The following is a 144,179-nucleotide window of genomic DNA, read 5'->3' as shown; positions in this document are numbered from 1 at the left end:
CCCTGGATCTGAATCTCCATCAACTGCAAGATGCTATCCTATAAATATGAGCCAACATTTCTAAAGAATGCTTTCAGCACCTTGTTGAATCAATGCCACGTAGAATTAAGGCAGTTCTGAAGGCGAAAGGGGGTCAAACACAGTAAGTATGGTGTTCCTAATAATCCTTTAGGTGAGTGTATAGATTCAGTTTACATCCACAAATGAATATGAATTACATCCACAATGAATTACATCCACATCCGTCGATCCAGGGAGCAGTGCAAAGTGCCCGTGCAAAATCAGTTTTTGTGTGCATTTTTAGTAATTGTTGGTTTCTTGGTAAAGAAACAAAATCAGTTTTTGTGTGTGTTTTTAGTAATTGTTGGTTTCTTTGGTAAAGAAAACTATAATATTCAGAAGGAACCAAACTATAATATTCAGAAGTAAACAGTGTAGCTGACTGAGTGTTTATGTCAGAATGTTTATTTTTAAACCACAACCTTCTTGGGGCTTCTTTGACCGATACAACCCTCTAATGTCAGAATGTTTATTTTTAAACCACAACCTTTTAAAAATTATATATTTAACGATATCTTTAGCATTTCTCATCCAAACAACGTCAAACTTGGCACTGCACTTACTCGTGCCCGTAGCGAGACACATGTCGAGTTTGAAATTCATCGGACTAACGGTGGAGAGATATGTGGTAAACAGACAGACACACACACAGACAGACACACACACAGACATACAGACAGACAGACGTTTCTGTAATTTATAGATAGATGTGTACTCATTTTTGCAACCATTCATTTAGGCAAAATTCGCTAATTTACTGATTTTACAGATATTGATGACGTTTTTCTCTGTTTTTATCAAGTATATGCTATGCATGAATTGTTTTATTAAGTGTAAGTGAAGAAATAGAAAAATATCTTTATGTTCAGAGGGGGTGTAGCCTACTATTGATGCTGAGTAGGCTAATATATTAATGATATTTCACAAGAATTAAAACTAATTTTTCAAGACTCCACAACCTTTTGTTTTGGACTTTCTTTAGGGGATTTCCATCCATAAATAGGTGTGTCACTTGCCTACCTACATCCTGTTATTTATTTATCCAAGTCTTTGTGGTCCTATGGCAGTGTCTGAGGTGATTAGAAGGAATTTATTACGTGTCTTGCGTATACTACAACTTAAAGTTGTCAGCTGGAACTATTTCCCGTACTCTCAGTAAATCAAAGTAGCAGGACAACAATGACGCCGTCGTTTGTTGGCAAAACCGAACCGTTATGCGGCGTTCTGTTCTTTCTGCGTTCGCTTCTTTGACGAGCGCGTGCACATGAGAATAGAGAATCAAACGAAGAAGGCGATGACGTCAATGTGGCGGCCGAGCGCTCTGATTGGTCAGTGTGGATGAACCTGAGCAGCCTTCATGCGCTCGCAGAGCAGCATCTCATTCAGACAGCCGAAGAGTTTGAGTCAGTACCTCATCAACACACAAAAGACTTTAAGCCTCAGAGAGCTGCACATATACAACAGGAAAAGCGAACGAGAGAGAAAAGGGAATAAAAGACCCATTTTTTTATTTATCTGTTTACAAGCAGCAAAAGAGGGAATGCCATCGATAAACATGAAATTGGAGATGTTGACGCTCATCGCCTGCGATGTAGACACGGAGGTGTTTACATCCGACAAAATGCAGGTACTGCAAGTTTATCTATAAAGAAATTAAAAAAGAAGAAAATAAATGCACGCTGTGTTTATGATCAGTCTGTGTCTGTGCGCGAGGAGCGCTTTCACTGCATGCGCGCGGTCTGTGTGACGTTGCACGCCGCCAGTTCATTGTTTTTCTCATCGCTGGAATTTTTCTCAATGAATCCGCAGTTCACATTAACATTCTGCTGCATGCGCACCGATGGCGTCAATGCTCTGAACGACCTCGATGCAGAGCAGCTCCAGACGGGCTGCGCCACCCGTTTGTAGCCTATGGGATGAAGCAGCCGGTGTGCACACTTAAGTTATGGTTAAAGGAATAGTTCACCCATAAATGACAATTATGTAATCATTTACTCCCCTTAATGTTGTTTCAAATCCTGTATGACTATTTGTTTCTTCTGTGGATCAGAATAAGTGCCTCAGTCACCATTAACTTTCATTGCATGCCCAAAAAGACATTTTCATTTTGTGTGTGTGTGTGTGTGTGTGTGTGTGAACAATGCCTTTAAGAAAACTGAATTGATTCATATAGTTAATGTACTCAGTGCACACGAGTTATGCTGTAGATGCATACACAGCCTATTCATTCACCCTATGCCTTTTAGAATGCTGCAGGTATGTCAGGTATGGACTGCACAGTGCACACATCTACCCATCAGACTGCGATAATCGATAAAGCTTAGTTTACCTTGTAATTGATAATGACACTTTATTTGAAATGAAATACGGATGGCATTGAGTACTTGTTAGAATTCCTCATTTGGAATTTATCCAGAAGTAGGGCACCCAGACACACTTTCGTGCATTCCAGCATGAGCCAGTGCAGTTTTCTGCAGTGTGCAATGGAATCCTAGATTTCACATTTAGGATTTTCTTGTAAATGCCAAATAGGAAGAGAAAAAAGGGGGACAATATGTTTTTATGTTACACCTTAAAACAGTTGCTTCTCAAGCAAACAAATACATGTTTTTGCATGGAATTGCATGTATTGCATTTGTGACAATCGTTCAGATGGCTGGCAAAGAAAACATGTCTGACACTAAAAAAGTCCCAGTAAGAATGTGGTGTCAGAGTGTCAATGTAGTTTATGTGTTCTCCATGTTTGGTCAGTGTTTCAGTGCCATAAACTGCAGATAGAGGGTCAGGCAGTCAGACAGACAGGTGTTTCTGTGCTACTGCAAACTGCAGTTGCTTTGCTTTGCCTGCAGTGTCCTGCCCTGAGCGAGGAACGACAGGAGAGAAAGAAAGAAAGACAACTTAAGATTTATGACAGTGTGTCTGAAAATGTGTGAGTGTCAGTATGTGTGCATATTGGTTCTAATCTGGGTTATTGGCCAGGGTTCACGACAAAGATTATAAAATACTGCACGTTCTATACAGTCACTGATTACACTGATCTCTGCACAACAGCTTGTTTTTTGTTTTTTTACCTTTTTGTTTTTATCCTCCGCTTAAGGTTTATTTCATTTACTCTCTGCTCTGATTTTCTCATTGGATGGCAGGATTTAAAAAAAAGCCATTACTCCAGAGACACAAATAGGTACACAAAATAGTAAATACACACACACACACACGTTTACTTGGCTATCTAAATGGGGACATTCCATAGATGTAATGGTTTTTATACAGTGAAAACTGTATATTCTTTCCCCTTACACTAACCCTACCCTTAAACCTATACCCATCACACAAAACTTGTAGCATTTTTACACTTAAAAAAAAAACTTGAATTACTTTATTTGTATACCAGATTTACAAATGAGGACGTCCCTAAAGGGAGGTTTTTGGAGATTTTGTCAAGTTTTGGTCACTTCTCGGTACAAATTTGTCCCTGTAGGGCTGAGGAAATATGGCCAGAACTAATTACTGCCCTAGTACTTCAGAAATCCTTTTAAAAGTATAAACATGGCACAATGGCCTTCATCATCACAGTATGCTAATGCCTATCTAGTGCAAGGGATTTCATCACTATGCTGATTGAGGACTGTTGGGACACTCCAGGCACAGGATGGTTCTGTCGGGAGAGACAGAGTCGTTTGCACCTAAATGACACATCTCTACCATTTGCTTCACTGGACATATGCTTTCAACTACATACTGTTTTTTACTAGTGTGTTCTAACATGTAACTATGCCATGTTTGGTCTCATCTGCCAGCCTATAAACTGAAATGAATGGTGGTGAACTTCAGAGATATTAAAGTATCCTAATGTACAATCTATGCATTGAGGAGAATATATGTTAATATTTGTCTCCCCCTCTTGATCCCCCTCCACCCATTTGCCTCATCTTTTGGTTTCCTGTCGGTCAGTTTCGGTGTTGGTATTCCACTCATGTTTAGCAATGCTTTGCTCAGGGTATAAGAAGGAGAGTTAACTGTTGATCTGGGAGAAAGGCTTTAACCCCGCCACTCCCGCACACCAGTGCATAACCTCATACTATGAGAAAGGCTTTTACGGCCTCTTCTGCACAACAGTGCATTATTTGTTACAACTAAGTTTTCTATACAGTATGTTGTTCCATTCTACTGTCTGTATATTTAAACATGTAACTTAATAAATAACTTTGCCTGCTTTAAAGGCTTTGAGAATCTTTCCTTTTATCACTGATGATGTTTAAAGCTAAAGTGATTATAACTTTCGTTATCTAAACGTTCAGGTTAAATCCTATGTTTTCCTATCAGTTCTAAGACCTTTACCTTTAAAGAATAAGAGTTTAAAGAATAACAACAACTTTAATGGAGTCAGATTAATTATATTGGAGTCAGATAAATATTTGAATTATACACGCCATCCAATTATTAGTTCAAAATAGCCTTACATCCTTCCAGCCTTACATCCCCCAAAATATAGTTAGGTACACACACACACACATACACACACACACACACACACACACACACAAGGCAGCTCATAAACAGTCAAGTTTTAGCTGATTTCATTAGCATAAATTAATGAAAAAATTGGACACATGTAGTGTTTGATTCTGAATTTGGATAAATTAGATTTATAATGATATGCTTCACACATAAACAATGAGTCTGTTAACTATCCTTTCATCAACATTTGTCAGACTAGTCAGTGGAGCAACTGGGATCTGAGCTTGCTCACTGGAACAGGTGTGGCGTACAGTGTTCGTGCGTGTTCAGTGGAAAATTATGTGCTATGGAAAATATGCAGACATCAGCACATTCATTCTGAAGGTTATGGGCAGGACTCTCGACATTCACACATAAGCACACACATACATACCCCTAAATAGTTAACACATTGATGGCATGTTTGCTGAGATGATAAACGCATGTGTGTTTGTATTTTCACTTCCATAAACAGTAGTGAATGTCCATCAGGGTCAGTGTGCAAGGCAGCTGTCAGAACTATCCACCATTCAATGCCCTCTATTATTCTTTTTACTACATTTTAGCTGATCTGTATGTGATTGGATGGTTTTGTATGATGGTCAGTGATTTGGGTATGGTCCCTAGCAGAAGTGAAGTGACAATGGAAATGAAGAGTTCTGATATGACAGTTCTACTCTGTACCCTTGAGCAAAGTGTTTAACCCCGGTGGCTCCCATGAGAGAATTTTCTTGCAATTAGTAAAATTCTTGCAAATATTGAGTAAATATCTAGAGAGATATCTGTCTGATATCTAGAGAGCAGGCCGAGGTCTAATAAATGTGTTTCATACGTGAAGCTCATTTTATTTTGCCCCATCTATTAATTTATTTAAAAAAACATATTAAACTACATATTCATACAGTGCCGTTTTGACCGTTAGTATTTATGAATCACAGTGCATACACTCAAATGTATTTATTCAAGGGGTAGGAAAAAAGGAAACCCATTTATTCACAATATTTACTCAAAATTCACTTTAAAACAAGTATAAACTAAAATCATATGCTAGCATTCTCAAATTATAAAATGCTGATTAATTGACCCGTCAAGTATCTCAGTCTAGAGTAGATGTTACAACAAACAGCACGATAGCTAAGTGAGTGACAGGTAAAACTGAAGGTAGCATAGGACTGAAGCATTCCTGGATCAGGTTGTACTCAGGTGGGTAATAGGATCTGAGCTTTTGGCAGGTGGGGAGGCTGAAGCCTGCAGCCTGAGATAGCCCTGCAACAGCCAGGCTAAGTGTGTGTGTGTCTCTCTCTCACTCTTTCTCTCTCTCTCTTCACTCATCTTAGATGGACTGATAGATGGATGAAACAGCAGGATGGATGGAGGAGGGAGGTTAGATACATCTGTAACCCGAGAGCATAGGTAGAGCTCAGATGTCACTCTGAAAGGTTAAAGGCATTCGTAGGTATGATGACGTTAGACAAAAGGCTGCTGGCCACCCACTTGTGTCCTTTTTCCTGTGGGTCGGGTTACCAGCCGACACAGCCTGCACATTCTAGTCCTAGCACTTCAAACAACCATCCTAGATTCTCGGTCCCTTTGTGGGAATAAACATCCACTGACGTGACAACTGCGGTGAATTATATAGCTTTGTTGTCAGAGAATTAAAGCTTCGTTCAGTAGGGTGGCACATAGTGTAGCTGAACCTTGGGTCATAAATATAGCTTTGCATCACCAGAATAAATTACATTTTTAAATATATTCTAATAGAAAACACCATATTCTAATAAGTTACTTTAAATTGTAATAATCTGGTGGATAACCAGGTGGATGCTGCACATTGGTGGTGATTGAGGAGATTCCCCCATGTAAAGCACTTTGAGTACCCAGAAAAAGCGCTATATAAATGTAACAAATTATTATAATATTTTATATATGATATATTAAATACATATTTCATATTTATACATTACTATATAATCCTAATACCGATTATTTTCTTTGATTAGGAGATTGTCATAACCATAATTTTGTTGAAAAATAATGTAAGTTGGTTTTGTAGCACAAAAATTAATAAATGTTTTTTTTTTGTTTTTTTTTGTTTTTTCAGTAGGCCTATTAAAAACAAGCAGGTTTATCTCTCTGTTCGGTCTTTTCCAGATCTCAGAAATTCCCATAACTTCATGGAATTCTGGGATGAATATCACCGCCCATCTCTGAGCTCTGGAAAATCCCCTGGGGCTTTTTCACCAGGCCTGTCAATTGGATTTGTTCCCTACCATTGATTCTAGTGTAAAAACCACAACAGACCTGAGTGATGCACCAATTCCACCAGAGCCAATCAGGGTGACAGCATTTGTTGTTGTTTAACTCTGTTCTGATAAGAGTGAAGGAAAACACAGTGCCCTCTGCATCTACGGCACATGTGATGAATCGCTTCTGCCTCTTACAGAGATTTCCTTTCTCAGAAGGTCAGGGATCAGCTTCTTTTGTGCAAAAGTGTTTTGTGCCTCGCAAATTGGCACCTTGCGGATAGAACTCCTGTGTGACATTATGATAACATTTAGATTTTGTTTTCGGGGTTGGTCCTCCTGTTTCCAGGCTCTGTTTTGAACAAAGTCTTGATTTAAGGCAGCGAAAGTTCACTCATGACAGGCAAACAATGTGAAAATGACTTATGGGAAATCAGATGTGATATGGTCTTAATGGGGGCATGTAATAAAATGTGTCTGTTTGTCAAGTTTAGTTATTGTGTTTTTGTCTATATTTAAATATAGTTGTAATACAGTGTTTCTTTGAATCCTGCTCTAGCATGTATCACCCAAGGGCTCTTTGATTGGCAGCTTGTCAGGGTTGTGTAACATCAGCAGGGTAATTAAAAACATCTCCCACTCGTTTAACGGATTAATCTTCTTAATTATTTATGCTTCTATTCTCAACCCAAAATCATGCCAGTGTCCCAGTGCACCATATGCCCCAGATTCTGGGACATATTCATTTTCTAATGGCTTTTCGGGTAACAAGCCCATGTGTGGAGCTTGTCCTTAAGTCACTTTCTGAAGAGAATGTAGTGTGAGGACAAGATGAGTACATTGAGCACGCAAACTGCAGTGTAGGGCTAGTGATCGAATATTCATGATCTGTTCACAATAATTCTGCATTGCGGATGTATAGTCTCTTAACTTGTGTGCTAGTTTCCATATAAATGTATTGAAATGTTTCTTTAAAAATACATATTAAATATTGCTGTTTATCATTATGTACTGTTATATTGGTGCATAGGCAAACGTATTTAAAAAAAATATTAAATTTCATTCCTGTTCATTTGAGGAAAAACAGCGTGGAAAACCTTTTTTTTTTACTGTATTTTACTTCCATTACATTTGGAATCCACCACCTTGCTTCAGTGGTTGTTTGGTTGAAATAATGCTTCTGATATGATAATCACAGAGCAAACAAATGAGGTATGAGATATATATTAATGTTGTCGAATGGATAATATCTAATATTATATTTATGGATATATACACATAACATTTACCTTAATATTTACTTATATTCAGTGCTAAAACATTACTGATGTTTAAGAGAAGAACAGATGTGTTACTGTCTTAAGAGAATACTGAACTCATTCGAGCATCAAACAACAAACTAATGGCATTACTTTGCACTACACTTTGCATTCGACATTAGTCACATTGTGTGACTTCTAAAATCAGATTTCATGTGTTTTTCTATTCATTCTATGAACAACTAAATGGATTTGAGTCGGATACAACAAACAAATTGAACATTTGCCATGATTCTGTCTCCGCAATCTGTCTCTAAGGCTGCGTTCACACTGCAGGGCTTAATGCTCAATTCCGATTTTTTGAAAAAATTTGATTTTTTTGCAAGGCCGTTCACATTTCCAATTAAATGCGACCTTTTGTGATCTCCTGTGTGAACGTGAAATGACCCAGAAGTGACCCGCATGCGCAGAAGAGTACTCAACGGTCAACGACGTCACTTGTTGTTTGCGGAAGTAGCTAAACTTCAACTAACTGTGATTCTCACACACACACACACACACGAGCGCGCGCAGCGACCGTTACACAAGAGCCAGACAGCAGCCGCTGACCTATCTAATATCAGCACAAATAAGTTAACATAACGTTAGTCATATATAATGATGGTGGCCGTGGGCTTTTATTTTTTTTTTTAATTAACGGGTTCGTCGAGGTCGACCCGTTCGGCAGATTTACCTCAGCTCGACGAATATGCAGTCCGTTTTCAAACCGACGACTACTTCAACGCAGAATTATGACGTTTTTCGCGTATCAATGACGTGCGGGTCGGATACATGCGACCTGGCCGTTCAGACTGAAGTCGCATTTCAAAAGATCGGATATGTATCGGATTTGGGACCACATACCCAAGTGGCCTGGGTCGCATTTGAAAAGATCGGATCTGTGTCGTTCAGACTGTCATGAAAAGATCAGATACAGGTCGCATAGGGGCAAAAAAATCGGAATTGGGTCGTTTCAGCCTGCAGTGTGAACGTAGCCTTACTGACTCTTTCAAATGATTCTCTTAGTCTAATTCTCTGTGAGGTTGTCTGGCACTTCTAAGAGGCTTTTAGAGGATTTTTTGTATTTATTTAGAGTGTCACCTCTCTAAATCTCTCTCTGTGAATCTTTACCTTTCTATGACTCTTTGTCTGATTTTTATTTTTGTATTTTTTGGGGGGGGGGGGAATTTCTTTCTGTTTAAATCTCAATGACAAACATTCCATCTCTATGCAATGCTTTTTACAGACTTCATACATGGGCTATTCAGGACTGAAGGATTTTAATGCTTGGCCTCACTAGCAGACATGTTTTCCACACAGGAACAGAAATCTCTAAAACATTCCACAGAATCCATAAAAAAAATGACTACAGGTTACTGTGAATTAATAGAATTTTTTTGTTATGTTTTCTCTGGCTGTATAAAAAAAGCCATACAAATAAATGTATCTTTTGAGATGGATCTTTAAATTAATCGGTAAAAAACAATCATGAGTTCAAATTTCTAATGATTTACCTTTTTAGTATGCAACTCTCACTTTTTCTGATCACACTGTCTGGGTGTGAGTTTCTGCTAGATTTTTTTCTGACTACAGTTTTCATCAGTATAGTGATAAATGACTGACCACAGTCACACACACTGTGACTGACCGCAGTTATCTCATGTGTCGCCATCTGTTTATGCTTTCCAGGCAGGTAAAAGGTGTGCAAATACATGTGATTGGCACAGGTGTGAAGTGAGCCAACACACATACACACACTGTTGCATAACAGTGTTACATGGTCTTTACATCACACCAGTGTCCTGAACACTTATCTGTGATGCACCTTTTCCTGCCCGTGAAATGTTGGTATCAGAGTAAATTACAAGCTTTTGTTTACTGGAAATAAATGAACTAATTTAAAGAAATTACATCAGTGATGAACAACATATCAGTGCCATACCAAAGAAATAACGGTTTTTTTTTTAAAACAATTAATTACTTAAAATTTAATTAACACTGATTTTATCTTTTAGTGTTTTATTTTTAATTTATTTAGTCAAAGTAGTATATAATTTTAATATCATCCATAGCATTGAAATAACTATCTTCTTATCTGTATTAGCCAGAAGTTTAATATTGTCCACCCCTAGCATCAGTACTTCAAATCCTTTTATCAGTATAAATATTTTATTTCATTATTTATGCATTCACATTTTACAGTTCATTTAAGGTTGTCATTGCATGTGTCCCCACCTCCACGAATCTGATTTCAACGGCACTAAACTAAAACTTTACTTTGCACAGGTCAGTACGTTAATCTTCTTTATGTCTCATTCTTCATTAAAGGAAAGATATTAAAATTCTGTCATCTTTTATTCACACTCATGTCGTTCCAAACCTGAATGCTGATATCTTTCAGTTGCAGTGATAAGGGATTGTCAAAAATGTATAAAACATCACCATAAAATTTGATGTGTGCACTATATTCTGGCTTCTCAGCTTAACAGTAAAACATCCATAATCATGGCAATACCAGCACTAATCAACTTATAAATTCATGGTGTTTTCAGCAGGGTAAACATGCAGTTTATTTTACATGCCACACACGCTCTCCCTTACACACACAAAGAGCTGCCGTGTCATGAAGGCGGATGTCCACTCCTTTCCCCCAGGTAGTGTGTAAGTCTACACCGCTTGCAGGAAATGCTCGACGCTGCGCATGAATTAGTGATTGACACATCTCTTCTTGCTACACAGTGTCTGAGTTCAAAACAAACTCTTGCTATGTGTGGGAACAGAAACACTGATATGCAATGCAAACACAAACATTTTGCATGCAGGAAATGAAAAATTTCGGATTAGTTTGAACAAGTTTAATACGTTTTATTCATAGAAAGTAAACGGAAGAGAGTAAACTGTTTTGCTGCTGTTTATTTAGTTGTTTATTATGAATGTTTTGTTTTGTGGAATCAATTTTAATGTTGGTTTTTGCACTTTGGTGCAGGGGCTCCAGACATCAAATTCATATCATATAACATTTATGTGTTCAACAATATGTAATTACCTTAAACATGGGTCTTTGGTATAGTGCACATAGATGTTGTATGGGTCAATCTAGAACTTGTTCTTGTATCCTATTTAAGATTTTTTTTTTCATCTTGTCACCATTCTCTCTTTACTTGCTCCATCAGCACACCCCCTTCTATTCGAAACTGTTCCAATCAGCAGAGCTGGGTCCTGTTCCATGCTTTTAGGCCACCAGGAGAGCATGACATTAGTTTTATTGACACAATTGCTTGAAATATTAGTAGAATTAGGATATTACACACTGCAATACGTTTACAATAGACAGTTATTTCATGCAAAACTCAAGCAATTATGAATTTTGTTTTTTCTTAATTCTCCTCAGGAGCGGTTTGAGGCTCTGTTCAGGATCTATGATGATCAGACGTCCTTCCAGATGTTCAAAAGTTTCAGAAGAGTTCGGATCAGCTTCAGCACTCCAGAGGCTGCTGCGCGCGCACGCATCGAGCTCCACGAATCAGATTTCAACGGCATTAAACTAAAACTGTACTTCGCACAGGTCAGCGCGTTAAGCTTTATTATGTTTCATTCTGCAGTAAAGGGATTGTTCATCCAGAAATGAAAATTCTTTTACCATTATTCACCACCATGTCGTTCCAAACCTGTATGGTACATTTTCAAACTGTCCAAAATATTAAAAAGTTTGGGGTCAGTAAGATTTTTTAAATGTTTTTAAAGGCTACATTTATTTGATCCAAAATACTGCAAAACAGTAATATTGTGAAGTATTATTACAATTTAAATGAACTGTTTTCATTTATTATTATCAATGTTGAAAACAGTTGTGCTGCTTAATATTTTTTGTATTTTTTCAGGATTCTTTGATGAATAGAAAGTTAAATAAAACAATTATTTGAAATATACATTTTTGTAACAGTATAAATGTCTTTACTGCCATTTAATGCATCCTTGCAGAGTAAAAATATTTTCTTTAAAAATAAAACACACTTACTGACCCAGAACTTTTGAACGGTTGTGCATTCATTCACATTCATTTTTCATAATCTTGCCCTCCATCTGCGTCTACCCTGTGTTCATGTCCAGACTTTGAAAAAGGCCCATTGGGTTTCTAGACAGATGAGAACCAATGCCAAAGAGATCTGTGGACTATCAGTGTAATATTAGCCAGAGGAGAGAACAGGAGTTTAGATTTTCTTTTCTCCTCTCTTAGAGGTCTGTCAGCAGGGGATAGTTAAAGAACGCACAGTTCTCAGCACAGTAACACACACACACACACACATTGTGGCGACATCCGTGTGATAATAATCATTATTGCCATTAATTATCTGAAATCAGACAGACACAATTATATTCCTAGAATCATTATATAGTAAATGTTCTCCACGTGTTTTAATGGACACACTCCTCACAATGGTGCTGTGAATTTGTGTGCTGCTGTGTGGGAGTGCGGAGATGATCCAGGACATTGTGTGTCTTTGAACAGTAATAGAATAGCCTGTTTCCATTAGAGAGATGTAACTATGGTGAGAGTATTCCTTCAAATCAATACAATCTGGGCCTGAACTCTGCTATATTAGGACGAGTAGTTTATTCTTATTGTTTAGTTTTGTTTTGTGCTTTCCCAGCTCACAACATTTTTTGAGAACGTTCCTATTAAGTTATGAAAAAGTTATTTCTGATCCTATTAAGTTATGAAAAAGTTATTTCTGAATGTTCTCTGACCGTTCAAAGCGTCCAGTTTTTTTTTAAAATGTTTTAAAAATGTTATATGATGTTATATATGTTGGTTATATGAACGTTAGGGGAACATTCCATTTTATCAATCTGCAAACATTATGGGAATGTTACTTTTGAATGTTCTGAAACAAGTATAATATTTAAAAAAAAACATTAGACAATGTATACATAAAGTTTTTGTGCTAAAGTTGTAAAGACAAGATAACTTTGAACGAACATTCTATTAACGTTACTGGAACGATACATTTTACACATCAAAAGTTACATTCTATAAACATTTCTTCATAACTTGTAAGAACCTTGTCAGAACGTTAGCCAAAGTTCTGGGAAAGTTCCCTGTTAGCTGGGTTAACTTAACACCCCCTCTTTTTTTCTGTCTGGCCACAGGTGCAGAATTCGGGGGATGATGTGGACAAGGCATACCTTGCCCCGCCTCAACCTGTCAAGCAGTTCCTCATCTCTCCACCTGCATCTCCACCTGTGGGATGGAGCCAGAGTGATGATGCCACACCTGTGATCAACTACGACCTGCTGTGTGCTGTGGCCAAACTGGGACCAGGTACGAAAATACACACACATACGATCATCATACAAGCATGTGCCACACACTCCTACACATGCAAACAAGCTGTGTCTAGTTTAAGTGCGTACAACCATCTGGACCAAATGTCTGTGTCCTCATTGATTTAAGCACTCATTTTCACTCCAACAGTGGATAAACACACTTACAAACTTCTGCAGATAGTTAAATTGACTACAAAATACAATTGAGCTAAACATATTTGTTATAAATCAAATGTATGAACATTATATCTGTAATTTAATGTGCTTTTTGTGCCCAAATAATGCTCTTGTGCTTGTTTTGTGAAGTTTGGGGTCGATAAGAATTTGTAAATGTTTTTGAAAGAAGTCTCTTATGCTTAAACAGTAATATAGTGACATATTACTACAATTATTACTACAATTTACAGCTATTTTCTATCTTAATATATTTAAATGTAATATATAGTAAATTTATGTATTTTAAATAAAAAATTGTAACAGTGTAAAAGCCTTTTCTGTGACTTTTGATCAATTTAATGCGCCCTTGTTGAATAAAAGTATTAAACACCTTTGAGCGATATTGTAGGTAAGCACTATGTAATGTTTATAAAATTTGTTCATGAAAGTTAGGTAACACTTTAGTACTTATAAAACGCATATTAATGCCTTATTCTGCATCCCTTAACTCAACACCTAAACTTAACAACTACCTTACTAACTATTTATAAGCACTAAGCAGTAATAAGGAGTTTATTGATGCAAAAGTCATAGTTAATAGTTAGTTAATAGTGAGAATTGGACCCTAATATAAAGTGTGGCAGAAAGTTACTTAGAAAATAAAGTTTTCTTGAGTTGGAAAAGCTTGACAACGACCCCTGATAAAATGCAATAGCAGCTAGATAACGTTTGTAAAGACAAACTCTTATGTTGGCTTGAAAAAGCCTGACCAAAAATGTTAAAGTAGTTGAAGAAAAAAATTAAACGTCTAAACGGCTAATAATACATTAAAAGCATGCTGTATTGTGAGAGATTATTTTGGTTATCACTAATGTGTTAATGGTTGGTGAACAGCTAATGTGGTTAAAGAAAAACGGAACTGTAAGAGGTCAAATGTGGCAGCAGTGAATAGAATTGGACGATGTTCCCCTTGTCATGATCAGCATCATGTGTGCGCCCCCTGCTGGTGAATATCACAACAACACTGGCTCCCTGCTATGGCAAACCTCTTATCACCTCTTATCAGTCTGGCTCGTTACTATAGCAACCCTTATTCTGTTTCTCAGTGTTTGTGTCTGTAGTGTGTCCTCAATGGTGGTGCTTCTATTCTTTAATCTTGGGGATGTAAAATATATCAGTTTACTAAGGGTTCTAATCTTTTAATGGCTTTCAAATCTAACATCTCTTGTTATTGAGAGAACATTTCTCTGGCTTGTGCTTCTCAAAACATCTGCCTGATGCAGAAAAGAAGGCAAACCCATCTAACATAACACGCCTGGATTACTGAGTTATCTGGATTTATTTGTAGATGATATGACAATATCTTGGACTGTTCCACTCTTCAAAACTCATATTAGAGTTGTCGTTATAGTAACAAGTCTGTAAGATCAAACATGCTCTTAGCATATGTTTATTTAGCGTAAACAGGATCCAATCATGAAGGAGGTAAAAGTCTGTGCCAGTGGCCCTTCTTAGAAGAGCTCTATGAATAATAATAGTTAATAATAATAATATAGAATTTTAGAAAAGCAACATGTTGAATTAGAGGCAAAAATGTAGTATTATTCCTATGAATAATACTAATAATATAATCTTAGAAAAGCACCATGTTGAACTAGAGGTAAAAAGATTATTTTGGTATAAATTAATTAATTACTTATTAATTATAAATAAATGTAATATAGTTTAGTATATTATTATTATTATTGATAGATGTTAAATGCTAAAACATGCTAGCAATACGCTACAACATTCTAGCAAGTAGCAAAATGTTAAATCATGCTAGCAACATGCTAATTCTTGCTAACAACATGTTAGTGACATTAAATCATGCTAGCAACATGTTAATTCATGCTAAAACATGCTAGCAACATGCAAAATCATGCAAGCAGCACGGTAATTCATGCTTACATGTTAACAACGTGTTAATTCAAACTAGCAACGTTCTAAAACATGCTAGCAACAGAATAATTTGTGTTAGTAAACATGCTAATTCATATTAATGTGTTAAAACATGCTAGCAAGTGTTAAATCATGCTAGCAACATGTTAATTCATGCTAACAAGGTGTTAAAACATGGTACTATAAGAAATTGTTGCGCTCTAAATTGACAAAAAATCCTTTTTCTTCAGGTGCGTGGAGCCAAAGAGATATGGAAAACGAGCAAGAAGGTGGCTGACCTTACACTGAATTCAGTAGCCTACAGACTACAGAAGTCTATCAAAACATTTTTTTTTTTTTTTCTGGATTGCATAGTGCAAAAAGTGCAAAGTAAATGAACAGGAGCAAACATTTCAGCACATTTCTAAAACATGGTAACAACATGCTAATGTGTGCTAGCAACATATTAAAACATTATAGCAACATGCTAAATCATCCATCTATCTATCGGTTTTTCTGATAGACTTTATTGCCTTCAAAACATTTTAAACTTTAAACTTCAAACTACTTCAAACGTAAAACCTTCAAACCTTCAAAGTTTGTCTTCAAATCATACTCAAACTTTTACTCATATTATTATTATTGATAATAACAACAACACTGATAATAGATATAATATAGTCTTGGAAGAGTTGAACTAGATGATACATAATTTTGTATAATAATTATATATAATAATATATAAGGTATTATTATTATATTTAGTAATATAATTATACAGTCTTAGAAGAGTTGAACTAAAGGGAAAATCATTTATTGTAATGATAGTAATAATAATAGATGTAATAATATTATCTTAGAAGAGCAACATGTTGAACTAGAGGTGAAAATTAATATATTATTGTTATTGTTATTATTATTAATCAGAGGCCATTTTATTGATTAAGAAGTTCCTATGTGTTTAGGGTATATTTAGCTCATTTGCATTAGCTGTACAGTCTGTTCAAGCCATTCTAAGAAGTATTTCGACATGGTTAAGTTTTTCTTGTTTAACAACACCTGAGGTCAACATTAGGATCAAAAGACAATGCAAACATGACGGATGTAGTATGTCCGGAAATCTATCTTATTGTCTTTTATCTATCTCTCTAGGTGAGAAGTACGAGCTGCATGCGGGTACAGAGTCCACTCCTAGCGTGGTGGTCCACGTGTGTGAGAGTGACGCTGAGGAAGAGGAAGAAGCCCGGCCAAAAGCCAAGATAGTCCAGACCAGACGTCCCGACGGTCCCCCAAAAGTCTACAACTAAAACCTTCAGCACATAGCACACGTTTTTTTCTCTCTCTCTCTGTGTCTCTTTCTCTCATCCAGGGAAAGGCACGCTTTATTTCAATAACAAAAAAAGCTAAACTAAGACATGGATGGATTGGGAGGGGTGCTCAGTGCACAGGTGACTTGTGGTGTTCTGAACTGGACTCGTGGACTGAACACACTGTCTCACTGCTGCCTCACGGGACAGACAGGGGGCGATGAGCTTGCGAACCCCCTCTCACAATCATAACACTTTCATTCCCTCATTTAGAGTCTTTGTCCCGTTCTATTCAAGCTCAGTAATTGTAATTAACAGTCGTAGAAGTAGGTTACATGTAAGCTTTGTTATTGTTTGTCACTATGATTGACCATCAAAGAAAAAAAAATGCTTTAAAAAAAGGAAGCGGACCCATTCTGCTTTCTCCGTTTCTCTCTTGACGGCTGTCGCGTTTATCTCCATATCGGTCAGGTTGGCACACCTACAGCGGTGCCGCGGCTCGCTGGGATTGTGACCTGTGTGCAGAATTATGCCTGTTCATACCATGCTAGAATGGGATGACAAGTTGTTCGATGGAAACGATATGAGCGAAGTAGTCGAATGTTTCAGTCATGTCGGTGACGACGAGAGGGCGTTAAACATGTTCTTTCACTAAGTTAGATGTTTATTATTCTTACTGTGTATTTGATACCGCACATTTTTGCATGCTAACTGGTGTATTTTATACTCTGTTAAAACAACTTGGAACATATCTGACTGCTGTCTTTCAGAGGGATGGCCTTGGAAAGTGAAGAAACAGTTGTCAGGTGTAAAGTTCGACATTTTGTACTTGTATAGCGCAATGTTCACTCACAGGCCAGAAAAAGCACATGTTATTATGGGTCTTAGTTTCACCCCATCTTTGTTTGAAGCATTTATCTTTTTTAGTACCATTTGCATTGTTTAGCACTGACAATGTTTAGTGTCTCTGCATATGCATATGCTTTTATGATATGAATCTACACTGACATATGCTCAAGTTTCAAGTCAAATCAATTCAAATCAATGTGATGACTGACTTGGCCCAGAACCACTGTATGAATGCTTTACTTCTGTCATATCAATGTTAACTGTTGTGTATTTTGCATTGACAGATTAAATCTTAAAGGGATAGTTCACCCAAAAATAAAAAAATTGTCATCATTCATGCTGTGAAATTTTAATTTTGAAGAATGTTGATAACCAAACATTTCTGGTGCCCATTGACTTCCACTGTTTGAACACAAACACATTTCTCAAAATATATTCTATTATGTTGAAGACAGCTTTGGAACATCATGAGCTCATTTCTATTTTTGGGTGAACTATATCTAAGGTCTTTTATGTCTCGCAAATCCTAATTTTTTCCAGTTTATAAATCTGCACTGTGTTAATTCATACCAAAACTGTTACAAAGTAATGAATGATGTAATTTTAAGTGTTTATGTGTTTAGTAATAATGTACAGTCAGTGAAGCAGAATCCAGCGATTGACCAATCAGATTGAGGATTGCAGAGAGGCATGTAATGATGGTGTCAAATTAGCCTTATTAAAAGTCATATTTCAGTCAAAAAAGGAAGAAAATCCAGTTATTTATTTACATTTGTTGAATGAAATTCAATCATTTTAAAAAAATTGATCATGGTGATGTAAATCACATAAAAGAAGAAATCATGCAAACAAATAACTGTGATATTCATGTGACTTTCTAAATTGCCTTTGCTCCCTTGCTTACATGTAAGACAAAAGTGTTCTCTTTAATAACCAATCCTCCTTTAGCAAATAACAAAGAAATACGAAATAATAAAGATAAACATCTAATGGAATTTTTTTTTTTTTTTTTTAACTCTGCATGCTGTGACTTTTCCATAGATGCAGTCTTTCCCGTTTGTATTTCACTCTGAATGCAGCCCTTTTCTCCTGCCTGTTTCTACCTGTTTTTTTTTTTTCAGGTGTTCAGTCACTACAGGGGCGAGAAACATGGGTGAGCAAAGCTCTTTGAGTTATCGATAACCAGCATATATAAATGTTTTGGACTCTTTGAGTTTTGTGTGGGTTCACCTTTAAAAGGAAGAAGTTAAGCAAAGTATGTGAACACATGAAGCAAATGTGTACTTAGTTGTTACAGATAAACCTGTCATTGGCAGCATAATGTATTGATTTTTTTTTTACTGTCTTTAAGGCTGTTGTTGCTTCGTATCAGTAAAATTATCTTGTTCTTTCTTCTTTTTTTTAAGGAAGGCTACAGATGGTCAGTTCTATCACTGTTGCTGTTTGGATTTAGATATTGTCTAGTACTGTAACTGTAGTTCATAACCTGTGAACAAAGCAATAATTTACGGTTATACGTCCATGTACTGTATGGTATGTTTTTTTTTTTTTTTTTTTTTGCAGAGGTGTTCTCTGATTCTTGGCTTGCTAATGCTTGTGTAAATATGATTATTTGTTTCTCATTGGCATATAAATATATAAATAAAGATATATATATATATATAGGCTATATATATATATATATATATATATATATATATATATATATAAAGAACTGATTCTTAAAAAAGTGCTGTATTGTGTTTATTTCACACAAGTAGCAGGTACCTCCAAAGGTGGCTGAAAAGTGTGCATCTTAAGTCTAATATTCAATACTGTTTAAGTGTGTGAATAACGTTTATATAGCCTGGCAAGCCAGACCTACATCAAGATGTTGGGTCTGGCAACTCACCATAGACGGCTCAATCCGAGGGGCGGGATAAACGGCTGTCTTTCAAATTCACTCTGCACGCAATAGGACAGCGCTTCAACCAACCAGAGCGTTTTCCCAACAGCGGAGCTAGTTGATAGATTCAACTTGCCATATGGCCGGCAAAACTACGAACACATCTTCCTTTTTTTAAGAATGACTTAAGTGCCGTTCTATGCTCTTTTCTCAAAGAAAAACCTAACTCCAAGTCCTCCAGAGTCGCGGACAAAGCCGATTCGAAAGATGTTCGCCAGCAGCAGCCGTCATTCTTTGTTTTCAAGTGGCAGGTAACCGTCGCAACCATAGACTGTAAAAAAAGTTGCAAAAAAAGGTCGCAACTCTGTCGTCATTATGTTAAGCCCGCCCCGCCTACTCTATACACAACGTGATTGGCCTGACCCAATTTAGGTTTTTGCAGCTCGAAAGTCAATGGAGAGTTGCTAGACTGCCCTGGCTGCAAAATACATTTTGCTGCCGCTAGGGTGCGTCTAGATTTCTAGGCTAACGTTTATAGACATCATATATTAATAGTGAATAGGAAGTCCCCACCAAGACATATTTACAACGTTTTTTACAACGTCTTTCTCATTCCATCTGTGTTTAAAGGAGCGGTCAAGTATGGGCAAAAGCTTTGAGTTTAATTCTAAATAGATGTTGTCCGTGTGAAATCTTACTCTATTTTTACTTGATGTAAACATTTCTACTTCAGATTGTTTTTTAAAAATCTCAGTTTTCCTTATTGTCTTTTTCAACCAAAGCTAAGATTAACCGTTACAGAATTAGCCTACTTTCCAGTATTATTAACTGGAGGTTAAAAGGAGGTTCCTCTCTATCTCACAGAATGGGACACACCTGACAATGATTAGATCCAGCAGTCTCCTGGGATACAAATACTGATACAAAGATTATACATGTTCTCACTCGTCCTTTTGGGAGTTATTCATTGAGGGAAATAAGGTGCTTGTGTATCACAGCCAGTAGCTTTGAACAAGATGTACTGCTATAACTAGACCTGCCAGAATTTATGTTTTTTGTCATGTGTATACTGAAAATCTGCTCATAACCACTGATGTCAAGTCAAGTCACCTTTATTTATATAGCGCTTTTTACAATACAGATTGTATCAAAGCAGCTTCACAGTGATAACATGAAAATAATACAACAAAGTTTGTTTCTAGAAGAAAATTGCATCATCGTCCACCTTAAGTAAGGCAGATTAATAATATTGTTGAATATTAAATGTCCCCAATTAAATAAGTACAGCAATACAGAGGATCTGATCATGTATACTGAAGATTGGAACATTTATATTAAAGACTTATTCATGTATAAATCTTATCACATAAAGTAGACCAAAAAGTATTTGGACACTATGCCTATATTAATCTAGATAGGCTACATTTGAAAACACTCTCCGTCCACAATAGCGTTTTCCAAAAGTTTCTCGTCCACACTAAAACGTCAAATATCCTATCGTCTTACTGACAAATAAATAAATGCAGCACACGCACATTGTTTTTAAGCAAAATATTTATCCATAAAGCTGATCATCCTTGCAGTGCCAAACCACATGTAACTGTGTCCCCACAGACGTGTTAGAGTACTTGCAAGTACCTTGGTGGGCCAAAGACGATTATTTTAGTTTTATCGCTATTTAACTGTAAAAAAAATTATTGTCCATCCAAAATGGGAACACCTTAAGAGATTTTAGCACAAGATGAGAAACATTTCCTTACATTAAAGGGGTGGTTGAATATGATTTCACTTTTCTAACTTTAGTTAGTGTGTAATGTTGCTGTTTGCGCATAAACAACATCTGCAAAGTTACGACGCTCAAAGTTCAAAGCAAAGGGAGATATTTGCTTTTAAAGAAATTGCTTTTTAAGGACTGCAACAAACAGCTGGTAGGGACTACACGACATTCCTCCCAGGTTAGTGACATCATGAACCCTAAAATTTACATAAACCCGCCCCCGGGACAACAATGTATAGATTATCAAGACAGAATATACTAATCAATGACTAGAATAACTACACATAAGCTACATAAAATCATCAACTAACCATTCAGAAATGTTGTCTACATGTTGTCACTTCTTGAGTCTCTCCATCTTTCTGACTTCAGTTTTAACATAAAAGGCTAAAAGTTTTTGAAAAGGACACAAGCTGTTGTAGCTCCACCCCCTGTGTTGGGAGCAGTAGCTCATTTGCATTTAAAGGGACAGACACAAAAACGGTGCGTTTTTGCTCACCCTCAAAAAGTGACAACTTTAACATGCTATATAAAAATATCTGTGGGGTATTTTGAGCTAAAACTTCACATACACACTCTGGGGACATCAAAGACCTATTTTACATCTTGTGAAAAGGGCATTATACCACTCAGAAAAAGGGGAAAAAAAAAATTCTCTCAAATCCCATTTTTGAGATTTGCTGAGGTTTTAGCCTATTGAACGATTGGTCGTGTTGAGGTGATGCGACCCCTTCATTTTTGGTTGCTCTCCCTCTAGTATTATCGGAATTGTTGGCAATGAACTGCTGAGACGGTAACCTATTGATGGAGAGGTTACGGTGAGGTGGTGAGATGATGCAACCCCTTCTTTTTGGTTGCCCACTCTCCAGTGTAACTGAGTGGTCGCGGTGAGATGATGCGACTCCTTTACCATTAAGCCATGCTTCTTCCAGCTCAGCTGGTGAAACTGTTGAGAAACAATCGTTTCTTATAGGGTTAGTTGTGGTAGAGCCTTATGACACCCTCACTTTCGGTTGCTCTCCCTCTATTTGGAGGTGAGGCGGCAGCTTACTGAAGGAGTGGTTGCGGTGAGATGATGCAACCCCTTTAATTTTGGCTGCCTTGCTATGGGATGATCATTTAACAGAAGGTCCGGTTGTTTTGTGACCCCTTTTTTTGGCGATTTCCATATACCTATGTCAGGAGGTGTGTTCAGTTAGCCTCGCAGTTACCATAGCAACAATTGCCTGGATGGCAATGATGGCTATGTGAGCAAGATTGTCACTGGAAACAAATGCCCGTCCTCTCTCTATTGCCTGTATATCACATGCTTAGTCTGAATTGCGTTTTCTGTGTCAACCACGCTCCTTCACATGTGCTGTGCTGAGAGCTGTATTTGCTCTCCTCCAGTTAATGGAATTTGAGGCCCACAGGCGTGTTATATACCCAGTAGTAAATTATACTCTTACTTCGGTATGTATCGTTATTCATTCTCAGTTATCTAGAACTGACAAAATGGTTTATACCATCCCAAGTTGTTTTAATCTTTTTATATTCATACAAATATTTACACGTTAAGAAATCTGCTGCAAAAAAAGCAATTGTAAGAAAGTGAGAGGACGTTTCTTTTTTTGCTGAGTTAATATGGGTGAAAACTACGGAGCCCCGCACATGACATGCACGATTTACTAATTCGTTCCCTCGATTTACTAAATCGTGTGGACGATTTACTATTTTGTTCCCTCGATTTATAAATCGTGCTCACGATATCATGGGTATGAAATAGTAAATGACCAATAGATGTGCAAATGTATTATTATGATTTTTTTTTCAAGTGAGCATCAGATGGTAAATGTATTTGGGCAAATCCAATTTCGTCAGATACTGATAAATTAAATAAAAAGCCTATATTTTATTATCTACAGTGTAAATAATTTAATTGTGGCTGAAGTCTCCAAACATTTATGTGGGAAGGTTTTGCATGAGAGTCAGTCTATTAGAGAAGAAAAAGGTAGCCACAATGTCAAATGAAGGCAGCTTAAACAATGTAAACAGTCTAATCTTCAGGCCGGATGTGTAATGACTGATTGCAGTGCAGTGTGTACCTGATGATCGTCGTGTGTTTGCTGATGACCAATGGAAACAGCCTGACTTTAGCTCCTATCTCATGTAAAGACTTATGCTAAGAAAGTATATTTCCTAATATATACACAATATATTAAATGATATAACAGTATATTAGAAAATATATATAATACCATATTGTGAACATATATATTTACTTATATCATAATGTATGTTATTTCATATTCAGTAATACACTTTATAACATATAGTTGTACATGTGATAGATATGGCACGTGTATAAATATATTGAACATATATTTACTTATTATTACTGCAGTATACACAATCACATAGAAATATATTATGTAGCTAATAGGCTATACATTTATCATATTTTGTAACTAATTACATTATATATGTTTGATACTTTCATACATAGCTAGTTAACAATAGTAGAAGCGCACCTGCTATTACTATTTATAAGCTATAAGCCTGCTTGCTATTTATTTAACAAGGAGACCAACACTGGGCTAAAGAGTGCGCAGTCATTTCCTTTTAAGTAAAGTAACATAAAGACTTAATAAAGTTTGGCCAATCGTCGACCTAACCACAGGCTCTACTCTTCAACACAATGGTAACCCCAAAAACTCAGACATACCTAAAACCATTTTATAATAGAACATTAAATACTAGATCTCCCCTTATATTAATATTGAGCAAAAAAAATTAAAAATTAAATTCATTAATTTTAACATTTACTCATGCTGTGAACTAGAAATCTGCTGCAACTCATTCCATTAAGCTGTGTGTGTGTATACATATACATACATATATATATATATGTGTGTGTGTGTGTGTGTGTGTGTGTGTGTGTGTACATACATTCACTTTTATATAGGAAAATGTATGTGCAATATATGTGCACAATAAATGATAAAACTTTATGAATATTACATGTAGCCTAATGCTATTTTTGTCTTCATTTCTAAATATTTTTATATATTTATCAATATATAGCCGTACATGCTCAATGTATATATTGCAATATATTAACAAATATTAGCACTAGTTGTTTCCCATATCGTCACCTTCCTAAAATAATTGCCTAAGTCATTTTTTGACAAAAAAGATTTTTTTGCATAAGTCATCTTCTCATGATGCTGGCCACCTGTGGTAAAATCGCCCACATCCTCAGTTGAACAGATCATGCATTTCTACCCCTGTAGTATAATGGCCTATGTCAAGAGTGTGACTTAGGCTGTTTTATTTTGCCTAAGTCAAAAGACAATGAGACTTAGGCAGTTTTACAAGCTTTTCAAGATGGCAGTTGCATCAAGAAGAACGAAAATCTACTCAACCTCTGAAGTTAGGTTCAGTTTTTTGTGTTTTCTGAGAAACCTGAAAAAATGACTTGGGAAATTATTTTAGGAAGGTGACGATATGGAAATGTATTATGTAATAGGCTATATCACATTATATTTTGCAGTATGTTCCCATATATTTTTGTTACGTAGCCTAAGGGGAAGATGGTGTATGCACGTAACTTTAAAGAACAAGTGAAGTTAATAGACTCAATTTTTAATGATTCTTTATAAGCATGCAGTATTTTGAAGGAACCAAAGGGTAAGAATGATGGTGATGGGATTATAAAAAAAAACAACAAAAAAAACATGGCATCAAAGAAAAAGGTTCTTGGGATATTCTTCATATCATACACAAGAATATAGCTACAGGAGTTTCAAATGTTATAATTATAATAAAGGTAATATTATAGCATGTATGTGTCGCCAAAAGTCTCGGAAAACTATACCGCCAGAGGAGGTAGGCCTAACATCCTGCTCATGCAATTTTCATTGCGCACATTTTCACGCGGTAGGCCATATCGATAAAGCTCTAGTAGGCTAATATAGCAACTTAGGCTATCACTTTATTATAGATGTAACTAGCACAAATATGTCATAAAAACGTTAATGTTTTGTTCAAAAATCTTTTAGGCATCTGACGTTAAGATAACTAGCATCAAATTACAGTTTGTTTCGCGAGACGAACTCGACAGGTTGTACCCTGGAAATTAGCTGTAGCTACATGTACTTTTTTAATTAGCTTTTTAAATTTTCCTTTAAAAGCCGACATATATATATAATAGTCAGTCCCATCGGAGTCATTGCTTATTTTGCACGAGGAACAGCCCATCCCATGACTAAACCTTTGTTGTAAAATAGCAATTAATCAATCAAATCAGATTATGTAAGAACCTGCAGCAGAGGCCATCAGTTTTGTTTGAACTAGATTGAGGCCAAAGACAATGGACTCCCTTCTGTGTCTCCACTCTCCTCCAGTTGTTTGTGAAAGTTTAGCATGACCTTTAAAAGTGTTCTTTTTATATAATGATGCCATCTGACAAAAGTTTCCCACAGAGAAAAGAAAAAGAGTGCAAACTGGCAAACACAAGAACCACATTTTCCCACTGGGACAAACTGAATCGGGGACCATGAAGCTTAGTTACACTTCACAAAAAAGAGTTGAGGAAGAGGGACGGAGACAAAAGAGTAAGAACTTTATAGAATGGGTGAATGTATGTTAATATCTGTTTTCATATCAAACACTGTATCTAAAAGAGGAAAGAGGACAGAAAGTGAAAGTCTCACTAAATAAAGAAAGAAAGAAAGAAAGAAAAAGAAAATACTTTTTCTCTTTACAGGTAACTTGATTCCCGCTGTGGCATATGGCCCGGGCTGGCTGGCTGGAAAACCCAAACTCTGTCATGGGATCCCTGCTTAGAGGAAGGAATCCCTCAAAAAGAACAAATGTCCCCTTTCTTTTATTGACGCTTTTCTGTTGCAAAACAGGTGTGTGTGTGTGTTTCGTGACAGAATGATGAAATATACCCTATTCTGGGAGTTGCTTTCAAAAAGAAAGAGTAACAGAACACACCAAAGTATGACTCATCTTAAAGAGACCTAATTATGCTGTTTTAGTTATGTTAATATTAGTAAATTACGCTTAAATGTAAATTATCAGGAATTAATTAATTACGCAGTTCATAAACACAGAACTTTAACTTTTAACTTCAAAATAAAAAAAGCAGATTTATCATTTCTGATCCTTAGAATTGTTAATTATCTCAAGTGAAGCAGAAAAACAGGATGTTAAATTTAAAATGAAAACCATGAGAATCAAAACAACTCTGATGTTCTAGCAGCTCAAATCATCTGATTGCAATTGAGTGTTTGTTAAGGATGTACTAGAAGGGAATCTGATTGAATATTTCAATGAGGCTGATAAGACATCATCTGTAAACCACATCAGCTCTCTCTGTGGCCCTTGATTTGCATGGGTACTGCAGGAGTGCTAATACAATCCTGTAATGATTTTCTCAGTCACAGAGAAAGTTAATCAAAAATCCTGTCTCTCTCTCTCTGTGTGTGTGTGTGTGTGTGTTTAATTAAAGGTGAGTAATGACTGAGAACGGAGCATGTGTTGTGAATGTGGCACGCCTTGGGGGCCAGGCCAGACCTGAAAAACCAGCTTTCAGTCCAGAGAGCTCTGATATAGCACGTCGTCTCTACCTCTCTGCCAAGTGCTGAAACCATCCAATGCTTTCAACTTCTTCACTTTTCAATCACTCATTCTACCTGTTCAAACTCCTTTCAGACGGGGTTTTCATTTTGTTTTTGTGTCCCAGCTCTGTTAGCAGCAGTGTGTGCGAGGGAAAGTACGTGTGGACTATGCTCACTTCAGTCGATTAAAGGAGGGGGAGTGGAGGGATTGATTCTGTGGAAAGAGAAGCCCCACGACAGGGAACTGATCATACAGGTAAGCCAAATTGCAACTGGGTTTTACCTATTTTCACTTTGTACATTCAATTTTGTGTGTGATTTGTCATCTTGGGACTTCAGAGAGTCTCTGGCTGTATGCCTCATGTGTGTGTAGGAAAGTTATTGAGATGGACAGATTGTGTATATTCAAAGCGAGTTGAAAAAGTGGCTATTATTCAACTCACTTTGTATCTGTTGTATACAGCTAAAATAGTAGTAAACACGTTAACTTAAGTAAACAAACTCTCAGATCTCAGTAGGTCAGATCATGTTTCATGGCAGATACACTAAAACGTAAACTCTTGCTCTTACCTTAAAGTGAAATTTCTACCTGATCTGACCCTTAAAAATTATTTTTGTTGGTATTATGTAATATATTCAGGTCAATTTAGTCATAAACTGTTTTTACAAGTTGTAAATACAAAGATTATTGGAGTATGTTTTACAAGAAAATACTTTTTCAGTCTTTCTACTTCAAAATTTCACACTCAGTTAATGCTTGCCAATTCTTTGTAATAATTTGTGAAACTTACTAGCAATTTCTGCAATGTTATTACAAATAATTACAAGTTACCACATGAAGAATCTGAGGTATTACACTGTCTACTCAAATGATTTGAGGAAAGTGGTTGCGTAGGTTTTTTTGAGTAATGGGAAAATTCAAACTTAATTAATTGAGTTGACCTAATGTGGCCTTCTCATTGAATTAACTTAAATGTTTAAGTCAAGATAACTTAAAAGGCAAATGGACTAAACTCAAACTTGCCAGTTTATATTTTGTTTAGTTATTAGTAAATAAATTAATTTTAAATAAATTATAAATCATTAAACCAAGTTTTTCACATCAACAGCTTTATTAGGATTACATTACATAGCCTATCTTAACTTCTATAATGCATACTGACTGAACATCGTATATTAACATTTAATCAGTAAAAAATACAATTACAATACTTGCAGTAAATTAAATCAATTGATTAAAAATGTATTTAGAAATCGGTAATTTAAAAGTGAAATCGACCAGATCAGAACAATAACTGTAATGAACAACAACAGACATGTTTGTCATCTACTTTAACTTATCTATCACCCTTTGTAATAGTTGTGTGCGAGTTCCTCAGTTGTCCTCGGTGTGAATAGATAGATCTCAACATCATACAGTCACTTTTAGAATGGGTTCAAATATTCGAAATATGCTGGAAAACCAAAAAATGTACAGGACCTGGATTTTTCTTAAGAACAATCGTCACTTTAACTGCTCAGGACAAACAAGTGACACATGAACATTCATCACAAAACAAACAAACAAAAAACAGTCGTCGATCATCCAGGTAATGACAGAAAATTAAGAGTGAAAATTATTATTAAAAAAATGATGTAAACCGTTCCCAGCCCCAACCATTCATCTGAAGGACCATTCATCAATGAGAACCTTTTGAACCCACAGTGGCAGTTTCCACAGGATGAGATCTCACTGATGTTAGCCTGAAGTACTGACTCTATCACACACATACAGTTGTGGTCAAAAGAGGATCCTGTGACATTGTACAGTTCTCGTTGTTTAAGCACAGGTTAGAGTGATATAATAATAAAAATGTAACAATACAAAGCAATTTTGTTAGTTGGACAGCAACAAGAATGGAAATAATCAAAGCAAGTCAAAGTGCTTTCTTGCCGTTTCAGTAACTAAATAAAATACAAGATAACTTGGGAAACTGAATGGTATTCAAACAAAAACTCGTTCTGTGTGCGTTACCTTATTGATGACTCTGTTCTTTGAAGATCAGCAGTATTCGAGAAGAATGGCAGCATTTACCACCTGGCCTGAAAACAATCATATATATATACACAGTAAATTACATCATAATAAAACTAAGTACATGGTAGATTTCTACACTTACAACATTGAAACAAACAAAAGGAGTGAAATTTACACTGCACTTCAAAAAATATGATATATTTTTAAGTACGTTGCTAAAACACCTTTTCTGCCTTGTCTGCCTCACATGAATCAAAAGTTCTTCCTTCAGTGCTGTTTCTGAAGCCTCTGAGGACAGAGAAGAAAGTGTCTGCTGATTTGTCAAAGGAGAATACGTTAACAACTCAAGCACACTAGCTAGGCTAACATTAATTAATAAACGTGAATATTTAAGTAATGACTAACTTCTTAGAAATGTAGCCTATGTAGTTAGCAGTTGCTATGTAACGTACCAGTTAGCAGTTACCAAGCTAGCTAAGATAGCTAGACTAATTATTTTACAACATAAACGCACTCAATTTAAATCAACAACACCCAATCTTATGTTTTGGTAAATACTCTATTTAAAAAGGTTTTATGAGTTTGCACTACCTTCGTCTGATATAAATGTCTGAAAACACAGGACGATGTCAGCGCACGCAGTAACGTTAACTGAAGGCAGTAACGTCAGGCTAGAAAATACGGCTCAGAAAAAATATGACATTGAAAAACTTTGCCGTTGTTTTATGGTAAACATGTTATTTACAATGATTGTATGAATTCACACTTACCTTCATCTGATGTAACAGTTAGGCAAAATCTCACAGAAAATACCGGACGGGAATAAACGGCTCGAAAACAAAACTGTTAAAAAACTGTTACAACATTGAACAAATTTTAAATGTTATGTTCTGGCAAACATGTTATTTAAAATAGTTTTATGAATTCACACTTACCATACGTTTTCTCAGCCTCAGAAAATACCGGACGCTCTCTGCGGGCGTATAAGTAATGCTAAGTTATGATAACTTGATTTCTTTATTAATGACAACATTGGGGTTTACAGTGTAGTCCTAATAATATGAGAAACTAATAACAGTAGCCTATACATTGTTATGATGTATAATATTTGAAGGCCTGATGTTAGTTTTCTTCCTCTCCCTTTGTGTTTATTACTAACGTCTGATCATATAATGATGATATTGAACTAACGAGGTTCCTAGTAGGAACTACCATATTGTTGTTTTTTCCTTTTCCGAGAGGACCAAGAGGATGTGCTTTTCTGCACATCCTCTGAGAATCTGATAAACACACAATCACTTTTTTAACTTTCTTTTTTTACTTTGATTGCATTATTAGACTGACATTGCAGACGAAGCTCTGGCAGGCCAGTCACTGCTTATTGTGTCCTGGTGTTCTGGAACAATACTGAGGGTTCCTGCAACAGTCTGGCTGGGTTCATTTTCATGCTGTGTATTTTGAAGCAGTAGTTTTTTTAGTGAGTGAGGAGGAGCTGGGGACGTGTTTAAGAATCCGGCTTCAGACGGACACATACCTGTAACAGAAGTGATGAATGGACCATTGTTCAAGTCATGAGGACTGATCTTGTGTGTATAGAAAGGCTGTAGACAGGGCCGTGACGTGCACTGAAGGCCAGACATGCGTGAGCACACCTGTGATCTAATCGTTTTTTTACTGGTTAAATATTGACCCTGATCTTAACTCAAATTGATCAAGTTACATCAAATCGACTGATAGTGACACACATATACGTTTATGAATTTGACCTACGGTTTAACTCATTAGTTAATAGATTGGTGGATTACACTACACCAATGATAAGTGGTTACATTTTAGTCAGAAGCAATCATAACAGCTTATTTTAAATGAGTGAATAATTATAAGCCAATTGTTAGAAATCGATCAAACAGAGACTTAATAAATCTTTTAGAATGAGTTATGACCACACCTTTTGCTGGCAACAATAAAAAAAAAAAAAAAAAAAAAAACTTCAAGGGAAGATAGACAGATTGAGATACTTTTTTGAAACTGGAAGTATTGATAAATATGATTAATACAATTATGTGTATGAATAATATGGTGATTTGTATTTCTGTGGAGCAATGTTGGTGTAATTAATTACTAAATAATCTAATTACTGTAATTTAATTACCTTCTTTCTTTACACACTTATTTATGATACTGTCCTTTATTTATTTTTTTCTGATTTTATAATAAGCTTGTTTAATTTTTATTTTAATTATCAGCTTTTGATCCAGAAGCAAAGTGTTCTGGGGTTTTTGTTTTGTTTTTTTGTTTTTCAGCCAAGATTTAAATTGTCGAGTTGAATTTAGCAGAAATGTGGCTCTGGCAGGATTCAAGGTTTGTCTTGTTCTGTTCCAACAGCTCTGTTCGTCTGTGAGATTGTAAAGTGGCTATAAATTAAATCAAGTGGCACAGCCTGACACTTCAAACCTGAGAGTGTATTATGGTCTGTTTTATGGTGGTGTGAAACCGAGCTCCATACTGATGTCCTGTGATTCACCTTGTAGCTCAGGCAACAGAATTTACAACTATTTGCTGTTCTTTGGTGGTACAGGCACTGTATTTTTCTTTCCATCAGCGCTGATTGCTTCTGTCAGAAATACTCATAAGAGCCAGCCTCGGACGTTATGGCCTGTCTGGAACAGAAGAGGCTGTTTTACGAAGCGAGGCACTGAAAATAGGAGGATGAGCTTGGCAACTGTGTAAATAAATGCAGGTTATTAGGTGCCTCTAAAAATGTCTATTCTCATCTCAGATCTACTTCCTTGAGATGATAAATAATAGATGGACATCAGTTGATAAATAACATCATATAGTAAATATGCACATGAATCTGCATATAAATTGTACGGCACAAAAATGTCCGATTACCAATATTAAAAGTAATTTATTGATGATTATGTCCATATAATATTAACTCCATACTGTTTTGTCTAAATATTTTTTGTGTGCAAGTGAATTCAAGCATCACAGCATTATAATGTACCATATTAAAATAGATACTCATTTTGAGATTTCCAAAAATGACATTTACAAAGATTTTCTTTGCCAGCATAGTTCTCTTTAAAAGTGTTCATCTAAATGTAAAAGTAGAGGAAATGAGCATGAACAATGACATTTTCTGATACTGATTTTAAAAAAGTCGAATACTATATCCTACTAAAAATCTTTATCAGACCAGCCGAATGAACTCAAAATAAAGTGGGGGTAACTTCAGTTCTAATTCGCTCCAAAGTCCATCACAGGTAAAGGTGTCCCAAAATTAGACAATTGGTAAACGTATTTTTCACTGATTTGCTCATTTAGACTGAGAAGACCCTGAAGGCTGATGTGAAGCCCACGCTGTCAAAATGTGTAATAGCTCTTATGAAACTCAAGGTTTTGCATGTTTTGTAGTTTCCAGTTTATTTGAATATAATCAGCAGGGGAAGAATAGACTTTACATGTGCTGGAAAGTGTGTGATCATGTAGGAGGGAGAGAGTCTGCAAGGATTTACACTGTATGAATGCACTTGGTTGAGTGATATGGGGGAAATGGACGGCGATCATGTGTGTTCTGGGTTATTCAGCTTTTTATAGCCAAAGCCATTTTCACTTGAAGCAGCTCTGATTGTATCGCCGAGGATACTCCAGAGTCAGTTAAATCTAAAACCAACAGCAGCTGTATAATTTTGAGGTTGCGGCGAGCCACTGCAGTTCAGTACATCAGCGATGCACCAGAACTGAGAGTTCACCGAGTACAAACAAATTTGTTCCAATATGGACCATGACTCTGCTGGACAGACTAATGGAGCTGGGTGCTGCATTAAGCGATTAAAAAAAAACGGAAGTTGATGGGTGTAAGATGTTTATTGCTGACAGATATATGGGAGAATGATATACACCTCTCAGGCATTTTTCAACAGATTGACCTAAACTATTTAAACATATAATCACTCTGTCAAGTGCCTAAAGCACATAAACAGGGAGCTGACATGAAATCTAATTGAATGAAATCTTTGTGGCAGATAGGCCTTGTAGATGTAGAATTAGCAGTAAAAGCAGTATAAAATAAAATTACCGTTTTGAGACTATAATTCACAAATAGGATTTCTAAACTAATTAGTAGTTTACTGAACATAATGAATCATGTATTCAGTGTGGTTAAAGTCCCCAAAACAGCAATTTGGAATAATGAACACTTTGTTTTATACAATGCAAACAGCTTTTTCAAAATCCGTAGAGCCAAAGGCACAGCAGTTGTTGTTGTTGAAGTAAAATGATAACGTTAAATCATTCCTTGCTTGTTTATGAATTGTAAATTAAAATCTGTAATTGTATGTTTAAACATTTTTTCCCTTCTTGTTTTTTTGTATCTTTTTTTCCAGGACAAATCTAAAGATGCAAAGGGCGGCCACAGCATCCGTGACCCAATCCATAACAACGCAGAACACCACAGCCGCCACCAAGTCTAGAGACCAAATCCTCACGCAGAGTAAGTTTCAGATCTGTAGGACACTCTATGGCCCTGTTTAAACTGGTATTAAGATGCTTTTTGGTGGATCGGATCACAAGTAAACGAGGGAAACACATACCCGTTTACACCTGGTGTTTTAATCTGTCTCTTTTGTCCACTTTCAACCACTTCTGTCCTGATTTCTTCGAGGGTCTATGGGCGGGTACATGTATGGGTTTTTTTTCAGATCTTTCGATCTAATGGACAGCTTTCGTTTCTGCTCTAATAAAGTTTAAATCTCGTCTGGCTAGCATGCTTCCCATAATGTTCACGCATTATGTCAGTAGGTGGAGAGCAGGGGGTCTTTTGTGGCTGTTCGAACACGTTCGACCACGTGAGCATCTACACTATGAAAGCAAACCGGTCGAATGCGTTTTCGACTACCTCTGAAAGTGGTCTAAAGTGGACAAGCTCAAAACGTCTTAGACCCCGTTTACACCTGTATTTAGCGTCGTCAACTTGTGATCCGATCGACCAAAACGCATCTTAATACCAGGTGTAAACATGACTAATGATGAAGTCTGACTGGATGCCCTATTCAATTTCTGACATATACACACTCTTGTGCTACTTCTGACGTGAAGGAAAAATTGATTTGGAACATTCACTTTGTTACGTCCAGTGTTGACAGCCTGAAGGTGTTGCACAACGCTACACTCTGTGTGAGAGTGAGGAATCTAGAGCATGAGCATTCTTCTGGAACTTGTTCTACTGCATGTTTTAAAAGATTCACATTAAATTTTGTATTGCGTATTCTACTATTGCTTTGCTCATTTTGTGATCAAATCAACGCACTTCTCTAAATGTCTTTATTGATGTCTTTTATTGTTCTTTTTTTAACTACAGAATTTGGCTTTATTCGTATTGAGGTTTTCATTGAATGATTGGAACGGAACATGTGATCTTCCCAACTTCACAATATGTCTAATAAAACATTCCCTGTTTGTTGTGTTCACAGGCTCAGGAGCCATGATAGCTATAATCGTCATTGGTATAATCATCATTCTCACGTTTTTGCTTATAGTCCTCAAGACGTACAACAGGTATGGCAACATTTTGATGTAAACCATAATGAATGAGTTACATACCATGATGTGAACAGAACACCTTTTCTATCTCCTCAGAATAGCAGGACAATTTTAGACAGACCTTTAAATGAGGCCTAAAAATAGACATGACATTCTCAAAATCCATTTGAGGACAAAGCCACACTTAAAATGTTCTCAGGGCTGAATGGAACAGGTTATGGAAGATTCAGATCTGTTTAATTAAGAGAACTAAATTGATTTATATGGTTTATTATTTTAGTGATCATCAAGTCATCAATATAATTTAGTTAAAAAAGTTAATTTAAGCATCACATTATAACATACAGTATGAAAAGCTTCATGCATTTTTTTAATCAACTCTTGAATGTGGGTGTTTCATAAAAAAAGCAACATTTTAAACAAAAAGCTGAAAAAATGGAGGTTCCCCCCCCTCAAAAAGATTACCATGTGCATAAGAAATGTTTTTATGGCTTGTTTCTGCTCTCATGCCTGTGTTTAGTTACGGAGATTCTGTATTCTTTCAGAAGTAACGTAATTGCGCCCCCTAACATATAATAGTGGAAACACGGAAAGCCTGCTAATTCCGTCAATGGCAGGAAAGCTATGGCGGCATCCAAAATCGCGTACTTCCCTACTATATAGTATGTGTCAAAAAAAAGTATGTCCGAATTCACAGTACTCATAAAAGATTCTGGAAGATTCTGAAGTGTGCATACTATTTTTGCACACTTCACTATCTCACGAGGCTACGGGAGAGGGTTTATGAATGGCAGTGAAGCAACGTAACTGATGCTGGTATACCACATGAGAATGACAACATGGCGAATGCAGTACATACTACACACACCCATAGAACATACTATTTTTAGCGGTCCTGAAGTAATTACTCATTCAAAATAAGTACCTACTCAACTTAGAGAGGATGCGATTTCGGACGCAGCCATTGCCTCATAAATGACGGAAAATTCTGTCACTGGGAGGGAAAGAGTTCAATTATTAGCATTTTGTAATATCGATTTTAAAGGGGTGGTATGCCCTTTTCAAAAGATGTAGAATAAGTGTGTATGTGAAGTTTTAGCTCAAAATACCCATATAAATAATATAATACAGATATTTTTATATAGCATGCTTGTCACTTTTTGAGGGTGAGCAAAAACGCACTGTTTTTGTGTCTGTTCCTTTAAATGCAAATGATCTGCTGCTCCCAGCACAGAGGGCGGAGCTTCAACAGCTTTTACCTCACACAGAAATGCACTGAACATTTCAAAAACTTTTAGCCTTTTATGTTCAAACCGGAGTCAGACAATGATGGAGAGACTCAAGAAGAAGTGACAACATGTAGAATGCAACAGGGCATTTTTGAATGGTTAGTTGATGATTTTATGTAGCTTATGAGTAGTTATCTTCTAGTCATTGATTAGCATATTCTGTCTTGATAATCTATAAATCGTGTTCCGGGGCGGGGTTTATGTACATTTTAGGGTTAGTGATGTCACTAACCCGGGAGGAATGTCTTGTAGTCCCTACCTTTGTTGAAGTCCTTAAAAAGCAATTTCTTTAAAAGAAAATATCTCCCTTTGCTTTGAACTTTGAGCATTGTAACTTTGCAGATGTTGTTTATGCTCAAACAGCAACATTACACACTAACTAAAGTTAGAAAAGTGAAATCATAATCAACCACCCCTTTATATATAATTACTTCAATATCGGCCGATAACCAACATGGTACCCATCCTTACATTTTACTCTTTAATTTGATTATTTTTGAACAACATTTATCTATTTATCAATTCATTTTTTCAATCATTTATGACAGGAGGACGCATGCGAAAAGGATGATGGCAGGAGGCTCCAACAAACCACGGAAGAAAGTGTCCACAACCACTACAAATACAAACATGGCCATGAGCAACGTGGGTGCAAACTCAGTCTCTGGAAGCTTTGCGCAGTCTAACGCGTCCTTAGACAACGGGTTCCGCATTCCACGGGTCGAACTGGGAAACATGGAGCGGAGTAATGGGGAGCATCTCAGCACCAACAGTGGCTCAACTATTGTGACAATACACGACATGCCATCAGTTGATAACACATAGCAGACATTCTCTGGACTTACATGTGCTACCAAACATACAGATACCAAACATACCAACATGAACAAACGACCAACGGAAGAGGCCCGGTCATATCTGAGCACACACCATTAACTGTACATTCCCTGCCCGTTTAGGATATTATTGAACTTTGAGGATTTTAAAGATTGAAAAGTCTAATTTAAGAGTCTGGATATGATAATGAAGAACTTGAAGAACAGTACTGACAAGTGTCTTAGCATTTGATGGGATCAGTTTTATTTTTAGGACTCGATTTGGTGATGAAATGTAGGTTAAAACAATGTAGGTTTCTGCCTTGAGCTGAAAACGTTTTTTGTTAAAAATTAAATTGGTGGAAACCAGAATTAGTTAGAGATGTTAAGGATGCTACATCAATGTAATTTTTGTATTACCAGGACATTTGCACTCTTAATAGAAAAGGCTTTAATATAAGATTGTTCAAATATTATACTGTTTAAAATATGCTGAACATTCAAACTTTACATTTATGCACCTTGCAGACACTGATCCAAAGCAGCTTAGATTGCATTCAAGGTATATATTTTGTGTTCATGCAATTCCTGAAACTCAAACCCATGACTTTGACAGTGCTAGTGGCATTTTAGGGCTCAAGACTAGAACGCCATTGGTGAGATGGGAAAACACTGATCTTCAGATTTTGTCTTGTATGTTGGTGGTAATCAGGCTACATCTTAAGACATGCCAGTGTTTCCTGCATTAAACAGCTGCGATGCTTGATTTGTCAACAATTTGTTGGCTTATCCTTGTTCTTTTCAAGGAGTCAGTTGAAAAGATTCAAACATGTTTGTGAGTTAGCTGTTCGAATCAGACTCAGTGACTCATTTATTCATTACTGAGTTTGCAGCTGATTACATCACTGAATAATGAATCATTTATTATAACAGATTTGAAATGAATCGGCAACTACTGTTTGTCTTTAAAGCTACACATACAGTATATATACAGTTTTGTCCTAATAAAAAAATTCTAAAAGATATTCAAAAATGTCTCAAAATATTACAGGTCAAAGTTAACAGAGTCAGAATGTAAGGCCAGAATGTAATAAATTGTAAGTGAAAAAGATTTGACGTTGCCATTTTATTTGGCACATATAGAATCAGAATCACTACAATGACAGCATCAAAAGGGAAATAAACCATTTTTATCAACTAAAAAGTAATCTGATTTCCAAATACGGTTTAATTGTAGGAGTCACAATGTCTATGATTGCATTTTTCTTTAGTCTGGACCCCTGTATTATGAATGCAGAAAACTTCAGATCCAGACATTTCCAGAAGTAACCTCAAGAAAATTTATTCACAATCTGCAACAAAACTAAAGTATTGCATAAGAATAAAAGAAAAACAAAGAAGAAAAATACAGCAGTGCTTGATTATATAAACATGTAGAAACTTTTTTTTTTTTCTCTGTGAGCACGGTTATACCAAGCTCTCTGGCTAATGTTCTAGTGCAACATCTTAACAAAAACACTCAGGCACAAGATAAACTTTTTCTCGAGGAGATCGACTCACATTTTGCATGAGAAGAGACATTTACAGCTATAAAGAAAAGATGCAAGAACACATATTTTGAGTACTGCTCCAAGGCAACCATGTCAAGAAGATCAGTCCTTTCAACACAAGTGTCTTCATTACATCTATGATAGTGTCTTGAGTTATTGTTTAATATCAAGTGCAAAAAGTAAATTCAAAGTAATGGATACTGGAAGTAAATGATTGTTAAAAGCCTTTCTGACATACATTATATGTGTCAATTTCATCATACTGATTGTGGATCTGTCTGGATCTACAGTGTCCATCTATTGCTGAAGAATATGGTTAACTGAAAGAGTTGCTTTTTATTTGTATTTTTCTGGAAAGGAATTACTTCAAGACCAAAGAGAGTACATATAAGGCATTGACCTGTTACACACACTCAGTTTGTTTGAAAAAAGAAAGACATAACACTATAAATTAAGTACAAATATAAGCAGATTTTACCTGAGAAGGAAAAGGTGCCACAGGGTAAGTATGGCACATATCAAACATACACAACATGATGGCCTTTTAAGTTAGCTAAATACTGAGAAATAAATTAAAGTCTTTCCTAAATTTTGGACACTGGTTAGACTGTTGTGGTCAGTATTTTTAAACGGTTAAGTGCTCAGTTAAGTGCAGTAATTCTATGGGACTTAAGACAGTTGGGCCGTACTGGCTTTGTTTCACGCTGGTAACACCCTCACAAGTGCTCATAACTTATCTATGAATTGTGCCAGTTATTTCACCTGATTTGAAGTTTCATTCATTATTAAGAAGATATTTTTCTTCTTCATCAGCCAATCGTTTGGTCTTTGAAACCTCTCTGCGTTGGTTTTTAACGAACACACCAAAAAATAGTTTCAGCAACAGCAGAAAATTACAGAATAGAAAAATAAATATCAATCCACCTGTTCACCTTTCATTGAAAAGCAAATGAAGAGGACAAAAATAAAAATTTTGGACACATTTTATGATGCAAGTACTCCACGCTGGATCACGTCCGAACCGTAACGTCTAGTCATCGGGCTTCGAAGTCTTTGGGCGTGACACCTCTTGCCCTGCTCTGATTGGCCAAGATCAGACTCTTCCACGTGGCTTCGGTTCTCACTTCCTGTCCGCAGCCGGGTCCTAATTTGAGGGGAGGCGGCGGCGGGACTTGTATTAAAAGTTTTTAAGGAAGTTTGGTCCACCACGTCGTTTCTGTCCTGCACATCTTTCCCTGCTGATGTTCTCTCACTCCGTTTGGGGATTCTGAAACTGCCCCAGTTTTTCAGATGCCGCCTAGTTGTTCCATTTGGCACTAATTTTCCCTGATGTTGGCTCGCGTTTGTCTTCCTCGGCGATCCGTTATACATGGTCGGAGAACTAGAAGAGGTTCTGCTGTTCAACAATCTTTCATCCATGTTGTCGAGTTCTGTCTTATCCTCAATAGACTTCGAGTGTCTGAGTTTGTCTTTGATGGACACCTGTTCCCACAGCTTGCTCCTCCTCCTGTCCTCCAGGGGGCACTCGCTCTCCTCATCTCTTCTATGAGATTCACCACCCCTAAGCCTGCCCTCCGAACGTTTCGCTGTAGCTGACGCCGATGTCTCGTTTTTCTGAATTTTACAAGCTCCAGAGCCTGAATCAATGACCCCAGGACTGGGAACGTTGTCCATGACCATGCTGTCCAGTCTGGGAATCTTTGCAGGCTTGTCTGCTTCGATATGCCTTGAGACTCTATAAGGGTTGCTCCCCTTCTCAGTGGAGTTCAGGGCGCTGTTCTGCCCGCAGTGACCCTTTAGAGGTTGGGGGGACGCAGGCACAGGTGGCGCTGTTCGAAAGTAAAACATGGCCTCCTCCAAACGTCTAGTAGAGGATATACCTGATCAGGAGAGAAAAAGGAAGAGGTAACAGTTAAAGGGACACTCCACCCATTTGCACTAAGCTTTGCATTGTTAGAAACCCAGTCATACTATTGAATGGTCGTGCAACACTCTCTCATTTTCCCCTGAGACGGGAGAAATCCGTTATTTACCTCTTACACTTCCTCTCACAATGACGCAAAAATCGTCATTTTGCGTCATTGTCGGAGGAAGTGTAAGAGGGGGGGATTTCTGTTGAGACTACAGACACTCGTTCCTCATCTTTCCCAGGGGGCGGGACCCACTCACGCTACAGTCCTATTACAGATCAGTGGGTGGGACTTTACTCTCTGAAACTGAAAGCAATATCCTCCATCTTGTTTGAAGCTAAGCTAACAGGCGCTGTGGAGACAGATGTAAAGTTATGACAATAGCGGAGGAGAGTACTCAATATGATATAGAAGAAGAGGATTTCGGAAGTCTGATGCTTGAATCAGGTGTTTGTGGCTACCTTTACAAGCCGCATTATAGCGAAGAGCAGCCGAGGCAGAAGACCTGCCTGCCGCGGACGAGGAGCCCGGACTGGCTCGAGTTAGGGCGGACTGGTGGCGCCGGTGATCTCACTATGCAACTACGAACACAGAGATAGAGTCCGTCTGCGGCAAAGAATTTCAACGATGACAATTTCTCCTGGACGAAATCTCTGAATCAGACGAGGACACGGACGTTTGTGTTGTGAACTATCCTAGTTTCGCACCGCATATGTTCTGACTGAACATTCCGGTACCATGCAATAATTCACCTTTTCGAAAGAAATACAAACGAGGAGTAATGCACTAATGAGTTCGCCAACTAACTAGACATTTTGTGTGAAATGAATTTCAAGCTCTGGTGGTAGCTAGCCTTGTAGACGGAAGAGTGATTTCTCTTATAGGCAGATATGCGCTGTTCTGGATTAGTGGGAGTGGCTTGCGGAGCTGTGCAATGTGGTGCATTGTGGGAGTTGTTCTCTTTCATACAAATGCGTCCTGAAGTTATTTTTTGTCTTTCCTCGGTCACGAAGGCACCAAATTCAAAATTTATTTTACATTTCGACTACATATATGACCCACTTTCAATAAAAAACAATGTTCCTGTGGGTGGAATGCCCCTTTAAAAAGGAGGGGAAAAGCCTATTTCAGTGAGTGTAGTAAGCATCATACTAACCGGCAACGCGTCCCTGCTCGAGCAGCCTGACGTGGTGATGAAAGATCTGTTCCTGCACTCGGCACACGGTCCGTTTAATCCTCTCCCGGCGGCTGACCATGTACGTCAAATTACGCACCTGAACACATACATGTATGCAAGAAATATGAAATATAGTAAAAAGAAACTACATTTTTTTAAAAAGTTTTTCATTCATCTTAAAAACACAAATAAAGACATTTCTGATTTTCTCTCATCCTTCTTGACATGCGACAACCTATAAGGTTTGTTCTCTCGTGTCAAACAGGCACAGTTGAGCTTCCATATTTGATGTGCTCTATGTATGTGCTTTGATCAATGTTTATATACAGTATTAACAAAACCCTAAATGAAATCGGTTCTTCATGTAAAGCTATTATCTCTTGGGTTAAACAACTTGATTTATTTGGATTACTTTTATTGTGTATATTTGAACTTTTTAATGCATGAAAGGTTTGTTTGGATGGACTTTCAGAATTTAAAAAATAGTGTGTTATATAACAAAAATGTGTTAAGAACATGAATGGGTTTGCAAAGACATAAGGGAGTCAGTTTTCTTACATGGAAGACATGCTCTCATCATGAGAAACCAGAGGCTTATGGGTAAATGACACATTAAAAGAATGTTCTGGGTTGAAGACAAGATCTATCGAAAACATTTATAATTGAGAAAAAAAAAACAGGCCAACGTTTCAGAGGGTTTCAAAGCAAAAATGAGAAAGCTTGTGCTCAAAGCACTTACATCAACTGCTCTGTAAAAATCGTTTATTATTTGTCTAAATATTCCTTTTTGAAGTGGGAATAGTTTTTAGGTTACCAACATAATACTTGTGGCTGGAGTTCACAGTTATATCACATTCCTTAATGTTTTCTTCCTATCAGACTAATAATTTAAATTCCTTCACAACTTATGTTTAAGCCCACCAATTTAAAAAACGAAGAAGAAGGGGATATTGTGTACATTTTCTATTTGGGTTTGGCCTAACAACATATTTTATGGTCTAAAGGTAAAGATACAGGTGTGATAATGATGTGGTGTGACAATGAAACTAGGACAGAAATTATGTAAAATGTTAATGATAAAACTAGTTTAAAACCTTGATAAAATATGAACTACATTGAACTGTCTGCAACTCACTAACTGTTCATTTGAAATCAGGGAAGGCAGAGATTGGATCCTGCTATCTAACTGTCCTGAGCTGTGATTGGCTGCTGCTATCTTTCCTCATACTGATCTAAGCCCATTCTGAAGGTGGTAATGTGGCTCTGCAAAAACCTACCCTCTCTAGATCCTGTCGTAAATGCGTGAAGAGGCGGAGTCGCCGCAAAAGCACTTCCTGTTCTCGCCGGGCAAGGCTATCTTCTTCCTCCTTCTTCGGCATGATGAGCGGCTGGTTAAAGTTCACTTTCCTTTTCAACTTCCAGTATTGTAACAAGAAGTCCACCATCTCTAGGGGCAACTGCAGGTGCTCGGCAACTTCATCAGCGGCGACAAAGCGATAGAATTCATCCTCGAGCTGCTGGACTCGAAGCTTACGCTCACTGAGTCTGGTCTCTTCTGTGTTTTGTGCAAGTCTGGGCTGTGAAGAGGATGAGATGTCTGCTCCCCTATTTCTCCTTCTGTCTTCACTGGTCGGGACCTTCACTGGCCTGTCATCATCCCCCTCTTCCTCATTCCAGTCCATGCCTGAGTGCTTAGGACAAAACGATTTGAACTTGACTTCATCTGCGTCTGTGAGGATCGTGTTCATCTTCAACCCACAATGCAGACCGCAGGTCACATGGAACGCCACACGGCAACTTTTGGCAGAACACTAGGGGGATTTGGAAAGAGAGGATGTCTGGATTAAACCGCAGAAGATGGGGAAAATGTGAAGCAGAATTTTCTTTGTTTGATTTTTTATAAATTAACTAAATTCTACATTTAAACATTAAACATATAATACAGATATATAAATTATATAAAGATATATATAAAGATATTAATCTGGTCATTTGGGCTCATGTGAATATACAGAATTTCAAAAATGTTTACTATACAGTATTATTTAATTCATATGTTTAAACTTTTTATTAAGAGAAAAATTACTAAGTGCTTTAACTTTAAGTGCCCTCTGGAAGGTTCTGAATATCTGCATGAACAGCATAAAAATAGATAAACATCAGCACTCTGTACCTGAATACAAGCTCCTGTTTTCTCTTTACACAGACAGCATATTAGAGCCCATCTGTTGCTGGGTATTTGAGACACATTAGTGATAGGCTCCATCTTCTCAGGGTTACCAATGCTTACCTACAGATAAAGAGCACACAACAGTCCAGTCTGAGCTCACATTGTACTCTTCCGAGTCATTAATGCAATCTCTTTAAAAGTCTTAATTTGTGCGTGCATCCTTACCTCTGGTATCCAGAGGGCACAGCTGACGTGGACCCACTTGGTGCCACTGCGGGTGGGTTTCATTGCTCCCCCTTTTTTAGGACAGAGATGGCATTTGGGAAAGATGCCCAGTGCGCAGGTACGGCAAAGCCAGCTGCCCTCAGGAACTTTCAGTATACCGTAACATGCCTGTGGGGAGGTACATTGTTATGTAATTCATAAAGATCTTTCTGGTCGACTAGTAGTCGTTCATTTAAGCCATTAGTCGACTAATCACATGTTTATATTAATGTAATTACTTAAATATATACGGGGGGGGGGGGGGGGGGGGGGACTATGTGACTAAACCATAATGAGCCTTTAATATATATATATATATATATAGGTGTAATATATAGCCTATTCTGCACTCAAGTGCATGCATAAAGCTTGTTGCAAAGCACCAGCAAAAGTAACGACTATGAATGTATCAGAAAAAATAGCAAGGAGACATTTTAATGACTTATTAATGAACTAGTTTTTTCTGAGTCAGTGTCAGCTTCAATGAAGTTGCGATGCCGACTCACCAACTCCGCAGTCGACGCACCTTTGAGAGAAATGCACCTTTCATGCGGATTACAGAGGGTAGTTTTTTTTTATTAACTGGTTCATTCAAAAGTAGGCATTTTTTAAGCTTTTTAAAGATAAAAGATAGATAACCTATTTCACATGTCTGTGAGGCAAGTAACCTATATGCTGAGTTTCGTTTCATTTTTGTGACGAGACGGCAGAAAGCACATCCTGTTATTTTACAAAAGCACAACGTATTTTAAGTTGCTTCAGCTGTTATCAGGAAAAAATGCAAGTGATCGCACCGCCGCCTCCATGTAATGCAGTAAGGGCGCTATACTTTAGCTTTAACACTTCGTACAAACACTTGGATATGCGCCTAAAAATAGCGCACATTTATCTAGGTTAACAGAGTGAGTGGCCAAGTAAAGTTGCTACTACTTCCATGTTTCAAATGATAAGCCATATTTGAGGTTGATGGATGATTGGAGAACGTTTGGATTTCCTGCCCGACATACTGTAATTACCACAAAGAACTGCCGTTAACGATCCCTCACGGACTGCGTGACTACGCCACAGTAGGAGTTTTTTTTTCTGCGGCTAACCAACGAAAAAAACAAAATAAAATTTTGGTCGACTAAGCCTCTTATAGTCGAATATTAAGAGGGGCAGCCTCAGAGCTCTCACATACTTTCAAACACTCAGGTGCCCAAACATACATACCTGATGCACACAGATGTTGCACTTGTCACAGAACACCATTTCGTTGCCATCCTCGCCGTCAGGGGACTGACAGACGTCACACACCACATCCTCATCGTACTCTATGCCAAGCCCCTCCTCCGTTTCCATGGCATGGCTCATGTTGTCATAGCAACGGCGCTCAAACTCCTCCATGACCCGCTCCATTGTCAGCTCATCCAGGAGTTGCATGCCTACAGGCAAACCAGTTAGCCTGACGTGACATTTGTTTCCACAGAGTGCAAGAAATTTGAGTGCATAATGGGTAAAACGAAAACTCCAGACTGGATATGCTCACCCATCTTACTGAACTCCTCATTAGTGATCTGCAGCCAAGCTACATCCTCCTCATTCAAGTCATAACGACACATGCCATCAGCTAGTGTCTGAATACCCACGTACCCCAGCATCGATGACTCAGATGAGCGAATGAGTTTCTTCGGCCTGATGAATAGAGGAGCAGGGCTTTTCGCAGCTACAGTGCTGTAGTGAAAAAAAAAGAAAGAAAAACACATAAGTAGATTTAATTTTTAATTAGTAGATTTAGATTTAATGGCAACCACCACTAAATAAGATTAGTTTGACAGGTAAAAGAAAAAAAAAACTCATACCGCACTGTACACTGTGGTATGGAGTCGGGACTGACAGGGACTTGTACCCCTTTCTCCCACTCCTGTCGCCAGGGATCGGCCAGCTCATAATAATCCTCTGGATTCAGCTGGTAAGAATCATGCAGCTTCATAGCGGTGATCAGGTCTGTCCTGAACACCTGGAAGAGAGAGAGAGAGAAGAGGGGTTGCATGAAAAGATTTGTGTTTGTGACAGAGCAACAAATATCTACGACATTATCATCTTTATCTGTTAGGGTCGTATTGGGGCAGTAGTCTGAGTGCAAGACAGTCCCACGTACCTCTGAGGGTCTCTTTCCATTCTGTTTCCTGTGCTTGGAGTGCTGAGACCAGGACGTGGAGATACCTGAAAGAGACAGAAAAACATGCTACTCTATGAACTGAGGACATAAATTGTATGACTGCGAGAGAGACTACTCATGTTATTAGCAGCAATAATGATCATTTTCATTTCAGCAAATGGCAGTATTAGTTTATATAAGGAGAGGGATTGTGGGGCTATAGCTAAAGGGCTGAATGCTAAAACATCTTTGTTTCTCTTCTATTGTAACATATTTCCAAGTGAAACGGCTTCTTAAACGAGGAAAAAAAAAAAGTAGTGCTGGACTTGGAATATCGTTGTTTCCTAATTGCGGCAATCTCATGTGAGTGACAGTTTGCTATTGTCCAGATCTCTTGCCCAGTGCACACTTCATCAGAGAAAAGATGTTGAGAGGTTAACTTGAAACTTGAGAGGACAAGTTTTGGAAAGATTTCAAGGGCACATACATTTTTTATAATAAACACTGCAATATTCTGTAAAAGAAAAAAGGAAACCAATCAAAGCCATCGTGAAGAAAAATATTGGAATTTTCAATAGCATCTCAATTTTCGAATTGCACCGTGAGGAAGAAAGGAACGAGGACTGAGGAAGCGCCTAGAGGAGCTATGGGCGAGGATGCACAGGTGTATCCTATACAGAAGTGTCTCTTAATGAAAAAACTGAAACCTGTTTAAATTCTCCTCTCCCTTCACATCTTTAACAATAATTTTAGTTTATGTTTTCCCTTGCAATCTCACATATTTCAACAGGGGCACAATTCATATTTATTAGCAATTTCTTAAATAGCCATAGTTCAAAAACATAAGATACAGATGATGATGCTTTGAAAAGACACTCGAGCGATCAAGAATATTCCAATACACAAAAATTATTTCCTTCGATTCTTCCATCCTTATTTTCTTTCCTTGCATCCTTCCCTCGCATCCTAAGGGGGGAGGGTCTGAGACACAAGGAAAGGAAATAAGGATGAACAAATAAGACATGAGAACCACCCTAGGTTTCTCTAGGCAAGTTGGTACTAGAAAATAGTGTCTGTTTACTTACTTCCATTGTCCGAGTCCTCACTGGTGCTTGGGACACGGCTTCGCTTCATCCTCAGCTGCCGTGGCCTTTCAGTGATGCAGAAATCTGCAGAGGTTGATCAAACATTAGCAGAACATTCCTGAAAACTGATCCTGCAGAGATCACAACCGTGTGCTTGTGTTTCCCTCAGCCAGCCACAACTTGACATACTGAATCCAGTAGAGACAGGCAGATTTAGAGTTAAATGAGACTTGACTTAAACCGAATTCAAATTAAATGCTGTTAAAATTCTTAATATTAGACTTCATATAATTGCATCTCAGCCTAATATGCAAATTCAACTTCTAAGTAATACAGAGTCGTAGCTGACTCCTTCAAAAAGTGTAAACAATGTGGCGCTATACAACTGTTGCTGTTTGGTTGAGCATCTGTACATAACAACGTCGGTTCAACCAATACCGTGGGTCTGAGGGCGGGACTACCTGTTGAACCGAACAATGGCAAACAGGGGCGTGTGCATTAAATTTTACACACTTCACCTTAAAGTTGAGGTTATTCTGCTCTGATAAAGATATCAGTTTAAAACAAACAAATATATTTTTTCAAATGTCATATCGAGCAGTCAAATCACATAATAAAAAAAACTGACCTACTGCTATACCATAACTGGATACCTGGATTCTATACCATCAGCTTCTGTATCTAAAAAACAATCAATTATATATTTTTAAACTATGTGTTGCAAAATAACAAATTGTCACACTTCTGTGCAATGCACACATGCCTGGGACATCAAAAGCAGTAACAGTAGACTGACAGCCCAGTTTCACTGAGAAATAAAATTAATCCTTGTATTTTTCATGCACTTTCTAGCTTTAGACACAGACTGAATTTTTAGCCACTTAACACAGTTAAAGCAGAACTACTTTTCATTAAAGAGCATAAAACAACATTAACAAAGGAACTAGCGTTTTTTAAATAATATATTCATGCGACTAAGCAAAGCAAACTCGTTTATAAAAACACTGAAAATAGTTTAGTCTGCCCAACTTGCGTTTATATGAATTTAACCAAAATCATAAGGTTTAAAATACTTCAACATCTCGCAACTATCAGCTAATTTCAAATGCATTTTCAAAAGAAAAACTGAAAAAATATAAACCCTTTAATTCTGCCTGCATATAGCAGACCGTCTCACTCCGTATAAACAACAGCAGTTCACGCAGTGCAAACGCTTCATGTGACGCTGCTGACAGACCACGCCTCTTGACGTCACATAGCTGTTCATTTTAATGCCAGTTAGAAATTAAAAACATTATTTATTTTAATAATAGTAATTAAAAAAAAATATATAACAGTAATTCTACAGTGTTTAATACACAACCTATGCTCCACGTTGGTATCTTTAAACACCAACCTATAGCATCAACAACAAACAAATATGTCGCTACATTCGCTCGATCAGAAAACTAACAGTTAAGTTCTATTGCACAAATACATATATTTGGCAGATTTAACTTCTAACGCAAATCCTAAAGAAAATTTTCTACCGTTATTATCCCAACATCACGGCAGAGATGAAATCGGACCAACCCAGACCGTTGCATGCGGAAAAATATCAAACATCCCTCTGAAACCTAATCACAATTCATTTATAAACTAAAATTGCAAGACATCGACATGCGTTTGGTATCATTTGCTGATTCAATTCCAAAACTTTTAGGCTAAATAACATAAGCCGCAGTCAGGCCAGGACGCGCGCGCCTAACTTACGACATGACGCTTGGACACACATACACGCACACACACACATGCGCGCGCACGGCCAGCAGCTATGCGATTCAAAGTAACTACCAAATATCAAGGCAAACAGCACCGTTAACTTATAGGAATTAATAAGGAGGCCAAATGCATGTAAACATTCATTGAGGGAATCGTCTGCTGCATCTCAACTTAATCTTTTGGCGCCATTTTAATGACGTGCTACATTTGCACCGGACCATCTGCATGAAGAGCTCGCGGAAATTATGGAAAACATTTGCACGTCCCTGCCTGTAAAACATATATACTACATCACAGCAAATATTTTTAATGTACCTACAAAAAAGGTCTTCTTGTTCCTGCGGTGGCGTTTCTATATGGCGCTTGCTCAGAGTTTGAGTAGTCGCCTCTCCTCCACCCCACAAACACATGCAGGTTACGTATGCGCGCCTCTACTGCTGTTTTCCTCATGCACCCGCAGGGGGAGCTGGTACGCGCGCGCGCGCGCACACACATAAGATTATTATCATGACTTCCATTTCAGCTGTTTCATAATACCCAAATCTGGTTTGTTTTGAGATGATGGCAGGGATTTTTGTAAAGCTCAGGATAAAACGTACTATTTATAATTTATTATAAATCCAAAGGAAACCTGTGTAAATAAAGAAAGATTTAATATTATGTCATACAAAAATAAAATTTGATACTACCAATCAAAAGTTGGTTTAATAATGTAATACATTTTAATTATCAATCAAATCTAATTAATCACTCATACAAAAGTATGAACGCATTGGGGTTGTTGACTTGCTTTTTAAGTAGGTGACTTGCATCATCATGAACATCTTAGGCATGGAAAGTACAAAATAAAAAAAGCTGGAAATCACACAGAATCACTTCACAACAAAAAGCTTTTTTCATCAATTTCCTTTATTAGATTTTAGATCCTGTTGAAGGATGTATAAATGAATTGTGTTAGGAATACATGACACAAAACCCACCATATTGATGAAATGGGGTGAGGCCAGAAATAAAAATCAACTAATGCTATTTTTTATGGATTTTTTTTTTTGGTTGTGTGTACATTTTTAGTATGTTTTCTATAGAGTTAGTGCAACAAATAACCACTAGGGGGTCACACTTAACCATGTGTCAAGATGGCAGTGCATAGATACACTAGACGGGATGGAGGGAGGAGCTTATTTTTGACACATCAGTGGCCAATCGAAAACAGCTCCTCATCCCACCCCCTCTCAAACCACTTCTGTAGGCCTCAAGAGAAAGGTTCACAAATAGCTAAATCAAATCACTACTAAAACAGTCTTTTGGAGGAAATGTAAGGATCAGGACTGGGCTAACTCTGTGTTAGATAAAGTACTGCTTCATAATTAGCCAGGAGACCCAAAACGAGGCCAAGGTGGAACAACAGAAGTCTGACATTTGCATGCATGAACATGATTTCTGACGTGTCTGATCACAACAGGTCTGCAGATGAGGCAGAAGGGGTCTTGATTACGAACTCCGCTCTGGTACATGTTCATTTGAGAGCCAGAATAGCGTCGTATGATTTTCCAGTGCGACAGACCTGCACGTCCCTGAATCCTGCATCAGTGAGCAGACGTGTATAATGAGAGGGTGGATGCTCCTTCCCTTCTGTCTGGACCAGCATGTTCAGAGAAAACATCTGAACCGTGGTTGGACCCCGGCGGTTCTCAAACAACAGTGCCTCTGCGATCAGAACGCCTCCACCTAGATAAAAAAGCAAGTCAGATGCTTTGAAATGTATCATTTTAGGGCCATTAATTATCGACCTATTAATGACATGTTTTCTCACCTGGATGACATGCCGTATGAATCTTCCTCAGAAGTTTGAGATTTTTTTCCTCTTTCCAGTCATGAATGATTCGGGCCAGAATGTACAAATCTGCAGGAGGGATTTCTCCTTCAAAAAAGTCCCCTACAAACACACAGAAACAAATACCTATTTTTTTCATGGATTAGAAATGCCATACTAGAGTTATAATACTTTAAAATTTTCATTAGTTTAGTTTTCACACCATCATGAACATCATTGCTGGTTTTACACGACCATTTAAAAGTTTGTGGTCAGTTCGATTTTTAATGTTTTTTAAAAGTCTCTTATGCTCATCAAGGCTGAATTCATTTGATCAAAAATACAGTAAAACTGTAATAATGTGAAATATTATTATAATTTAAAATAATTGTTTTAAAATACATTTTAAAATGTAATTTATTCTTGTGATGTCAAAGCTGAATTTTCATCTTTAATGTCACATGATCCTTCAAAATCCAATGTAGATTAGGCCGATAAAAAACATTTCTTATAATGTTGAAACAGTTGTGCTGCATAATAATATCTGTGGAAAATGTGATAAAATTTTCAGGGTTATTTAATGAATAGAAAGTTAAATAAAATATTTTGTAATTATGTAGTCTTTACTGTCACTTTTGATCAATTGAATGCATCCTTGCTAAATATAAGTATTCATTTCTTACTGATCCCAAAAATATGAATGAATGCAGTGTAGAGTTTTCTATTTTCAGTTGGAGTTTTCTTAGTTAATGTGATAATAACTGGTATCATTTAAAAATGCCTACATTTATCAGCACAGTGTTACTGCTATAAAGCTATAATATTTAATTCAGACAGTTTTATAATACACTAAGTTATTAAAAAACTAAAACATTTTTGTTTGAGTTAGTTTTGGAGTCATGCAAATGTATTTTATTTTTAGTTTAGCTAAAATTATTAGCTAAGGATAGCCACTAGACTGCTTTTTTTTTTTTTGCAACAAAATTTGCATTTATTGTTAATGCAACCATTACCAATGTTTCAATGCATCAATACACACCCTCTTGAAAACCGATGGTGTCATCTTGCTGAGCAAAATGCTGCTGAGCAGTCTGAACCACAGCTGGGAGATCCAGAACCGTGACAGTGGAGGAAGGATACTCTTTCGCCAGCTCCCGCGCTAATGCACCAGAGCAGCCTGCAAAGCATCTCAGAAAATACCAACTTGCAATGCTACTGCCTCTTGCATACTAGATTAAAAACTGCAATTGTAAAACTACATTCACACTCACCTCCCAGATCTATGACGGACTTGAATCTAGATAGATCGAACGCTGTCACTATGTCATGGCCGTCAATGACCCAAGTAGAGTTCATCAGTCCCATGAACTTCAGCATCTCCTCTTCTGACCTGAAACAAAACAGCACACACCGGTGTCAACAGATGGATCTTTTCCAGATGGATTCACATGAAAAGTAGGACAAACAAACCTTAAAATTGATACTTATACCATCTGTTAGAGAACATGTGCACTGACTTCAAACAGATGCACAATCATAAAAAAGGGTATGCATTTAATCCAATTATAGGAAAATTAATGAAAAGAAAAAATAACATCTTGTAATAATTTTTAAACAAAACTTTGCGTAACACTTTACAATAAGGTCTCATTTGTCAACATTAGAGCTGCAAAGCCGAAGCACAAACAAAACATGCAAAATACATTCGGTTTTGTTTTTTAACCGCTAGTGTAATTTTAATAAAAATATGTATTAGTAAATGTATTATAAATTAACAACAATTCTACAACATTTATTAAGTTTAGTTAATGTTAACTAATGTAGTTAATATTGTTAATAAATTGATCCTTATTGTAAAGTGTTGCCAATGTATCAGTTATTGAATTTACATCTCCATACACAGTTCCATGCACCCAAACTAATAGACTGTGAGATGCCTTCATGCACACTCACAGCATCACAAAAACCCCAACGATTACAAAACACGCAGTTCACACAATAACACAAGTCATTCTTTCACAATCACATACACACTATAGCACACACCACCCCTCCAGATGTGGGAACAGCCTTTCATAAAGCCTCAAAATTGAATGGGTTTAAAGTCCATGACCTAGAATTACACAGCACCAGGGGCTAATCGCTTAAGACTGCCTCACTACAGTCAAAGAAATTACTTTTAATCTAGTGACGTCTAAGTACAATAAAAAACATTCCCCCATATGGTACTGCTAATATTTGAAAAACAATTTTTTTTTTACAAATTCACACAAACCTGTATATGGCAGAGAAGATCTCTTCAGACGGGAGGCCAAAGGTTTTCTCATTCTGGTTCTTTCCATCCCTGAGAGGTTTTCAGACATTCAGATTATTCAACTGTTGTTTTAGAAATGCAGATGGCTTCCAAATAACTGTTTAGTTTTAAGAAGGCAGGCTTTTCTTTTTGTGTGTCCAAACATCACATTTATCATGAAAGAAGGATTTTAAAGTGGCCTGGGAACAAGTGTTTTTCAAAACAGTGATGGGGGATGAAAACGCAGATGCCTACCTAACAGCATCTACCAGATTGTTCCAGAGTGGGTAGATGGTCTGAGAGTAATAAATAATCAAATCATGTAGAGATTTGGGGCTGGTCTTGGCCAGGTATAGATTAGCAACATCTGTACTGCTGTAATGAGCTGTAAGACAAGAGAAGACAAGAGTAAAGATTTAGAGACTGGGCAAATGATAAACTAGACACAACGAATGGAGGATTTTATGAACAAACAAATCCTGTTCTGACATTTATCACCTTTACATTATAGAGGAATCGGGTTATTTCCAGCTACTTGTGGAGGAATATAAAATACTTCAGCAGCTCACCAGTTCCGTGTACCACTTCCACATCCACAATCTCAATGGCGACCAGCACATCCAGTAACCGCTCTATACCATCTTCACTGGTGCCAAGCTTCTGTGCGACTTCAGCTGCATTTAGGGGCTTTTGGGACTGAAGGAGAAGGTCGAACAATCCTAACTCACAAGCTGAGAATATTGCCTGAAGGAGAATGATTAAATAAAAAAGTCAGTGAGAACTACTCATGTTATTTCTGTGTTTGCCATGTCTTTAAAAAGATATAGGAAACACAAGCATACATGCAAAATGCATTTTAACACACACACACTCACAAAAATTGTTTCCAGTTTAAGGAATTTTCTACTCAAAAACAAGCCAATATTTTGATTATTGATTTACTATGATGGAATATGGCTTTTGCAATGTGAGTTTTTTGGATTAAACTTAGAGTAATATTGTGAAAATATATTATTACTATTTAAAATGTCTTATTGACTTATGATTTCTATATTTTATATATTGTTATATCTGTGATGGCAAAGCTGAATTTTCAGCAGCCATTACAGAAATCATTGTAATATTCTGATTAAGAAACATGCTTATAATTATCAATTTTGACAATAGTAGTACTGCTTAATAATTTTGTGGAAGTCATGATACATTTTCTTTCAGGATCCGTTGATGAATAGAAAGGTTCAAAAGAACATTATTTAATTTAATTAAAAATCTTTTGTAACATTTCAAATGCCTTTTCTGTCACTTTGATCAATTAAATACATCTTTTTGCTGATTTTTTTTTTTTTTAAACTAAAACTACATACCCAAAGTTAAGGGTAGTATAAATAAAATATTATCAGCCCATGAACATCAGATTTTAGGTTCAAATCTACAAATATGTATTATGTCACATTATGGGTCTGAATATGAAGGATGACGAAGAAGATCAAAATAATAGTTTAGTTTATTAAATAAAGAAACTCAGGTAATCCACAGAGGTACAAAATCAATGAAACAGTGTGCTAACACAAACAGCAGCAGAAGACGAACTGAAGAGCTTAAATACACAAGATAATGAACAAAATACAAACAGGTGTGATGTAATTAATGAATAACCATGGTGACAAACTAGTGGCGGAAAACAGGGAAAAAAGGAAAACAAACTACACTCTAAAAAAATGGTTCTTTAAAGGTTCTTTACACGTAGTAACAGTTCTATTTAGTACTGTGTCATCCTGAAGAACCCTTTATATGCTGAAATGGTTCTTTGTGTTAGAGTTTAGGGTTCTTTATTCCCGTCTTTTTGTTTTTCAAATCTGTAACTGTCAAAGCCTCCTCATTACTGGTTTTCTGGAGCTCAGCTATACAACTAGTTACTACACAGACTGTCAACATACTTTCAACAGGTAAATTATTTATGTCTATAAATTATAACTTTAAAAATTGTAACAATCATTTCCTAACTATCATGTCTTTTTCTCTTTTTAGTTTAACAGAACATGTAAGTGTGAGCAGCTCTGTTCAGTTAAGGATACTCATCTTCTCTTCTCCACAAAGTAAGTAACAGAAATATGGAATTTATGATCCATATTGTTACATTTTTTTAATTATGACTTTATGCCTAAACATACCGTCACAAAAAAAAACAAAAAAAACATTAAAGCTATACCATGTCTTTATATCACTTTTTCCTTTTAACATGGTAAAGGGCTCATACTGTCCATTTTCTTTATTTATAATTTTGGCCTTCATTAACATAATTGTTTTTACATAATCAAATGGAAAAGACACATAACTCTAAACTCAATTGTGTATTTCGGATGTCACGTATCAAAACCTCATCATCTGCAGAGAGAAACTCCCACTCAGAATACACACATAATGAAGGATGTAAAGACATCATAAGAGGATTGTGAAGATATTTCACTGGAACTTGGTTTGCATTACATCTATATTGTGTTCAATGTCAATTGTTATTTATTAATGTATTCAGCTAACCTCTGTTGTAAGAGCACTGTCATTTTTGCAACAATCTGCAATGTCAATAAAAAAATTAAAGTACCTAATTGACACAACATGCTGTTTTTTTTTTTTTTTTAAACGCAAATAGAGGATTTCTAGGATTTAACAATCTTACAGAATCTCATGGTACAACAAAGGCCTGAGTCATCTCTGGGTCCCACTCAGTGGCTTTTAAAATGTCATAGGCTGCTGGAGGCAAAATAAGCCCTGATGGCCACAGAGGAAAATGAGACACGACAGGGGACTGCTACAAATAATAGATGCTCTCACATTAAACATTTACTCATAATCCAACATGGTCATAATGATTGAGGTGATACCTGTACTTGCAGAAAGGAGCAGAGAAGCACTCATAAAAAAAAGTGTATTAGAGAGATACAGCATGAACCATAGACCTTTGAGATCCGGAATCCATTCAAATATTCCAAGAGCTTGAAAGGGTAGTCCAGTTCACTCTGGGATAAATGCTCAGCCATGATGAGAAACGTCCCTCCTGCAAAAAGTGAAACACCATCATCATCAGACACAATCATGAACAGGCTCCAACTTACAATGCAACTCAACTGTCAGATCCTCACAATTCTTTTTGGAGGATAAATTCCTGAATTAACACTTTAACCACATACCCTGTGCATTACCGAAAACTAAAATATGATTACATCATGTACCAATCTTGCAGGCCCATCATTTCTTTAGTTTGTATTGGATGATGTACATCATCTTACAGATACATGCTATACAGCTTATTTATTTTCTGTACTCCATTCTTTGTAAAAAGTATTTTAATGCTTTAAAACAAAATATGCACGACTGATAAGACACAAAAGCAGAAAGCATCATTGGCTACTATGACAAAGGCTGTTTTCAAACGGTCCATGGAAAAGTTTAGAATGTGTAAAAATAAATAAAAATAAATGAATAATTAAGGTTGATTAAAATAAGACAATTTATTAAAATAAAAATCTACATTTGATTTAAATAAACAAACAAATAAACATATAACAGTACAGTACAGTGAGTAGGAAAACATGTAATAATGTAACGATAGAATTTATTTTACACTTTCTTTTTTCCACAGTATAAATTGTGACTCTTTATAGATGAAAATGTATAGCTACTTTAGATTGGTCCGTGGCATATATATATATCAGTCTATACTAACTAGACTAATTTCAGTCTGTAATATGCATTTTTCCTCTCAAATGAGATTTGAGAACATATTTTCATACAGCCGGTGAAACAATGTATTGTGTAACCACAAAATCATCATGCGAGCTCCCCACGAGGGAGGGTACATGATGCACTGACCAGTTTTGTGAGAATAATATGAGTCGATATTGTGTATAAAGCTGCAAGATATCGACATTTGCAGAGTTTAAGACCATATCATCACTCGACACTAGTGTTTGACACTAGTAAAGCACTAGTGTTTACAGTTCAAGAAAACGAGACTTACCAAACCGGATATGCTGTTCTGTTGTAAATAATTCTAATCCAAATTTGACTCTTCTCTGACAGTCATCCCGTGAAAAAGAAAGTACCGTTCGAGAAATCAAATACGCAAGAACCGCACTATTGTACACTATTTTGTTCTGCTGACGTCCAATTTGTTGACCTAGCGTTCATTTGAGTCGGATCCTTTCAGTGAATCTGTTGAGCCAGTTCATAAAACCGGAGTTTGATCGATCCATTCACGAACTGGACTGAATTAAGTCCGAGCGGCTTCTACTGACTCATTAAACTGAGAACCATAATAAACAATCGTGCTACTTATCGCTTTACTGTAACGTTTAGAGCATTTAATATGGCACGCCAATCACGGAGGACGTCATAACGCAAAAGAATCGCTGAAATTCTGAACCGGTTCGAACGAACTGTTGAAAACACCCGAAAGAACCTATTGGCGGGAGTCGAACATCTCATAACTGGTCTGCCTGTCAAGTGAACCATTAGGGTTTTAGTGACATCTGGCGGTTAATATCTCACAATTTCAATTACTATGCTGTTAGTGTTTTGTCATTTTTGTTTAATGAAAATATTAATAATGATATCCCCCAGGAAGTGGCATTATTTATGGTGGGAAAACACCACCACTGACATCAGTATTGACAGGTATTCCTGTTCATTTTCTTGCCAGTGTTAAAATCAAGCCATCAAAAGTCTTAGCTTGCTCACTGCAAAGTCTAGTGTGCTTTTAATAAAATAAATTAAATGACAACACACAAACTCATTTAAGAAACAGAGTTCAAAAAGTTTTTCAGAAAAGGATTGAGCATCATTTAATGAAGTAAACTGGGCTTAATTAGAGGCCCAAACTGTCCTGTGAAATAAGCTTGCAGTTTAGACATTCAGTGATTTAGTTTTGTTGCACCGCTAATTGTGTAAATGGGGTGTGAGATCCACAGTACTGATGTCTCTGTGTTGTTCAGTTCTAACAAGATTGTGACATTTCACACTGTTTGAAAATATATCAAAGTTTGCAAGTAACAAGAAAATAAAATTATTTTCTAGACAAACTACTATGACTGCTACATTTTTTGCATATGCAATATCAGAAATTATATCTGGAGCCTGGCATACCTCAACCAACCACACATTTCCTCCCTTTCGCTTCATGCAAGCAAAATGCCTTACTATGCAAATGCAAAATCTTCAAACTGGTTCACACTCCCAAAAAAATATAACGATGGCACAACATTTGATCCATTAAGGCACATTTAGTAAACTAATAAATCTAGTGGTTTCTTAACATTTGACTTTTTAGTCTTCGCTGCCACTTGTATAGCTCCGAAATTTGAAATATTGCTCTTTGTGAGAGACAAAATGATTTTTCGCACTCAAGACCAACATATCAAAGGGGCAGATAACAGTATAACAGTAATATAACAGTAGAGGATAACAGTAGTTATTAACCAAATGTATTTATTTCTGCAACAACATGTTTTTGTCCTCCCCATGAGCACACGCACACACACACACACACCCTTGCAAACTCCATTTAAATACATGACGTGAGAGCCAGCATTACCTCACTGTTTGCTGCACATGCTTTAATAAAATGATACACATATTTACATAATCCACAATTTTAGAATTTCGCCTCATCCCCTCCCCAGCAAAGACCAAATATTCTTCCAAACTCGTAGTTTCCCTCTCCAGAAGAAAAACAAAATATAGCTAACACTTGAGGGTGGATTTGAAAATGACCCACAATTAAAAATAAATTCAGCAGAGAAAAAAAAAAAGAAAAAAAAAAAAAAAAAGAGGGGGAAAAAAGAGATGGAAACCGAGAAAGAGCAATGATCTTTTGGCCAGTACAACACAGCAGTGCGTGGAGTTTAATAACAGCGCAGATATGGCAGTAACACTGAAATAGCTCATAAAGTCTATGTACAAAGTCACGATAACGGCGATTGAGCCTCCCGTGTCTGATTCGCTCACAGACGTGAGCACGCCTCGTCGTACGAACTGAGGAAATGGAGGGGAAAGATGCCTCGGCTTCTGAAAACCCCCCTAAAAGCAGATAATGTGGAAAGGGCAGAGCAGAACATGTTTTATCTTTGCGGTTTCTCCCTCTGGTTTTCATACCTGTATCGTTCTACATCTCTTGACTATTCTGTAGTAGAATTAAACGGAAATAAGGCACAATAACTACGCTGACTGTTTCATTTACGGGGAGAGTTCTGTTGACCGATGGACAGACGAGCTGATCCAATTGAACTACCCTACTGATCTTCCCTTTTCATCCCAACCAGCCGTTCAGATTTATACAATTCAAATAAAACAACAGTTTTATGGCAAAAATGCTAACGATACCCAACCCCCCACAAACATTTCCCATCCCTCATGTTTTACAATCACATTGTGACAAGAATTGCTACACACTAGTGGTGCACACAAAACAAACATTGCTGAGCACCCGCCCACCCCAGACCCACCCAACCTTTGGATTGATTGGCTGATGGCATACAATCTGGCTTTTGGATTGGTTACCATTTCCATTCGACATTTACTTTGATTTAAAACGACAACGTTTTCACAGTCTGCGAATAAGCATGAGATTTAAATGCTCCAGAAGTGTTTGTGACGCGTGTTGTCGTACAATAATTACACGCAAAACAACAACAACAACAAAAATACTTAAACGGAAACAAAAATAATTAAAAGAGACCCCAGTTGTGGTTTTTAACCTGTTGTGCACTGAACTCCAGGCATCTGCCCTGCTCTTTGTACGTGACTTTTGAGGTCATGAATGGTGAAGTCCCCAAAGAAAATTAAGTGAATAAAAATGTATGCGTTTTCTCCTTCCTTCTCTTCACATTGTCAGTCCAAACCTGAACACGCGAATGTGCAGGATGCTATTAAAGCCTCAGGCCGTTTCATTCTCCATTGGACTGTAGGGAAGATGGAGGGTTTGACTGATGATTTAGGGTGTAGAACTGGTGATTTATGGTATAAAGTAGTGTTTGATGGTATTTATGCTTTAAATTGAGAGTTTAGGTGTGACCGGAAGACGGAAGGGCAAGGACAAAAGAGCTGGATTAAGGAGAAGTATCAAGAGCAGACAAGAAGAGTACAGGAAACTCTGACAGGCTATTGGTCTGTTTTGGTAAAAGAACAGTCAGAACAGCAGGGGCTTTTAGACAGACGCGTTTATCTCAGCTGTGATGGAGCAGTAGTGGGGACACTGTACGATTGAGGTAAAGGGCAGATGCTGAGGGGGTTTTCTTGCTGGGGTTTAACAATTCTGGATTGTGGCCTTCTCAGTCCTGGGCTTCAGCTGCTGTAATGATTCAGCAGATCATTCGTGTTTTTGATGATCCTTCATGTCCTCCTCATCTGTGTACTCAGATGGTTCGTCTCCCGGCTTCAACAAACGGCCAACGTAGTCATATTTCTCTGAGAGAGACAGAGGGAAGGGAGAGAGAGAATGAGAGGGACAATAATTAATGATGCTATTGTTAATGAAAAATGGCATTTATTTCTTGTTCATGTATTGTGCATATTTAATCTTGTGCATACATTTTATCCCATTTGGAAGGACCTGTTAGCCCCTGTTGGCTGTAAAAACATCCTCTGGCTGCAGACCATCTTTCTCCATCCATGGTGTTATTATTAATAAACCAAAACTAAAACTGAGATTCTATGTTGTTATTTGTTATTACACATTTTATTCTACATGTCCCACAATGAGGGCTTTTAACCATTAATTAATCTCTGGTATCAACAAGGCAAACAAGCAGTGTGAAAAAGTTGTGCTTTATTTGTCAAACAGCATTAATCTGTCATATTACAGCCCTGATTTTCCCCACATGCAGTGACAGGAGAGTTGAGCAGCTTATCACACATTCCCTCATCTCATATAGCGACACAAACCGATATGAGACTGTGCTACACCAAATCAATCTAGCTCAGCTGAGTGTAAACTAGGGCTGGCTGGGCATTGACACAAATTTCACAATTCAATTCACAAACTTGCGATTTGTTTCGTTCGCACTATTGAAATGTAATCCCTTTTTCACTTTTAATCCCCATTACCAGTGTTTACTGGAACATTTCTAAATCAGGTAATTAATATATTTATTGTCTGTCAAAATGACAGAAATCACTAAATTATCATTTTTGATTAAGGCAACATGTTTATATTATTACATTGATCATTTACATGTCCGCAAAAAAATTGTTATTCATGGTCTGTTGTAGTAATTTTCTTATTATTATTATTATTATTATTATTATAGTGCTATTATTAGATACATAGAGCGAACCTTTCACTGATTGTTTACAGTTTAACAGAAGTTACTCCCATAATTTGCGCAAAGCATCATGGGGCGTAGGAAAGAGGTGGATAAGCAATATTTTCGTTGGACAAATGTAGCAAAAACGGACAATATTGCGCTTAAAATATATTAACTTTTATATTAACACAATATTAACTTTTTATTTATTAAACTGTTGTATATAATCAATATCACATTTGCTATTTGGGCAGCACCCATGTGATTTGCGCTTGTTACTCGTGTGATATTGCATACACACACATACACATACACATATATATATATATATATATATGAGACAAAAACTAATTCAGGGGCATTTTTGTGCCAATACCTTGAATTTTTCACTCTTTTAAGGCACTTCACTTTTATATTCATTTCTTTTTCTTTTATCCATGAGGGACTGTTCTTTGATGAATATGGATGGTCACCGGTGCAATTCCTGCATTTTGGAAATATTTTCCCTCATGTCCTTCCTCTCCATAGTTATGGCAAATAGATTTGTGTTTGCATCCAGCAGGACTATGACCAAACCTCTGACAGTTGAAGCCAAAGCATTGTGTTGCAAAAGCAAAAGCCAATCCTAATCGCATCTCTCAAATGCCAGGACTTCTTCCTCCACAGACACAGTGCGAACAAGTTGCCCCATTTGTCGCCTTTTATGAACAGCAAGGGGGTACTAGGGACCTATTTAATCGACAGCCATAATATGCAATATTGCCATAATATTGTAAAATATTAATTGATTGCAAACTGCTTGGAAACTGCGAGCCTGTAGAATGCATATTAATAGCACCGTTTTTTTACTTTGAAATGTGCAGCACATTTTTTGGAATTTAACCATCACATTAGGACGTATCATGATCCTCATGCCCAAATTCAAGTCCGCTTAAAATGATAATTAAGATATTTGTTATACTATCTTAAAATATTTAAGACTTATGACCTTAAATGTGATAAAAACATAATTTAAGATATTTTAAAACTTCATGAACCCAGGGCGATTCTGTATTGTATTACACAACGGTACATTAAGGCCTGGTTTCACAAATAGGGCTTAGATTAAGCCAGAACTAGGCCTTAGTTCAATTAGGACATTAAGTAGCTTTTATAAATGAGCCTTAAAAAACATTACTGGTGTGCATCTTGAGACAAAAAAAAAAATGGTACTGATATATTTTAAGATATGTCAGTGCAAGTTCCTTTCAGTTAAGACAGCTAAAACATGCATTTTAGTCTGGGACTTAAGCCATGTCTGTGAAACCGGGCACATGCGAACCAAGACTAATTTGTGTGAATCATGAGTTAACCAGACTACACCAGCATTGCATTTGTTTTTGAGTGCAGCTAGTGAGGAAAATGCAAATAAAAATACAGTCTTCTTTTTGGCTTTATTTTGTGGCACTCACTTTGTATCTCATCATCATACAATTCAGACTGTCTGATATGCCACTGCTAAATAATGGCTAAATTATTTCTCATCTACTAGAGTGAACAGGACAATTAAAGGTTACTGTCATCTTTCAGAGAATTTATACTGTAAACCATCAGCTTTATACTGTAAAGGCATCAGCTACCTGATTACATTACATGTACAGATCAGCCCTAACCAGCACAACAGGTACAACATGCAAAGCTTGTGGACGAGGAGGTGTGACTGATGATAACCACCTACATAACTGTAGTTATGCAGTTCTTATACCTATCATACCTCCAATTATCCTAGAGGCAGATCAAATCTTAGACATTTTTAGATTTTTTGAGTAACTATATGAATCCTTTCTGAACTCACAGAGAAATTTGTCTGCTTACCCATGAACTGCATTTCCCATTCTCGAACACTTTCCATCTGTACAGCGTTCAGGTCTGAAAGGTCATCGTACTCATCCCGTAATGCATCCTTCTCTAGGCAAAATGTTGCCAAACCCCGAGAAGCATCACGTCCCGCAAAGATCCCGTAGGGGCCCTCTGGAATGACAGACATACTGTGAGTATATGGTCAGCAAGACAAATTTAAGATCTTCTACACATTATAGGTGTAGGGACCAAAACTGAAAGTGCAATACAGCCAGGGCTCCACCAATTATTGTATGATTTCAAATTCATTTGTGAAAAAATAATCTGAAAAAAGTGCAGTTAAAGCTAAGCTAAATGTCCCATCCACAATAAAATAGATTTATAAAAAGTATAAAGTAAAATTAACTTTTAATAATTATTTGCCTTTGCAATGTAGCATCATAAAGGACGTAAAGTGGTTAAAACAACAATACTTGATTATTATTCATAATAAATAATAAGCAATAACAACAATTAGTAATAATTATTATTACTACTAATAAGTAGTAGTAGTTGCACTAGTAGTATTCATAATACAAATTATTATTATACAATAGGTCTGATAAAAAGTTAAAGAAACCAGCTGAATTGCAATCAAAACAAAACTCTGCTATGAATCAACTAAAAGAAAACAGTTTTAGAGTCAGTGGGTCAAAAACAACCACACAGCTGGGATGAATGGAGCCGCTCGCACAAACCAGAGGAATGCAGGTAAACACACAGGTACTTCAGAACAGCTGTTGTAAATAACACACTGCGCTGAATAAGGAAATTAATGTGAGATGTCATAACAAAACACAAACACCACACCAACAAGAATCAACTTCAGCTGTGCACAGACTATTCAGGCCACAGCCTGAACCTTTCTTCCCAAACCAGAGACATGACAAAGCGGAGCACAACAGACTGATGAACTTTAGTCACCTAATCGAGACAAACAAATGAGATGATGCAATAAAAGACGACAACAACAGGACATGAGCGTCTCAGACACTTGAGTTTTACTTCATAAGCTCCTGAACAGGAACTAGAATCCATGATTTATAAATAATACAGCTGCCAAAGCCAGATCATGCCTGACGATGACTAGGCTGCTCTGGCATGTGCAATTTATTATGTTCGCTTTCTTGTCGATGAGACGAAGCTTTAGCCTTTGTTTTATTCAGAACAGAAGGCAAAAGAAGAGGAGAAAGGCCTCTTTCGATACTTCTTTTTTTTGGTTCATCATCTGATCTTCATGTGCTCACACACACCACACCACACACTCGCTCTCTCTCTCTTTTCAACAGTTGAGCAATAATAGTCTCAAAAGGTACAAGAGGTCCAGCCAAACATTGACCAAAAAGATCCAAGTTGCCCTATGGTCCAGTGACAACACACCACATCTGCCTACAAAGTTCAAACCTTTGCCATAGTCTCATCAGGTTATAAATGAATGCAGCAACAGGTAAATAAAACTGATGTCATATTCTCTCCGTGTGAAATGCTGCAAGATGACAGACACACTAGATTACAGGTGTCTAAGAAATGACGCACTGGTGGTCAGAGTCTGGACTACTGCTGACACCACACCTTGAACGCTCCTCCATAAACACCACAGATGGTCAGATAACATCTCTCATATACAAATATAGCCGAGGGAGATGTGAGGCCAAATCACAGACCCTAGCTAGCACTGTGAATCAAACTTGGTAAATGCAAACAAAGGCCATGATAATCCAGATTTTATGTGCACTCTCGGTTTCACTTCTGAGCTGAGTCTCCAAATATAGACTCCAGGCAGACAAAAGACTGCTGTTCTGGCTTTGAGGGCAAAATATTTCAATTATTATCTGCAGCAAACAGCTGTTTTGCACAGGAGCTGCAAGTCTGTAAACCCTGCTTAAAGTACAGGGAAAAGAAACAAGAATTTTCTCCTGCAAAGGAGAAAGGAATGAGGCTCAGGGCTTGATTTCTTAACCAAGGCGACTGCTAAATTTAGCTGATCTTACATCCGTCATAACAAATCGAGCTGTTAAAGTTACAAATTTAAATTAAGCAAATTGATTTCTGCACAAATGAATGATCTACTGGTACAGTAAATACCTGCTGGGTGTGCCAGCACATGGCTCTCACCCTATTTGTCCACATCACATACGGCTCTCGCTCAAAAACGCACTGACATGACAGGTTGATGCCTGGGAAAGAGTTCACCAATGCAAAACAGAACAGGAGAATGTTGACTGCAGTTATGAATAAAACAGAAAGGGCCCGTCAAGAGGTTGGCAAACTCCGACAAGACATCAGACCAAACTGTGCATCATACAACAGAGGTCACTGGGAGAAAGGCTTTGTGTGACTTTACCCTGAGCAGTATTTACCAGAATGAGCTGGTCATTAGCTTTCCTCTGACCAGAGTATTGGCAAGTATAAGCTGGTTAACACACAAGCTCTTCTCCTATGGCAAGCTATTATTTCTTAAAACTAACTAGTATTTACTTTTATATTATTACTAGTACTATTTTCTAGTAAATTAGTATTTCCAGTAATCTAATTGTATATTTTACTATTTCACACTAGTAACCATTCATTAGTACTTCCTCCAATAATGATAAGTATCTATTCAATATATTCCTCACAATGAACCAGTATCTATTTTTGTTACTATTTTTCGATTAAGTAATCCAGTTACACTATTTTAAGATGACATTGTTAGTGTATTTACACACAGAAGTATTTAGTAATATTAATTAACACATAGGCCTACTTACTATAGGTTTAGTTGTTTGTAATCATGCATATTTTACGTTATGTTATGTGTAAAAAGGACACTAAAATAAAGTTTCTGTAATGCAATTGTATCTTTCACTATTTTACTAGTAACTACTGCTCATTATGTTAGTATTTATTCCAATAGTGACTAATATCTACTAAATAGGTATTAGTGACTAACTGAATAGATACTAATCAATACTGAAGTACGTACTAGTATCCAAGCATTCTATAGTACTTATTAATTAGATACTACCATCTTACCCAGATGTGACGTATAGCCTAACTATTATTATTAGCAACAAATCTAAATCTGTGGTACTCATATGAAATATCAACTTCGGACTGGTATGTGTTCCAACTGTTGCTGGAAGTGGAACCTAATCCAGTTTTAGTAATAAGAAAAAGTTACACTTTAGAAGGTGCCCATGTTATAGTGTAGTGTCGAGTACAAATAAGTGCAGAGTAATATTAATAACCACATCTACTTTCTATAGAATTAGAGCTTGTGGTTAGTTGCTTGTAATTATGCAATAACGTGTAACAGGGACATTTTAAAATAAAATGTTATCTTATACATTAATAGACCTGTACGAATACGTGTTTAGTATTAACCATCCCAATAGTACTAAGTTAGTATGAATTCCAGGTTTACTAGACTTTTGTTCACTGGATACTAGTATCTTCTCTACTGCTTAAGTTGAAAACCCCCGCTGAATGTGGGTGTGTGCGTGAGCGTGAGCTCCTTACCGCGTCCGTAAAACTTTTTGCCACTGGTCACATCGAAGACCTTGGTATTGACTGCCATGAGGATGCGCGGGTTCTGCACCCCGTCGTACTCGCGCAGCTGCTGCAGGGTGAAGTCGCGTCTCCTCATCTTGGGTAGCGGCGAGGCCTCGCTGCCCCGGCCCGCGTCCTCGCCCGCCCTCCTCCACCACCGCGCGTAAAGCACGTAACACGCGGCCAGCACGAGCACCAGAACGCTGAGATTGAGCATCATAACGCTTATACCGAGACCGGCCCCCGCATCCAAGTCCTCCGTCGTCCCCTGCTCGCCGCTAGTGTCCGCCGCTGCACTCCTACCGTCCCCATCGTCCGCCATACTGCAACGATAGCGCCTTCCCACCGCACGCGACCGCCCGCCCAGCTGGCATACAGAAGCGCGTCTGATTGGCTGCCTGTCGCCGGAAACACCGCGTTGGCTCCTGGAATTTGTAGTTTTCTGTCAGCGTGGCGCCTACAAGACCACCGAGCGCATGAGACCAGACAAAGGTTTCAGGTTTCAGATAATGCAAACGCGCGCTAACTGTCATGATTATATTTATCATTAGCTAACCGCGATGAAATACAACAGTATTCAGAAATATGCTTATTAATTAACCTGAAACTCAAGTATGTTTCATATTGAAAAATCAGTCACACATTAAAAAAAATGGATGTGCATTGAATACCAAAATGATTTAACAGCTTGAAAAATTACATGGCAGGCTATATCACTTTATACGTATATATACAAAATTTAACAAGGATAACAGTATCCCCGCCCTATCAGACCTTTATCTTCACAAACTAGAATCTCCAAGCTTACACAATTTATATCCAAGTCCCTTGACTCCCCCAGTTTCTGGAGACTTATTGTTATTGTTTAAAAGTGCCTGATCTTTAAGTCTAAAGTAATTGTTTACAGTGTATACTAAATGAACCATATTGCTTACAAAATAGGAGCTGCATTGCTTTAAGTGTGTTGTGTTTATCGTTTCTTTTTAAGAGGGTTCCCACAGTCACGGAAAACCTGGACATGCTATGGAATTTTAAGAGGGCTTGCAGGCCTGAAAAATCTTTAAACAAATTTCTATATAAAAACACATGCTTCAGGTTATGCTCAGCTCTAAAATATTGGGTAAATATCAGTCTTTGTGAGTGCAAAATATTATTGTTGTTAGTAATCGTACAGATGAAAAAAGTCATGAAAAATCATTGTTTTAAAGGTGTGGGAACCGTGTAAGACCCAGTATAACGACATTACACTGCACACTTGACAAGAAATACAATATATATTATTTTGGGGTTTTATAAACAGATTTTAATATATTTTGTTTTTTTTACATTTTACAATTATGAGGAAAGAAAAAAAACCAACATGCATACCAACACACAAGCGCACAAACAAAAACTTCACAATAAAATGAATCAATAAAAATGAATTGATTGAAATTAGAGAGCTGCTTCTAATATTTTTTATGTACAGTTTTCATAAGCAAATATGATACAATCGGGACATCAATTCAGTGTCTGATTAATGATCATAAGTGAGGAAAAAAAAAAAACACTGATTTAATTTATCAGCAAAGATCCAACCTGCAAAATAAAAATGCAGATAAAAGTATTCTCTGGGCCACCATGTTTGCAGTCATTTACACTCTCTGTAATATCAATAAAAAAGATTCTAATCAATTAAGTTTTCAAAAGAGAGTAAAACAATAAATTATCTCAAACTCAACTCCAATAGGATTAAAAATTTAAAAGGAAGGTTAATTCCTCTCAAAAAAGATAACATTTCTTAGAAACTTCAAGTACACAGACGTTTTCCAATTTAAGTCGAAATTAATAAAAAGTTCAAAGATGTTTTCTCTTCCTCTACTCTGCACCTAAAGATGTGGCGTCTTTTGAGAACGGCACAATATTCGTTTAAGAGCAGGAACATCATGTAGTTCCTGAAGATGTTAACACTTTTTACAATCCCTCGCCACTTTGGCCTGATATCAATGTACTTCTCCGATATTCAGCTCAGACACTCAGTTAATCATAAAAGCATAAAGAACATAGTATTCCATCAATGTCATATTTCCTACACAAGCTAAAAGAGCAAAAAAATGCAAAAAGCTATATAGTGTGTTATCTTGTGTCAACCTCAGTTCAAGTTAGAGATTTTTTGTTTGTTTGATGAGCTTTTTTGTTTTTTTTTGTTTTTTGTCTTTAAAATAAATGAGATAAAATGTGTGTGTTGTGCAGGAAATGCACAGACACAAATTAAAAATACTTTTAAACACCAAAAGATAATTATTTATGCTGACAGAGCTGTAAAATAATAATATTTTTTGTTGCTTTTGAAATGTAAGGCATTTGCAAAGGTAAAATGAAATAAAAAAAAAGATAAAACTGCATTCGATGTAGGAATGCATCTTCTGTAAACTTTACAGCAAAACAAGTTCACCATGCGTACTTGATTCTGAAACTACTAACTGTGGGGGAAAAAACAAAGAAAAGAAAAAGAAAGCAAAAAGATCTTCTGAAAGTTAACCTGTCCAGAAAAAGTGTCTTGTACAACACAAAGACGTCTCTGGTTTACTCTTCTTCAGTTTGTGAATGCAGCGTTCTGACAGTTGGTCTTTGCTCTAACGGTTTGACTGGCTCACTTCTGAGGTTACGGTGTAAAACGTAAGCCTGCATCAGCACTGAAAATCTTTTCACAGCTCTAGAGTTAGAATCATCACACTCAAATACTGTATATAGTGTAGTAAGGGCCTCATTTCTTTGGCTGTTGGGCTTCTTTGTTTTTGCTGGTCGCCGCCTCTCCTTTGCGAGCATCCGATGAGGTATTCTTCTTCACATTCTCTTTGGGTGGGGCTTTTGTAGACGGGTCATTAGCCATGCCGCTCTTCTGATTGGCTGAGGCTGCCTTGGCTGACGGCTGATTGGTGGTTTTCGTTGTCGTTGTGGCAGCGGCCTGATCAGTCGTGGCTGTTTTTGTCATTCCTCCAGTGGTCAGCTGATTGTCTGAAGATGTCTTGGAGACGGGGGTTTGTTTCGATGATGATGTCGAGTTGTGTCGTCTACGTTTCACCTCGTCTCCTGTGGATGACGAGTGTGCTTTCCTCCTTACTCCTTCCTCTGCCATTGGTGGCTAAGGGCAGGAGATTTACATTTGATTTAGATTGCAAATAGACTAATATTATACACAGTTAGAAAGCAATTAAATGCATTTAGACTAATATTAAAGGGTTAGTTCACCCAAAAATGAAAATTCTGTCAGTAATTACTCACCCTCATGTTGTTCCAACCCCGTAAGACCTTCGTTCATCTTCGGAACACAAATTAAGATATTTTTGATTAAATCTGAGAGCTGTCTCACTCCTCCATAGGCTTCTAAAACATTATAACTTGCTGGCCCAGAAAATGTATTAAAGACATCATTAATATAGTCCAAGTGACTACAGTGGCTCAATCTTCAGTTTATAAAGCGACGAGAATACTTTTTGTGCGCAAAAACCCCCAAAAATAACGACTTTATTCCACTATTCATTTCCTTCTCTCTGGGCCTCGAGTTTTTTCACGTAGTGTTTTAGCGCAGCCCGTCTGTGTTGCACGTCACACGCATCACACACATGACCAGCGTCGGCCAATAGTGAGCCTACGTGGTGACGTGCAACACAGTCTGCACTAAAACACTACGTGAAATAACTCGAGGCCCAGAGAGAAGGAAATGAATAGTGGAATAAAGTCGTTATTTTGGGGGTTTTTTGCGCACAAAAAGTATTCTCGTCGCTTTATAAACTTAAGATTGAGCCACTGTAGTCACTTGGACTATATTAACGAGGTTTTTAATACATTTTCTGGGCCAGCAAGTTATAGCGTCTTTAGAAGCCTATGTAGGAGTGAGACAGCTCTCAGATTTAATCAAAAATATCTTAATTTGTGTTCCGAAGATGAACGAAGGTCTTACGGGGTTGGAACAACATGAGGGTGAGTAATTACTGACATAATGTTCATTTTTGGGTGAACTAACCCTTTAATATATTATTCTGGACTCCAAAACTTATTTCCCTTTGCATAGTTTGCAAGGGATCACATTCACATCGAAACTGATGCCTATACTCACATCTACTCTGAAATCATCAATGCTCTTGAATTTGCTGAGGTATTCCTGGAGTTTGGGGTCAATGGGCTGATTCTTCACCTTTGCGTATTTCAGGAAAGCCCAGAATTTCTCCAGTCCATATAGCTGACCTACATAAACCCCAAAAAAACACCAGCATGTAGAGTGAAAAAAACAAAAAACATCACGACTAAATGATCAAGAAATACATACAGATTTAGTTTTAGTGATTGACATTTGATGTAAACATTTAAAAACAGAAATGCAGACATGACAGTCATGCAGAGGTGGTGGTTGACTAATAGGTTTACACCAAAGTCCTGAGTAAGTGAATTTCACCCACAAAAAAAAAAAAACACCAAACACTGATGGTGAGTGATATGCTCACCATCTACCATCAGCTCACCGAAGTTAAAACTTCGCATGTTTTTTTTATATTTGTTTAGTCAAAAATTATGAGTGACTGACCTTTCTCATAGTCTTGCATGGTCTCCTCTTGGAAGTCCTTGAAGATGTCCTGTCTGAATCTCCGCTCTAGTCCATAGCTGTAGAACCGGAACAGACACTCCAGTCCGTACCTGTGACAAACATTCGAACACACATTAAGAAACCTTTTTTATTTTGGTTGTTATTTATGCACCCTCTTGCAAAACTGCGAGGCTCTAGAGAAGGGGTCAAATTAACCTGGTTGACCTACTGCCTGGTTAAGCATCTGAATTCTCAAAGGTGAATAAATTCTCCAGATAAGATCTACAGATAAAACAGAATTCAGGACCATGACTCTCACCTGTAGTTCTCCTTGGCATCCTCCAAGGCAAACTGCTTGAACTCTTCGTACATCTTTCTGTTGAAGTTGTCTCTGAGGAAGAAGGACCAGAATCTGAAGAGTGTGTTCATTTCCTGAGACAGACCCACACCCAATCGTTTCCTCTCTGAGGAAAAAAAAAAAAAATACACAAACATGAGAAATTCATGTAAAGCAGTAATATAATCTGCGGAGTAAAAACAAAATAATCAGTGTACCATTGAGGCATCGACGGCGGTATTTGTGGTAAACTTGCTGGGTGAAGCCATTTTCTTTTAAAAGCTCATGGGATGGATGCCAGAACTTGGGCAGGGACTGTGGGGTGCAGCCGTAACTGCCCGACAGAGCGGGGGCTCCTTCTGACGGAGAAGCATTAGAGCTGCTGTACAGAGGACGAGGAGGAAAAAGGAGAAAGATACACAGTTGAGCCAACTTTCACCTCAGTGCTTTTTATCAGGACAAGGACAAGAAATAAAAAAAAGTTACAAACCTGATAGAGGAAGTGCGGGGTCTGTGTTCTCGTGAGTCCATTACCCAGCCTACATGGCACTCCAGTGGAGGGTTAGAACTGTGACGGGTTTTCCTCTTTCTGGGAGTCTAAAAGGGTGAGAGAAAAAATTTATTTGTACCTGGTTAGGATATATGCAAGAACTCCGGCATCGACCTAAATATATATATATTAAGTCATCCTTAAAATCACAAAATCTGTTTGCCTGGTACAAACTTACTTTTTCATCAAGGTTGCCACTATCTTCTTTGATGACAGGGTAGAAGCGTGGGGTTTTGGTGGGGTCCTGTCTTCCAGGGGTACGTGGTGTGCGCGGGGTACGGGGCACACTGGGGGATTCTGGGACATCCGTGGGGAGAGAATGAGCCATGCTAGAATCATCTACAGAAAGATAACCAAATTAATAATATATTTTTTTTTAAATACATGGAAATATAAAACTTTGGAATTTAAAATAAACCAAGTAATTTCTTATATATAAAATCTTGCTTTCATCTGTACAAATCTGCGACATTTCACATAGAAAAATTTTTTTATGAGTAAAATTAAATAAATTACATTGAATGAGTAAAATTGAAATAAACAATTAAATAATTAATTAATTAAATAAATAAATATTTAATTAATTGTTTATTGAAATATTTGTTTCATTAATAAAACAAAGATCGACAGAGAGATTCCATAGTTATCTCATAGACATATGAAGTGTGCAATCACCTGTTTGACATGGTGGAGGGGGTGGGATCTCCTGGTTGGCGTCAATGGGAAGTTTAGGGGCCAGAGTTTCAAATTCATCTTGGCTTATCACGTTGAGTTTTTTAAAGTTCTCCATATCCTATAAATGTGAACCATATTGACATTATACACAGAGCAAGAACATTACTTCAAGAAGGCTGCAAGCATTAAAATTACAAGCGGAGCATCAAACTGAAAAACATAGACAACATAGACAAACTGCCCTGATGGGCTTCCTGTTTCTGCCAGTATGAACAATATATCATAACTGCTCTGTATCTGACTGCAGGCAGTGGACTTGATCAGGTTTGTCAGCGGTTATTACTTGCAGCTGTTTAGAAATTACAACTTTATTGTCCATCATAAAGATTTCAGTCTATTCGGCCGTTGAAAGTGAAGCTTTTAGGCCCATCAGCAGCATTAAATCCGACAGTGTAGTCAATCAGAAGTTTTCCAAGAACATAATTTGCATTAACAGAGAGATGAATGTCTGGACTTTTTTTTTTTTTTGGTACAGATGACTGATATTATGTTCTTAAACATTAATGTTTAAAATTCCACACTAACATCACAGCTCTCAACAATGAGAAATCATTTCATTTAATTTTATCTCAGAGTGACATCACAAACTCTTAACTCATTTGAAGAAAACCACATGTGCTTATTCTGTCATTTTGTGCAGCTGTTTATCAGGTGTTTGTCCTATGAACTCCAGCCCACAGAGACCTTGGTCTAGTTAACACAGGTGTTACGACTCCCATGAGCAGGAACAGGTGGATAACCCCGATACCACTGTGCAGTTTAAACACACTCAGTGTCTGACTCATTCGATTCAAATTAAACAGCCAAATTATTTTAGAGTTTGCAAACGGCTCAGATTCAGTTAATGTTTCAGTGAATGGCCTCATACATCTAAATACGTCATACTTTTTTCAGCCAATCGAGATCAGAACTCTACACATGTTCTATCACAGAGCTCTTGTCTGATTGGCTGACTGTAAAGGGTACATACAGGTATTTGTCACTGTACTGTTAAAAACAAATGATAACGCTTATTGTGATAAAATTGCAATGTACTAAAAAACGTAATCATAATATGATAAAATTGATAATACAGATATTAGCACATATCAAACCCTAAAGAGGTCTGTGATCACAAGTTGAATCCTAGAGTGCACAGACTGTTTGAGAAATAAGCAAAGACACAATGTGTGCTCTTAAGCAAATATTTCAGTATATTTTTGGTAACCACAAAGCAATTCAAACATTTGCAGTGGGAAAATTCCCATGTTACTGCTGAGTATGGACATTTATCTGAAGCCAACAGCTGCTGAACTAACCACACTCAGCACAAACTATGATTAATGAGTGAAAATTACTCATTTTCTCTTTGAAGCAAACTTTTTTGTTTACACTACTGTTCAATCAGGATTTTTTTTTAGAAATAACTTTTAGTCAGCCAAGACGTACTAAATTGGTCAAAAGTCACATTAAAGACTTTTACATCATTACAAAAAAATTCTAATTCAAATAAATGCGGTTCTTTTGAACTTTCTATCCATCAACAAATCCTTTGCCATGTTTCTTGAGCATCAAATCCGCATATTAGATTTTTTCCTGAAGGATCATGTGACGCTGAACACTGGAGTAATGATGTTGAAAATTCAGCGTTGCCATCACAGAAATAAATGACATTTTAAAAGATATTAAAATACAGTTATTTGAATTGTAATAATATTTCACAAGAGTAAAGTTTTTACTGTATTTTTAGTGAAATAAAAGCAGTCTTGGTCTAAATAAAAATAATAATAATAATAATAATAATATTAATAATAATAATAATAATAATAAATATAAATATAAATATATATACATTTTGAATGAAAGTGTATTTTATGGTATTAAGGGGGGAAATATGATGACAAGATGTCAAACTCACGTCGCTCATATGATGGCAACTCCACAGAGCCATTGTAAGAAATATAACCTTTCAACATAAGTTATATTCAACATTCAAAATAAGGGGGAATGTTGATCAATTATGTAGTTAAAGGGATACTTCAGCCCAAAATGAACATTCTGTCAAGCTGCTCTATTCCATACAATGAAAGTCGGTGCTGACCAGTGACAGCCGTGGTCACCTTTCACTATACTGAAAAGAGCATCTTGGACAGTTTATTAAATAACTCTTTACTTGGACAAACTTTAAATTACATATTACATTAAAATAATAATTCACAAAGCACAATCACTCTCACCTTGGCAGTGGGACAATCTGGCAGTCCGTCTTCCGTTGTCCAAAGATCCTGTTCATAGTAGAACAGTCCATCGTTAATGGCTTTGGCGAGGTCAGTTGTAATTTTGGCACGTGACACATGATTCCCTGTCCGATCGCCCCCAGGGTGTTTCCGCAGGTGAGGGGGGGTCTGAGTAACGATCAGGATCTTGTTAACGTCTCGGTCATCAAGTTCATCATCAGAATCGTCATCTGACCAATCAGTGAAGGTGTTCTTGCGAGGCGCTGCGAGCCGTTCCATTTCTTCATCAAACAGGAAGTCCAGTTCCTCCTGGACTGCTTCAGGTGGCTGCTTAGGGCTGGACTGAACCAATTCTGTGTTCTCCTGAAGCAAACACAAAACATGTCTTATTTCCTTATAATAAATATGGAAAAAGAAATGATGCAAGAGAAAACAGTAAGCAAGACAAATACTCAACTGCAGATGGGAAGGACTCAAGAATAGGAGGAGGAGGAGGAGGAGGAGGAGGTGAAGAAGAACGAGGAGGTGAAGAAGAACGAGGAGGAGGAGGTGAAGAAGAACGAGGAGGTGAAGAAGAACGAGGAGGAGGAGGAGAAGGAAGAGGAGGAGGAGAAGGAGAGCTAGGAGGAAGAGGAGTTACTGAGGTCTGCACACCCACAGGATAGGAGATGGAACAATGGATGGAAAGAGGACATGATGGATGAAGAAATATGGAGGAGGAAAAGGAAAGAGGTGTGTGATCAAACCATGCTAGAAATCCTCTAGCAGAAGCATAAATTATAAAGAAACAAAGTTTTATAAAACGAGAAATACCCAAAAAGCAAGAAAAGCTTTTTTTGTTGTTTTACAATATTCTACAGTTGTGATATAGTTTAAAATGACTTTGCAATGAATGAAGCAAACTAATAGGGATGCACAACACTTTTGGTTATTGGACAATATTGAGAATCAACACACTCCTGGGCACAAAAAAATGGGCCAAGCCCAAAATGGCTAAACACTAAGTTTTTAATTGTCTTAACCACAAATTATTGGGGGGAAATTATGTGTTATTGTCAGGAAATTAACAAAATGTAAGCAAATGCACTACTTAAAAAGCCATTGCTGTCTCGGAAAAACTTCAAACACCGAATGAAGTTTTTGGCAGAATATGGGAAGTTTGATTCAGAGTGGTTCAGCAGAGTTGTGTGGACATGGTGTGACTGTTGCAATGTCTTTGAAATTCATCTCTACCACGGTGAAGCATAGAGGAAGAGGTGTCATTGTGTGGGGAGCCTTTTTAGCTGCTGGTCCTAGGGCTGTGCCCGTAAACTTGACAATCGCACCACCGTGGTTGTAAGGCGCCACCGCGGTGGCTGAGTAGCACCGGCGGTGGTCCACCAAAACAATTTTTTTTTGTATGTGAATACTGTTTTACATGAATATTATGCCATGAGTAAAGCACAAAGCTTTGTTTACAAAAGAAATAATAGGTTAGCAACATCACAGCCACGGAAAAGTTTGGATTCATGACGAATGAGAGTTGTGTGTGAGCCCATAAATTTAAGCTTTGTCGGCTTTGAATTCTGGTTTGCGATCTGGTCACCCGATTATCAGTGAATTTAACAATATTCCATTAGTTATTCCATATAGAAAGCGTGAATTGTCTACTTTTAAACAAAACAATTCAAAACGAAAATAAACCGATTAGCATATGCTTATGAATTCCGTATGAAGTGTGCATTTCTCTCTATAGGTGCGTTCACTGCGAAGATGACGAGTCAGCATCGTCAACTTCATCTTTGCAGCCCGACACTGACACAGAAAACACTAGTTTATTAATAAACAATTCAAATGTCTCCTTGCTATATTTGACACATTCATAACCATTACTTTTGCCGGTTCTTTGTGACAGCTGTTATATGCGTTATTGGCAGCGTCGCCCTCTGGTTACATGAACGCGTCATCACCGCATCAGCACCAGAACATGGAGATTTTATTTTAGAGAATAATCGCACAACCCTTTTAGATATTTTATAATTAAATCAACTAATCGAATATTCAAAAATTGTGACTCATCCCTCCATGGAATCTCGTTTCTCTTCCCATTGGTAAGGCGCGTTTCACACGCACAGGTGATTTTTGTTTCGCTTTCTCTGGCAGCGCAATATAGGCCTACATAGCCTAAATGCCTGCCCTTGTGGAAGATAAAATTAGCTTTTCATACCTTTTACAATAAGTAGAAAACAAGATATCATAAAAGAGATTGATGGTCTTCCCAGCAAACACAGAACGTTGGCACAACGTACCCAACCTTCTAACAACGTTTTATCAACATGGTCAAAAGGTTGGTATAAACACGTTGTGTGGTGAAGGTTGTTACAGCGTTGTCACAATGTTGACATTAAACCACCGTGTTCAGGGCCATTGCTTAAGGTTGTGCCAATGGTGTCTTGACAACCACTGGACTACATATGTGCTCGTCACTGCCCTGAAGCGCGAAAATCAGCCTTTTAAATTTCAACCGCCCGTTGGGCTCATTGTGTTGTCTCGTTCTTCATCGAGCAAGGATACGCGAGTATTGCGTTTTATTTACCTCAGCTAAATAAGATACGTAATTATTCAAACACAACCCACAACTTCATTTTCTAATGTGACTAATGTAGTCTAATGTGACTTTAGTCTCATTCGTTTCTTTGCTCCTCTGGATTTGTGGATGTTTACTGTCCGCCATGTACAGAACCGGTTTTGTTCATTAAATGTTCTGATCTTTGCTTTTTATGTTTTATTTATTATACTTAAAAGAAATTTGTATATTCATTTATTTAATTTTTTTCTTTTTTCACAAATGTATGACTTTTGGAAGTGCAATCTGATTGCCATATATGCAGTTAGTTTTAATAAAGTTGAATTAACGTAACCTTATGTAATTTTTACTCTTCAAAGTGTACACTTACAGGTGTTGATTATAATTAGGCTAATTTACTGATGGCCCCATTAAATAATAAACAATATTTTTTTAAAACTATATAATTATCTAACATCTGACTAATTAAAAATGAACCTCAAAACATAAAATGCTAAATGGGGGGTATCTATAGGCCTATCTAGCATAAAAACAAAAAATTGTCAGAACGTCATCTCTCAGTTGCTGAATGTCGCGCAACAACGTTGCTACAACGTTGCTGTCGCGTCTTACAATTCTACGTTGTTACAATGTTGCGAGCACGTAGACAGCGACGTTGCCATAGCAGAAATGCAATGTGCCACAGAACACGTAAATGTGTTTGCTGGGAAATGACTTCTCACAAGTTCACTCGTGTCCCACATCCCTGTCAAAGCGCAGAGCGGTAGGCTATATCTTTGTGTGGAAATATTAAACGAACGTTTTTTGTTTTGTTTTTTAAATAGATTCAACTTTATTATATTATTTAAGTTACCAGTATTTACCATGGTATTTACTGATATTTATTTCAATGCTTTACAGGCTTTAGTGTGTTGTTTCTTTGTTTTGTTTTTATTTCAAAACAACCCCCCAACCACCGCCGGTAGTTGGTCCATTACCATTGCGGTGGTAAAAAACTGCCACCGTCACAGCCCTACTGCTGGTATTGGTGAACTGCTTCACTGTGAGAAGTCATTTCCCAGCAAACACATTTACGTTGTGGCAACGTCTGTGGCACATTGCATTTCTGCTATGGCAACGTCGCTGTCTACGTGCTCGCAACATTGTAACAACGTACAATTGTAAGACGCGACAGGGCTGTAGCAACGTTGTTGCGCGACATTCAGCAACTGAGACGACGTTCTGACAATGTTTTGTTTTTATGCTAGATAGGCCTATAGATATCCCCTATTTAGCATTTTATTTTTGAGGTTAATTAGTCAGATGTTAGATAATTATATCGTTTTTTAAAATCTTGTTTATCCTTATTATTATTTAATGGGGCCATCAGTAAATTAGCTTAATTATAATCAACACCTGTAAGTGTACACTTTGAAGAGTAAAAATTACAGAAGGTTACGTTAATTCAACTTTATTAAAACTAACTGCATATATGGTAATCAAATTGCACTTCCAAAAGTCATACATTTGTGACAAAAATGAAATAAATGAATATACAAATTTCTTTTAAGTATAATAAATAAAACATAAAAAGCAAAGATCAGAACATTTAATGAACAAAACCGGTTCTGTACATGGCGGACAGTAGTCGAAAGCCGGACGATAAAGTTCGGTAAATGGAATCAGTGCAGGAAACATCCACAAATCCAGAGGAACAAAGAAACGAATGAGACTAAAGTCACATTAGACTACATTAGTCACATTAGAAAATGAAGTTGTAGGTTGTGTTTGAATAATTACGCATCTTATTTAGCTGAGGTAAATAAAACGCAATACTCGCGTATCCTCGCTCGATGAAGAACGAGACAACACAATGAGCCCAACCGGCAGTTGAAATTTAAAAGGCTGATTTTCGCGCTTCAGGGCAGTGACGAGCACATATGTAGTCCAGTGGTTGTCAAGACACCGTTGGCACAACCTTAAGCAATGGCCCTGAACGGTGGTTTAATGTCAACATTGTGACAACGCTGTTACAACCTTCACCACACAACGTAGTTATAGCAACCTTTTGACCATGTTGATAAAACGTTGTTAGAAGGTTAGGTACGTTGTGCCAACGTTCTGTGTTTGTTGGGTTAATGCTTCGGAGTACAGGAGAATATTGCAGGATGGCTTGCTTCCCACAAATGAAAAGTTGTTATCGAAACAACTTTTTCAACAAGACAATGCTCCTGCCCAACTTACAAAGACAACCAAGAAGTGGCTTGAGAACAAGTACATCAGGCTCATGTTTAGGACTGGTCAGAGTTGAACCTTATAGTGAATATTTGGTCTCACATTAGACTCAAACGAAATGGGAGACTTTTTCCAACTACCTATGAACTGTTTGAAGCCATTAACATTGAGTGCAATTCTTGCTAATTTCTTGACCAGTTATTTGTGATTAAAATGGAGAAGACCATTAAAAGACCACTAAATATTTTGCTATTTTTGGCCCATTTTTTACCCAGGAGTGGCAATATGAGCAAGGATGCATTAAATTAATCAAATGTGCCAGTAAAAGTCATTTACAATGTTACAAAAGATTTGTATTTCAACTAAACACTGTTTTCTATTAATCAAAGAACCATGTTTTTAACATTGATAATAAAAAGAAATGTTTCTTGAGCACCAAAACAGCACATTAGAATGATTTCTGAAGGATCATGTGACACTGAAGACTGGAGTAATGATGCTGAAAATTCAGCTTGACATCACAGGAATAAATTACATTTTAAAATGTTTTAAAATAGAAACCAATTATTTTAAATTGCAATAATGTTTCAAAATGACTGTTGATCAAAATGAATGCAGCCTTGGTGAGAATTAGAGACTTTCAAAAACTGTTAAAAAAAAAATCTTACCAACCCTAAACTTTTGATCAGTAATGTATATTTAATTGGGAATGCTCATTTTCCATTGTTTTTTCATTTTTTCATTTAGATTACCTCTCTGTTGTCATCTAACACTTTTTTTTTAACACTGTTATAATGTTGTGATGCCTAAATTAACTTGTAGGATTTAAAACAACTGATTCTAGTTTCTTTGTTTCATTTTTACTTTATTTAGACAAAATAGTATTGCATTTTAATTTAAAATCAGCCTTTACATAAAAACTAACGTTGGCTTAATGGTATTGGTCAGATTTCAGTGCATCCCTACAAAACACTGACATTTATCACTAGAGTCTGAACGGATTCGGAAGTACCTTATTTTTTCCAGAGGAGCTTCTGTGTCGTTTTTCCACCTGTATCCACGGCTGGACATCTGGATCAGAGAGACTGCTGGACCGCTCTTTTGGGGTATTCCCATCTTCACTAGAGCTGCTTTTTGAGTCGGAAGGAAAGGATTCTTTGGACTGAGGTTTGGCTGTGTCGGTGTCATCACTAGTTTGGCCATTCACCAGAGCGGGTTCATCCATGTGCTGACTGACTGGGGAGGACGATACTGTGACACATGTAGAGAGAGAAAGTGTGAGTGAGTGAGTGTGAATGCTAAAGTCAGGGAAACAGTAACAGAATAATTCATAATTGCAAAACAATAACAAGTACAAGAAAAAGGCTAGAACACATCAGAACCTGTGCTGAGGGAGGTGAATGTCTGTCCTGGGACGAACTCAGGGCAGTGAATGAGCTGGGAGAAATCTGTGCGCGGGGAGTCTAGAGGGGGACCAGGGATGGGCCAATGCTCCGGCTCTTCTTTCCTACGGATCTGCTCATCAACCAGCTCCACGACATCACTGTTCTTCACCGCCTGCTCATACACATAAAAACAGATATAACGCAGACTAACGATAATAATCTCTAATGTACGTGTCCTGAAAAAGAGGTAGGTCAATGTCACCTCTTTTATGAGGTTGATATCGGTGGTGAGGGCCTGGACTCTGTGGAAACTGGCGATCAGAGAGATGGGCAGAAAGCCTTTTGTATCCATCTTTCTCCGCAGGAAGAAGTCACGCTCCAGGTTTGGGAGACTGAAGTAGTATTCACTAAAAATAAACAAAAACAGCCATATGTAAACTCCGAAATAATAATTAAACAGTACAGTTTTACATTTGCTGCCTCTAATTACGGTATAATTAAATATGAACTACAAAAATAGCTAGTGCATAGATAGCTACAACTTAGATATCATTACACATCACATATTTAAAGCTGTTTATTTAATACAAATAAATGAAAATAAGATCACAAATTAAAATACTCAAAATATTGTGTTTTATATCACATTAGGGTTGCGCGATATGCTCCATTTTCATATCGTCCTATCGTCAGCCTGTGAGATCGGCGATACACGATATTATCGTGAGGGGGCGGGGCTTACTTATTTGATTATTAACTTGCTTATTTACTCATCAATTTGCTTGTTTTATTACTTCGTTTTAAATGAGAATCTTTTTTCTATTTTGCTAGCAAAGGTGGAGTGTTTATTAATAGGCTAAATCAGGTTATTTCCTGGTATAGTGAGGTAAAAAAAAGATCCTAATCATTCTTGTATCTGACTCGGAGTATTTCAACATGTCAGCGGGAAATTTACGGACACACATTATCCTCTCATGCCGTTACAGATCTGCAGCATTTTGACTGTTTGACGAGATGTGAACACGTTTTAATTTCTTGATTCAAGAAAGAGTCGGAGTCTGCGATATATGTCCTCCTACCAGTGCTCTCTCTGTCTGGATGCACTTCACATGCGCACCGCACTTCAATAACGCAGGTGTTTTAAATGCCAGGAGAAATCAGAGGCAAAAATCTAAAAGTCGATCGGTTATACGCCGACTTAAACTTATGACTTGACTCTGATAAAGGAAAACGGGTTAATCCGTTTACATGACCACATGCATTGTCTGTTTATTCAGCATAATCGAGTTAATAACGTGCATGTAAACGCGCTCAATCCCTGAAAACGAAAGCAGAAACGGACTGAGCTTTCGCTGCATTAACAGCACGTTCTCTCAGAGTCGACGGTGGATAACGGTAGGCTACAGCAACTATCTTAATTACTGGCTGAATATTTCTCTTGTGGACTTACATTATTGACAGCGAAAAAATTAGAAGAATATTTCTTGTTAAACAAGTTTGAAGTTGCTTGTGATTTTCACAGATGGCAGAGTTTCACAGATGCTTCGTGAACTAAAGACTTTTATTAGGCCTAGGCGGCCTATATCATTTTATTGATATTATTATTATAATTAATATTTTGTAATTGTATTGTTTTTAGTGTTATTCGTGTCATTAAATATTTTGTTAATGTGCTATGGAAACAAAATACTGACGAACAACGATGCCGCGTCTTCATCTAGGCTCTGTATAAAAATTATGCGTCTGTTAAAGCACTCTTGACAATTTGTGAATGGATCACCTTGCAATGAAATTTCGTTTTGGGATGTAGTTTTTGTTTTGTCTGTTTTAAAAACATTTTCTTTGAGGAGTCCTCATACGCGCGTGATATGGCGCAAGTGTGGTTATGTGGTGATGTCGTTATGAATTTAGGCAAGGCAAATATAATTGTAGTTCCTAATTAATTTAATAACTATACTAGCTTCATAATAATAATAATGATTTAATACATTAATGGAAAAACGAGCCAATTATCGTATTGATATCGTCAAAGGCATCTGCCATCGGCGATATCTCTGTCTATCGTCGATACACGATACTATCGTCTATCGGCACAACCCTATATCACATACAATTTTATTTATTTATTGTTTTGTTATTATCTTTCAACAATATAAAAAAATATAAGCTCTTTCGGTCTGATTCAATGTAGAGCAAAATACATCTTGGATATGTAGTGCACATATCCAAGAACAGCTTTGTTCAAATTTTCTGTTGGGTATTACAGTCTTGTTCTGTAACTGCTGCAGGCAGTTGCACTTACACTAATGGTTAAATGTGCAAAGTCGCAAACTCAAAGAGAGAACTGAAATGGACATCATGGGAATAAGACAGAAGTCTCACATCCGTTTAGCTATCATCCATCTCAATTCCAGCAACAAATGCATTCACAGATCAACACTCTTTCTCTGTCAATCTCTGTCCTCTGGGTTTTGTGTATTGTTTCAGGTGAGGAACGGTGCAGTCCCACTGCAGATGGCAGAGCCTCTGGCTGGATTCCAGTGAGACCAGGTGCAGCAAGATCTCCACTATCACTGCTGAATTTCGCATTTAAATATTGTACACTAATAATAAAGAGACTCTGTGGACAAGCGGTTTGGAGAAAAGTTGATCAAATTTCTACTAACAGATGCAAGTTCCTAAAAAGTACCCTGATGATTCTTAGCATACATGAGGATTTGTTAAAAACCTCCCCTTTAAGCAGCAGAAGTGTTCTAGGAGGAACAGTGTGGCCTCCACCCAGAACACACCTTACATTCCAGCAGCTTTAGTCAGCTGAGGTTGCCCCATAAGCCACATTGCAAATTAATCTGGGGAGTTTCAGCCGAGGTGTTATGCAAGTTTCACTCGCTAGTGTATTTGGGTGTGAGGAAAAACTGTCCTGGGGCAACATCCAGTACAAGTACTTAGAAACTAACTTAGAAACGTGACAAATTACACAAATAACAAAAAGATATTAAAAATGGACTGTTTTTTAACACATACAAAAATAAATGGACACAAAATTGGGTGGATAAATACGACACTTTAAGGCTGCATTTACACTGCAGGTATTGATGCCCAATTCCGATGTGTTAACTATATCCAATTTTTTTTGATGACCAGCTTACATCTCCTTTTAAAAGTGACCCATATCCGATGTCTGCATTTACACTATAAACTTGGCAAAACAACCCAAGGTAGACGTACTGACCCGGAAAAGCTTAGGCTGAAAAGGAAGTGATTTGCAATGGACGCATACAAAATGATAATACAAGCTTTTGCCTTCCGCACAATCTTTAAAGGTCATAAAAACATTGGTTTCTTAAAGGAACACGATGACTTTTTGGGACTTTAGCTTATTCACCGTATCCTCCAGAGTTCGATAAGTCCATACATACCCTTCTCATCTCCGTGCGTGCTGTAAGTCTGTCTGATGCACCCACCGCTAGCCTAGCTTAGCACAAATGCTGGAGGTAAATGGCTCCAGCTAGCATACTGCTCCCAATAAGTGACAAAATAACGCCAACATTTTCCTATTTACATGTTGTGATTTGTATAGTCAAAGCATGTACAAATAACAAGGTCACATGAGACACAGCCATCTTCTAACCATATACATACTGGGAACTATATTCTCAGGAGGTGAAGCACTGCTACGTGGGCGGAGTGATTTGCTCGCAGCACCTGAGAAGCCCCGTGGTGAGGAGCAGAGAGTTCGCTCAGAGTTGGAGTAAATCACTCCGCAAAAGTAGCAGTGCTTCGCAGTCTCACGTGTCAAAACAAACACTACGATGCATCATTGTTAGTCTTTCTTTCACCTCTAGAGGACACTCTCTTACTGTGTAATGACAGTGGATCCTTTTCAGACGCTCCAGCAATGGTCGCAACCTGGAAAAACTATCAGTATGGATTTTTGCCGATAACTGATTGTTCCAGGAACTGGTTATAGATCAAGCAAAACTGATCAATCGGTCAACCTCTAATATATCTAATATCTATTTCTTTTTCTCTCTCTTTTCACCCCTTTCTCTTCACTGTTTTTGAAAGACAGGTTTCAGATTTAAACAGTCAGTCATCAACCACATATGTTTTTGTGTGCGTGTGTGTGTGTGTGTGTGTGTTTGCTCCCTGTGGACTTTCAGCTCATTACGTTCACAGTGTTGAGTGAAGTAAGCTTGGCTGAATTCTGAGAATAAGATCACATGGGCATGAACACACACACAAAACAATAAACACATGCTGGGTAGTAGAGGGAAAACATGAACACAGACTTTGACTGTATGCATACAATATACATTTTCATTTCCACATGAAATGCAAAAGTCTTTTTTTATTTTTTGCCATTTCTGACTAAGAAACGCACCCACACACACAATGCACCCAGTGTCCTCAGCCCTAATCTTTCTGACCCAGATCATCTGACCCCTTCCCCATCATCCATAAGGCAGAGGAGCTAAATTAAGGACACGTGCAGACAAGGCAGTGCCAGGCCGCCTTATGCTGCAGCTGCTCCCCCTGCTGGTGGTAATGCATTAAACACTTTTTTAAAAGACTGACCATATTTTAATACAGCCATGCTCACACTGTTTGGCTTATGTTACTAAACTGAAGATAAAACATGAATGTACAAATTCTCTAATGTGTCCAAATATGACCAATAAAAAAAGAAACTATCTGGTACACTGAAAGCCGGAGAGCTGAACAAGCAAATAGTGTGCTGTATTTAGTTTAAATGCAAAGAGAGGAGAGATATGGAACTTACATTTGGCGTTTGATATATTCTTTAAGCAAATTCTCCTCAATCGTATACATCTGCACGCGATTACCGTCGTCATAGTAATAGATCATGTTAGTGCCGAACTCGGCTGGAACCGTGGACTTATCCTGGTAAGAGTCCCGGTAACTGTGGGAGAAATCATAGCGACCTGGAAAGAAGGAGATAAGATATAAAATATTACATGTTATAGAGATATGCATGTATATATGTATGAAGAGTTCATTTGCAAAAGCCTCTAAGTGCCATCTGAAAATTTCTTCTAGAATGATAATTTTTATCAAGCTCGTATATTTAAGTTCAGTAATTTCACTTAAATGACATTTAATAGGTGATTTTCATTGCCATTTAAGTGAAATAACTGAACTTAAATATACAAGCTTGATAAAAATTATCATTCTAGAAGAAAATTTCAGATGGCACTTAGAGGGTTATGCATCTGAACTCTTCATATTATATATATATATATATATATATATATATATATATATATATATATATATATATATATATATATATGCTGCAAATGTGACAAAAAGCATCATGATTGTGGGAAACACTGTGTCAGGTGTAGGTTTTTGTGCACAGACGGCAGAAAAGAAGACTGATTTTTTATTTTAAGGCGACTAGATTTGAGTGTGCATTCCATTTGCTTAGAATGTACATCCAGCTCCAACTTCACTTTAATTTTACATGACATCAATAATTTGTAACTATAAAACTGAATTAATAGACAGTCTGACTGTGAGAAACAGTGTTTAGGGATGTTTATTTGTTACCTCGTCCACGACCTCTGCCCCGACCGCGACCTTTGCCCCTGCCCCTCAGGCCTCCACGGACATCGCTGCCCTCACTGCGAACACTTGCTGTGTCAAAGAAATCTCTCTCTCTTCTCCAGCCTGAGGGACACATGAAAGAAAAGGACAAGATAAGAGCTCAAATTAACAGTGCAATTCAAGGTAAAATATTTCCAGTGGTCTTGAATTAAAAAATTAATACTTATGTTTCGGGCATTAAACATACATTTACAATATTATTACCATATTACATGTTATTATTATCATGTTTTTCAGCATGATTTGACAAACTTGAGTTTCAAAGAAAGCAAGAACATCTGACCGTCTTTACAAATGATTGACATTTACTTTTTAACGAATGAACGCATAAACGACTCGAAAGCATGGACCCATCCTGCCTTGTATCAATGATTCATGCTGGTGCTTGAGGTGTAATGGTGTGGAGGATTTTTCTTGGCACACTTTTGGAGATCAATTGAGCATCGTTTAAATGCTCAAATCCTCTCAAACTGGTTTACTGAACATGGCAATGAGTTCACTATACTCAAATGCCCTCCACAGTCATCAGATATCAATACAGTCGAGTAACTTTGGGATGTGGTGGAATGGGAGATTCACATCATGGATGTGCAGCCGACAAATCTGCAGCAACTGTATGCTTTCATGTCAATACTGACCAAAATCTCTGAGGAAAATGTTTCCAGCACCTTGTTAAATTTATGCCAGAATTAAGATTAAGGCCGTTCTGAAAACCCGGTAGTGCATATGGTTTAACACACATATTATGTAAGAAACAGAAACAGAAAGAAACTTTACTAAAAGCCCTCATTCTGGTTTTGGAATGTCTATATACTCCTGCACATGTCCTGCCAAAACATTTAGACAATAATTCATAACAAATGATGATCCACACTAAAATTTAAAAAGACATAATATGAGATTTATGACGTAATTAAGGACCCATTTAATTAAGTAATCTGTCATGTGTAATACTTCAAGGATGTTGAGTGTCTGAATGTGTGTGTGGCTGTGTGCATGTGTTAAGACATGCGTGAGATTTAAAGCATTTACGTGTCTGAAATCCGCCCAGGCATCACGAGAATTTCTAAGCTCTCAATCCTTCAGTGTCTGTCTTTTCACACTCTTTTTTAGCTGGAGGTTGCTGCAAGTACATGCGATTATGTTCAAGTCAACACATTTCTTGAAGTTTGTTCGAGCGTTTGTAAGGTGTGCCAAGTAATTTTTTTCCACTTCCCATCTAATGAAACGAGAAGTACTTTTGACAAGTTTGCATAACCCTTTGAAACATGACATTCAATGCAGCAGACAGATGTTTAAAAGCAATTTTTAACCACTCAGGGTTTTATGTTACAGTCAAACCAGTGACCATGGGTCATTACCTTTGACCTTAAAGGCCATTGCACACTGAGTCCGAAATTTTCGTATGCGTTTTTTCGTGTTCGTCAGCCTTAAAATTCGTCACGCACAGAAACCTTGCACACTGAGTCCGATGCGTATTTATTAAACCTTTGCGGAAAAAAACGCAAAAAAATACAAAATGGATTCGTCAAGCAGTGAGGATGATTTTGTTTTTGTTGCCCTCTTTCTTCTTAAAAAGATAAAAAGAAAGAGGAAATATTGGGTCCATCCAATCCTGAGATTGCGCCGTGAGGAAGGAGTTTTTCACCTCCTTATCAAGGAATTGCGAAATTATCCCAAACGATTCAAAATTTACCTCAGAATGTCAGTGGAACAGTTTGATGCTTTGCTAGCGACACTGGAGCCACATTTTAAAAAGAACACCACCAATTTCCGTGAACCAATCGATCCTGAACAGAGACTGGCAGTGTATGTCTAAGGTATGGGCACACACACACACACACACATACACATAGCCTACACGCACACGCACGGCCGGCGGAAGCGCTGGGCAGACAGAACAGCTAACTTATATGCAGGTTATATTTTATACCCAAATAATACATGATTAGTAATCGAATTGGCTGCTCAATCCATTGTGGATTTTGTCGTTCGCTTGTACGGTGGCTCTGAATTGTCAAAAAAACTCACAATACTGGCTGTAGATGCGAAAAACGCAGAAAATCGAACCCGATCCGAATTTTTTTTATTACGGACGAAAGTTTCGTAGACAGTGTGCAAGCGTGATTTACATAACGTGAGGTCGATTTTTTTTTTTAACGTGCGAAAATTTCGGATGCGAATTTCGGACTCAGTGTGCAATGGCCTTAACCCATAATTCTATATGACTGTCTGCTTCACATGCCATTGTGTTTAGCTTTTTAAAAAAACAAAATACATCATTTTGCAAACGAATTTGGGAATGATTATGATCTTCTTTAATTATTTTTACAATGGCTCCGGTAACATGGAACATTCAGAATTGCATAAAAACATACTACTCATACTTTTGCTGAAGTATGTAGTATCAGAGCCCGTCTACGGAGAGCCTTGGCACTCCCTATTAGCCCCATTGTATAGATATTGGTTGCAGTTCCATTAGAATTCCACTGGAGGTGATCGCGGGCGAGTGCAGACTGAATGGGAGTCTATGGGGCTATACGGCTAAATGTGCATCTTTCACCCGATTGCCGTTGAGAAATCTCAGATTTTATTGTAGGTTTTGCAAGTTCAACATGGGTTATAGGTCGAAAGTTGAATGAACGAGTACTTATGTCCTTTCGATTTCTTACAGGTTGAGTTGTTGTTGCCCATAACACGCTAGCATTCTGCTAATGAACGCTGATTGGTCAGTGAAGGACTGATTACGACCAGAGATACCGCTTGATGGCATCGTGGCATCCGAAGCGGGACCACAGAAACAAACAAAACAAAAACTCTTCTAGCACGTGTATTTACCTGTGTCAGCTGTGCTGTTGATGCCTCGAGTGAAAAGAAAGTGCAGAGCGCGAAAGCACCAAAGCGACTGAAGGATTGCCGTAAAGCTGTATGTCTGGTCGTACGATGTGTATGACGTCATTGACATTTTAAAAGACTTTTTAAAGCAAATAAGTGACTCTAAAAAATCTAACACCCAGCAATGTGTAATTTCTTTGCATCTCCTTTCGAATACAACATTCAATTTACTAGACAAAAAATTATATCCTGAGAAAAGTGGATTTTGAGGGGTATTTCGCCATAGACCTCCATTCATTCTGCACTCGCCTGCGAGCCCCCCCGCATGGACAGAGACGTGTTACTGCAGCCAGTCCAGAAACCGGAAGTAAGCAGAGAGTGCCAATTCTCTTCCTATTAGACATTCTCTGGTAGTATGTACTTCTGTACACTATTGTTCAAATGTTAGGAGTCATTTTTTAAGTAATACTTTTCTTTAGCAATGATGCATTAAATTGATCAAAAGTGACGGTGAAGACATTTAAAATAAAATAGATCGTTAAATATTTCAATGTCAAATAAAAGCGGTTTAAAAAAAAATGCAGCACAACTGATTTCAGCATTGATAATAATAAGAAATGTTTCTTGAGCACCAAATCAGCATATTTGAGCATATTTGATGATTTATGAAGGATTGTGTGACGCTGAAGACTGGAGTAATGATGCTGAAAATTCAGCTTGACAAAATGTAAATTTGTATAAATAAATACAAATAAAATATGTTAAAATAGAAAATGGCTATTCAAATTGTAATAATATTTTGCAATATTACTGTTTTACTGTATATTTGATTAAATAACTGGCACCTTAGACATCTTTCAAAAACATTTTTAAAAAAGCTTACCAATGCTAAACCCATAAACAGTAGTGTACACAGCATATAGTACTGAAAACAGTGTGTATTATTTGATCAGACTACCAAAACTTTAAGGCATTTTTACACAAAATTGGATAACAACTGAGTTGATTTCCAACAAGATAACTGGAATGTTTTAACCATGCAATCTGATGAGGTCATATGACAAAAGAAGATGTCATATGTCTATGATGTATCACTACTCTCTGAAATGTTTGTGTAAAACTGTCATCTGTTATTTAAGTTTTTTTTATAAAAAAAAAAAAAACAGTAAGCAACATACACTGCACAGCTTGCAGTAAGTAGTAAGCTTACATTCGATTACGAACACAGCCATGGAAATGAAATATTGATATGTAGTTGAGCATGAGTTAGTGCTGTCAGTCTGTCTCACCTCCTCTCCTGCGGGGGGCACTGCTGTGTGTTTCCTCTCCATCCTCGGTCTCCTTCTCGTTCGAAAGTCCAGTTATTGGATCCGACTGTGCTTCCCTGTTCTCCTTACTGTCACTCCCATCACTTCCACTCTCCTTCTCTCCCTTCTCTCCCCCAAGATCCTTCTTCCTCTCCCTCCGTCCGGACGTCCCTTTCCTCCCATGTGTGTTTATCACATTCTGTTGCTGCTGAGGAGTGCAACAAAATCAATACCTCAGTTAAATAAATCTGAACTCAGCAGAATAAAGCCAGCAGTCCAGTCAGAGAAACCCAAGACAGATGCATGATATGGAGTGAACACAGTTCATCATGACAGTGCATAAAAGTTTCTTCATTTTATGGGATTATAACTCTAAATCTGAACACTGACAGACAGACATATAGAGAAGCAAAAACGCAGGAATAAGGCAGTCCTTAAAGGCATAGTACATTTACTCTTCCTCATGATGTTTCAAAGATGTATGCTTTATTTCTTCTTCCATTGAACAACAAAGATGATGTTTAGCTGAATGAACAGGCTGCTGTTTTCCATACAAATATAAGTGAATGAGGATCTATACTGTCATGATCAGAACATTTGATGTTCAAAAATATTATTATAAAAAGTGGTCCATATTATTTGTGAAATACAATATAATATACAAGCAAATACATGATTTGAATAGCCAGAAGGAAAGACTTGAATTATGCCTTAAACGCTATCATATGATGTCTAAGTTACTGGAAATATAGTATACGAGTCATATGAGCCACTTTTATGGTATGGCTTTTTTACTCTCTTTGGAGCTTGACTGTAAAAGTCAACTTGACAACTTGGAGCTTGACATCCACTTTTGCTGTATGGAAAACAGCAGCTAAGATGTTCTGCTAAATATCTCCTTTTGCATTCCACAGAAGAGAGAAAAACACACAAATACAGAGGATATGAGATAACATTAGTTTGAATGTTGCCAGGATTTATTTCATTTTATAAAGCATATAAATCTATTTTATATTTGTTTTATAAACTATTCCTTTTACACACACAGTTGTTCTCAACCTGTTTGACTCCAAGGCTTCCACTGTCCAAGACCAAATATGATGGCACTCGATTTAGGATATTTCTGCTGTAATGACAAAGCTGCTTGTTTTAAAACTTTTAAATCTAATAAAATAATTAATAAAAAAAAAAAAAAAAAGATCTAATAAAATAATTAAAATCATTACATTTCCACAATTCCAGACAGGGTATTTCAGGGTTCATACTTGTGGCCAACGTATCTGCATGATGTTTCCAGTCTTTTGTGATTACGGGATAAGGTTTTTAATTTTTTTCCGTCTTGATTTTTAGATGTTTCCATTTTTTTTTAAAGTCTTATTTGTCTTATTTTAAATCATTTTAAGCTATTTTGACATCACCTTGGATTGAGAACCACGACTTTAACATGCAACACATCCTCCAGACATCATTTCATTAATAAGAGACAATTTGTGACAAAAAAAAAAACATACATCATGATGTCCCCTTTTGGAAAAAAAAAAAATTCACATAAAAAAACACATCAAATATCAAAAGAAACAAAAGAATGAGTCACTTTTTTCAAATGTAAATGAAATAACAGTCCTAAAATTAAACAAAATTCAATATCTATCAAGTATCAAGCTAAAACTATACAAAAGGTTGTGATTCTTCCTCACCTCCTTATTGGCGAGTTCTCCTGGGGTAGGCCAGTTTGTGATGTCACTGAAGTCACTTGACTGCAAATAGGAACGAAAGAAAGAGATAAAAAAAAAAAAGTTACACTGAGTTGAAATTATTCATCAAGTTCCCATCCACTTCCTGTGCAAGGACATAAGGTCAAAATGCACATAACAAAAAACAACTTTATTTGATTTGAACAAACATAAAACCAACCAAACAACATTATTCCCAAATGATTCTCATTAGAAGGACGACGTGTAGATGCATGCTATGTCAACGTCCAGTTTGAATGATATATGAACAGCAGCTGCCCCACTCCACTGACATCTACGTCTCAAATACTCTTTAAGTTGAGTTTCCAACTTACACATCAACTATTTAACATACAAAATAATATTCAGACGCTGTGGGGGAAGTGTGGGTGTTTCTTTTCAGAGATCATTTCACTTTCTATTACCGGAGGAACGTCAATCATTCCTCAAGCCGCGAAGCAACCCAGAATTCCAAGCGGCGTATCGGATTCCACTATCGTCCTGAAATGGGTCCTGGGTGTCCCAGATGCTAAAGCTAGACGGTACAAACTAAATTTGCGAGGGAGTGCCTTGTAGTTAAATGGTGTAACCAACGTGAACTTACAAGGCATAAACAAAACGTCTCACATTCCACTCAGAAAACTGTAATGCATGATAGAACACCAAATAACATGCTAGGGGTCATGAACATACAAGGGAACCTGTCAAGTGTTGTATGTGTTTGTAAGTGGAGACAAACTAACATGCCTTGGAGTCAGCCATGGGGACAACTCTACTGCCCCTGTTAGGACTGAATTTGAGCCCTCTATGTGCTCTCCCTGGAACGTCCCACTGAGGTAAAAGTCAAAAACTCATGTGCTCAAAACTGTTGACTATCGCCCACAAAAAACACAGAACAGAGCGAACAAATATCCACTTAAATACAAACACAAGCCGAGCTGCTCTATGACTGGCTGCTGCTGACCCCTGATCCAGGACATAGAGATGCAAGACTCTCTTAAACAAATAGACTGGAGGAAAAAACTTCAGATTTACACAATAGACAGACTAAAAAAGACATGATCTATCCAAATAGATTAATGTACTATCTATATGTGATAGCTGGTATCAAAGTTTATTCATTTGTCTTCATTAAACAGATAAACGCATGTTACATGGTCTCAGTTGGCGATTCACTTACATAAGAGAGCGCCTTACCTTACTGGTCTTCCTGGATCTAGGTTTGCTGGCACGGACAACTTTGGCAGGACTCTGGGGTTCTGTGGACAAAGAACAAAAATAGGACATTGTGATTTGATTGTTTGATGTAGTTCATTAGAGGACTTTTATTCAAATAAACTTTTATTTCAGATAGTTGCTGTTATTAATATTTTTGTTATTATTACTACTACCACAATTGCCAAGTTAGAAAACTGCAAAGTTAATAACAACTCTACATAAATGCAAACACATCAGTCAACAACTGTGAGGCTATGGTGTCTGTCATAAATGCTTAAATGCTCAAACCACACTGTTACAAATTACTATATTTAATTCAGCTTTTAAAGGCAGTTAGGACACTTTCATTGAATTTAACTGACATTGTATGAGCAGTAACACCTTAGCCATTTATAAATAGTTAGCACTTTTCCAATTGTACTCAGATATAATGACTTATGATCATTCATTCAATAACTGAAGACAATCACCCTTACTGTACACATCTCTACAGCTAGTTTCGTCTATGCCAGAGGAAACGTGCAGTATGAGCTGAACCTTCTAAATTTAACTTAAGTGATAATGAGCATTTACAGATTAAACCAACTCCTAGACATATTATGCAGGCATCTGTACAGTAACCACCTGTTAAAATGACTTGCGCACTGACACAGCAATGCCTTTTAATGCCTTACTTTGTAAAATAACTTTTCTTTCCAGGCATTTTACAAACTGCATCATTTCAAAACAGCTGCTGAATACAGCTAAGAGACTATCTATAAAACACCTCCAGGATACAAAGACGTTATAACTTGAGTTAATTAATAGCTCAAAGTATGACCATAAATACCGCATTACTTTAAAGTGACTCATGAATGAACACTGAATTTTGGTCCTCTGGATATCACAGATCTGCACTACAAATCTACCAATGTCTCTCTCTCTCTGTGCGTCCAGTGTGGCGGGTCAATGTGGACTAAGTGCTGTGGTCAATTATCTGGGAACAGCTTCACTTAGATTGTAAAGCCACACGCCAGCACCTGCACACCAAGGTCACACATCCACACACGTAAAACATTAACTTCCACTGTGAGACGGAGCAGCAAACAACATTTCTATGAGGGCCAGTGAAAGTGGAGTCATCCGTGGTATTCAAATCCCCCCAACACAATGACATGGCCCCATATGGGTATTTGTGCCACTGTTCACACAACCAACAAAGTGGTTGGCCTTTTCCTGACAAACTGCCCCCGCCAACCCCACCAAAATAACAGATCTACAGAGTCACACAAGCAGATAAACTGCTGCTTTTTAAAATAACAAAAGGAATATGAGTGCTAAAAGCATTAATCTTGCTGTAGATTAGCACATGTATGTGACAACCGTCTGTTTGCATTTTAACGAACGTCTATCCATTCGTTGCAACATTAGGGAATTTACATTTGCACAGGAGGAGATTCAAATTCTTTGTAGTTGTGAAGGAACAACCATAAACTATCCAAGTGGAGCATTCTGACCTTAAATGATCATCAAACCAAAACCTTTAGAAATACAGCAAGATTCAAAGCTTTTTCCTGGGGGAGAAACAAACGCTACATTATGTTATAATTGCCAACAAAACCGGTTTACATTTCTTTACCTTCTTTTTTTTGAGCTGTTGGGATTAAACAGGCAATAGAAAGGGACGCCCATTTCTGGGAGTGTCCGGGGTCCTTTATCATTACTGAAAGGATGGCCTGTATGATAAGGCACTGGGCGCTTGCCGACAGTGTGGGGTGTGACCATACACACTGACTTACTGATACCGTCCCGTCGACACCTTTCTCTCAGTTAGTGCCGCCCGAGGCCGAATAACTTACTTTGATGCAAACGATCATTTAAATCACTAAAATGTCAAGCCAGAAACATTAAGAAAAGCCAGTCGGACTGCTAATCAAACCATAAGCTGCCACTGAATAAAAGCTGAGCTGTTAAGTTGTAACTTGGGTCATTGACATTTGAAATAAAATAAAAATTAATAAATAATATTTATAAATAATAAATATAAAAATACGATAAAGAAAATTATATATTTTCATCTTTTCACATTCACATTCAAGGTGTATTCTTTGTATGTGCTTCAACAACCTGAACCAGTCATATAACACGTCAATTTATCTGATTTTTTTTTAAATTAAATTAATAGATAGTGTTGTTAGCTAATGTAAAATTAACAGCTCAAAGGCTTGGCTTATCCAACAAGTCAAGGTTCTTGTTAAATATATATATATACACACACACAAAATTCACAATATTACGGTTTTTACTGTATTTTTTTTTTTTATAAATGCAGCTTAGTGATCTTAATTCTTTCCCCACCAGCGTTTTTTTTTTTTTTTTTTTTTTTTAATAAAGAAAAAAAGGTGCCAGTCACCACCAGCATTTTTGATCATTTTCACAAAATTTTCATGGACCTCATAATACTTTGTTGTATGAATATCGGAACATGCAATATATCAAAAGAAAGAACAGAGTCTCTGCTTTAAAAAAAAAAAATTAAGCTAAGAATTATCGTCTAAGTCTTTTGTCAAAAACGTGCTTTTGTCAAAGATTACATACAGATCGGATTCAGAACGATGATCAAAACATAAATGTAGTAGGTCGCATCCATCAACACCCCCAAAGCTTTCACAATCCTATAGCTCATCCTGGGTCGACATTTCATTCAGTAATATTAGGCAGTTTTGATTTATACTGTTTAATGTGTAATGGTCGCGTTATTTTAGATAGCCTATGCATCTGCTTACATATGCTATCGCTTGTTTTTTGCTTCTTCACATGTCTTTTGATCAGGAGATTCTGTACTCTTTCAGTGTCATAGCGTATAACAGTGAAAACACAAAAAAAATGAATTTTCCGTCAATGGCGGGGAAGAATTGTCTCATAAATGACGGAATTGTCTATCAATGGCGGGGAAAGTGTTAAGAGGCATCTTTCATCTTAATGTCCCCTAACTTTTAAAAAGGTAGTGTACATAGCCTAAATATTGCATATCCTAAAAGTGGAAAGAGTTTGAAAATGTGACATTCACATTAAGCCAAAGAGGTTTCTAACCTTACAAATGACCGCATGCAGGTATCACTGCTGTCAAAGGGGACAATGCTGCCTACAACAAAGATGCTATCACAACACAAACACTATGGTTGTTTGACAGGAGAGCAGTCTATTCTCAAATGTCAGCCAAGAAGTCATGTGTACAGACTCTAGGAGCAGTGGCATGGTTGTTAAAACACTGCTATCAGTCGATACATCATCTGACAGAATTCTGATCATTCAAGGGATGCACACATTCAAGATTTTCAACACAGATCCCTAAGAATCAACCTGAGAGCTTCTTTCATATCATGGTCCCATTCGTAAATACTTGGAATTATGACATGTATCCCACAATACAAAGACCTTTGGCTTAACAAGGTCAGTGAGATCTAACAGCTCTGTTCATTCATCAGAACAATGACATGTGCAATGCATATAGATTGACATAACTCGCACAACAACAGACTGTAATGGTTCGGTCAAACCACAAAGGAGAAATGCTCATTTATGACATCTCCATTCAAACTGAAAGCAACTGTTTTTTTCATGAGGAAAAACAGGAAATTGCTCATGTAGTTCAGATGCCCAGTATTCAACTGAGGGGTTTCATCATTCAAAGACTGAAACTAATCACCATTCACAACATTGATTTCCCTGGAGTGGCTTGAAAACATAATCTCTATTTGACAAGATGCCCAATCACCCAATACAGTTTCAACCAATAGTTTTGGATGGCTAAAATCATTGACCGAAACAGTATTGACCGAAACAGTGGCGTTTAATTAGCGTTTTTCCACTGACGTAAAAGGCTAAAAAAGGTACAGCACCCCAAATAGCATAGCAAGTTCAGTTATCCAATTACCCTAATTAAATTACAGAAACTTTATGTTTTGGTTTCTTTGAATAAAAATAAAAAAAATGCATTACTACTTCATGGTACTTTAGGTATCAGATGGAAACCCATCCAACCAAACTAATACTAGTCCAGCTGGTAGCGAACAATGCGGTCACATCTAATGTTACTCGGCTACAGTTTGTGGGCAAAATCTAGTCACTTCAATAGGAAACCAATGCGATCGGGGGTTTCGTGTGAAGGCAAAAGAATTCCCTACACAGATTTCACTCGTTTTCAAGTTGGTCACGTGAATTTGAAGGGCTGACCAACAGAGAGATAGTCTGAAAGTGACTTCTGCATGATCTGTGCTTTATACATCGCTACACTACTCACAACAGACAAAATAAGTGCCATAAGTTACTTCAAAACTCAGTATATTTATGCTATTTTTGGTAAGTAAACATTGAATGTAAACTGATGACCTAAAGAATAGTTTCTGAGATGGACAATCTGAAAGTTGTTTTGATCAGACCCTGAAATGAGATCCTCAACAACAAGCTTGTGAACTGCTTCTGGTTTACTTTAAGTGACTTTTAGTCATTTAAAAGCAAAGTGCATTCATTTTCAAACAGGTAGTCGCCAAAATCTACACCACCGTTTAAGCAAATCTACTTTAAAATGAATACAGTTTTAGTGAGTGGTCTAATATTACTTTAAACCTACATTATACTGTCATAGTCATGTCTACTCAACAGGTGAGCTTACACACTACCACAAACACTATGAAGATCCAAGAACCAAAGCACAATGCGTTTAGCAGTGGGGTTGAAACCAGTGTACAGCAGTGAGGGTGTAAAGGCCTCCCATGAGCTCCTGCTGGAGTTGCAGTGCTCAGCACTACACGTGCTCCCGTGCAACTCGATCAGATGAGATGGGGTGGGGTGGGGTGGCGAGGGGGGTTGAATCTGCCCACATCAGCAAGTCTGTCCAAATACACCCAAATGATCGAGGCACACAGGAGTCTGTCGGCAGAATGATGTGGGAACGGGCGTTTTGATGGGCGTTTATTCCCACTACCACCATATTTGGTCACATCACTAATGACAAAAACGAACTCCGGGCTTCCTGACAGCAACAGGCAGTGCGTTTAACGAACTAAAACAATTTGAACTGAAGCGAAATCTATTAAGATAACCTTTATAAATAAACATGAGTAAAGTAATATGGTCAGGGTGTGTGTTTTATGTATTCTCTAACTTAAACAACAGCAGTGTTTTTAATCAGGCGAGCCAGGACAGCACAACATGTTAGCCATACCACAAACGCCCCAACCCTAAAAGCATAAAACACCCTAGTGATAGTCACATCCACGTGAAGACCATTTTAAATGTGTGGATAAAGCAGAGCATTTTGATCTCCACTGCTTCACACCGCTTTAGGTGATTACACGAGCTGTGGGTTTAGCGCAATGCTAAATAGTGATGTCAGTCAGATTCGTGAATGAATCGGTCTTTAGAGTGGATCTTTTCAATGCATCGGTTGAAGAGAACAACGCGATCTCTAAAAGATTTGTTTACAACTCGGAATGTTACAAATAAACCGTACTGAAAATGTTTACAACTTTACCTCAAGTCATAACAGTTTTATGAACAAGCATACGAAGAATAGTTGTTCTTAATAAACAGTGTTTTATTCGATTATAATGAGCAAAAGCTGAATTTATTAAAACTGATTAATGAAAATGCTAATTTTGAGTTCCAAATGGGTTAAATAATAATAAATAAACAATAAACTACGTTATTAATAAAAGTACATTAGACAGCAATAAGTGCACACGTGACGTAAGTCTTTATTAAAAAGACTTTAGGGGATAATGTCACGCCAGGTTGCCTGGAATGACGTCATAATTTACAAGTTTGGCTGAATCAGTCTTAATTGTTCGAAAGAACCGACTCGCTGAAAAGAGTCGGACGTCCCATCACTGGTGCTAATGCTAACAGGCCACACCCCCGTCTCTGATTGGCTCGTTTCTCTGACCATGTATGAAAAACACACTTTACGGATATGGGCACAAAGTTTATGAATTGAAATTAAATGAAAGAATAGCCGACGTTATCATATGTTTCAAAGCACTGGTGCACGAGAATGCTAAAAGGGTTATAAAAGTGAACTGAAATGAGTTTAATGGCCGCTCCTGTTTGCAGTAGCACATGCGAGCTAACAGAGCACATGTGTGCATGAGAATAAATGCTGTTGGAGGCATAAATTTGTGTAGCGGGCATAAACTCTCTACCTGTTTGTAGCGAGCTGTTGGGATTGGTGGGATTATTAGGAGGGCATGCGTTCCTCTTCGTCCATGGGTTCACTGTCGGCGGAGGAGCCTCGATCACTTTCTTCTTGGCAGTTTCTGCTTTGTGGCTCGATGCATTCTGCTCGTTCTCCTTGTCGTTCGTGCTGTCCGTGCTTAACCCATCCGCTTTGCTTTCCATGTCCCCCTGTTTTTGATGTTTAGAGTCGACCTGAGGAGGATCCTGCTGCCCCTCCTCGTGGCTCGCTCGATCAGGTTTCTTGGGTCGATCCGCGTCCGACTTGTTTTGGTTCCCTTCGCCCAAACAACTGACTGTCACGTCCAAGTCACTCGCAACTTCAGTGGTCATGGTTCAAAAGCGCAAACGCCCACGCGTTGTTATTTTGTCACTATCCCGCAATATTTGTTTCCCAGCGCAAATGAAGAGAAAGACTCGGTGAAAGCTGTTGCAGCTAGAGCACAAGTTGACAGCAAGCAGCTTGAAACACGGAGGAAAGCTGCATCGGACTTTTTCGTGTTTTTAAATGTCAAAATGCTCGATCCCTTAAAGAAGCCATGTTCTTCGATCACACTAACTGATTATAGTAAGCCAAAAGAAGGAAATAAAAACTTTGCAAATGTTTTCAACCCACTTCACGATTTGGCTGATCGGCAACCCACCTAAATAAAAGGAAATACTACGAACGGCCACGAGTCATTGGACGAGTGTGTGTCGCCTCTCTGTCGCCCCTCGCGGTCAAACAGCGTTACTGCAGGACAGTAGAACGTGGTTAATTAGAGACAGTGTTGCCATGTCCACTTTTTTTTTTTTCGTGAACATTCTTGTTTTATTGCTTGCTGATAGGGACAGTCGCCGGATGCAGTTTATTTGTTTGCTATTACCATAATATTTGGACTTGGCAAAGTATGACTGACCATTAAGAGCAGCTGTCAAATATCTGTTTGTTTGACTGTTTGCTTGTTTTGAGAAAAGTTGTATTTTCAATGTTAGGCAATGCAAACTAAACGAACTGCAAAGTAAAAAAAAAAAAAAAGATAAAAGAAGACTGTATGTCGTTTTCCTTTGTATATAATAATAAAAAAACATGAGTAAGGTCCATGTTTATTATTATGAATCCCTGTAGTTTGTTTTCCCTTTCAATTTTGTCTTATGTAGTTTACGTGTTATGCAAATTCATTGTACAATACATCAGATTAATAGATTATATAATTTTTTCTTGCAGTTCTTGTAAATAGGTTTTATGCTTATTTGGAGCTTTTTTGCCAGGTTGCTGGTTTTTAAAGCACGATTTGGCAACACAAAGGCAGTCTGACGTGGCCTTTCCCCCACAGACTGTTACACAAAAAACGAAAAAAAGAGAAAAAAAACATAAAACGTGACATGATTTCGTTGATTTCATCAACTGGTTTTGAGCCTTTGCCAAATTAGAAATATGAACACGCTGACATAACGTTATAGAAAGCACTGAACTAAATTTGGTTGAGCATCACACCGAGGGCACATTAACAAGGCTTAGCCTAGGCCTACTGTTTATCAATAAGAAGCTGTGCTATTAATGGAATACCGATGAAAGTAACAATCATTTAAATTAATTATTTAAATCTCGTTTCCGACTTCACATTGGACAAAGAAAAAAGTGGTTAGAAGAAGGTTTCTTCCTTACATTCGTCAAAGAAAAGCAATTCAGAATATTATTGTCTAAGAACAGCTTCAGTTCAAATGTCTGATGTGCATGAAATGTCAGGTTTTCTCTGCAACTAGTCTAAAATGTTCTGGTGAAGTGTTGAATTGAATGAACATACGACTGTTAATGCACTGCTTTTCAAATAAATAAGGTGGCAGATGATATGAAAGATTATTTCATTTAAAAAACCTGAAACCACCAATACATTACAATACAATCAAGTATTTAAATAAACAGTTTAATGAGCTATAATTAAAAGGTATATACTGGATCTAAAAAACAACAACAATAATTTCAAAGTTGTTCAGTGTTTTAATCATGAAAGTTCACATTAAATTAGTTACTCAGATTCTGTCATTTATTGTACACATGGTAAGGGAAAAAAAAAAAAAAAATACTCCAAAAAGCTGGAAGAGCGCTTACAGGTGACGATTCTTTGGATCTTTTGTGTATGTAAGAGTGATTATGTACCATGTAGTTCCAGGGCCATTTAGTCTGCTCCTCATGACATTTCACAGTGAAATGAAAAGAATTAGCTGTGAAGAAACTTGTGTACTTTTCCACCCCCAAAGGTGCTGCTGGGTAACACTTAAGATGTTATGACATCAGTTCCAATCTCATACTTTTGAGACTCAAAGCAAACCCAAACATTACAGTGACAAAAGCTTTAAAAAAAAAAAAAAAAAAGCTGAATATTTAGACATTTTGGATGCTTGGATATCCATTTTGGATATAAAACCCAAGTTTCTTCCTATCGCCAACAATTTATGTCAGTTAAATGCACATCTTAAATTTCAGGTTCAAATCCAGCACTTCCAGCAGCTAGCATGGGGAGATGAAAAGAAAGTGGCAGTCTAAAGATCAATTTAAAGCACTGCAACAACCTCTTGGTATTTCAAGATAATCCTAATCTGAGGTTGTAAATTTGTGGGTCAGATCCAGGACATAGGACAGACAGAAGGTATTGACGCCCTCTGCTGGCCAAAACAGTCTGCTGATTATAGCTGGCTTGAAACTTTAATTCTAGAACCAACCAGGTCACTCAGCTAAACACACTACAAACAAACCATGATAAACTCCCACACAAACATTCAATTTAAAAGAAGACAGAAAACTTAATTTAAAATGTAATCATTTATTCCCAAAATCATGGAAAAATACATTTAACAATACATAAAAATAAATAAAATCTGTATTTTTTTCAGAGATTGTTAAGTCTGTTGGTTGGTGGTCAGGGGTTACTGATTTCTAGTGTATTGTGGTAAGGGTTTGGATGGCTACTCCTCCAGCAAGATGTCCACCTCCTCCATGGGCACTCTCAGACGCAACTCCTTCTCAGTCATAAGATCTAAAAACTCTTGCACACGTTCAGGAAACAGCTGCACGGCGTCCATGTACAAGCCCTGCAGACATACACACACACACACACACACACACACACAAACACACACACACTTAAACTGTAACATACACATTGAGAGGCTGAAAATAAACATGTTAAGTGTGGAGACATTGTCACAGTAACACCTGTGTGTGAGTCTAGTGAACCTTACCTTTACCCAGGGCACTTCCTGTAGAGCCTTGTAGAAGATTCCACTGCCACTCTCTGCAGTCCCATCACATACCTGTAGAAAACACACAGGGCATCAGCTGGTTATTGCTGGGTATTTCTAAACATTTCTAAATTGTAGCGTGTTTACAACTTTACCATGAAATTAAGATACATTCTCCACAGCAGAGGACAATGGGCCCCGTGTTCTGTTGCTGTAGCAGTTTCAAACAGACAGCGGATACGGTTGCTAAGACCAATCACTGGCTGGCCGGGGAGAGCTTCTCCAGGATGACGAGACCTTTGGATAAAAAAAGAAAACAGCTTGTGCTAATAAACCAGGGGCCAGTGGTATAATCTGAGCCACTATGTTAAGACTGTTTCTTAAGAGCTAGATTGACCAACAAGCAGTTAGTCAAGGGGTAATCAGTCTTACTTTTTCAAGTTTTTCAAGTAGACCAAACTACCTTTTTTAAGTAACTGATTTAAAAAAGTTAGGACTAGACTTGAAAAAAACAAAAAACAAAACGTTTAAAACTGGTCTAAGCAGTTTATGCAACCGGCCACAGATTGTTATTAATCAGGTAGCTGGCTAACTAACTTGAACTAATTGGCTCTGCGAGAATCTCTACCAACTGCTCCTCCACAATGGCGGTAGGGTGACCTGAATGAGATCACTGACTGTAGGAAAAAATGTAAAAAAGGCTGCTATAGCGGCCCTTGCTGCAACACTCAGAATGCAACACACTTGTGTCACATTTTGAAATCCATTTCGACACATTAGCTACGATGTGTTAAATTGGGCAGTGCCAGAAGTGTTTGTGTTCACGCACTAACAATGCAACACAACACCAAACAAAATCAAAACCAATCCAAACCCAACCAAAATATGAAACGAAAACAAAACTTAAAACGAAATGAAAGGAAAACAAAAATGAAAAGCTCACGAGAACTAATTTTTTCCTCACCTCTGCACAGAGTCCAGAAGCTGTTTGAGTCGTTGTTCTGCAGTGATGGCGAATAGATAAGGCACAACACTGTCAGTTTTCTTTGCCACACTATGGAAAAACCTTCGGGCACGGCCTGCGCTGTGAAAGCGGTTCTCTGTTTGCAGGTAGAGATGCCATAACAAGGCGCTGGAGGGCAGTAAGGAGATGGCATCTGTAAGTGCCAGTCTTAGCCGGGAAAGAGGAAACACATTGGTGTTGGTGTGGTGGCGTAGCAGTGCTGCATGCTGGACAGCAACAGACTCCCAGTCTGCAAAGACCTTGCATCTCCTCAGAGAATCATCTGTCACTTCTGAATTCAAGTTGGTGCGAATCAGTTTTTGGATGGCATGACTGTATACGGCATCAGCTGCATCTATCCCCATTGTCAGGTACTGAAAAAGCCCAAAGCATCCAACCAGGCTGGATGTCCTGCGGAGTTTCTTTGGAGCTCCAGCATCGCTGTCTGTGCTCTGCTCAGGTAAAAAGCTCAACAGGGCCTGCTCATAGGCCTTCCTGGCCTTCAATATGGCCACTGGGTTGATCTGGCCAGAGAAAGGAGTGTAAGCAGCACCCTCGGCTAATTTAGTGAGAATGTAGACAGCTTTGGAGGAAGTGGAGACTGTCCCAGCACTTAAGGCCTGCTCTACCTCTAACTGGGCATAGAGAAGGCAGAGGTTGCAGAGAACAGGGTCATTGAGACCTCTAGATACACCCATGCCCAAGGCAGTGTCAAATACGTTGCGCGCCTCTTCCAGGTTACCCAGAAGCCACTCTAGATAGGCATACTCTCTCCAAAGTGCCAGACTTCCCCTGTTATCGGGCTGTTTTAGCAGCCGTTTCGCTAGTCGTTTACTACGCTTTCCCTGAGACTTCAGTTGCCTTTTATTTCCACTGCGTAAACATCTCAGCACCTACAACAGAAAAGCAATGAAGAAGGTTACAGAATGATGCAAACATGGAATTAAAAAGTACAAATTACGGTGAATTTCACAATAATTGTTTAAAAAAAAAAGTCAAAGCCGTAAAATTACTATTAATATATTTATATTAGGGCTGTCAAAGTTAAAGTGTTAATGCATGTGATTAATTTTTTTCAGTTTAATGTGTTAAAAATATTTAACGCAATTAAATGTGATAACATTTAAACATGCAAAACAAGATAAAACGCAAAAATCTATACTGGCTTGCTGTCTGTGAAGCGGTTCTCTGTGAACAAACACCTGAAATGAACGTACAAAATGCAGCTTCAGACAGAGCGCCAGTGCCGCATCGAGTTCTCTTTCGTGCGGACAAAACGGACAAAAACACAATATTATGTAAAAATTCCCGTTTTGTCGAGTATCCTCGTAAGCACAGTCTTAAATTAGTTAAAAAGTGTTAAATTAATGTAAAGAGTTGTGAGAAAATGGGATCCACATCATCTGTGCCTAGGGTTGGGTATCATTTGAATTTTAACGATTCTGATTCCGCTTATCGATTCCAGTTCTTGTCGATTCCTAATTTTGATTCCAGTAAGGTAAAAAACAAAAACTTAGATCTTAGAAGTCTTATTGCAAAACATTTCATTGTAGCTGAATACCATGAACAAAAATCAACAGGCTAAAGAATACTAACACACAGAACTATTTTCTTTGGTTTGTCAGTCAGGAATAGCGAGTGAATTTTCTCTGTCTTTTGTTGTTTGATTAATGTTATTATAGAGACTAGAGCAGGAATATTTTGCTGCTGTCACTTTAAGAGCTGCATGGATCCAATATACTGTTACACATGCATTTTCTTTGTCAACTGTTTACGTTCACTTAAGAAATAACCATCAGTGTTTGAGGATATTTTGACATATTTTTGTGTGTATTTGTCCGTTCAAGTGCAAAAATACATGGAAGAGAACACGGTTATACAGTATGAGAGGCGGCTTTCTGTGTGCTCGTTTTGGATGGGTGTGAAGCACAGAAAACATCTCCTTGTGCTTGAATGGTTTAAAATCACATTAAAATCACTTTCTAAGCATGCGCTTTGGATCTGTGTGCAGCACAGAAAACAGCGTGCAGGTCTTCTTGCGCTTGAATGGTTTTTAAGTCATATTAAAATGTACACAAAGGAATCGATAAGAGGAATCAAAATGCGCACGTCTTATCGAATCCCCGGTTTTGGGAATTTTGGAACCGGTTTTCGATAACCTACCCTATCTGCGTCAGGTCTTAAAGTGAAAGCAGCCTAATAAACCTGTAACTTTTTTGTGCATTTTAGCAGGTCAGTTAAAATATGAACAGGACTGAGTGGGCCAGTAAAAAAAAAAAAAAAACTTAGCATTGATCCCTGATATATTAAAGGCACAGCTAAATATGACATTTATTGGCACAATAAAGTTCACTTAAATTAAAAGTATATATAATTATATTTTTAAAGCCTATTAAATGTTAAAATTGTTTGCTTTCAATTATACTGTAATGTTGAATGGCAATAATTAATGGCTTTAATTAATAGAGACATCAGTGATACTGGCCTTCATTCACAGTGCTTAGTAAAAAGATGCCATTAAACAAATATTTAAAATATACTGTCTTTATGTTGTTTCTACATTATTTTGGAGATTCAATGTGAAACTATTACAATATATTAAAAACGTTAATGTTAGGTGTGATTAATCACGATTAATTACAGAAAAATGTAAATCAATTGACAGAACTAATTTATATTCATATAATTCAAATGAATCACATGATTATGATAACATATATTATAGTTTTTTTTTAATTGTCATGATTTTTTATAATTATGATAAAAAATAATAAGGATAATAATTATTATGAAAATAATGTTAAAATGTATTGTTTTTTTTATTGATTTTGCATGTAATATGACTGTTAATTCTTTCTGAGATTGTATAATGAGAAATATCTATGAATGCAGAAATTATGGTTTATCATTTTTTTCTTTCTCACACACACAGACCTTGAGTTTCTCGTACTGCAGCCAGCAGAGAGTAATGGCAGCTTGATCCTGTGCAGAAACGAGCGGGAGAGTTTGCTGTAGAACGTTCTGGAGAAACTCCTCCCCTGCCTTACACAGCCCTGCCTGCCTCCTGCCGTCACTCAGAAATGTCATGTGACCCACTGCACAGATCCCAGCCATTGGGAGGTCATAAGAGGTCAGAGGTCGCTCCTGGTCTGGGCCCTCTTCAAGGAAGCCGAGATCATCCAGTAGAATGTTTGAGGAAGAGGTTGTAGAAAACCTCCCTGGAGGTCCAGGCAGACCTAGGAACTGCAGGAATGACAGGATCACCTGCAGCTGGAGATCTGGCCTGTCCACACGAATCAAAGATGAGCCGATATCATCAAACAATACCTGCATGGACAGAGAGAGTTTATGCACAATTAGAACATTCATAACATCTTGCAAATATTTTGGCTAATATTAACTGCATTACACAATAAAAAAATAGTGTTGTTGATCATATAAAAGCCATTTTGCAGAAATTTCCCTCAACAAAAATGCAAAAACATCTGCAGATTTAATATGGACTAACTCATCAGGTTGTCAACAAAAGTCGCACCTGCCTGTCGGGGTCCTCGCAGTCCTCTTCTGATTGGCCCTTGGTTTTATCTGGTCTCCATGGCAACCAGTTGTTTGCCTCACGGGATGTCTCTACATCTAACCAGATCTTCCATTTAGGCCTGGTCTTGTCTTTGATCTCGGAGTCCTCCTGCTCTTCTTCATCTTCATCATCTGCAGGCCATAGAGTTCACTGTAATGTTAGCTCTCAGAATCGATAAAAACACTTTGTCTTGTAATTGTGCATCAATTCTGAAAAAAACTTGTGTTGACAACTATTTATGTTTTTATCTTTATCCCATGATATGACAAGCATTCGCTATTGCTGGCCGTGTAGTCAGAAATACCAAACTTAAAAATGCCTTTGAACCAAATGCTGAACCAGCAGCTACATTATATAGTACACTGGCAATTATCTCCATCTGTGTGTGTGTGTGTGTGTGTGTACTGTGTTTGGTTAGAACACCTGGCTCAGGTGGAATCACCCATCCTCCTCTCTCCTGCTGAAGCATCCAAGCATTCCATCCCCGAGCCCCCCGCTCCCCTATCCTGGGCTCTCCACTGTCCCAAAATGGCTCAAAAAATTCCACCTGGACACACAAAGAAATAGAAAAGATTTTAAATGTCCTAAAAAAAAACACAAGTAGAACAACAAATAAAAGCTAACAATCCATCAAATTTCCATTCATTCATGATTTTTTTTAAACTGTTTTTATATAATTTATACTCTTTCTTTATGAAATATTTAGATCTAAGCATATATAGAAAATCTAAATTTGCCATAATAGGGTTCATGCCTATTTCAGTCTTGGGTTTTAAAATACTGACATTTCCTGGTTTTCACTGAGCAATCCATTTGTAGAATCACTAACAGTACGACTCTCATTCACATAAAGGTGTCGTTAAGTGTGTACTCAGCTGAATGGTGAAGTCTCATTTAATTTGCAGTTATCACACTATCCCCCGGTTTCACAGACAAGGCTTAAAGGGTTAGTTCACCCAAAAATGAAATGTGTCATTAATTACTCACCCTCATATCGTTCCAAACCCCTAAGACCTTCGTTCATCTTCGGATATTAAGATATTGCTGCCTATGGGTGGTTCAGAAATTTCATCAAAAATATCTTAATTTGTGTTCCAAAGATGAACGAAGTTCTTACGGGTTTGGAATGACATGAGGGTGTGCAATTAATGACAGAATTCTCATTTTAGGGTGAACTAACCCTTTAAGCTAGTCCCAGACTAAAAGGAATGTTTGAGCTGTTTTAACTGAAAGCAACTTACACTGACATATCTTAAAATATGTCAGTGCCATTGTTTTGTCTCAAGATGCACACCAGTAACGTATTTTTAAAGGCATGTTTATAATAGCTACTTAAATGTCCTGATTAAACTAAGGCCTAATACTGACTTAATCTAAGCTGTCTGTGAAACCAGGCCTAAGTGCCAAAACTACCTCATACTGCAGTACCAAACTCAACCAGCACCAAGAACTTGCTCAGCCAATCAGAGAAAGACACCAGGAGTGGTAAGCCAATCGCAGGATGACAGGATGATTAATGCAACAGTGATGTGCATGTCACTAATTGATATCTCCTAAAATTTAAGGATAAGAAATGCAAAGAAACAAAAGGTTCAGTTATTTACCATGAGTAAGAATGTCAGGTGGGTATAATTTGAGCAATCAATCACAGACTGAAATGCATATCACGTTTTTAATAAATCACCAACAATCAGCTTCTGAGCCTATCAAGTTCATGTTGAAAGTGTCTTGGACAGGGCGTGATCTGACTTTCTAGGACTCTTTAGGTCTTGCTCAGCAGAATGTGTATGTGGCTGTAGACAGGAAAGATATTTCTGCTGTTAAAGAAAAAGTTTGTTTTAAAAAGCAACAGTGCATGTGAATATGCCTCTTCAGCAAATCCTTTGACCGAAACGAAGAGGCCAGAATAACCACAGTTTCACATTAACACCTCTTCCTGTATAGTATATATACAAGATAGTATATATAGTTATGCCTCTGTTGTATATACTTTTAAATAGTTAAATATTCAATTTCTTAAATGGACTACAGAGTTACAGTTTCACTGCACAGTAAAAGTGGTTACATATTTTGAGTTGGTGGGTTGCCTGAAAAATTACTTGACTATTCTGTTTTAAGGAAGACCAGTATAACTCCATTGGTTTCGGGCTCAACCTGACCCCAACAGGACACGTTTCGTAGGGGGTGCTGACATAAGATGCGTTCATAAACAATGAGACAGAGCGCAATCGATTGAAACAGAATGCCAAAGACGTTCATCTTAAGTTGTATGGCTGTAGCGACAGTGCCTCAAAGGAAATTAATTAAAGGATGCAACTTTTACAACAGGGTTTTAATGCTTTTGGATTTGTTTGTATACCTGCTGTCTAGTGGGCAGATCTTTCACACTGTCTGGCTTGAAGAAAGTGAAGTCCAGCAGGGCTTGGAAGAGACACACAGCTTTCTCTGTGTGACCTGCTTGCCGCAGAAAATGGCACTGCTGTAGGAAGATATCTGCCAGAAAAGAGAGAATACTTTGTTTCACTTGAATTCTGATCATGGATATTAAATATATACCTGAAATAACAACACTGAAATACTTAATACTGCACTGCCACTTCTGAACACAAGAGGGAAGCACAATCACAGCGCTGTTACCTTTAGAGGAATAATTTACCCAAACATAATTTACCCACCCTAATGCTCTTCCAAACATGTATGATTTTTTTTTTTTTTTACCAAGAAACTTAGAAAGGATTTCTAATTTCAGAACCTCAGATGTGCTCTTAGTATTCAACATTGGGCCCTCACATTACAATAACAATGTCAGACCTTTATCTGTATTGCACTATAGACATTAGACCTCATAATCAGTCAGGTGGTCCAATCTGTGTAAAATTAATTGCATAGTATGAGTGTAAATTTCAGCTCAGCAAACGTGGGCCCTGGGAGTGCTGATCCAGATAAAGGCTGCACATTGACCCGACCTATCGAGGTAATTGTTTAATTAGGCTAATTGAGAATCCAGTGATAGAGAGCACAGAACAGCAAGGGGTCTGGCTCAAAATCTGATCATCCATCCATCCATCCGTCCACACACACACAGTCACATTGATTTTAATGGCTGTTAATTTCGGCGAATCCCAGTGCGGGGAAACCCAGGACAGTGATGTTTGTGTTATGACTCACTGTCTGTCTCTCTCTAAACAGACCCACACAATACACCCTCTAAACTAGCTGACAAACAACATGTCAATCCACATCAAAAACACAACATCATCACCTTTTACTGTTGCCCGCCAGTCAATCCCTGCCACACACACACACCAAAATGTACACTTGCACAAATTGTACATGAGCTGCTTAACTTTACAAATTTTTATGCATATAATCAAAACAAGTTTACAGTTTCCACCCAACTGCTGTCACAGCAACATGAAACATGAAACGAAAAAACAACACCACCACGGATGCAAAAAGAAATAAAACCCAAACTATGACAATGCAAAAATGATCTGAGGACACTAAGGAGACATTAGGAAGACCGTGGTGGAAAATCTGGACAGTCCAAAAATAATACATTTGGCAAGTACCTACAATTGACAAGTAAAAAATATCACTGTACCCAAGAGGCCTTCCTGTGTGCCTGGAAGTGGAGGGTGAGACACCATACTGCCATCCTGGACTGCACTGAGCGTGCTCAGACATTTTCCGAATACGCCGTTGACCTTTGACACTGAGAAAGTGCTGAAATGACTCTGTGTGAAGAGGAGGTACTTCCTCCATAAAGGGGCACTGTTTGGATGGACAAACACTAGTTTCTTCCACTCTTTCTGCAGGACGGCAGGCTCCCATAGTTGCTTGCACAAGCAGAGTTTCTCCAGTTTCAGGTCCACGTTGGCAGGGTTACTTTCCACCGCCTTGTCCACTATGGACAGCTTCTTCTCCAGCACAGCACGAAGAGACATCTTTCTCATGTCACAGTCGCCGTCACTGTCAGCGGAGAAAGACCCAGAACCGAAGGCCAGCTCATCCTGATCAGAGACAAAAAGAGAGACTTGTAAGATAGGTATAAAGGAAACTATTAAAGTGGTCCATTTCATCTCTGGAGGCCTACCTGGAAGTGTACGAAGTCCAGCCACATCTGGATGTCTGTAGGATTCTCCCGTAGCTTCCTGTTAAACTCCTCCACCCGTGCGCTCAGAAGGGTGCTGCTGCTTCCTTGAACCTTAACGCCCTGCTGATCTCCCTTAACCTCCGGTTGACCCTTGCCCTCCGGTTGACCCTTGCCCTCCAACCACAGAGAGGTTCCAGGGTCATAGATGCCGAGCGGATTGACCCATGATACAGGTGCCTGGGTGGAAGAGCCCTGCTCTTCAGTGCAGGCTGGGAGCTTGATGTAGGAATCAGAGGTGGCGGCACTGCCCTCAGTGAGTCTGGGCAAAGCCGGCAGACTATCTGACCGGAGCCGCTGAAGGGTGGAAGGACAGAAATAGCGCTCAGGTTTCTTGACCACCCGCTTCTTTTCTGGGCCTCTGTCGGCCCAGTTTACATCCTGCATCCTAAAGTCCAAACCTAGGCATGAGTCTCCCTTCCTCTTATACCTGAAAAGCAGAAGTTAACATAAGAAAAGCGACAAGTTTGAATTAAATTGGTGGAGAACCTCTATGCTCTCCCCCCCAAAATCAGTGCTGAAAACATGAAGAAAGATTTCGATTCCATCTGGGCCTGCTGACAGATGAAGGACAAAGCAAAAACAGGAGTTGGCAGGTGACTGAGGGAGTATAAGATAACTTGAGAATGTGAAGGAAAGAGATCGAAGACGAGGGATATCCTCTTCGAAGCAGCACTTGACCTTCTCAAGAAAAGAGTGCTGGGGTGCACCTCGGTAAAACATCTCTTTGTGCATGATACCGATCAGCTTTAGAGCAGTGTGTATGGGGGCATCTGTATGAGAGGGGGGTGTCGGGAGAGAGGGCGGTGAGAGAGAATGCGAGTATTGATTGTAGTCTCTTAAGTTACAGATGGCAGCTTTGACACCAGATTAAAGCTGATAGAAGCTGGAGAACTGCCAGGCGTGAGATTTGTTGCCTCTGAGCAGCTAATAAACCCTGCACTAAAGCCAGCAGTGCCAGAACACTGGAGTAAATAATATCCAGAATGACACTTACGAAGAGCAGGGGCGCCAAACTTTAACTACAGCTGCAGTGAGTGCATTTACATTGATAACTATCAAAACCTATAAAAAAATAGCTCATAAAAAAAAAAATGCAAGAAAATGGCATTTAACTTCTTAATCTATCTTGCTTATTGTGCAATAATTCAAGATGCACAACATTACTGATGTGCATCTTGAGACAAAACAATGGCAGTGACATATTTTGCCCCTTTTTACAAAATAAAAAATAAGTCTCTGATGTCCCCACATATCTTTTTTAATAGCATGTTAAAATTGCCACTTTTAGGGTGTGAGCAAAAACTGTTTATGTGTTAAATGCAAATGAGCTAGTGCTCCCAGCACCCTTTCAAGAAGAGGGCGGGGCTTCAAGAGCTCAAGCTCCGGCATACCGGCAACAATAAAACAGGACAATCTCATGCACTGAAAATGTCAGAAACTGTCAGTAGCAGTGTTCAGCCTTATATGTTTGAACCAGAGCTTGCACATGAAGCGTTGGCATTGACCCATCTTTCAGAATATTTTTTTTGTTTTTTTTTAAACCAGCATTGAAAAGACCCTCGTTTGTGAAGCAGTCTGGCGCAAAATGATTGCTGCAAATGTATAAGACTTTACAGATTTTGTTCGGGACATTTCATTCGAAAATGAAATTGAACCACAATGTCCTCAGTGATTCAGATGGCGGGTCTATGGAGACTCTTATGTAAGCATTGGTACATCCCAAAACATACTCTTGTAATGCCTCTTTGGCCCAGACATTATGGGAATTATAAAAAAAATGAGTGAGTGGATTTTTTACCATTATAGGCTGGTTGTTCTCACACACATCGGTGTCCAAACACTTTATAAAAGTGAATTTTGCCTAATAGGTTCCCTTTAAGATATGCCAGTGCAAGTTGCTTTCAGTTAAAACAACTCAAACATTTTAGTCTGTGACTAGCTTAAGCCTTGTCTGTGAAACCAGGGGCATATGTTTATTGCCTCTTTAAGATTAATCACTTGTTGAATTCCTTAATTGTAAATCGCTTTTGATAAAAGAGTCAACTAAATGAATAAATGTAAAATGTAAAAAATCTAGGTTTTACTCAAGCCATTAAAAAAAACTGTTAAAGATGTTTACATAACCTCACACATAGCAAGTTATTAAGCATAATTGGTGTAAGATGTGAATGTAAACACACTCCATGTACTCAAACTTTGATCTTAATTACAAAATAATTGTACAAAAAAATACACAATTCAATTTATCAGATATTCGCAGGAAAAACCCTTTTGCATGCCATGCAAAAACTTGAAACTAGATATTTTTTTCTGCAAATATCACATTTCAAAAATGTAGACAGAAATGATCTACAGAACAAAGTTGAATTTTTGTTTAAAGTTTGTTAATTGGTGAATTCATTGCAGAAAATTGCAGAGAAAAAAAAAGAATAATCCATAATTATAGTGCATTCTTTTTATAGTGCTTCCCTGGATTATGGAGAGTTTGGCACCTGCTGCTGCTGCCAAACAGAAAGAATGAAAGAGGAGAGCATCTGTGTGTGAGACAGACAGACACACAGAGATGGTGAGTAAGGTTACCTGGCTATGTCTCCTCTATAAAGGGATTTGTATTCCCAGTTGGCACGGTCAGCTCTCCTGTCGATACAGAAGGGGGAGTCAGTGGGGGTCTGGAGGTCATCCAGCCACATAAAGGTCTCGCTCACCCGAACCTGAGCTTCCTCTCTGCAGCCAAGAGGATGAAAGACAAGGACATTAAAAAAAAAAAACACACACACACAAATAATTACAAATTCAGGGTTAAAAGTGTCTTGAATAGACTGTCTAGAAATGTGGTTGAAGTTTTGTATATTGCAAAGTTCTAAAACAATGCAAACAGAACAACCTTTGAAGGGAATTCACTAATATTTTGCACAAAAAGACACACATCCTGCTTCTGTTGTCTAGAAAAGAGCTGCATATTCATTCTGCTAAACGTCTACTTTAATGTTTAATGTAAGAAAGTAAGGTGAGTACATGACAGAATTTGGCTCAGGATTTTTCTATGAACACACCTGTCAGCATTGTCCTTTTTTAGCAGGTCGCTGGGGTAAATGGTGTCGGATTCAGAACCACTGCTCTCAGAATTATCTCTGCTCCTCTTCTTGTGTTTTTTCTTCTTCTTTTTCTTCCTCTTCTTCGATCTGCCATGGCTATCTTCTCTCTCTTTCCGCTTCTGCTCACTGAATAGACATAAAAAAAGAAAGTTATCCTCTCTGATAAACAGACATTTTTAACAAGTTAATACAATAGTGTGTTTAAATGTGTGTATGTGTACATTTTAAGCCTGGTCTATAACAGGCATATAGTACTGTACATACATACATGGTTATGAAGCTTAAATAGCCATTAAAAGAAACATTATATATGTACAGATTACTATACATGTGCATGACATTTTAATGTGGGAAGGACAATGAAATATTTAGCTAAGCTTCAGCTTTGGTTGAAGTTAAATTAAAACTGTATTTTTGTTGAATGCATATTTTATTTTAACAAGATTTACTTTGAAATCAAATAAACTGACATATCCCCTTTTGTAATCTATTATGAGGGTTCTTTAAATCACACATTAAGTCCCACACTGGTGATAAAGTGAATTTATTGAGTCAATAACTGCACTGCGCAAGGATCAGATGACCTTGTGGCTGCTAGTTCCTCTGCTTGCACTCTGTCTGTGGCACGCTGGTGAGTCTTCAAAGCATCTTCTCTGTTGAAGCTCTGATTACTCAGCCATTCCAGATCTGCTGGAGCTGAGAAAACAAACAAGTCAAACCAAATTAGTTCTGCCGGCCTCTTAAGAACTGAATAAATCAGTCAATCATGACAGACAGCCTGTCCAAATGAAGCGAAACCTCAGAGGAGTGCATCTGATGTGATTCACACACACACAAAACTGTCAGTTAAAGAGAGTTGATTCCCTTAAGCAGTGAGAAGGACAGAAGCAAGATGCTATCTGTTACTCTGCGGACAACCTGGGAAAGAGCCAGATGCATTGCTGACCTGGACGATATTCTGCACAAATCCCCCACGGCAGCAAAGGTGATCTGCATGCAAGAGCAGTTTGTTCTTTTCTACTGTACTCAATGTGAGAATGGTCCTTTCCCAATAATTTGATATTGATTAGTTGGGATGTGCATCTTCATCTAGCTAACTACCACTCATACGGAATGGCTGACTGATTACATTGTGTTAATCTATAGCCAAATCCATAAGGTCCAGTTTTTAGCATACAAGATCATTTGTTTGTGCAGAATATGTGCTATATCTAGCGGTGCTTGCTTGTAAACATCACTCAAACTATTGCTCACTTTGAACAAACCCTATGCATTAAACTTTGCCGTGTAACTTGTCCAGAATGTTTGTGTATGGATATGAATGACACATTAATCATGCGACTTCTTAATAACAGGTGTGTTTTTGCCTGGAAATCGATAAAACGTGAAATATCCCATACACTTACATTGGTATAATGTACCCTGGCTGCCTGGCCAAATCCAGGCACACGAATATCACTGAGACATGAAGGCTCTTTTGCACAGGCAAAATTGTTTTCAGAAAAAGTAAAAACTTAGTTTACTTATTAACTAAAATTAATTAGTAGACAGTTTTATTCTTAAAATGATGCATGTTTTTATGCTTGAAATGATTTACATTTTATAATAATCTAAGTGACACCGTATTGAGGAGTAAAGATGCTTCATAAAGGATTCAGTTCAATGCAGTATCCCAAAAGATTCACCACAAATCACTGATCTAGAGGTAACAATACTACTACTACTACTACTACAGATGATTCTATAATTAAAATCGAATATAAAGGCTACTAAATATTATTACTGTTGACCAATTGCAATGCAGTTGCATACTGTTAATCGAGCAGTAAATCAAGCAGCAGTTGTAGAATAATCAGCACAAATGTTAGGATTCGTTTACAGGTTATCTTTCAGTAATGCACCATCAAGTGCACCTGACCTACTCTTGTATGAAGACTTGAAGCAGGTCAGAGAGCTTACCTCTATCCTCAACAGAGCTGTTAATGCCTGACAGTCCAGCGCAGGACGGAAACAGAGCCATGTTGCTTCACCCAGTTCAAAACAGACGCGCGCCGATTGCGTCATCCGTCTGCGACCTAGCAGAACGCATGCAGTGATGAGAAGTCCGACTCATTTATGCGAATCGGTTCTTTCGAACAATACAAATTATTCAGCAATTATTTTATGTCATGACATTATTACAATATACTTGCAGCCTTGATTCAGCACATTTAGAGTAACAAAAAAAAGTATATATATATATATTACAATGAATCAATTTACAAACAATACTAAAGTTAATATTTTTTGCATGTTTTAATAAAATGCTATCCATAAATGCAAAATGCCAACTCTATTTCTTGCGCGTGTTGGTAAAAATGTCACACAATGTCATATTTCACATTTCAAGTCATATTAAGTCGTAAGCATATTTCCAGTTTGATTAATTAAACTAAGTAAACTCCGCCTTGTCAGTTAAAATCACCCAAATCCAATAATCTTAATATCATTCATCACATTCATCCAAATTACGAATCGGGTTCGAAAGACACGGTTCTGGGTTCAATTAATCAGTGAGAAAAAAAAATCTGGTCACTTTAAGATTTCTGATAATGAATTTTTGGGGGAAATGTTTTCCATGGCGATTAGGAAATTTTATGTACTTTTGTTTTACCGTTAATAGAACAGAAGTTTGTTTTTTATAGTAACAGTTTTTTGCATTTAGTTAGCAAATGTTTGGCCCTCCTAATAAGTGTTATTCTTTCATTCTTATCATAACGGATAGATACATGTATGTATTTATTTCCGTTGTCGGTTTTTGTACAAAGAGGACAGCAGTCTGTGTTCAACACAGCTTTCTTGGAAAACTCAATTAAACCTTAACTTTCTTGAAGTAAAGAAGGCTCACGGTGAGTATATAATATGAGATCTGATCCCGGGAGAGAAATTGAATCAGCCCTGTCTTGTCTAACCGAAGGGTTTGTTGGCCCGCCGGTTCCAGTGCTGCGTGATCCGGGACACACAGAGCGCAATGGCTTGACGCATTGCAGGTCTAACGTAACCAATCAGAGACTCTGTTACAGTCACGAGCGGATTGCGGGTCTCAGCTGGCCAATCATAAAAGCTGTGACATGCTGAGTCGAAATCTCTCTAGCGTCAACAAAGGCACTGAACTTGATGCAATAAGTAATATTCCGACGAAAGAAACTAGTGCCTTTTTGAGAAGTAGTCCCTCAAGATGTAAAGAGTTCTTAGATTATTTATAGTAATGTGGCCATAATAAATTACTTTTACAGGTTGTCGACATGTCCTTATTTTTTATATATAGAATCTGTGATTTTTAATTAATAAGTGACTTTTTAATTCGTCTCCTATATTCCTAAATGTATTCAAAAACACGCTAATTTAACTTGGTATGATGAAGAACAGAGATAAAGTTAAAACAATATTATTTATAATATTATATTAATATAACCTATAATTATTTTCATGTTTTATGTAGGCTACTACTTATCAATGAACATTTCGTTTTCAAATGTAACTGTTCACTGGGAATTATTTAAATTAATAAATTAATTAAGAGACCAATTAGAGACTAATTACTTTAGATCAATTTCTGTGTTTCTACACTACTTACATAAAACATTGATTGGTCATTTGTGGGAAGATTTGGGTCTGCTTAGAAATTAAACCAGAATTATCAGCATGTGAGAACGCACGCTGTGAGAAGTATGTTTGTAAATAATCCCATATTTTCTTTATCAAAATATCTTTGTGCATTGTTACTACAGCAATGAAGTGTATGTGAACCTTTGTGAGTGAGATGAATATTTCTTTCCCGCAGTGTTCATATTACTTATTATAGGCTACTACATACAATAACAGTGTTAGGCCTATACATGCAGAAGAATGTAAATATGCTGTTTGTTTTCTTGTAACAGTGCTGAAACTCCCATGACATTTTCATATAGACCAACCAGAAAATGTCAGATTTCATGTACTTAAATGCCGGTATATATAATACATTTCTCCAAATAGAATTATTGCATTTCACAAGAAGACTTTTCTTCTTATAACTAAACACTTTCCCTTCTCGGGACTGAGGTGGTTATGATAATTAGATGGGCGGGGCTTGTGCCTGCACTATGCGGAAGTGAGTGATAGGGGTCCGTACGGCGGAGGAATACACCGATGTATATAGAACCGGATCACCTTCAATACTCAGCGAGCGACAGTCGCACGGTGGAGCTTTCAACTGAGAGCGGAGCATCGCTGCAGTCTAGTGTAGATTTACAAACCTAGCCTACTCTCCAACCTCAGATATGGTACGTATAGGCTTTTGTCATACACTACTCGTTTATGAAACGGTGTTAATCTTTCATGTATTTAACGCTTTGCGATTAATATGCAGATACGACTAACCACCTGCTTGCTTGCCACTGCTGCGTTTTGCGCTCGTGCAACAGCAAATTTAATTTAATATGTAACAATCTGTTCTGTATTTCAATGCACTTCGCAAGAGATGGTTGCGTCCGTTTATTATTTTGAACGTGTTGCAGTGTTATTGATGTCATAGTGCGGCAGGAAATGTGACATATGCGTTTTATTATAGTGTGATGTGCTAGACAGCAGCAGACATATGATCAGTGCTCATCTTCTATTAAATAAAAACACATTGTGTTTGCCTTCATATTTGGCGTGTATGAGACAATATTTGCTTTGCTTTTGCAAATGATTTTTGCTATAGACATAATTGACAGCGCCTGGACAAATCAGGCCAGTCTTAACAGAGAGCATGGAAAGACCTTAAAGGATTAATTCTCCTAAAAAATGTACATTAAATCATCATTTACTCGCCCTTATGTCGTTACAATGCAACTTTATCTCTTACCTGTAGCACAAAAGGAGATGTTAGAATGACTGCCTCCGTGGCCATTCACTTTCATTGTGTTGAAAAAGATGCAATGAAAGTGAACGGTCACTGGGGCTGTCAGCATCTCCTATTGTGTTCCACAGAAGGAGAGAAGTCGTCATAAATGATTGCAAAAGTTCAATATTTGGTTGAAATATTTCTTTAAATGTTCAGTGTAATGAAATGAATGAGATCTATTTAGCCGTTGTCATGCGAGGTGTGTTGGCTGTAGATGGTCATAGTTTCATTTTTTAAGATAAGGCATTATGACATGCATATGTGACCTTGTTATTTATCTCAGCTCCTTTTTTTATTGAGCTTTTTATTATTAAAGTTTGCATAACATATCAGATCTGTCAAAATAAGCGGGGTTAGAATTGCACATTGGCTTTATTTATTGGTTTAGGTTGGCAGAACTTGGCACAAACATATTTGATTCATTTTGTGCTGTATTAACTTGTTAATGCAACAGGTCTTTTTGTTATCTGTGCTCTGGACTTTTTGTACACTCTATTTTTTTTTTCTCATAAGAGCTCGAAATGGAGTGCATAAATCATACGGCTGTATACCAATGAGAAATAAACAAACCTTTGTTCAAATGGTGCATTTTAGCTCAAGAAAGCAAACATTGTTCGTGAAGCATGGAAAGAATCTCCCGAGTGAGTTCAACAAAAGTCAATACTGACTCAATGAGTCCATACAAACGTTTCTGTTTCAGCTTCTCCACAGCATGCTGCCAGGCTCAGTGTTTAAAAAAAAATAAAAAAAAATAAAAAAAATTCTGGGTGCTGTTTGGTGAGAATTATCTCAGTTCTTTGATGAACTATGATTGGTTAGTTGCTGAGAGGTGTCTGAGGTGTCTGTTTCCTCCCTGGTTGCGTCTTCAGGATCTTTCTGACCCTGTTGCAGCTCTAATTTCATTGTGCTGCCTGTACAGGCAACTGTGCCATTAGATTCATTGGGTACTTGTGGGGAAAATAATCATGGTTTTTTTTCACCCATCATGTAAAACAGTCTAGAAACAGTCTGTGCTTCTTTATATTCTTAGGGGTGTACCTCTGAAATGATAGTCATGCTGAACTGCTTGAATGCTAGAACAATAACTGCAGTCTTTTACTGTGTATATAAGAGCTTACCAGCTGTCCAGTGTTCAGTACTGGATTAAAACCCTAACTCGCTTATCCTAAAGAATTTATTGGGAAACCTTTTAACTAAAATGGACAGATTAGCCTTAAAAGTATGGCTAATTCAGGGCTTGCTGTCTTTACGGCACACAGTTGGTGTGGCTCATAAGGAAGCCGCCTTCACAGTTGTGGTCGTGAGTTTATATTAAGCCATCTTCCTGTCTTGGGTGCGAAGTTGTGGAAATATTGGTATTTGTTTTGTGCATAAAGACAGTTACTGGAATTAGACTCGGTAGAGCATCAGTGTGGCGGCGTAATGGTTCAGGGCCTCAGGGACACCCATTTACATGGTGTGAAAGTGGCAATACCACACTCATTATCATACACTGGGCTTCCTGAGCGCCAGGCCAGCCTTTTCTCAGCTGCTCCTGCCGCTTGGCGACTCATAAATCAAGGCCAGATTCCAGGCAACGTAGCGCAGCGTTTCAGATCCAGGCCAAATTCCTGGCAGTGGTGTGCAATGTTTGAAGCCTTGCTGGATGGCAAATAGCCTGGAAGGTTTCCAGTTGAGATGCAGGATCTTGTTCTCCCCTCCCATCAGCTTGAGAGAAGAAATTATCCTTTATGGGCAGGGCCAATGGGGAATCTGTGGATATGCATATTCTGTGGGGAAATCTGCATAAGAGTCCTACACTTTTATTGGTGGCTGAAAGCTTCAAGTTGTTAAAATGTTTATTTAGATGAACACAAATGGGGATATTGTTACAGATTATGTATATTTAATCCTATATTTATATATAATGTCCATTCCCTGTCTAATAATGCTATAAATTATACAGAGCTATGTTTCAGAGTGATTCAAACCAGTAACTATTTTTTTAACTATTCATTAAAGTCAAGTAAATGTAATTAAAGTTGACAATTACTACTTTTCTTTTTTTTTTTGTGACATTTTTTCTTTCGCCTCCTGAGAAAAAATATGAATGCACCGCATTAAATTGTTTATTCAAAGCAATAAAATAATGAATGTCTGTAAAAACAAAAAAAGTGGATAATGTTTAAACTAGCATTTATGAATCAAATATAATTGATAACAGTGGAATTCGGAAAAAAAGCCACAAAGTCTTGAGACGTATTTTAAAAGTTGAACTTCTTTTAACTTTACATGGCTTTATAAACATACAGGCCTCTTGTGCGAGACGCAAGTGCAACGGTCAAAGATGTCAGTCTAGCGCATGTTTACATAGAAAACCATGGAAAAGCAGCGCAGAAAAAGAGTTCTGGGTGAACGACTTGTTATGGTTTTGACGTAACCAAGATCTTCACTGCATTGAGCTTCTCTATTTCTGCAATGTTTTGAATGAACAACGCAGCAGTGCCACATTTAGTGGGTACAACTGGGTAGGCTAACAAAAACATTAAAACACAAAAACAGCTTGCGTCATCGCATCTCATGTGCCATTGAGAAGGCTTTCTGACGCACCTAAAATTCGAATGCACTGTTTTTGCATTTGACCGTGGAAACAATCGCAGCAATTATCAAACAAGAAAAGTCCAGTCAATTTCCGATGGACAAAATCAAGTTCAACCCTACATTATTTTCTCACTTAACAAGCCATATTACTCTGATAAATACGTTACGATAGGGAATAAAAGACGATTAAAATTTTTTGCTTCATGTTGACTTTTAAAAGAATGGCCTCATAAGATTAATTAAAGCTAGCAGAGCTTTTTTTGCCGAACTTTGCGGGAATACTGTTGATGCAACCAAGGATAAAGAGGAGTCATCACTTTTGCACATTTGACATCAAAGTTTGTTGATGGTATTTTTTTATTCAGAAACTTGATCTTCCTGTGAAAATGATAGACTTCTCTGGTGACATGCGGGACTTCTTCAATCAGTTCATCCTCATAAACCCCAGCCCTTTCTTACAATTGACCCCAAGCTCACATTCAGATCAACAACCAATGAACCCTGAGCAACATTTTTCTTTTTTCGATCATTTTCAACCCTAATGTAAGTCACAATATAGAAGAAAAGATGTGTTGTTACATCCGTTACATTGCGACTTTACTAGCCAAGGTTTTAAGGGTAAAGGATGTATGTTCATATTTAGGTTACATTTCAAGGGGGTTAAGGACAGCACACTAATTGGAACAACATGTGCCGAGATCCCTTGCACAACAGCATAGTCATAATAGGGCAAGAAGAGACCTTTTTAACTCTCCAGGTCATAGTTTGTCCCTACCTGAATTTGAAGGATCCTTAACCCTCAGGCTAACAGGACCCTTAGGGAGAGACTGGGTGAGAAAAATGCATTTGATTACAAGCACATTGAGACAGGTGAGATAATGCATCCACGCAGGGAAAGGGAAAACCTGCCATTGTGTTCACAGACGAAGAGGTGTTGGCACAATTAGCAGAGATGTGATGCCACTCAGATGGTCAAAGAGATATAAATGTAAACCTACAGCTAGCTGTAAACTGAGATGACCACAGGAGCAGGTAAAGTGATGAGCCGTTTGATTTTGACAGACAGGCCTTAATACCCTTCTTTGATTTAGCTGTCACTCTGTGTACCTGCCGGTCTATCTCAGAATACTTTGCTTGAGTAACCCGATGGGACGCCCATTTGACTAATCTCAAATAATGTAAATGATCCCTGACCCTCGGCTTTGTAACCGCAGTGAGCTGCTGACATTAAGCTTCTCAAAAAACGGCCCAATATCTTGCTGTACGATACCCAATGCGGCCCAGGAGGTTGGTACAATAACATCGTCCTCAAGGGTCAGGTGATCTCTCTCGGGGTCCGTTGTTCTTCAGCCCGATCAGCCAGAGTCACCGCTAAATGCTTCGAGTAACGTCTGCTCAAAGAGACCAGAATGCCTCCAAAGAGACCCATCCTCTACTCTGAGAAGAACTCTGTGTCGTTATCCATGGTCTACGATCTCCTTGACCAGCAGCAGTTCTTTTATAAAGAGCTGATCGAGCTACAGGAGAGAAACTACAAGTCATTCCTGCAGATGCTGGTGGACTCCACCAACCGCCGCATTGACAGCGTGGTGCGAGATGTACAGGATTTGAAGAACTGTCTGCAGCAGTGCAGGACTGAGTTAGGGGATGTCAGGCGCCAGGGCACACAAAACGCCAAGCGGGCCGAGTGTCTGGCAGAAGGACTGGTGATGGTTCGAGGAGTGGTGGAAGGCCTGACCTCATTGAAAAGCCCTAACGTTGAGGTCAAACCCAGGAAAACACCAGTAAAAATGGACAGGCAAGATGTAAAGACAACTGATGGCTGGAAAAACGAACCCAAAGCAAAGAGGCTGGTGGCTGACCTGACCGATATTCAGTTTGATGGCATAAAGGTTGCATTAGCATTAAGACACTTCTTCTTTTTTTTTGTCTTTGAATACATTTAACTGTTTTTGTTGTGGCCTTTAAGGAGATTTATATTCACCATTAGTTTTTGAATTGGTGGTCAAAGTGGTGTTTTGTCAGGAAGTGACGGCAGATGAAGTAGATGTTTTTATTTTATTTTAAGAAAGCTTTATGAATAGCAATTATGGTGCTGCAGTATTTATTTCTTATTCATGTTATGGTCAAGCTCTTCTATTCGTGTTTTTTTATATTTTAGACTGTGGGTGTGTGGGTGTGGTTGTGGGTTTCTTGATGACAGGACATTTGTGCCTTTAGTGTTTGCTCAGTTCCACAGTAAAGTGTACAATAAAAATAAAATGAGTTATGTTTATGAAATCCGTTATCTAATCACTTTTTTCTTATTCTCTATTTCCAGGCTGACCAACTCACAGAGGAGCAAATTGCTGGTAAGCCAATCCGTATGCTTGTGTTGTATACATGCCCTGAAATTACATCAGTGCCGAGGATGAAAGTCACATAGTAGCTGCTTACTATCAGCACACCTGCGCTTCATTCAGCCAGACACTTAGGGAAAATGTATCTTTCTTGTGAAAATAGTTTCAAATGGGCATATATATGAGGTTTAAATGTTGTTTTCATCCATTTCCTTACAGAGTTTAAGGAGGCTTTCTCCTTGTTTGATAAGGATGGTGACGGTACCATCACAACCAAAGAGCTGGGCACAGTGATGCGTTCGCTCGGTCAGAACCCCACGGAGGCCGAACTCCAGGACATGATCAACGAAGTGGACGCTGATGGTGAGTTGGATTCAGTTCAGACTTCAGAAATCATTGATGGATCCGATTGCAACAAACAGTAATGCTATCAGGATGTGCTATCGATGCTATTCTAAGGTCTAGATTAGGTTTTAAGTTAGAGTTAGCCTAGTATTTGTATCAGCGTAGTGTAGTCAATCAGCTGTTTGCACTTAACTGGTTTGAGGGGGGGGGGAAATCACAAAACGTACGTTATTGCCAAAAAAAAAAGATGTAAATTTATATATTAAGTGTCTATGGAAGCTTGTTTCTGCCACTGAATAATAAATAAATAATAATAATTGCGACTTTTTTTCTCAGAATTGCGAGATATCAAGTCAGAATTGTGACTTTTTTTCCTCAGAATTGCGAGATATGAAGTCAGAATTGTGCGAAATAAAGTCGCAATTCTGAGAAATAAAGTCGCAATTGCGAGATATAAACTATTCTGAGGTAAAAAAAAGTATTTTTTTTCCTTTGAATTGGACTTTATATCTCACAATTGTGAGTTTATATCTCACAATTCTGAGAAAAGATGTCAGAATTGCGAGATATAAACTCGGAATTATTTGAATTCTGAGAAATAAAGTCAGAATTGCGAGATGTAAACTCGCAATTGTGAGATAAAAAGTCGCAATTATCTTTTAAAATGGTTTATTTTGTGGCGGAAACAAGCTTCCATAAGTGTCTAACAGCAATATCAAGTATTCAAGTAAACATCCAGATATTGTAAAAACACAAAAGATTTATTTGGCTTTATTTTAAATACAGCAGTTCTAGCGTATAGATCTGATATTGACACGCATCACAATTGTTTATATTTCACTTAAGACATTACTTAAGAATACATTCCCTTTTTATTTTATTTTAAAAATCAAACATTCTTATCTTCTTTTCATTTTATTATTGACTCACTCATTAAACTCACTTATCCTAACACCTCTGTACAGAGAATCTCACCTATCGTTCCTGCCTTGTAATGTTGACCTTTGACCTGTATCGCTCTGTGTGCAAGCAAGCTTTCAAATTGCACCAAATATAATATGTCTGGGATGCCTCTCTTGTTACAGAGCTGATGTAATTAGTTTTCCAGTAGACTATGGTGTCTTTTAGCGCTAGTATAGCGTTTTGTTAGATCACGCAGAACACGTTGGGTTTCTGATATACTGATTATTTGCAGATGGTATTGTGCGGTATGGAGTCGTTTTTGTAGGTCAGACAGCAGTAAAGCCCGTTGAATAACAGCAGGTAATAAAGACCTCATGGAATCCTTTACATAATCCACTTTGGCAGTGGCGGCGATGGAATCGAGAGAGTGTTTGTGAAGAGCTCCAGTAAGGAGAACATGCAATGTGAAGAAAAACACACACACATACGCAACCACGTGTGTACACCCACATTGTCAGATTACACACGCAGTGTGAGCCCTCTGGGAATGGCTGTAGTGATCATTTTCACACACGCATGCACACAGGAGGATGTCATATTTGTTCTGTGTAATGGAAATGTCTCACCTCAGCTTGGTTAAACCTTGAGGGTAGCAAAACACCCATTTCAGCCTGAAAACCCCTGAACTGTTCTTTTTCCTGCCTTGTTTAGATTCAAATTTGCAATGCACCAATATTAAAATCCAGGCCAGAAAGAGTTTATAAATGGCTGATAGTAAAATTCTGCATTATTTTGTCTAAATAAATTAAACATAAAAGTCTGTTTACTAAATGCTACAAGTGAATTTAAGCATCACATTATAATGTACAGAATGAAAAATGAATGCTCATTTTGAGATTGCTAAAGATTACATTTAACTGTGTAATTACATTTATTAAACTAGTGTTTTAAACATTAACTTTAAATGTGCAGTATGTAATATTGACAGCTAGTGGCTGAAATGGGTACTGCAGTCCAAATTCAAAATATTGGAGAGAGTTGTTTCTTCCGCCTCTCCTCATCAGACTCAACACTCAGGCTGGTTGCCAGATTGAGGACGCGCAACAGGAGCGAGCGCAGTTGACAATAGAAAGCGCTGAGCTTTACACTGTAAGTTGATCAGCTAATGTGTACGTTTGCAATGTTTTATTGACGATGCTTTTTTAGGTCAGGTAGAATCGGCGAGTTCGCTTGCTGGCTTCCGTGGCTGCAATACGCTGTGTTTTCCGCCATCTGGCAACCTGGGGTGTCGAAATACTATTGGGTAAATTGACGGTGGACGGGAAATACACAGACCAAAACAAAAACAGACGTTCTGACACGGAACACACATTTCAAAGTAGAATAACTGGTTGTTGCGGTTTTTTTTGGATAAAGACGTTTTTGAACTTAATCCTAAATCTCTGTAAACATATTATGGTATTTTTATGCCTTAGTACAGTAAAAAAAGAAGATAGAAGATAGAAGAATGAGCATTAACAATTAAAAACTCTAATATTGATATGTTGTGCATCAATAATTTAATGTTTTATCTCACAATATAAGAATATAGTTTCCTGATACCGTGCCCGTACGGGGTTTTGTGCATCCAAGAGAGTGTTGGCTGTGGTTCAACCAGACCCAATCTCACTAAATATGTGCTATTAGACCTCATTACTCCTCATTATGCCCTGTTTACTGCCCCGCTTTCTTTTCCTGGATGCTTTATCTCGAACCAGATCTGATGATTTTCTCTGTTTCTTTCAGGTAATGGAACCATTGACTTTCCTGAGTTTTTGACAATGATGGCCCGGAAAATGAAAGACACGGACAGCGAGGAGGAGATCCGTGAAGCGTTCCGAGTGTTTGACAAGGTCAGTGCTTTCTGAAAACAGGGAAAGATTATGTTTTTGCTTCCATGGAAAGAGTGAGGAGGCAGGAAAAAACAAAACTTGGAAAACTAAATAACAAGCCCTTGTTCCACATAAAGCTGGTTTCAAGCGATTCATGGTGCAATCATTTCCACAGTCATACATATTTCCTTATAGCTTTGCAGGGATATTTGATTGTCAAAAATCATCACTGGCCTCTTTTGCTTCCATTTGTTGAATGTTACCCTTGTTGCCCGTTTTCCCTCTGCATTACGCCTTCACGATATGTCATCGCTGATTTCAAAATCGCCCACTTTGGGTTTAGTGCTTTAATATTTTTAAAAGCATGACACGGCTTACTTATTGATCTTGTCTATCTCTGTCAGGACGGGAACGGCTACATCAGCGCAGCAGAGCTTCGCCACGTCATGACAAACCTGGGCGAGAAGCTAACGGATGAGGAGGTGGATGAAATGATCAGAGAAGCTGACATCGATGGTGACGGTCAGGTCAATTACGAAGGTACAACGCAGCTGTGTGCTTTCCTGATTATCTGGAAAGGGTCACCGTTTTATGCAGATTAAATATTACTTTTATGAATTGCCAATTCAATTACAATAATGTAGTTTGGATTTGGATGACGCAAGATTATTTGCGTGTATATTAATTTAAAGGAGCAGTCTGGAACCTAGTAGGTTTTGTGCTTTGAGCTGTTGTTGTTGTTGTGGTCTTATGAGTGTCATGTCTGATGTCCACTTCTCTTTCTGTCCACAGAATTTGTACAAATGATGACGGCAAAGTGAAGCTCTTCTGTTCTCTCCTGACCTCTTTAGAAGACAAAAAAAATCAGTCAAATGTTTTACTTACCTCTTACGCAAAAATATTCATTTATTCATACTGTTTCTGTATAGAAAAAACTGAATGTTAAAAAACAAAAATGTCCATATATAGAAAAAAATATATGAAAAAAAAAATAATAAACCAAAAAAAATGACATAAACAAACATAAATTACCTGCATGTACTGGTTAGTGGTCCTGTTCCCAAAGAACTGCTTAGACATCTACAAAAAGATCAATCAATTAATCCTGATATCAAACCTTCAGAAACTAAAGTAAAAGCATCTGGTGAACTGCTTAACTGGTTCCATTTGCTAGTGGCGATGTTTGGGCTGGCCAATCGTCTTCTACTTCCTGTTTCTGTTCTACATGCATGCAGCTTGAGTCTGGAGCCGCTATTGGGGCGGAAACCTCAGCGATGTCTGTCGGAGTGTTCAGGGGGTGAATTTAAAAGAGGGTTTAATATTGTTTGGGGGAGGTGGGATTGGGTGGCGGGCGGGTTTTCAGAATCTGCATAGAGGACGAATGAATGGGACCTTTGCAGTTTGCTTCAATAACTAAATAAAGAGATATTTTTAAGAAAAATGAGCAGTTAAGAGATTTTAAACTATGTTTGGCATGTCAAGATATTTGGAGTTTTGTTTCTTTGTGCATTGTGCCCGATAGTAGGGGCGTTTAGTGGGAGGGACTGGCTTTGGAGTTTCAGGGCGTGACCTTTCACCATACGTGGAAGCGTTTTTGGGGTAAGGGCAATGGTGACTGTACCATAAATGTTTTATCTTTAGTTTTTCTCTGGGCTCTGACTGTGAGTGTGTCGATTACTCTGGAGAGTGCAAAAGAGGGCTTTGGCTGCCAGGGGTTTGTTTCGACTGCCCACCTTCAGTTCTGTTTATGTTCATTCCAAGTTGTATATGCTTGTCTTTTGATTTTTTTTTTTTTTTCTTTTCTTTTTTTCAATAAAAGAACATGAACTCGAAGCTCTCAACCTTGTTTGTCCTTTTTGTCATCCTCTATTGAAACAAACATTTAGGGAAGCTTTTGCAGCCAGCCTACAGAAATTGCCATGGCAACCGCTCTCTTTTTCTGTATGTCTCAGTATATATGTGTCATGTTGCATGAGCACTGATCTATCCAAGCGCAGGCTTGAGCGTGTCTGTCTTTGGGGATTTTAGGGGTTGCCTGGCAACCTGGATCTATGGCTCTGGTGGATGAGGGATATATCAAAAACCATGTGGGAGCTGGAGAAGAGACTCTGGAGAGATGGTGTGTGTGTGTGTGTGAGGCTACAGCTGATTAGATCCACCTCCTGTAGTCAGGCAGAGTTTATCCCTGCTGCAGATCTACAGTATGTTCCTTCATTATTGGAATTATTCATTTGCATTTTTCTAATCGAAGCTTTACCCCATCATTCGCATCAGATGTATTGTGAGTGTTTTTTGCACACAATTTTCAGACTCTCTTAATTTATAGCTATTTAAAGACTGAGCTCAGTGACAGTGTGCTCGGGTGGGGGGTGGGATGATTGTGCGTCTACTATGTGCTCAGCAGTGAGAAACAGGATACAGTGACAGGCGTGTGGGAGGAGAGAGAGAGTGCTAACAGCCCACGTCTCTCTGCCCCTCTGACTTATGAGCTGCACGTGGCTAAGCGTGTGTGTGTGTGTATTAAATAAATTTCTTAAACCAAGAAGAACAATCAGAATGGCTAAAGACTTCAGAAAATGTTCGGCTGATATATGCAGAAAATGCCCCTGGTCCCTTCGGTGCCTCTCAGATATGGCAGAATGTCTTTTTGTCATTTGGTTACAGGCGCTGGTTGGTCACACTCCCTCTGTCCTCTGCAGGATTTATGGGAAGAATCTCTGAGCAAAAACAGCCAAAATGTCCCACATAAACAGAGAATGTTTAACACAGCTCAGTGCACCACACAACGATAAAACACACACATGTAGGGGGTCCAAAAGTCTGAGACCACATTTAAAAATATGGGATTTTACTTTAGAAACCCTTTAAATAGTTTGTTTTCAATAATATATATAATATTTAACATCTTTTATATTAATATTCTTAAAAATATATTAAATATTCTACACAATCTCACTAATGAAATGTAAATTTTTCTAATAAACTTCTCTTTCCAATTGATGCTGATAATATAATTTGTAAGAACAAAGTACTAAGTACTGAGTAATATTAATTAACTGTAGTGTTGGGTCCGAGTCCACCATTGTCGAGTCCGAGTCGAGTCCAAGTCCTTAACAATCGACTCCGAGTCCAAGTCCAAAGAGGGCTGAGTCGCACTTGAGTCCGAGTCAAGTCCGGCCGAGTCCACAAAGATTGAAATGGTTTTAAATTGACCTTTCACAAAGACCCGCCCCTCTTACTGTCGCTACGTCCGACAAGCCATTCCGCTCTCACTCCGGAAATATGTTCTCACACAGTGAAATATATATTGCGGAGCAAAGAGGACACTGACAATGCGCCAACAGACAAGAACAAGGCTACTTCTGGTATGAAATAAAGTCTCAGCTTTCAAATTTTGTAATTTTTATGAAATTAAAACAATACACACCGTTTTGTGGTGCTTTAATATAGGCCTCAACTCAAGCAGCACATGAACTGATAATATCTTCTAGTTATAGCACGAATTAAACATGAATGAACATCAGAACTGCAAAAAGAATTCAATACACACCATTTTTCAAGTTCAAGTCCAATGACTTTAATCTACTATCTGGTTTGGTTTGTTTGTCGGACAAAAATGGCAGGTATCTGCATTATCTGGTCAGATCGCATGTCAATCAAATTCCAGTGAAAGGTCTCAACACTGAGCTCTTAAATTAATATGTTAAACCTTACAAAATGATTCCAATGTATAGTTACAGTCATACGTTTATCTATCGTACATCTTTCAGATTATGCAAGGTAATGCTCAAGAATATAACACGATGCATTAAGAGCCAGGAGTAAACTTTCGAGCAAGATGACGTTGATTTTTTAATTTTTATTTATTTTGATGATCTTATTTTGTTTTACATGCTAATATCTTATTTAGCCTCTAAATGGCAGGACTAAATTAATTAATGATTTTTAAAATAAAATAAGAGCAATTTACACCAATGATCCAGTTAAAAAATGTTCACCCCCTGGCTCCTAATGGTTGCTTCCTTCTTGAGCATCACTAAATGTTTGCAGGGTTTGTAATAGTTGTGTATGAGTCCATCAGTTGTCTTCAGTGTGACAAGATGGATCTCACAATCATAGTCACTGCTAGTAAGGAGTCAAATATGCAGAAGATGCTGGAAAAGCAAAGAATGTGCAGGAGCTGGAGGATTTTTCCTCATGAACAACCATTAAAAAAACAAAAAAACTTGTGGATCATTCAGGTAAAGAAACACAATATTAAAATCAAGCCTATGTAATTTGTCTTGTATTTTGTGTTTGTATTTTTTCTTGTCGACTAGGCTATTAAACATCCATTATGTGAAAAAAGATTTTTCAGGGCAGTAATAAATAGCCTAGAAACAATGTTTTTATGATCATCCTCATTAAAAAATAAATAAATATTACATTTTGGAGATTCTGCAAGGTGTATGTAAACTTATGACTAAAGTGTAGGCTAAATCAATGTAACAAAAATCATAACATTATTAGACGCCAAAATGTTGCTTTGGTTATCACGTTCTCATGTTGCTATGGTTACTGTGTCAATCATCGCAATTTCATGACTCACAGGACTAAAATTCTGCGGATTCTCTCCCACATTTAAATGCAGTTATCACTCTTTTTAATTTACAGTGTGAACGTAACCACTGGTCCTCTACAAGCATGAAAAAAATATATTATTTAGATTGTCAATAGCGCTCACTTTAAGCCATCACTTACTTCTTTCACTTACGTTCTGCACTCTCACTGAAACTCTCGTCATAAACACTGAAGTTGTCGGAATGCACAGCGAATCTCTTATTTATATCGCGTCAAGACTTTGTCGTTTATGAGGAGATTTGCGAAAGGATAAAACTCGCGCTGATTCTGAACGTTTTGAGCGACTTCTCCGCATGGTGACTCAAAACGCCTCTGATTGGCCACTGTGTTCATGTGCTTAATATACATATCTGTGATTGGCTACAATGCTCAACACTGACACAACACAATGTAAGCAGTTTCGTTTCGTTTTTGAATAATATTGTGTCCTCCAGTGCCCGGACTCGACTGTACTCGGCAAATTTTCCGAGTCTAAAATGTCCGAGTCCGTGTCAAGTCCGAGTACAAATTCATCCGAGTGCGTGACAAGTCCGAGTTCATTAAAAATTAGACTCGAGTCCGGACTCGAGTCCGAGTCCGAGTTCGAGTAACGTTACCCCAACTCTAATTAACTGCATGTACTTACTATAGTGTTACAGTTAGTGTTTGGTTTAGGGTTAGGTACTTGTAATTATGCATAATTTACTGTTTTTACTATAGTAAGTACATGTAGTAAAGTGTAACTAAACTGTCACCCTAAAATAAAGTGTTACCGAAATTAGAAACACTCAAAAGATAAGCTTATTCCCTAGTGGTCTCTGGCTTATTTTGCATTTTCTTATTTTGCATAATCTAACCAATTTTGGGGGATTTTTGATTGATTTAGTGTAATAGTCAACTCTCAACTCTTGGCATTTCAATTTAATAATGAGTTAAAAAGGAGATTGCAGCTGATGTTGCTTCTGGTCCACTAGCGGCGCCAGGATTTTGATTGTAGGTGGGCCCCCAGAAAACTGGATGGGCCAGTTAAAATAATAATAAGCCAAAAAAAAAAAAAAAACGGGTTCCCCTTCATCTCCGTTTCAGCGCTTTTCTGCGGCACTGAGGACAGCAGGGCCGCGGGAAGAGGAAGAGGTTTTTATGTTGGGGGTGCTGATTTTTTTTTTTTGGGGGGGGGGGGGGGGGGGGGTCACCACTTTTGAATAAGAAACAATATCAAGACTATAAAACTCGTCAAAAAACGCGCACACACTCAAACCACCTGACTGCACATCACATTATTGACTTTATTGATTCTGCTTTTATTCGTAATGCAATGGACCGGTCAATGGGACATAAATTAATCCTTAAAGGATGGGACTTTATGGGACATTTGCACAAAAAGAATAAATAACTTACCGTAGCCTATTTTATAAGTCGCTCCGGAGTCGCTTATCAGTCAAAAAATGCGTCACGAGGAAGAAAAAAAACATAGGCTATGCCTAAGTCGCACTGGACTAAGTGCATTTTTTTAGAAATGTATTTCACACACACACAAAAAAAGTTACAGACAGTTCTCTGCTACAGACGTGAGCAGTAAAATAATGTTTTAAAACTTTCACAGAGACCTCAAAGTGAAAGCACAAAGCCTGTCTTTAAATTTAATTTCGTTTTGTATTAATTGTATCTTAATTTTAATCGATGTTTCATCAACAAATTATCTGGATTTAATAAATAAGTAGTAAATATAGGCTATTAGAAAATAGATAATCAGGACACTGAGGCGCTGGCGAACCTGGAGCTCGTCTCATAAATGAACCGAAACTCAGCGTAGGCCTATAAGGTAGCCTATTGCCTCACAGACCTGAGACATATAGATAGCTTGAAATGTCTACTTTTATCCAGAACAATTCAAAACGAAAGAAAACAGACTGCGCTGCTTATGTAATTCGTATGAAATGAAATGTGCATTTCTCTCTGGCGCTGCGAAGATCGCGAGTCGTCAACTTCATCTGTCTAGCCGACACTGACATAAAAAATAACTGTTTTATTAGTTAACAATTAAAATGTCTCCTGCTATATTGAACATATTTGCCTGTTCCTTACAAAACACTGACAGTGGGGTTTTTGACTGTTTTTTTTTTTTTTTTTTGAGCAGCTGCGGACAAATTCTTTCGACACACACACACACAATAGGGGAGAGTGGGGTGAGTTGTGCCAGTTTTTACTCAAAGTGACTTTAAAGTGAGGCCATGGCAGTAATGCCTTCAACTTAAGGATCTACATATATTTCAGGATGTGGTGCATCCCTGAGAACAATAACTTTGGATCTGAAATAAATTGTTTCAGAAATATAGCTCTTGGAAAAAAAGTGGTCTCATGGCACAACTTGCCCCTGGTGCGGGGGAAGTTGTGCCTTTGGGGGAATACATTGGGGGTAAATTGTGCCAGTGATTTCTGAAGTAAAACAGAACATTTGAATGTTATGAACCATACTGCTATATGAAAGCAAGATAAATTCAATACAAAATTACTAATTTAAGGTTTATTTAGATATTGTCACCCTGGAATACCATAGCATGCGTTTCTCCTACTATGGTAAATTGCATAGGGATTTTGTATTGAACATAACTCTGGATCACAGTGTCATAGAGACAAGGGGGCGGGCTCATTTTACTCAGACGACCAATAAGTCTCTCAGGATCATTGTGAAGCTATCAAGCTACACCCTAGCAACCATTTAGAGCACCATAGCAACACAATATATGATATTTGTGAATCATTTCAGGCAAAGAGGCTTTGGCAATAGATGCCTGTTGACATAGCGCTGTCTGTCAATTATGTAACATATAAGAATAAAGTGACTAGGCTAATTTCTAAACATCCTATTGTGACATAGGCCACTTAAAAACGGAATAAAACTTCTCTTTAATAACATAGAGCAAACTCAAAACTGAAATCAGTGTTAGCTAAATTAAACAAATAACAGGCAGGCCCAAGTAAAACAATGATGAGGCATGCCCATCTCCTCACTTCTCAAGATTATCCCCTGTGAGTATGTAGGTCTAGGTGGTCTGGATCTGGCACAACTTAACCCAGGCCCTTTGGCACAAATCACCCCAGACCCACAAGTTTGAAAAACTAGCATGATCCAGCAGTTAAGAGCTAACATCATGCTAACTGTATAGACTCATTGTGTAGACTACTAAAGCACTAAAACATGTGTGAAATGTTTTCAAACTTGTCTACAATTGTTCAGACACTACAATCAAAAAACCTTAATCATAGAAATTTTACTTTGAAAGGGAAAAAACAGTTTTTTGCACTAAAATATGCTTAACTCTCATGCCATGTGTCTCTCTTCTTTGGAGGACGAGTAAAAGTGATTGCTTTTCAAAATTATGTGGTCACATGACCAATTTCTTCTATGGTTTTCCAGAAACAAGGGTGGAACTACTTCCCCCCCTGGCACAAATCACCCCACTCTCCCCTATTGATAAACAGGATTTTTTTTTGTTGCTTTTTTAATACAATTAAAATTTCATTTAATTTATTGTTTAATAAAATTATAAGCCTATTATTTTTAGTTTATTAACAGCAACAACAGCTGTAAAGATGAAGTTGACGATCGCCATCTCCGTAGTAGCCTGAACGCGCCTATAGAGAGAAATGCACATCATTACATAACCAGAGAGTAGCCTATTTCTTTTCGTTTTAAATTGTTAAAAATACATTTCAAGCTTTCTTAAGATATATTTCATGTCTGTGAGGCATATGCTGAGTTTCGTTAAGTTAGGATGAGATGCGCTCCTGTTTACGAGCAGTGCAAGTGAGCGCGCGGGCGCCTCTATGATTGTGTTGTCTGCTATATTTGGTATTTGGCAATTGGTTGATAAAAAAAATATTAAAATTAAGATACAATTTATACAAAACGAAATTCACTTAAAAAAATCGTTTTCTGCAAAACAAAACTTAATTAAGTGGTCAAAATCATGTCTGACCCGCTCCATGTCTCTCGATATTGCGTACTCGTGTGTGCGGTTCACTTTTCATAATCAACATAAATGAAAAAATAACATTATTATATTTTAACAAATATGAAACTAAATGAGCTTATTTAATGGTAACAACACAGTAGGCCTACAGACTCTGTATTTGTACAAATTGCTGCACATTCATTTTATTCTGAATTTTGCACACATAAGTTGAAAGGCATTTGTTTGTGCATGCATGTTAAACATATCTGCAACATTTATCAAGTTCACTGATAATTATGCGTGCATTTATTAATTATTATCTTAATGAATAATGTAACTAGGACAAAGCATGTAAACTGCGTTGTTTGTTTAGAATGGAATGGATGGCAAATAGATCCGAATGAAGAAACGTACAAAACCATAGTAGAAAATGGGTGGGCCCGGACCTAAAATGGGTGGGCCCAGGCCCACCCGGGCCCAATGGTAGCGCCGCGGCTGTTCTGGTCTATTCATCCATTACATAATAGGAGGTCAAACTGAGTGCATTGCATTGTGGGATACAGTATTACACACAATGCCGAAGTCATTCAAGTATTTAATGCATAAAGAAATTTGAATACTGCCTATGCAATCCATGTATGTGCAATTCTGACATAATCACGGACACAAAACATTTGTAAAGAGCTTTTTAGTGGTGTAAACATCTGAAATGTAATACTCAAAACACATTGATTCATTTGCCTTCAGAAACGCAAGTGAGCTTCAGTGCCCTTCTGTGACCTCAACTGAGCACAGACAGCGAGACACAAATACATCGTTTACTGGGACATATAATGCGCTTCTATGTAGATGTAAGATGGCAATCAGAAGGTTATAGATTCAAAATCCACAGTGATGCTGAAATTACACACTGCACCTTTAACTCATGTTGCTCCAGGGGTTTTGTTGTGTGGCATATCCTATTCAAAACACAGGCTTACTCATGCATGGGTGAACAGATTTCGTCAAATGCTTTTTACCTCTTAGGACCCAGGCTTTCCCCCTTAGCAGTGCTGAATATATAGTCTCTATCTAGTGTGCCACTTTAAACCACATGCATAGACGACACTCTAAAGGCCTGTCATTCTCTCATTTACTCTGTATTCACGCAGTGCCAATAAGGTCATCTTATCCCGACGGCTCCCTCTCGACCCCTGAGCTGGCAAATCATCCGGCAGAGTATTTTTAATTTATAACTGACCGAGGGTTCAGCACCTCCTCTGCAACATTAAAGGCACATGATGTTGTCCAAAAAAACAAAAAACAAAACATAAGTACTGCAGGCTAACAGCTGTCCAGAGAGATGCATGAGAGAAACCAGACTATGGGTCACACGCAGACTATAACTCGCATTGCAACACAGAATGCATGTATCATGTATCATGTATGTATCATGTATGTATCATGGGGGGGGGGGGATATACAGTCAGAAAAAGTATGTGGACATTTCAGTCGCACTTAAAAATGCATGATTGCATGATGACACACCGGTCTCAAGTCCCACGTAGGACAAACACAAATTACAAGGTCAAAACACGTGAATTTTCATTTTGTCATCTTTAAAGATTGAAAAAAGTTTTTAGATCAAAAAGGATTTATTTATTTTTTTACATGAAAAATGTATTCTGATTGGTCAATATGCTATTGTGCAGTGATGTATGAATAGGACTAGAAACGATCAAAGAAATAAAAACAATCAAAGATTTTGGCATAACATCATAGGCCTAGAAAACTGGAACAATATCACTTTCAAAGGGGTGCCCGGGGTGCTTATTTCTCTAGCGAAACTTGGTAACACTGGTTGGATGATGTACACTACAGTCAATTGTTCATTATCACAAAATAAACCCAACCCAGACAGCAACATAGTGTCGGCCCAGATCCGGCCCACATCTGGTACATATGGATTCCACACGGCCCAGATGTGAGCCGGATCTGGGCTTACACTATGTTGCTGGGAATATACACAATGCCTTTGTCAGGCTTTATTTTGCAATAATGACCTGCCGACTGCCTTAAACCTTAGTAAAGCGACCTTGTGAATCTCCCAAAACCCATGGTTAATATCAGAGTGTGTTTTTGTGTTCCTTTAGCTGTCACGGCACGCGTGTTGCAGGTTCTGCTCTACGGAGCATCACTAAAGTTGAATAATTACTCAGTGCGCAGTGTGCATGAGTGTTTGGCACAACTCCAGAGTGGTCTGGGAAAGCCATGTGTGCTTGTGGTGGGGAAGCCCATATGGTGGAAGAAAAATGCACAGCGGGGGAAATGAGATATGAGTGTATAGCAAGTGGGCAGATGAAGAATGCAGCCATCAGCATTTGAACTGTTTGCATTTGACTGTGTCCGCCTGTGTTTGTGAGGGAGTCCCTGCCCCGCTGCACCGACGAACAGAGAGAGTGAGGTCATCCTGCAGATGGGACGGGGCTTATTGATTGACAGGCTGCTTTGTGGGGTTAAATGATGCTGAAGTGAAACACTGCATTAATATTTCACACACACATACACATTGCAGGGCAGCAACAGACTGGCCACTGAAAGAATACAGGCTTGCATTACAGTAACACGAGAAACTGAACACAACCACGTAAACACACACTATCAAGCAGGCTTGAAGCAGCACAAAGGACAGTTTGCCGTTCACACTTCACACACATAGCTACATGGAGAGTAAAGGCTGTGTTGTTGATTGATATTGTAAAATGCATCCACATTTAGGACAGGTCACATTGAACAGCATGTTGTAGCCTAGGATCTCAAAATAACTTGGACATAGGCTAATGCATTTGCCATCACTGATATATCTTCACTCAACCTTTGAAGGACTGATTTATGTAATATTATTTTAATTTATAATTAACATTCTCTGTCATAATTTACTCACCGTCACGCCGTTCCAGATGAAAAGTGAAAGAGGCGGTGACTGTCAAGCTTCAGTAATGATATATAAAAAAAAAAACATAAGACTATCGGAAAACTATTTCTAATTATTTGTGCACTACAGTTTTAATCTTCTGTTCTGAAGCCAAGAATTTACAAAGTAGTAAAACTGTTCTCTACCATTACACTCAAAATATAATTCGCGCTACATTCAAATGGAGCCTGGCCTAGTTTACCGGTGCTTCGCGCCAGGTTTGTCGGCAGTCACGAGAGACATCGATGACTTGTTTTCACGTCATTTTTGGACCTCATTCTGTATCTGCATCCAGTTTTCCTAAATATTCATTTAATTTAATTTACAAATATTAGGATTACTCAACTAAGTACAAATAAAAGCGGTCTTGGGTGGAAAAAATAAAATAAAATACTGGCGCATTCAGTGTTAACAGATTGATCGGATGAATTTCTTCTGATGACCAGTTTTCCCTGGAGTCTCACTGTCCCGCAGGACTACAGCTCAGTGTCTCTTTGATCTATTCTCCCCATATTCAGCTCAAGCGGCCCTTGCCAGGATGTATTCTTGTGTCAGTCTAAGTGCATTTCTTTGCTTGGTTGCTCACTTGGGCCTTTATTCCTGCCACTTTGTAAAGCAGCTTGGAGACAATCACCACTGTTATGTGTGCTATAAATAAAGTTAATTAACTTGCATTGAATTTTCATTTTCTTTAAACAGAGTACTGCGAGTCCTTCCCGTAATCCCCCCCCCCCTCCCCCCCCCCCTCCCCTCCCCCCCTCCCCCCTCTCTCTCACTGGGTGTTCCTGCTATGTCCATCTCTTTCCCCAGTCTCCATCTGTTCCCTTCTCCTCCCACGCTTCCAGGCGAGGGATGGATGGATGGATGGATGGATGAGGAGATTGTGAGGCTTTCGATATGTGTATGTTTGTGTTTGTGTAGGAAGGACATGCTAATAGGACAGTCATCTGATGTTACAAGTTTTGTACATTTGTACCACCTTGTGTCAGCAGTCTTGAGTAACTTCAGAGTGGAACAGTAGGAAGAATTAGTGTGTGTGTGTGTGTGTGTGTGTGGTCCTGATAAGGCAAAATATCACCACAAAGATGGCAATATCCCAAATCCTTCTCCTCGTGGGGACATTTTTTGGTTCCCACGAGGAAAGCTTATAAACATAATTATACTACGTGTTTTTTTGTTGTTGTTGAAAATCTAAAAATGCAGAAAGTTTTCTGTGATGGGTATAGTGTTAGGGGTTAGAATATGCAGTTTATACAGTATACAAATCATTATGTCTTTGGAATAAAACATGGAAATCTGACTGGTGTGTTTGTGTGTTGATTTGTATTACCGGTAATTAGAGAAGTTACACTATTCTTAGAGGGTAGAAGAACTTTTAGACAACAGATGCACCGATTATTCAAGTTAGTAGTAACAAATTCATGACCCTTTTTTAATACCAAAACTGACCATATTCATCAGCAATTCATTTATCAAAATAACATAGCATGTGATCCACTGTATCTATATTCATATGATCCTCTCCTTTCTCCACTCTATAGTTTTGAACTTCCAACTGTTGACGAAACATCTAGTCTTATTCGACAATCCAAGTCTTCCTGTCAGTTAGACCCACTCCCCACTCACTTGGTCAAAGCATGTATACCTTCATTATCTGGTCTAATAACAGATATCATAATATACATTCTTCTCTCACCTCAGGTGTTGTTCCTTCATCTCAAGACTGCCGTAATAACTCCAAGGCTTAAGAAATCTGGTGCTGACCCTAATAATTTTGCCAACTTTTATCTAATTTCTAATTTACTATTTCTATAAAAATATTGGACAATATTGTTGCAGCTCAGGTCCGTCTGTTTGTACATTTTCAGTCTAGTTTCCGTCCATTACATAGCACAGGGACTGCTATGGTAAAAGTTACCAATGATCTGTTGATGGCAGCTGATTCTGGACTCTTAACTATACTTATCTTGCTTGATCTAGGTGCGGCATTCAATACCATTTCTCATCAAGTTCTTTTAGATAAAATAATCTCTATTGATATTACTGGTGTCCCTCTCACTTGGTTTAGATCCTATTTCTCCGGTCGCACTCAATTTGTCCAACTTAATTTCATATTCCTCATCTATTACCACTGTCTTTTCTTTATTATCTACTTATCACCTCTTGATCACATTTTTAGGGAATCTGGTATTAATTTCCACTGCTATGTGGATGACCCTCAGCTCTATTTGTCCTCCGAGCCTAATTGTACTCTTCTTTCTTTTTCCCTCTTGGACGGTTTAGATGAGATCAAATCCTGGTTCTCATGCAATTTTCTCAAGCTAAATACTGATAAAACCGATGTTCTTTTTGTTGGCACTAAATCCATTTGGAAAAATCCGACAGCTTTTCACTTATCATTGATAATTCCATAATTTCTCTGTCTACTCAGGTTAAGAGTTTGGGTGTCATCTTTGATAGGAGCTTGTAACGTATGCCATCGAAAATCTCTGAAATGATGCTTGATACCTAAATATGAGGAAGACATTTGGTTATGCCCAGTTAGAACTGCAATACTGATCCAACTGTTAACACAAGACTGCATAGACCTGAGTGAAGGGTCACGACCCCCGAGGAATGCTCAACGTGTGACACTGACACCAAGAACTGTCATGCTACAAAACAATGAACAACATTTCTATATATCTCTCTCACATATACTGACTAATCTGCTGATGATAGATGACACATTGCTATCAACACTTTAAGTCTGTGAAACAGCAGGAGTCACGGCTAGAGGTGTCACCTTACAGTTTCACTGGCTCACAAACTTTCATAAAGATACCCTTTTCCTACATGTCCAAAAGCCAGTGCAAACTATGGGTACATTACATGTGAAGCTAATGTTGTTTGGACAAATGACAGTAAATGTCCTTGTGCAATGTCAACACCCCTCACTGGGATAATCGCCAGCGAACATGTGGATGGGCATGTTAGCGGAGGGCATATGAATCCTTGGGCAATCACTATTGCAGATTTTCTGGAGAAATAACTGAATGTGCCAGAAACTTCTGAGTATTTGCACCAAAATGAGGGGTTGTTAATTAAAAAATAAAGTCAAATAAAGTAAAAATAAAGTGTTCCACAGAATAAATAAAGTCATATGGGTTTGAAACATGATGACACAAATTAATTTTTGATTGAACTATCCCTTAAATGCTTCTAATGGTTCTGTATATGCCTTGACAGGACATCATCCTGAATGCCATAGACAGATTTTCCCATTGCTGTGTGAGAATGGGAGCTCACCCTATAAAAATCAAACTCTCTGGAGTCTCTCGTATTGATTCAGTGTTCTCTGATGTGAGAATTGAGCTGGGTTGCCAATCAATGACAGGATCAGAGCAGTAATACCAATGAAACACAAGCCACCGTCCAGAGAGAACAGAGAGAGAGACCACTGCAGAGATGAGATTAAAATAAAAGCTTTTTCTTTTCTTTTTTTTTCTATTTCACATAAATGAAATGTATTTAAAAATCACTAGATATTCACAATTTCTAAATACTTTCACTGAACATTTACATTACATTTTACCTTATATTAAATCATCACAAATGTGACTGATTCTTTCCCATGCAAAACTTGCTGCCACAATGCAAGGGTGTTCTGTGTGGTCACCAGGTGCATCTAAGGAGTTGCTAAGGTCTTTTGAGAAGTTTTTAGCTAAAGTGTTTGGTATGGGTAAGGGTTGTGTTGCAATTGTTTGTTAGGATATTTTGGGTGGTTGCCAGGGCATTGCTAAGTGTTTGCTAGGATGATCTGTGTGGTTGCTATAGGGCATATTTTGGGTGGTTTCTAAGGCATTACTAAGTGTTATAGGGTAATGTGGATGGTTGCTAGGGTGTTGCTAAGTATTCTGGTATTTTGAATGACTGCTAGATCATTGCTATTTAAGTACTAGCTAGGGTATTGTTTGGTTGCTAGGATGATGCTAATTGTTTGTTAGGGTATTTTTGGTGGTTGCCAGGTCGTTGCTAAGTGCTTGCTAGGATGATCTGTGTGGTTGATAGGGCATTGCTAAGTGTTAAGGTATTTTGAATGATTGCTAGGGTGTTGCTAAGGGTTTGTTAGGGTATTGTGGGTGGTTGGTTGCTAGGTGTTTGTTAGGGTATTGTGTGTGGTTGCTAAGGTGTTGCTAAGTTTAGGGTATTTTGAATGATTGCTGGGGTGTTGCAAAGGGTTTGTTAGTGTTATATGTGGGTTATCTGGCACTGCTTGGTGTTTCTTGTTTTTTTTTGGGTGGTTGCTAGGGTGTTGCTAAGTGTATTACTAAGGATATTTTGAATGATAGATAGGATTTTGGAAACGTTTGTTAGGGATGAGTTACACATTGAAGTTTAATATTTAGGGTTAGGGATGTGACAAACCCCTAACCACAAGTATGTGCAGTAATAACAGTGACGGTTGCCTTAGTAAGCACTTCAAATTCAGTGTTTTGTTTGGGGGCCTGATATACAATCAGGTACCACATTGTACAATGGTCAGTGAAATACAGCTCAAACCTTTCAACCATATTTCAGGCCACGTTGATGCTCTGCAACTGAAAATGATCAAAGGAAACCCTTCAGAGATACATAGGTCAGGACTAGTTTTTAGTGTTTACAGAAGCCAGGGAAATAATGCTGTCAGTGAGGGCTCATTAGGGTTCAACATGCTCCTGA

General features: G+C 37.8%; 8 protein-coding genes across 16 annotated transcripts; 3 read left to right on the top strand and 5 right to left on the bottom strand.

Moving 5' to 3' along the window:
• The first annotated feature begins 1,429 nt into the window (after window positions 1-1,429).
• Window positions 1,430-19,325, top strand: rcan3 (regulator of calcineurin 3). Of its 4 annotated transcripts, none has more exons than XR_014603904.1 (6): window positions 1,430-1,687; window positions 11,490-11,663; window positions 13,250-13,421; window positions 15,754-15,792; window positions 16,655-18,811; window positions 19,069-19,325. XR_014603904.1 is itself a non-coding variant. In XM_084096092.1 (5 exons), the coding sequence occupies exons 1-5, from the start codon at window positions 1,601-1,603 to the stop codon at window positions 16,807-16,809; spliced, it is 627 nt and encodes a 208-aa protein (XP_083952218.1). In that variant the 5' UTR covers window positions 1,430-1,600; the 3' UTR covers window positions 16,810-19,325. The 4 variants fall into 4 exon arrangements, 2 of the variants coding, with proteins under 2 accessions (XP_083952218.1, XP_083952219.1); XR_014603905.1 differs by having other exon boundaries at window positions 19,065-19,325; XM_084096092.1 differs by having other exon boundaries at window positions 16,655-19,325.
• A 7,553-nt stretch (window positions 19,326-26,878) lies between these two features.
• Window positions 26,879-37,793, top strand: ncmap (non-compact myelin associated protein). The gene is made up of 4 exons (XM_084097025.1): window positions 26,879-27,182; window positions 33,335-33,441; window positions 34,421-34,505; window positions 36,328-37,793. The coding sequence occupies exons 2-4, from the start codon at window positions 33,348-33,350 to the stop codon at window positions 36,602-36,604; spliced, it is 456 nt and encodes a 151-aa protein (XP_083953151.1). The 5' UTR covers window positions 26,879-27,182; window positions 33,335-33,347; the 3' UTR covers window positions 36,605-37,793.
• Window positions 37,706-49,090, bottom strand: jade1 (jade family PHD finger 1). 5 transcript variants are annotated; one of them, XM_084097024.1, is made up of 12 exons: window positions 48,032-48,111; window positions 47,519-47,571; window positions 46,891-46,974; window positions 45,806-45,870; window positions 45,507-45,664; window positions 45,194-45,378; window positions 44,878-45,089; window positions 43,627-43,794; window positions 43,405-43,521; window positions 42,509-43,042; window positions 41,211-41,328; window positions 37,921-40,024 (listed from the first exon to the last, which is right to left on the bottom strand). In XM_084097024.1, exons 3-12 carry the CDS (start codon window positions 46,937-46,939, stop codon window positions 39,129-39,131), a joined length of 2,502 nt encoding a protein of 833 aa, XP_083953150.1. In that variant the 5' UTR covers window positions 46,940-46,974; window positions 47,519-47,571; window positions 48,032-48,111; the 3' UTR covers window positions 37,921-39,128. The 5 variants fall into 5 exon arrangements, with proteins under 5 accessions (XP_083953146.1, XP_083953150.1, XP_083953148.1 ...); XM_084097020.1 differs by lacking the exons at window positions 47,519-47,571; window positions 48,032-48,111 and adding an exon at window positions 48,971-49,090 and having other exon boundaries at window positions 37,706-40,024; XM_084097022.1 differs by lacking the exons at window positions 47,519-47,571; window positions 48,032-48,111 and adding an exon at window positions 48,967-49,086.
• An 873-nt stretch (window positions 49,091-49,963) lies between these two features.
• asmt2 (acetylserotonin O-methyltransferase 2) lies at window positions 49,964-57,186 on the bottom strand. Its single transcript, XM_084096896.1, has 9 exons — window positions 56,776-57,186; window positions 55,715-55,812; window positions 53,327-53,501; window positions 53,013-53,142; window positions 52,740-52,808; window positions 51,736-51,854; window positions 51,504-51,641; window positions 50,465-50,587; window positions 49,964-50,379 (listed from the first exon to the last, which is right to left on the bottom strand). Exons 2-9 carry the CDS (start codon window positions 55,793-55,795, stop codon window positions 50,168-50,170), a joined length of 1,047 nt encoding a protein of 348 aa, XP_083953022.1. The 5' UTR covers window positions 55,796-55,812; window positions 56,776-57,186; the 3' UTR covers window positions 49,964-50,167.
• Window positions 57,187-58,224: 1,038 nt separating this feature from the next.
• On the bottom strand, window positions 58,225-66,825 carry pgrmc2 (progesterone receptor membrane component 2). The gene is made up of 3 exons (XM_084096897.1): window positions 66,437-66,825; window positions 62,912-63,067; window positions 58,225-60,218 (listed from the first exon to the last, which is right to left on the bottom strand). Exons 1-3 carry the CDS (start codon window positions 66,786-66,788, stop codon window positions 60,121-60,123), a joined length of 606 nt encoding a protein of 201 aa, XP_083953023.1. The 5' UTR covers window positions 66,789-66,825; the 3' UTR covers window positions 58,225-60,120.
• Window positions 66,826-67,749: 924 nt separating this feature from the next.
• Window positions 67,750-100,653, bottom strand: larp1b (La ribonucleoprotein 1B). 2 transcript variants are annotated; one of them, XM_084096780.1, is made up of 18 exons: window positions 99,940-100,653; window positions 93,737-93,798; window positions 92,504-92,563; window positions 90,789-91,014; window positions 86,608-86,727; window positions 85,817-85,979; window positions 81,296-81,440; window positions 81,031-81,205; window positions 80,661-80,899; window positions 74,869-75,231; window positions 72,593-72,710; window positions 72,096-72,256; window positions 71,858-71,964; window positions 71,586-71,749; window positions 71,350-71,494; window positions 71,031-71,140; window positions 70,566-70,693; window positions 67,750-69,590 (listed from the first exon to the last, which is right to left on the bottom strand). In XM_084096780.1, the coding sequence occupies exons 1-18, from the start codon at window positions 100,301-100,303 to the stop codon at window positions 69,213-69,215; spliced, it is 3,228 nt and encodes a 1,075-aa protein (XP_083952906.1). In that variant the 5' UTR covers window positions 100,304-100,653; the 3' UTR covers window positions 67,750-69,212. The 2 variants fall into 2 exon arrangements, with proteins under 2 accessions (XP_083952906.1, XP_083952907.1); XM_084096781.1 differs by having other exon boundaries at window positions 67,751-69,590; window positions 90,789-91,011; window positions 99,940-100,632.
• Window positions 100,654-102,758: 2,105 nt separating this feature from the next.
• Window positions 102,759-117,103, bottom strand: nrde2 (NRDE-2, necessary for RNA interference, domain containing). The gene is made up of 14 exons (XM_084096552.1): window positions 116,983-117,103; window positions 115,608-115,719; window positions 114,982-115,149; window positions 114,509-114,652; window positions 111,869-112,355; window positions 111,377-111,785; window positions 110,132-110,265; window positions 108,196-108,319; window positions 107,731-107,903; window positions 107,130-107,522; window positions 104,157-105,088; window positions 103,348-103,489; window positions 103,193-103,264; window positions 102,759-103,042 (listed from the first exon to the last, which is right to left on the bottom strand). The coding sequence occupies exons 1-14, from the start codon at window positions 117,041-117,043 to the stop codon at window positions 102,917-102,919; spliced, it is 3,477 nt and encodes a 1,158-aa protein (XP_083952678.1). The 5' UTR covers window positions 117,044-117,103; the 3' UTR covers window positions 102,759-102,916.
• Window positions 117,104-119,187: 2,084 nt separating this feature from the next.
• On the top strand, window positions 119,188-129,803 carry calm1a (calmodulin 1a). The gene is made up of 6 exons (XM_084096488.1): window positions 119,188-119,327; window positions 124,833-124,863; window positions 125,071-125,214; window positions 127,885-127,991; window positions 128,375-128,510; window positions 128,763-129,803. The coding sequence occupies exons 1-6, from the start codon at window positions 119,325-119,327 to the stop codon at window positions 128,789-128,791; spliced, it is 450 nt and encodes a 149-aa protein (XP_083952614.1). The 5' UTR covers window positions 119,188-119,324; the 3' UTR covers window positions 128,792-129,803.
• The last annotated feature ends 14,376 nt before the right edge of the window (window positions 129,804-144,179 follow it).

The sequence above is a fragment of the Abramis brama genome, assembly GCF_963993115.1.
Source record: "Abramis brama genome assembly, chromosome: 21".
NCBI classification, from domain to species: Eukaryota; Metazoa; Chordata; class Actinopteri; order Cypriniformes; family Leuciscidae; genus Abramis; species Abramis brama.
Note: the sequence above shows the minus strand (reverse complement) of the source record. Positions and strands in the feature narration are given on the sequence as shown.

Coding starts and splice junctions, on each gene's coding strand:
- rcan3 (XM_084096092.1), top strand. CDS start 1,601: ATGCCATCGATAAACATGAAATTGGAGATGTTGACGCTCATCGCCTGC. Junction 1,688..11,489: donor TTACATCCGACAAAATGCAG/GTACTGCAAGTT, acceptor AATTCTCCTCAG/GAGCGGTTTGAGGCTCTGTT. Junction 11,664..13,249: donor TAAAACTGTACTTCGCACAG/GTCAGCGCGTTA, acceptor GTCTGGCCACAG/GTGCAGAATTCGGGGGATGA.
- ncmap (XM_084097025.1), top strand. CDS start 33,348: ATGCAAAGGGCGGCCACAGCATCCGTGACCCAATCCATAACAACGCAG. Junction 33,442..34,420: donor AGACCAAATCCTCACGCAGA/GTAAGTTTCAGA, acceptor TTGTGTTCACAG/GCTCAGGAGCCATGATAGCT. Junction 34,506..36,327: donor GTCCTCAAGACGTACAACAG/GTATGGCAACAT, acceptor CATTTATGACAG/GAGGACGCATGCGAAAAGGA.
- jade1 (XM_084097020.1), bottom strand. CDS start 49,061: ATGTGTTTGTGGGGTGGAGGAGAGGCGACTACTCAAACTCTGAGCAAG. Junction 45,090..45,193: donor TGAGGAGTTCAGTAAGATGG/GTGAGCATATCC, acceptor GTTTGCCTGTAG/GCATGCAACTCCTGGATGAG. Junction 40,025..41,210: donor CGAGCAGGGACGCGTTGCCG/GTTAGTATGATG, acceptor TCTCCTGATCAG/GTATATCCTCTACTAGACGT.
- asmt2 (XM_084096896.1), bottom strand. CDS start 55,795: ATGGCTGAGCATTTATCCCAGAGTGAACTGGACTACCCTTTCAAGCTC. Junction 53,502..55,714: donor ATGGATTCCGGATCTCAAAG/GTCTATGGTTCA, acceptor ATTCTCCTTCAG/GCAATATTCTCAGCTTGTGA. Junction 52,809..53,012: donor AATCTGGTAGATGCTGTTAG/GTAGGCATCTGC, acceptor AAAACCTCTCAG/GGATGGAAAGAACCAGAATG.
- pgrmc2 (XM_084096897.1), bottom strand. CDS start 66,788: ATGGCGGACGATGGGGACGGTAGGAGTGCAGCGGCGGACACTAGCGGC. Junction 63,068..66,436: donor CAAAAAGTTTTACGGACGCG/GTAAGGAGCTCA, acceptor CTGTCATTCCAG/AGGGCCCCTACGGGATCTTT. Junction 60,219..62,911: donor ATGGGAAATGCAGTTCATGG/GTAAGCAGACAA, acceptor TGTCTCTCTCAG/AGAAATATGACTACGTTGGC.
- larp1b (XM_084096780.1), bottom strand. CDS start 100,303: ATGACCACTGAAGTTGCGAGTGACTTGGACGTGACAGTCAGTTGTTTG. Junction 86,728..90,788: donor TGCCCCCCGCAGGAGAGGAG/GTGAGACAGACT, acceptor TGTGTCCCTCAG/GCTGGAGAAGAGAGAGAGAT. Junction 71,965..72,095: donor GTGGCAACCTTGATGAAAAA/GTAAGTTTGTAC, acceptor TCACCCTTTTAG/ACTCCCAGAAAGAGGAAAAC.
- nrde2 (XM_084096552.1), bottom strand. CDS start 117,043: ATGGCTCTGTTTCCGTCCTGCGCTGGACTGTCAGGCATTAACAGCTCT. Junction 107,523..107,730: donor GCGAGGACCCCGACAGGCAG/GTGCGACTTTTG, acceptor CTGTCCATGCAG/GTATTGTTTGATGATATCGG. Junction 105,089..107,129: donor TGCAGTACGAGAAACTCAAG/GTCTGTGTGTGT, acceptor TTTCTGTTGTAG/GTGCTGAGATGTTTACGCAG.
- calm1a (XM_084096488.1), top strand. Junction 125,215..127,884: donor CAACGAAGTGGACGCTGATG/GTGAGTTGGATT, acceptor TGTTTCTTTCAG/GTAATGGAACCATTGACTTT. Junction 128,511..128,762: donor CGGTCAGGTCAATTACGAAG/GTACAACGCAGC, acceptor TTCTGTCCACAG/AATTTGTACAAATGATGACG.